The 122,016-nt window shown below is 35.0% G+C and overlaps 11 protein-coding genes and 2 long non-coding RNA genes across 21 annotated transcripts in view; 7 read left to right on the forward strand and 6 right to left on the reverse strand.

Annotated features, from left to right (window-relative positions):
• The window catches only part of LOC143460624 (uncharacterized), a 4,522-nt gene extending 3,760 nt beyond the window's left edge, over positions 1-762 (reverse strand). Inside the window, exon 1 of the mRNA XM_076958209.1 lies at positions 434-762. Within this exon, the coding sequence (XP_076814324.1) occupies positions 434-646 (213 nt within the window). The 5' untranslated portion in view covers positions 647-762. The remainder of the gene's footprint in view (positions 1-433) is intronic.
• Positions 763-4,078: 3,316 nt separating this feature from the next.
• Positions 4,079-9,636, reverse strand: LOC143459895 (uncharacterized). Of its 4 annotated transcripts, XR_013117795.1 has the most exons (7): positions 8,183-9,636; positions 7,914-8,038; positions 6,340-7,771; positions 5,808-5,897; positions 5,078-5,206; positions 4,799-4,900; positions 4,079-4,718 (listed from the first exon to the last, which is right to left on the reverse strand). It is a non-coding gene; the product is annotated as an uncharacterized LOC143459895 (long non-coding RNA). The 4 variants fall into 4 exon arrangements; XR_013117793.1 differs by lacking the exon at positions 6,340-7,771; XR_013117796.1 differs by lacking the exons at positions 7,914-8,038; positions 8,183-9,636 and having other exon boundaries at positions 6,340-7,907.
• An 8,534-nt stretch (positions 9,637-18,170) lies between these two features.
• On the forward strand, positions 18,171-24,534 carry LOC143461204 (uncharacterized). The gene is made up of 6 exons (XM_076959032.1): positions 18,171-18,386; positions 18,492-18,670; positions 22,109-23,305; positions 23,378-23,445; positions 23,891-24,074; positions 24,282-24,534. The coding sequence occupies exons 1-5, from the start codon at positions 18,274-18,276 to the stop codon at positions 24,023-24,025; spliced, it is 1,692 nt and encodes a 563-aa protein (XP_076815147.1). The 5' UTR covers positions 18,171-18,273; the 3' UTR covers positions 24,026-24,074; positions 24,282-24,534.
• Positions 24,535-28,347: 3,813 nt separating this feature from the next.
• LOC143460718 (S-phase kinase-associated protein 2-like) lies at positions 28,348-32,737 on the forward strand. The gene is made up of 7 exons (XM_076958327.1): positions 28,348-28,750; positions 28,959-29,073; positions 29,747-29,929; positions 30,195-30,359; positions 30,994-31,147; positions 31,417-31,655; positions 32,101-32,737. The coding sequence occupies exons 1-7, from the start codon at positions 28,348-28,350 to the stop codon at positions 32,294-32,296; spliced, it is 1,455 nt and encodes a 484-aa protein (XP_076814442.1). The 3' UTR covers positions 32,297-32,737.
• LOC143460719 (uncharacterized) lies at positions 28,458-31,551 on the reverse strand. Its single transcript, XR_013117944.1, has 3 exons — positions 31,433-31,551; positions 30,447-30,543; positions 28,458-28,585 (listed from the first exon to the last, which is right to left on the reverse strand). It is a non-coding gene; the product is annotated as an uncharacterized LOC143460719 (long non-coding RNA).
• Positions 32,738-39,027: 6,290 nt separating the features above from the next.
• LOC143459157 (uncharacterized) lies at positions 39,028-48,204 on the reverse strand. The gene is made up of 5 exons (XM_076956171.1): positions 47,747-48,204; positions 40,883-41,217; positions 40,166-40,324; positions 39,847-40,081; positions 39,028-39,448 (listed from the first exon to the last, which is right to left on the reverse strand). Exons 1-5 carry the CDS (start codon positions 48,060-48,062, stop codon positions 39,096-39,098), a joined length of 1,398 nt encoding a protein of 465 aa, XP_076812286.1. The 5' UTR covers positions 48,063-48,204; the 3' UTR covers positions 39,028-39,095.
• Positions 48,205-54,962: 6,758 nt separating this feature from the next.
• LOC143460833 (uncharacterized) lies at positions 54,963-58,479 on the forward strand. Its single transcript, XM_076958475.1, has 2 exons — positions 54,963-55,195; positions 56,771-58,479. Exon 2 carries the CDS (start codon positions 57,853-57,855, stop codon positions 58,477-58,479), a length of 627 nt encoding a protein of 208 aa, XP_076814590.1. The 5' UTR covers positions 54,963-55,195; positions 56,771-57,852.
• Positions 58,480-61,327: 2,848 nt separating this feature from the next.
• Positions 61,328-81,148, forward strand: LOC143461088 (G-protein coupled receptor-associated protein LMBRD2-like). 3 transcript variants are annotated; one of them, XM_076958856.1, is made up of 16 exons: positions 61,328-61,570; positions 63,436-63,562; positions 69,107-69,262; positions 71,466-71,583; positions 71,993-72,160; positions 73,164-73,374; positions 73,542-73,616; positions 74,365-74,465; positions 75,057-75,170; positions 76,473-76,546; positions 76,634-76,815; positions 76,977-77,110; positions 77,309-77,414; positions 77,531-77,735; positions 78,150-78,281; positions 80,148-81,148. In XM_076958856.1, the coding sequence occupies exons 1-16, from the start codon at positions 61,397-61,399 to the stop codon at positions 80,369-80,371; spliced, it is 2,301 nt and encodes a 766-aa protein (XP_076814971.1). In that variant the 5' UTR covers positions 61,328-61,396; the 3' UTR covers positions 80,372-81,148. The 3 variants fall into 3 exon arrangements, with proteins under 3 accessions (XP_076814971.1, XP_076814972.1, XP_076814973.1); XM_076958857.1 differs by lacking the exon at positions 69,107-69,262 and having other exon boundaries at positions 61,329-61,570; positions 80,148-81,147; XM_076958858.1 differs by lacking the exons at positions 61,328-61,570; positions 63,436-63,562 and adding an exon at positions 66,374-66,507.
• A 1,483-nt stretch (positions 81,149-82,631) lies between these two features.
• LOC143461089 (uncharacterized) lies at positions 82,632-84,358 on the reverse strand. Its single transcript, XM_076958859.1, has 5 exons — positions 84,187-84,358; positions 83,653-83,733; positions 83,285-83,457; positions 83,104-83,207; positions 82,632-82,949 (listed from the first exon to the last, which is right to left on the reverse strand). Exons 1-5 carry the CDS (start codon positions 84,313-84,315, stop codon positions 82,777-82,779), a joined length of 660 nt encoding a protein of 219 aa, XP_076814974.1. The 5' UTR covers positions 84,316-84,358; the 3' UTR covers positions 82,632-82,776.
• Positions 84,359-92,559: 8,201 nt separating this feature from the next.
• Positions 92,560-99,251, forward strand: LOC143458895 (uncharacterized). Its single transcript, XM_076955799.1, has 12 exons — positions 92,560-92,792; positions 93,229-93,397; positions 93,796-93,998; positions 94,989-95,048; positions 95,338-95,451; positions 95,865-95,992; positions 97,371-97,484; positions 97,584-97,764; positions 98,088-98,346; positions 98,425-98,560; positions 98,632-98,788; positions 98,861-99,251. The coding sequence occupies exons 1-12, from the start codon at positions 92,682-92,684 to the stop codon at positions 98,951-98,953; spliced, it is 1,725 nt and encodes a 574-aa protein (XP_076811914.1). The 5' UTR covers positions 92,560-92,681; the 3' UTR covers positions 98,954-99,251.
• A 58-nt stretch (positions 99,252-99,309) lies between these two features.
• LOC143458897 (uncharacterized) lies at positions 99,310-100,627 on the forward strand. The gene is made up of 2 exons (XM_076955803.1): positions 99,310-100,376; positions 100,453-100,627. Exons 1-2 carry the CDS (start codon positions 99,328-99,330, stop codon positions 100,625-100,627), a joined length of 1,224 nt encoding a protein of 407 aa, XP_076811918.1. The 5' UTR covers positions 99,310-99,327.
• Positions 100,628-100,725: 98 nt separating this feature from the next.
• Positions 100,726-116,538, reverse strand: LOC143458894 (WD repeat-containing protein 75-like). 2 transcript variants are annotated; one of them, XM_076955798.1, is made up of 17 exons: positions 116,321-116,538; positions 113,418-113,547; positions 112,936-113,083; positions 110,247-110,451; positions 109,855-109,956; positions 109,278-109,516; positions 108,257-108,325; positions 107,966-108,075; positions 107,471-107,573; positions 107,124-107,211; positions 106,689-106,825; positions 105,946-106,114; positions 105,566-105,747; positions 102,443-102,588; positions 102,177-102,344; positions 101,561-101,688; positions 100,726-100,922 (listed from the first exon to the last, which is right to left on the reverse strand). In XM_076955798.1, the coding sequence occupies exons 1-17, from the start codon at positions 116,398-116,400 to the stop codon at positions 100,754-100,756; spliced, it is 2,373 nt and encodes a 790-aa protein (XP_076811913.1). In that variant the 5' UTR covers positions 116,401-116,538; the 3' UTR covers positions 100,726-100,753. The 2 variants fall into 2 exon arrangements, with proteins under 2 accessions (XP_076811913.1, XP_076811911.1); XM_076955796.1 differs by having other exon boundaries at positions 105,946-106,117; positions 116,321-116,536.
• Positions 102,682-105,821, forward strand: LOC143458896 (uncharacterized). Of its 3 annotated transcripts, XM_076955802.1 has the most exons (5): positions 102,682-102,973; positions 103,080-103,256; positions 103,732-103,926; positions 104,088-104,208; positions 104,547-105,821. In XM_076955802.1, exons 1-5 carry the CDS (start codon positions 102,878-102,880, stop codon positions 105,434-105,436), a joined length of 1,479 nt encoding a protein of 492 aa, XP_076811917.1. In that variant the 5' UTR covers positions 102,682-102,877; the 3' UTR covers positions 105,437-105,821. The 3 variants fall into 3 exon arrangements, with proteins under 3 accessions (XP_076811917.1, XP_076811915.1, XP_076811916.1); XM_076955800.1 differs by lacking the exon at positions 102,682-102,973 and having other exon boundaries at positions 102,991-103,926; XM_076955801.1 differs by lacking the exon at positions 102,682-102,973 and having other exon boundaries at positions 102,991-103,926; positions 104,103-104,208.
• Positions 116,539-122,016: the final 5,478 nt, after the last annotated feature.

Here is a 122,016-nt window from a genome sequence, read left to right on the forward strand (position 1 = left end):
AATATACACATGTTTGTGTTTATTATGTTCTCTGGAAATTTTTCGCAAAATATTTGAGAAGCTTTTGTTTTTACTTCTAACCAAAAATAGGTTATGTCCGGGTAATGTAACTTACAAAACAAAACGATTTATTTTAACATACATTCCGTTCATCCTTCATACCAAAGTGCGAATTACTAACAAATAAACTTTAAAATGTTTATAATCACGTTATAAAATTGAAAAAGTCTGCTTGTTAGTTACTATATGACCAGCTTATTGCTTATGTCAAAATAATAATATGGATTATATTAATATCACACGAATAACTTTGTGGACCAGGTTTTCGATATGCAAATTATTTTTGCTTCTTGCTATTCTTATATATTACTGCTGTCAAAATATGTTTATATTGAAGGTATATATGTATAAAGCTCACATCAAAGTAACTCACCTCGCAATCCACAAGTGGACTTGACTGCGTATGATGATAAAAATCTCCACCGGATGTAACTGAATCATCATCATCTTGTACACTGTGGATTGACTGGAACACATCGTAGACTTTCAGGGTATTGAGCAATTCAGTTTCTCTTTCAACATAACTTGGCTTGAAAGCATTGCTTATGTGCATCAACGGGGAAGGGAGCGAACACGACTGCATCATTATCGTCGATAACTTCTTTGTTTTCTTAAATCAACGCAAAAGCTGATTGCTGCTTTGCTTACTCGTTTCTTGTATAGTATAGCTGAGATTCTGCTTTTGAATGGTAGATTGTCGACGTGATAGGCCGTATTATATCAGAAAGCGAAAAAGGCGGCGAACTGTGGACTCTTTCTGAGAATTAATCAACATGTGCTTCAGGTGAAAAAAGAGAAATTACTTAATTCATGTTATATCTATAACACATAAAACATGTTTAGGTTACATATTTCAGCCTGTTGTGATTGCAGCTCAGTTTAACAAGGTAAAAACGGTTGATACGTGATCGTATGTCCGCCTTGTTTCCGCCAGATAACTTTCTGCAACGTCATGGTGCTACATAGCTTTTGTTTGAAAACTAAACAAGATCATCTGACAATATAGAGCGGTCGCGAAGGATCGACAAACAGTAAGATATTTATAGTAAAAAATTCAATTGCCTGTTTTAGTAATAAAAAACATGAAAAGCTTTGGTCATGTTTTATGTACAGGTTTTGCATAACATGCTGCACGCATTATCGGATAAACCTAAACAAAACAGTGTTTTGATGCTATATGGTTATAGACGCATATTGGTGTATACGAAGGACCCTATATACCTAAATCACAATGTCGGAATGATCCAAACACAGAATCCTAACCCCAGTCAGAAATTTATCTTTGGCCTAACTATGTGATATCTACTGCACATGTTAAGAACAAAGTTGGCCCAAGGTATGTCCGCCATTCAACAGCCACAGATATATGTTAGAAAGAGGTCAGGAAATTTGACAATGGGCAATGCTTGGCCCAAGTACGCTTTTGTAAGAATTTCTTGCATTTTATTTACTATTCCCAAAACTATGACCAAAATTTTCAACAATATTGGAATATATCAGAACTAATATTTTTGTGATATTGTTTCTAATCTGTGTAAGTATAGGCCTATATTTATCCCGTATCATTCAGATGTTATTCCGTATATATAGAAAAAACATCCGAGATATAAAAAAAGAAAACAATTTCTGTCATAAAGAGCATGCATATATAAAGATAATATGTAGAGTGAACCAAAATGACAATAATAATGATAAGTTTTTCTACTTCTGCTATACGCTGTTGATGCTATGGTCCTGCGAGAAAAGGTTATTATTTTATTACCAATTGGTATACAAAATCTGTTTCCCGGTGCGACAGTATATATAGTATAGAAATTTTTTGATGATCTTTTCTCTTGTAATTATGTGTTTTCTGTACTGTATATTTGGAAAATTATATGTCCAGAAATTCCCCGGTGTTGTATTTTTTAAATATAGTTTCATGTCTCAAGGCATAATACGGCCGCATCAAGTATAGCAATGTGCGCAAGTTATGGACAAGTAAAATAAGTTAGATAAATATAAAATAATTGCATCAACTGGCGCACTTTAAAGTCTTAAAATTCTTGAATTCTTTTACCATAAATCCACTCGCACGTACATACTATATAGCCTACCCATAAAGACATGTATATAGACCTTCATATACATGTGCAATATACATTATACATGACATAATACATGTCATGTTATGACTAAATTACACAACAAAACAAATTTATGAACGTATATTTTATATGAGAGTTATATAAAGAAGAATTTCAGGGTGGAGTGTGCTGCAAAAAAAATCTATTTTTTTATGACCCAATAAACAAAGGCTATATTAACTTAACAATATTATCGGTAACATCGTGTTAGAACTGTTAACAACATTTTATTCATGCATGCTTATACAATTTTATACCACATTATAATATAAGCGAAGGGAATGAGCTATTTATGCCGTAAACACATCTTGTTTAAAAGAAAATAAAAATAGCTGTTATCATCATGTATTATAACTATACATCGTAACAAAATATTCCAGATATAAACGAAAAGCGACAATTGCTAAATATAAATTTTATAAAAATAAAATGCCATAAACTTACAAATTTTGGTAGGGTTTTGGACGTGTAGGGTTATAGTCAATTAGCCTATTATAAAATGTAATGCAAGTATACCTCTAAATATTCATACCATTAACATATATATCACATCGTTAAAATCAAGTTCGTTAACTACAAAGGATTCTCCATTTTTCATTAGTTATGGAGATAATTTTTCGTATAGCCTCTATGTTTTAATTCATCCGACCATGTATGCCGTGACGTGCTCGTGTGTATGCTGAAAACCGTCAAACTCTTCGTACAAAATACAACTTTGTCAAAATATTTCTAAAACATGCTAGTAATTAAAGCAAATCGTCTAGAATCAATAAGATGTCAATTCTTTCATCATCAAAGAATTATAAATGCTTGGTAATTTTCTATGCGTTTTTTCAAATACATTAATCCTTTGCAAAATCTCTACCGGGCGCTTTCTTATAAACAAACATTCCTTGTGACGCAGTATTTTGCCTATTTATGTCGCTATTTAATCCTAGATGGAATTGGCAGAATGTAATTTAACATAAAGTGAATAAATGAAAATCTTCAGTAAGTTGTTTATTTTAGCTGACCGTTGTTGCTGCGTATTTAGCAAGATTAACAACAGCCTCGACAGTAAGTATAAATTTTGAACATCAACAATTTCAATGGCGACACATGAGCGGCTTTTGGATTTATTCCAAACATAGTTTTTCTGAGATTATAGATAAGCGCAAAGTAATTGTCAAATTCTTTCTCCGGGCCGAGCCTTTCCTCAACATCACGTTTTATGTCGTCATAGATTGAAATTTATTGCTTATCTATGTCAAGTATATAGAATCTGTAAACATGAATATAGCTATTAATAAACTGCAAATTGTTTCAAAGGTTCTGCTAAACACAAGAAACTGTGAAGGAAACGCGTTGTCATATTTGGGCTAAATTTAACTTATAGTCTTTTTATACATATAACCTACTGTAGACTGCATAGCAACAAAATAGAAATATAGGCCTATATTAAACAATTTTCAACATTATTTCCAAGGCTTCCGTTCAAAAATCTCATAGATAAACAACATCTCGCAGTTGATTAGGTGAACCTTATTTGTCAAAATAAATCTTTTGTATGAAGTAATAAATCAGCTTAGGAAAGGGAAGTTAATTAAGCCGTATTAACATAAGCAACATAATTTATCCCGGGGCAAAACGTATAAAAGTTTGTAAATTATAGCAGCAGTTGCCAATCGTGGTCCACTGGTAGTCTGCAAGACATTGTGACCTCTGCCAAAATCGGTAAGGGAGGCTTCAGCACCTCCTCAAAAACTTTTCCATTTTCCATGCTGTGTTAACCAATAAATAAAGAAACCACCAAAGTAAAGAAATCACTTTGTATTTAACTTAGTGCTATATTCTCTAAAGCGTAACTAAAGGAAGAGCTATGATGGGCCATGGCCCCCGCCCTTCACGAATTCAAAAAAACTCAAATTTTTGTGGCCATACACTGTTATTTTGTTAAACACTTTAATTAAACACGAAAAGTGAGGCCAAAAAGAAACGCCTAAAATGGTTACATGTTTAAATCGCACATGTTTATTCTGTTTTGTGTTTAAATGTTGTAGGTGTTTACTAACTAGGTGTTTATTATCTTTGGTGTTTATGTTTAAATGTTGTACGTGTTTACTAACTAGGTGTTTACTATTTTATGCGTATTGTCACTTGGCAGTCAAAATTTCCAAAATAGCGTTTATTACAGTAGCGCAACAGAAACAAGGCAGGTACAATCACGGGCGCCGGAATTATTTTTGGCAGGGGGCAAAATTCGAAAATAGGACACTTTTTGAATGTCATTTTGGAAAATAAAGAAAGAAAAGGGGGCGATGGCCTCTCTGCCCTTCCTCTTCCGGCACCCGTGAGTAATAATAATATACAATAATAATAATAATAACAACCGATAAGTTGCATTAAATAGCCTAACACCCCCCTCGAATCGTTGTTACATCTGAAGTGGATTGAATCAGCAACAATGAATGTTTTCATGGTTCCGGCTTCGTTATAAGAAACAAGCAAACTTGGCAGTGTTTTCTTTCTGGAGTTTAAACTAATCCGAAATGCCTAAAAAATTAAAACAAAAATGTCAATGTATACAAATTGTTCTGTAAAGCCACCAGTTAAATAAAGCAACTACAACTCACATTAACAGTCTGCATTGCATCAAAAAGATTTGTTTTGCGGGTCGGCCAAAGTTGTTTTTGTGACCTCAAAAAGAGATTAAGTTCTTTCTCTGGTGATGGATCCTATGTCAAAAGTTTTGTTAGGTTTTTACACTATTAATAATGAATCTATTTTCACCTCAATATATATAAAATGTCTCAAGATCTGAACACATTATTCTTCAACAAAGCAATAAGCTAATACACAAACAACCAAATTTGATTTTTGTTAATTGCTGGATGAATGCTCAGATTGCTCACCTCAGTCTCATGGCATTGCCGCTCAACATTGCTGTTACATTTGTTGTCTAGCGTGGTTAGCATGCTTACGCAAGCGTCTTATATCGTATTGTAATCAAATTGATAAACATTTCTGAATTTTTCCTCAATCTGCAAAATTTATCACTATATCAATAACCATGTTGCAGCCTCTAAACATGATCTACAACTGTATTCTCTTACAAAAGTATGAAAATCTAAAACACCTTATAATAAGTTTCTTTCAAACACTAACAAAAGGCATTTGTCCTAATAATGAAAACTTTTCAATGATTCCACTAATGCAGGGGTCGGGAACCTTTTTGGCGAAGGAGCCATGAAATCCACATATTGTTAATTTTTATTTCCGTTAGAGCCATATAATATTTTTCAACACTTAATGCAACTAACGTGTGCATTTTTAAGCAAAACCAACTATTTTAGACAACGGTAAATGTCTGAATTTACTCTTTAATAACATGCTAATTACTGTTAATGCGATTTCTGGTGCTGCATGATACAGAAATTACAAAATTACAAATAACTGAAAAGTTTTATTCGTAACAATTGAGCTAAGAAATGCCAGCTTAGATTTATTTGCGAGCCAGATGCCATCATCAAAAGAGCCATATCTGGCTCGCGAGCCATAGGTTCCCAACCTCTGCACTAATGCATCCATCTTTACATTAAACTAATTGCTTCTTGGTGAAAGACAGACATTGGTCTTAAATACCTGTTTTAGTAGACCGTATTCCCATCCTGATTCTTCCTTTTCTAAATGTTGTCTAATAACTTCAGTAGCCCTTTTTTGTCCATTCTGAATCTACAGTGATTAAAAATATAAAACTAAACAATATAGCTTTTAAAACAGTAGTGAGATGTAATCAAGCTTTTTGATAAGGTGTCAGAATCTTTCTTCTCGAATGTCTTTGGAAGACTCGGACTCGGCAATGATTCCTCCACTCTCTGCAGTTTTCCACAAAAACTCAATTTTCATTTGTTTATTGAATTTTATAACATATTGACCAACCCTGGCACTGCTCACCAGGACCAGAAGAGTAAAGATTAATAATGGCTTACCCAAGAACATTACAAAAGTAGTAACACTGGACATTTGCAATAAGTTCGCATTGTTTGAACCTGGTGCTAAGCCAATCCACCACTGAAGCAACACTTTTTGGCATGCACAGTATATTTTAAAATTAACTTAATATTGTTAATAATAAAAATTTCATGTGGATCAAAAATATATAATTCTGCATCACCTGCCAGTGTAGTTGGAGGAAACCTAATGATGAGGGTTGTTTACTAGGGTCTATCGGCGGTATTGCGGCCACATTTTTTCTTTGCGATTTAAATCTCATGTTAAATACGTTTGCCTGGGGCTAGCGAAAAAATTTTTTCACCATATTGTGCAGAATTTAATCTACTTTTTTACTATAATTTTATATTATTTTCTGTTGATGCAAAAACGGAGCAAAACGATTTCTTCCAAGACTACTTTTTCCGGGTAATTGCGGACACTCCTTGCAAATGCGGCCACCAATCTCCATAAATGCGTCCGCATTTCCCTGCTTTTGCGGACGTATTTTTATGAAGAATTTAGCCTTTTACAGTATTGCCGTTTGTTGTGTGCAAGACTGAAGAAGAACATTGGAGTTACAAGCAATGCAAAATAAATTTTTTTTATTCATTGATTCATCGAATAACTGCATAATAAATATATGTATGTATAAATATTGTAAGAATAAGGGAGAAGAATATTCAGGTAACTTGGTTGGTGTAAAACGATGCGCAACCACTACGATTCGTTTTTACTTTTGCGTTTGTATAATGGACCGGTCAAGTTTTAAACGTTTTTAGTATACCTCACATATCCTATAAGCGTAACTTAACCGTAACGATTATCGTACGTTTACAGTGTAATGCAAAATAAAAAGTGAGTCATTACGCTTAGCCTGCATCGAGTACAAGAAAAATTCCAAAGGAATAAGGCGGCAAGCTTATACTCGTGTAGCCTACATGTTAAAACTTTATGGTACAACATGTTTTCTGATAATGTATTTGTTTATTTCATGCGACAAGAAACAATTCAAGAAAATACCACTTGAGAGTCGATGCTAATGAAAAAAGAACCGAAAAATTTTATCAGCACCATTTTCACACAAACATATCACAATACCACTGCACGTTTTCAATTTCATTAACCTCGATATTGAGGTTGATGCATTTGGTATGGTCCCAGAAATCACAAGCTACCCATGACGGTTCAACCGGACCTCTTTTCCACTTTAGCAAATAGCTGAAAGAGCTGCATTTAGCATTACTTGATCGTAAGAGTTCCTTGATTTCTTACTTGGTAACTCCATATTGCGCAAGTAGACCAAAGTAAGCAAATAATCACGTGCAAACAAAGCATTTGATAAACGAGAATGACCACGTTATGCTGTCCGCATTTAGGGGGTTGTTTTGTAATTGTGATGAAACACAGAAAAATAAAAAAAAACATTGAAAAAATACACATAGACACCTAAAATTTTGTACATACACAGAAGAAGGATACAGCTACTCGTGTGCGAAAAAAGAATGAAAAAAGAGCAACATTTGCGGGAGAAACAGCAGTTTAGTTTGCAGAGTGAAAAAAAATTTTTGGCTGTTTTTCATATCGTTCTGGTCTCTGTTTGAGGTAGTCACGTTCTAAGGGTAATAACAAACGTTTTACTTGGAGTAACTTCCTGAAATTTGCTGGAGTTGTTTGTTAGGAATATTAGATGAGGCTAATTTAAAAAAAATTATTTTTCGTTGTAAAATTTTTCGGTAATTTCAGAAAAAAATTTACCGGCCGCAAAAGCGTCGTGGCCGCAATAGGGCCGATTGACCCTACCATATGTGATGGCACAGGTGGATGGCTTCTCTTCCGACATAAGTTTCTAAGTTTTTCCAATAACTTTCTACAGAAAACGCCTGTAAAGAAACAGCTTAGTATAAACTGTTATAGACTACTGAGTACAAAAATATTTTATATTGTAGGCTAGGAAATTTATCATTATACAGTTATTACAACAATTTTCTTTCTACAGTACTAAATTATCAAAATCAAATGCTTACCGAAGGCCATTGCCTTTCCCAAGAGCATTACAACGGTATGGCACCACCGGGTATCGAAAACATGCTATAAATATTTGTTATTGTCTGTAACTCTGTAAACCTTTATGCCTGGAATATAGCCTAGGCCTTGTAGTAACAAACCTGATCCATACAGCGAAATACGCTACACCAGGCTACCTATATAGGCTACCGAAAACAAACTGTGGCAATAAGCTACAGCCCTACGAAACGTCATAAAACAATTCGCTGTCTATATGTAAGCTGAAAAGAGGGTTCAGATTTTAGAGATAGCTTTTAGCCTAGCTGCCTGAAGGAGGTAAATGCGCGCCCACATTTTTGACCATGGTAGAATTTAACAAGATATTTCATAGAACTTAAAATAATTTTTAAATAGCAAACTTGCTGGATAAAAAGTAAATAAAAACAACAATTACTTGTTCTAATGTAAAACAATAAGTTTAATGTAATGTTATGAAAGTTTTTTTATTTTAATATTTTAGGTTTTGAGTTATTTAAACATGGAATAAATAGTTATAACTTACTATTTTCAGATACACAATCTACATTATATGAACAAACGTTATTCAGACGTTCCACTAACTGATGGTGAACGCTTGTCATTTACCTTTCAATCAAACGACGAGAAAAGAACGCCCACGTTAGGCCATGCCCGAGTAATTTCAAACTTTGATGGGCAAAGTATGGTAATTGGTTTTTCACCCTCCATTCCTGGGTGAATGGCTTTACTTGAAAACCAATCACAGCCAGTGGCGTAGCCTGAAAAAAATTGGGGGGGGGGGGATCAAATATTTCATGAGATTACAAAGAGAACTATACAAATTGTTGGTTTTAAGACACCGCCACCCGATGTAGAAACCTATATAGACACAAAATATGGGGTCGGGGTGGCCAAGGCCCCTTTCACCCCTTTGAAATATAGCCTACAGTAAGGCCTGAACAATACAATTTAGTGTTCAGCCACTCCATACAGGAAAATTTTTAAAACGACTTCAAGTTGCCAACTTTAAACCTAAGAATTGAGTCCGAGATACAAATTTATACTGAACAATAGCTCGTGTAATTGGGTAATGCGAACAAGTCTAAAGCATATAGTACCAAACTGTTTTTGATGGATTCTTTCTAAAGCAACTTAAAGTATAAGATATAATTCAATAAAACTCATCAAAATAAACACATTCCTCCTAAACACCTTTTTGTTTGACACATTTTGTAATCTTTGTGTTATGTGTTTAACATTTAAACGCCTAAAGCGTGGAAAAAGTGTAGAATAGGCATAAATCATTATTAAACGTGTCATGGATTGTGGTGTTTAACCCATAAAGTGTTTAAATTTTGTCAAATTAACAAAATTTATACACTTAAACACATAATTAAACACTTTAACATGTTTAAAGAAGTAAAATTGTGTTTAAATTTTAAACACATGAATGACAGTGTAGGCATTTTTAAGTCTTCATTTTTTTCTTTTTTCGCATTCTCTTGTTTGCGACTATTTTATGGTTGTAAACCTAGCAAAAACATGTAATAATAGTCAAAATATACGACTTTTCAAAATGTACACAATAAATTGACAGTTATTGTACGAATGTATGTATGGGGGAGAGTGATCGTTGCATGGTACCAAATTTGGGCTTTTGTAGTAAGTGTGTGGTAAAAAATACCGACGAGAAAAGCGATCTATAGCGCAAAAATTGTTTGATGGATTTTATGAATTGCTTTGATCATTACTATATTACAACAAAACTTTTTGATAAAATTTGAAACCTATAATTGGCTACCAAAACGCTCATAGAAATTATCATGTGCAACGCTGCAAAGTATCATTTAATCCAGTGGTTGTTTATAGCCTATATAGTTAAGCTACAGGTTTTACCTGCAATTTTTAACATAATAAAACAATAACATAATTTTTAAATGTTTATGTTGCTTATTCACCTAGTGTAAAATTTAAATATCTTAACTCTGAAACCTTTATTAATAAAATTCCACGTTTTTTAATTCCTATGTATAACATTGATGGATGTAAATAGACCGGACTTAATTTGGTGATATGTACCCCTGGTGAAGACACTTCACTTTGTTTATTACAAGCTCTCTGCTGCGCTCAATCCAGTCATGTCAGTCATTCAGTTTCAGCCAGTCACGCTCTACCCAAGAAGGAGTTACTGTAAAGTAGAATAAATTCAACATCTCTACTTGATGACTGGCCGCACCCAAACAAAGGAATTTCAAAAAAACAATAGTGAATAATCGTGTTAACACACGTATTGCATGCTGCGTGTAGTATAGACGCGGGAGCGCAAAAAGTAGTAAAAGTTTTAAAAATCATCTCAAAAAATTTTTACCAATTAAAACAATGCTTTGCTAGAAAATGACAAAAAAGAAGGAACAATACACAGTATGTAGTGCGACGAAACCATGTGTGATAGTATACACACGAGTATGTACAAGATTGTTACAGCCATAAATCAAAATTCTATGCAAATTACCGAACTCTATGATCATTGGACACAACAAAATCGGTTGTTTTTGCGGGCCTCATTACAATAAAAACTCAAGAAGGCACCGTACCGCGGGTTACAGAAATTGGCCTCATGAGCCGTAGATTGTTTTTCTATTGAGAAATTGACATTCTACTTTTTATTACCATTCTTAACTATTAAAGTCAGTGTGGCGCCTTGCGACTTATACCTACTAAAATTCTGCAGAAAATACAGAACAAACTACGTTACAGTATTTACATTTATGTGTGGATCTAAAGGTAAAAGGTCAATCGCAAGTAAATAAGTTGTAATGAAATGGTGGTTTATCGTTTCTTAGCCTGTAAGGGCGACCACTTCAATTACAATGTTTCTCTGTTGAACTGTTTATTGTCCTCGAAGTAAATGAGTCTCAAGGTCGTTGTTTCGCTTTTCTTAATCTTAGAATTAATTGTACACCTCGACAACTTTATATTCTGATTATATTGAAGGTTCTTTCAACGAATACATCAAGATAAAACATTGTGACAACAACAGCATAAAGACATGTTGCGGCGTTGAACGTAATAGCAAAAAGAGACTGATAAGTCTTAAAGCACACACAGTAAGCACGAAGCAATCGATTACGTCACGCAGTGTTATGCTTCGCTGATTCGATAGACGAGAATTCTATGTTTTACACAATTTTATATTACATTAATTGATATAATTATCACATAGTTATAAAATTTGATACAGCGAAGAAAATATGATTGATCTGGAAAACTACATTTTGGCACCTTTAGCTTGGTGGATTAAACGTTAAATTAAATTAAATTAAATTAAAAGTACCCTTACAGATGACATTTATGTTCGGAAGACGATCGTAAAATCTATTCTATTATAAAATGTACTCGACTACAAGCACATTACGTGCTTGGGACACTGCTTTTTATGAGTTAAGTATTGTTACGTCACAAAGTGGACTAAACTTCTCACAAGACTCGTGTACCATCCTAAAGTCTTAATTCTTAATTCCCGATCACTGACTACTGGAACAAATGTATAAAGTATCAAACTGTTCAACCGCATATTACTTTTTTGTCCGATTTGTTATGTAGATATACAAAATTAGAAAATATATCCTTTTATTGCTGCGTTTTTAGAAAAAGTAAAGGAATTAAAATTATCTGAGAAAATAGCAGCAAATTTATTGCAAATGCTTTGATAATAAAATATATATATATGAGGTCTAATATCACAGCGCCAACATTTTCCTTTACCTCGAAACTGTGTCGATGTCTTGGGTCATAAGAGTGGCATTGTCTACGGTTAAATTCCCGCGACGAAGAACCCAGCTTGTTCATAAAGAAGAGAAGAACGATTAAGTGTTCGACGCGGGGAATCTTCAATGGGACATGCAAGACACTGAAGAGAGATTTATCAGATGATGGCTCTTTGGGTCTTCTATCGAATTCTGATTTTTGAGGTATTGGGATCACGATTACAGGGTTCTTCTTCAGATTTTCGGGATTCTGTGCTTTCGCAAGTAGCAAAAAAATCGTGGTAGACATATAGGTTCAACAAAAATTATGAGTCTCGGGTATTGTCTGAACCGTGAGCCTTACCTGGCTTTTTTCATAGAGGGCGACGGAAAACTTAACTAGAGAAAAATTGTTTGAAGCGAATCATGAAGATGAGGCACAAAGATACGAGCATTTGTAGGTTCCACTGTCAGGATAGTAGCACGATGAATAATTGGTTCGATTGCAGCGTGACATTTTTTTTGTCGCAAGTAGTAGGACGCTGCTGAAGTCTTGATTATAGCCTGGTCAGGGTTCATGAAATCAGACGACTGCATTTCCAGTATACCTTTCAGAAGTTTTATTGCTTCACTGCAGTGCTTGAAATTGATTTCGCGAGTTTGCAAGCAGTTATAAGTGATGGTCGATATAGGTATAGCGGGAACTTCCAAAGTCGTATAATAAAGCCATCAAACTCAAGTCGCAAGTCAAGCCATTTACCTTAAGACTCAAGTAAAGAAAAATCGAATCAAGTCGAGTTAGTTGATACTCTTAGCCAAGCCAAACAGAAAGCAAAAATATCATTTGTGTAAACCAGAATCGTTTAGAATTATTACAAAATTTGCTCCATTTGGTTGCGCCGTATGCGCTCTTACTCTAAAGAAATATATTCATTTTAAGTTACTCTTTGATGTAATTGAACCAAACAGAGATTCCTTTTATCTTAATACTACAAAATGTAATAAAAAACAATCGACTCGAGTCAAGTCAAGCCATTGCAAATACTGATTCGAATCAAATCAAGTCATTTTCTACACTTTCTTAGAAAAGAGTTCGAGTCAAGTGAAGTCTTTGAAAAACTGACTCAAGTCCTCGGGTCATTACAACTCTGCTGGGAACTTCTCAAACAGACATATGTTCGGTAGTTGGCTGTCAACTTCGATGCTCGCGAATGCCAAGTATAGGAATTTATTGTTGTTCCCCATCGTCCGGAGAAGAAAAGTTTGGGCTGAGCTGGTCAAGTTGTTAGTGCATGGTTTCCCAAGAAACCAGGGCTTTACCGTCCCTTTTGTTGTATACTTGTATTCTCAGTCAACGTGGTGTCAGTTGAAGTCACCAGCGTATAGACTGAGTGAGGGAAACAGAGGCAGTGACGAAGCTGACATGCCACAAATGTGAGGTCCTGTTTATGTTGATGCTATAATGGTCAACTCTTACCCACACCTATAATCAATATCCGAGGCTGAAAGAGATTGGCTGACGAAGGACCCTGTTATCACAGGGCCATGTCTGCTGCTTAGTGTCGACCCAACTGTAGGCCTATAGGGAGGAGTTCGGAAGACCTATAAGTCTGTAACTTGTCTACTGACGTCTATTGGAGGAGGACAAAGACTAGGCGAGAACTCGTTGACTGTAAACTTTCTGAAAGTTATGCCCTCGACGTCCAGTTACAATAATCTTGGGCAACAGCACTTATTTTTCGTCCTAAGAAAGGCGGTTTTCTTTCCGCTTGTTGTTGAACGTCCTGGATGGGGACTTTTGGTGTCAGATTTTTGCTGTCCTTGGTATGAGAAAGACATTGTCCGGAAATCAGAACAAAAAGTAACTGTAATCAAATTTGATATATTTTGAATATTTCCATTACCAGTTTGTTAAATTCTGATTTCATATATTTTCCTCTTTGGTCATTTTGATGATCGGACTGTTCAACCCATGGACAATTCATTGGACGCAGGCGACTTATACTATTCTCAAAATGTTCAATCTCCCGCTTCAAACTTTTTCGCGGGCAGTCGTCATTGTCATCAACAAACAGCATTTCTAAGGTTTGACTTGTAATCGACGTGTAGGCTTTATTTATTTTTCGCTAAACAGACATACTCATTACAACACGATACATAAACTTGTTTTAATTTCAATACAACATGTGTATTGATATATACTGGTAAAAGCGGTATCCGCGCCTGATAAACGCTTTGTAAACAAACACGCAGTACTGTACTTAAAAGTGTCACGAGAATATCTTTACGCACTTGTTTTAAGAAGCAATGCATTTTAATGTTATATAATCCAATTTTTAAGGCACTAGTTTGCGGTGTACTTTGTTGTTGTGTAGTAATATTTTACCGTTGTGGGACTTGTGACCGTTTTTATCGTCTTCAGGAAATTGTAATTGTAGATACACGCACACGTTCTTTGTTCCCTACAACCCTTCCCCGAAGCATGTCACGCTACCCGCGAATCCTTTTTTCTCGGTGATTAATGATGGTGAATTGGTACGATAGGTTGGGGACCAATAGTTTATTCAGTTACGGTTTGGGTTTTATAGAAGTAAGATGGGTGTTTTTATCGAAGAAAATGCTATTAAAAGTTAGTGAGGCAAAAGAGCTAATTGATTAGTTGTCAAGTGGGAAGTTTCCTGGTTAAGAAAAAGTTTGGTTACAATTGGCGAGCGCGCCAGGATCCCGCAGTCACTGAAATTAATCGCCTAACTTGTGGGAATTTCACGATGGCTATCTATTGCGTTATTCCTCCTCCAAAGTATACAAGTCCAAGGAGGATTTCCAAAGTTTTCTCAAACGTTTCGACTCTTATTGTATGGCTATTGAAGCGAATTCTGCTTTGAAGAAGCATCTACTAATCAACAGCTTCGATGAAGATTTAAGCTGGGACGTACGAGGGAGAGATGCTTCGCTGTTCGATCTGCCATACGGTGAGCTGATAAAAAGAGCTTTAGAAGTTCGACAGTCCGATGTTGTAATCAACAAGCTGAAGAACAACTTGTTAGACGGAGTACAAGGACCGAACGAGTCAACACGCTCATTTGTCAATGCCTTAAAGAAACTGGGCGACATGGCCTACAGGGGACGAAACCAAGACAGCATAAAGAACGAAATACTTTACTTGGCATTACTACGTGGCCTGAAGAGCCACAAATCGTCAGAAGCTTTAACCGCAAATGTGGGAAGAGGCAGGGATTTCTTCGCTGCCAGCCGACAGGCCATTGCATTCGATGATGGCATAAAGGAATCTTCGCGGGATGTATTGAAGGTAAACGCACATCCACGTCTGGAACAAAGCAATCAGAAAGAAGTGATCACTCTGGTTGAAAACGAAATTTCCGGGGCACAAAAGAGAACCAGAAATTTCAATAAAACTGTCCAGTGTCAAGTGACCTCACAGGGTGACGCCCAGTCCACGGCAAAAAGAAGGAAGGAATCTTTGGCACAAAATATGATTTGCACCATTCAGTATACGGCGCCGGCAGACAGGTGGTGGCTGGTCAAAAGCGTTTCAGGGGAAAATACTGGCTCACTGATCGATAAAAGAAACGAGATCAAACTGGAACATTTCTTCGGGCTGTTTCCAGCCTTAGGTTGTTTAATACAACTACAAAATCTATACAATATTGAGTGACCAGGTGAGAGTCAATAACGGCGCGCCTGATGATTAAAACGAAAACGTAATCTTTCGGAATATGTTATTTAAAGAAATTAGTTTTCCCGAGGGCGGGAATGATAGCGGGAAGGGGGGAGATGTAACGAGAATATCTTTACGCACTTGTTTTAAGAAGCAATGCATTTTAATGTTATATAATCCTATTTTTAAGGCATTAGTTTGCGGTGTAGTTTGTTGTTGTGTAGTAATATTTTACCGTTGTGGCACTTGTGACCGTTTTTATCGTCTTTAGGAAATTGTAATTGTAGATACACGTACACGTTCTTTGTTCCCTACAACTCTTCCCCGAAGCATGTCACGCGAATCCTTTTTTCTCGGTGATTAATGATGGTGAATTGGTACGATAGGTTGGGGACCAATAGTTTATTCAGTTACGTTTGGGTTTTATAAAAGTAAGATGGGTGTTTTTATCAAAGAAAATGCTATTAAAAGTTAGTGAGGCAAAAGAGCTAATTGACTAGTTGTCAAGCGGGAAGTTTCCTGGTTAAGAAAAAGTTTGGTTACAAAAGGTTTTAGGCAATTTAATGGGCCTAACAACCGTTATTGGTTGAATCCTCCTTGACTTAAATCTTCATCTGTGGGTTACATCGTCTAAGGTTGAATCGTCCGTGGGTGGAATCGACCTACAACCGGTTATTTTTATTATAGTTATTTATATTTTCCGTGTATTGGTATTTTCCTTACCGGTGTTTTCAAGCTACTATTGTGCGTGTTCCGGTTTTTTTATATTTTGGTAAGGTTTAAAACAAACAACGCATAAACAAAATTTATCACCTTGCCAAATTTTGCCCGTTGACGAAATAATTACATATGCTTGCTAGGCTAATTTAAATATAGATACACCACACCTGAAGAAGCAAGCTCAAGTTTGCGGAAGCTCGTGTTAATAAGCTATTTTGCTTTCATTATACCTACATGGTTAAATGTAATTCCTGTTTCGCCTTTTGTAGTACAGTAATCAGAGGAAAGAACATATAAGGCGCTATATTATAATAATAATTAATAAGTAATCGAGTAAATGTTGCTTTAAAGTGGTTTATTCAATTTTCGACTATTGTTAGGAATTAATCGAATAGTTATGCAAAAATTCATGCAAAAGTGGACAGTACCGCGGTACTATAGTATCGAATTACTGTACCGCATTGCTTTTTCAGTACTGATACCGTCGGTACTTCTAGCAAAAAGTAAGGAGTCCTTTTTTCAATAAATATAAGTCGGTCCCGGTACTCGGTACTTTTAAAGTGATTATTTCAAGGTTTTGAGAAATATGTTTTTGAAAACTTCATTTTAATTAAACCTTAATGTCAGTTTTAGCGCTCATGTTCTTTTTTATTCTACAAATGTCTAACAAAGTTGCAAGGAGTGAGTTCACATATTTTTTTACCCAAAGTAACATTCAGCGGGGTCATAATAGGGGCAAAAATTGCAATTGCAACAGAATCCGCTGTACAAAAAGTACAGGTACCGAGTACCGGGAAAGTATGTAACTACGTTTTAAAATAGTACCGAATACCGGAAACATTGATACATTTTTTGCCAAGTACAGGTACCGACGGTACTTTCAAAGTACCGACTGCCCACCTTTGCACTTACGCATTATTCGATGTTTCTAGGTTTGGATCAATTAGTTCGAATAAACTGCGCTTTTTGGACGGCTAAATTATACGAGTTGATTACGAGATTATAAATTATACTAAATTATATTTCACCGTATTTAGGTCACGCAGCCCGTTGTTAAAGATAGGTGGTTAGACTAGGAGAATGGTTATGTAAGAAGTTGATTTTAGCTATTTAAGGTTTTATTGGAGTTAAATTTAGATTAGAAGGTAGATTTAGTTTAGGTTTAAGTTGCTATACTATAACGTTTAAAATAGGTTAACAAGTAACTGTAAAAAATAGCTTTGAACGCACGATTTTTTCCAGTGAAATAGTGGTAGTCTAAATTATAACGCCACTACTTTTTATACACGTACCAGTGCTTGGGTGATTACCTTAAGAAAATATATAATCAAATGCTGTATAAGTAAACTGATAAAAACCCGGCATTTCAACTCCAAAACAACAGGTAAAAACTTTGTATTAGCTTTGAAAAAACATGAAACATGTTCGGTATTTAACAAAACGATTAATCAACCGATTGCGAAACTTGAGTTTATTTGAATAAAATTCGATCACCGAAAAAATGCTAACTGTTTTTTTGCGACCTGAAATAAATTAACTGCTCAGATACAATTTTAATATATAGTACCTGGCTACCCACAATTGTTGCTAATACTGATCAAAGAGATTTAAATCTCTTTGCACTGATCAACACATGATCATCAATGATCATGCATGCCACCTAAAAGAGAAATTTATCACACAATCATTTCAATTATGTCATCACATGCAATAATGGGTGTGCCCAAACTCTGTTAAGGTTCGGTTTAACTTGTTTGTGACATAACAAACTAATAATTCTAGACTGGAGAATGCATTAATTGTTGCATTTCTATTGGTTACAATTGTTGAATGAACAAAGTGTCTCTATGGTTCCAGCAGCCTATCCTTCGTAGGTAGTGTGAAGTTAGACCAGCGGCGAGAAGCCAGTTTAATTTAAGAGCTGTTATTGATCATCTTTTTGTCGAAGATGCCTGAAATTGTTCACTTCGGATTAACAACTGTTGCTATAAAGAAGAAATTCAACGACTTGGTGAAAAAGCAAGGATGCATAACAAAAGCTATAACGCATTTGTTGAATAGGTACTAACCTAGTATGGGTCCTATTGTACTTCTGGTAATTTACTGCCTAAAGAAACATGACGAATGTTAAACGATACTGGTATAACAAAATACTTTCGTTTCCAGAGACAAGTACTTGACGTCGAAGTATAGGTTTCGATCTTTGGCAAATTGTGAAGTTTGGGAAGAAACTGCGGAGTACGATACCATGCAAAGTATAACGCCGGTCTTGCAGATGCTCGATAGTTATGTGCGCTTTAACCGACTGGAAAGTCGATCAGCAGCGATAGAAGAATTGTTGTACGGTAAATGTTTACAGTTAAACTGGTTAGAAAACCGTTAAATGCATGCACTTACGGTAGGTGCAAGTGACGTCTGTGCAATATTCAGTTAAGAATTGTTAGTAAAATCAAAGATCTAGCGATTGACCACAGAACGACCACTTGGCACTTTTAAGCCAATTCACTTTTCCGCCATTTTCAGACTCAACTTAAATACCATCTATGCAGTTTGATTTTCAGCTACATGTATTTGTATTAGTAATATTTGCTTAAAGTAATTTTGTCCATGAGACTTGATTTACGAATTTTATATATTCGTTGTTATTTTTTATTTTTAGAATTTCGTAGTACAGTACTTAACTTTTGATAATCAATTTTGATTAATTGCGTCACAATTAAGAGATATCAGCCGTGTTGCCCCTGAAGCGTGGAAACGTGACTTTACCCCAAATTTGTACTTACTGACGTCATCCAATGATAAAAGCCTTTTTAACGAAAGGCCTAGGCGCCCGCAGCGTATACGCACTGTACGCAGGTGCGTACATTTTTCAGTTATGTGTTTTGTGAACTTACGCTTTAAAACGTTTTTTTTTTGACTTGAAAAACTTCCAAGCTGTTATTGTGTTAGTTTTGGAGTCATATTTATGGCCACTGATTGGAATACGTATTTATCACATGTAGGCTGCGTTACTTCGTTCTGTTTCATTGATTCTAATCTTAGCAAAAATTTATGAAATCAACAGAGGTTTTATTGCGTAATGATTACAAAGTATTGCAATCAAACAAAATCACTCTTTGCTTCGTGTTGTATAATAATAAATATTATGAAGAACACAGGAACCATCCATAATTAACTTGCGTCGTGTTCTAGGGATTACGTAACACCTGTGCAGCAAGCAAGATACGATGTCTATATAAAAGTAAAGAATTTGATAAAGCAAATGGCTACTTAACAAGAAAAACGGACATTTTGTTTAACTTGGCTGGACCTTCCAAAACATAAAAAGCGGGTTATACAGCGTTACAAAATAGTTGTTTACAAAATTTTATAATCGTCCACAATAAATTGCCAGCTACTTCACGTGTAAATTATTTGAATATACGATTCATTTCTAGGCGTTTTAAATCTCTTTTGAGGTGTGAAGGGGTAAAATTTTTGCTTTCCGCGCATTTTGATCAGCGTTGGAGTTTCAGAGGCGGAAATTTCAGCTTTCAAAAAATTTCAACTGGCTATCATTACTGGAATAAAATAAGTTTGTGCGTCAAATTGGAAAATATTCTGCGGGCGCCGCTAAAAGGTGTGGCTGTCTGTAAATCGAAACATAGGCAAAACCCCAGTCAGCTCCCCAAATATGACAAGTTATGGCGTAAATTTCGTATAAGTACAGATTTTAATGATGTTTTAATAAAGTTTGCATTTTTTGGTAAAATTGTTGTCTGTCGTCTTGCTGGAAGTCACCTAATCAACCCCTATCATAGGCAATTAACTAAGGCTATCATACTATTTCACCGGAAAAAAATCGTACATCCAAAGTTATGTTTCATGGTTTCTTGTTAACCTAACTTAAATGTTATAGGCTTATAGCATAGTAACCTAAACCTAACCAAAATCTTTCTTCTACTTTAAATCTGACTTTAATTAAACCCTAAATAGCTTAAATTGACTTTTTGCATGTACCCATTCTCCTAACCATATAAACGTCTATCTTTAACAACGGGCTGCGTTGTTAAAGATAGGCTTACAGTACTTACAAGTTACAACCCGCTTACAGTACGATGCAATAGTCACTCTGATTAACTAATGTAGTTGTTGACACAATGTTATCACAACGACTTGTTATCTTGTAAAACTCAATACATTTGTTTTCATGCGTCAGTACGATTTGGGCACTGTTGCACCGTTACCATATGCGCAAATTGTACCGAAGAATTTAAATTTGTCACCAACACAAGAATCTTGGGGAGGAGTAGGGCATTAGGCCATGGCCACTCCTCACGATCCCAACTTTTTTGGGCCATAGGTTTTTTACGGCTTCGTTCTTCCTTTATCGCATTTGTTTGTTTGCGACTACTTATCAGCTGTAACCCATATAGGAAAACATGGAATAGACGGGTATACGGCGTTTCAAAATCCTTGTATAGGACCTTACAAGTTGTACACGGCTTTTCGGAAGTGTACGCTATAGCTCGGCAGCTATTGTACTTGTAAATAAATGGATATAAAGACTTGTGAATATGAGAATGCATTTCATTTCAAGGTATTTTAAAGGGATATTTGACGCGTAAAAAACAAAATTTTTGCTCTTCACGCATTTTGGGCGTGTATAGATAAGTGCGAGAATTGTAAAACCAGATTTTGCCCCCTCAGCGACATCCTAATTTCACCACTGGTTACCGCAGTATTTTTTGGGATTGGGTAGTAACACGAGAATAGTTTACTTTGGGTAGTTCATACGCTAGACTCTAAACCAGCTAATTGTCCAACCGAAATACTTCACTGGGCCAAAAATGACGTCACTTTTTTATGAAGACCGCTCATTAAACAATTTATCACTTCTGATAGCGATATAATATGTCGGACTGTCAGTGTTCATGAATAGCTTCTTTCCACTATGTAGGTATTCTAATGCTTTATTGTGAGCGAATTCTGTTATGCATTCCTAAAAGACAACAATTTAATTGAAATAATGGAATAAAACTATATATATATATACCAACAATGTTTTCAAAAATTTTCATAAAATGTATTCAAAATAGTTAAAAAAGCGCTAGTTTTGAGGAAGTGTGCTCAGATAAGTCGTTTGTTCCTCACGCACTGCACCACTGTTTAGGACTTAGGTCACAACAGCTCTATATTTGTGGATATGCTAGATTTATTTTACCAAGATAACCTTGAGATTTTTGCAAGCGAAAACATGCGGATTGCTATGCTATTTATACATTTATAAACTCTTATAAAACAATGGTGACCCTAAAAAGCTTTATGACATTGTGGTGTTAATATTTTGTGCGTCATTGCCAATGCCATTTGATGACATGCACCCCAATTAAATCATCATGCTTGTTGGATGCTTAGTAGCTGGCAACATACACAGAGGGTTGAACTTTTCCCACATAGGCTAATTGTTTCCTGCATGGTTTTGTATGGTGAAAGTGTATTCGTCAGTGAAAAGCATCTCATAAAAAATTAGTTGAAAATTTAAACTCCAGATTCTCAATAAAATTCTGTATTCAGTGATCGGTTTGAGTTGCAACCTGAAAATTAAATATTAGGTATAAAATACAAAAATCATTGAAAAATGTATTGATGTTCTCATAATTTTGCACATTGTATATAAGTTATTGTATGCATCTATGTCGTTGTAAACATAAATCTGCAGCAACTATACGATAAGCCAACCATAATATGTTTTATTAACCTTTGAAGGCATATGTTATACTTATTAGATTTTGTTTTTACAGCTCCACGCTTTTCTGATTCAACTTCATCTATGCCTTCCCTGTGTTATGATTCTGACGTTAGGACATCCAGCCGCCAAGCAATGGGTGCTTTTTCGGATACTGATTCCATAGTTTCTTCAGTGTATTCACCAAAGGAGAGTGTAAAAATGTCAGCAGCAAATGTGCAATGTCAAACTAAATTTCATGATGTTACCTACACTCCACGGATTGAAGGCTTTGAGCACACCGCAACACAAACCGATATCGCGACGCCTTCATCCAGAATATACGCAAATGCATCTGTTCAGGTTAAAGTTGATATGATTGATGCATATTGTCAAACGGACCCCTGCGTACTAACAAACCAAGTCCTGGGGCACCCAGTGAATGCTCTTGCTGTCCAAGAACATTTGCCAATACAAACCTTTCCTGCAAATTCTGATTACAGTGTATTTTCAATGATACCGGAACAAACGAAACCACGCGTGAAAAAGCGAAAAAAGACAAATTTTGTTAGTGGCCCTGCGGATGTCCCTGTAAAGTCATCAGTTTTGGGGCCCGTAGCTACAACTACAGGGTTTCAGCAACATTTGCCTACAATGAAGCCGGCGGCAAATAAGGATTTATTCCTTCACACAATTCCTAGCTCATTGTATGCCACAAACTCTCATTTCGGTTACCCGTCAGCAAACCTATGCATTTTTTCCAATTCTTGTCAGCCAGGCTATCCTCTTCGACAGCTACCTTCTTCGAATCAGCCTACAATGTTTAATCCAAGGGTAATTGTAGCTTCATCGCGTTCTCCTACAACACAACAAATTGCAAAAAGGAATTTTTCAGATGCACTGCAAACTTCTTCAAATACTGTTTCTTCTTTTGCTGGAGCTGTCGGACGGAGCAAGTCGGAAAACAAACGTCCTAAAACGATTCTGTCTGTGGCGGAAAGATTGCCATTGTCAACCAGTACAGGCTTAACGATGGCACAAGCAACAATTTCTAGCCGTACAGAGCTTGCTGTAATACATTCTGAAAACATCACGCCAGCATCAGATCTAACAAATATTTGTCCGAAAATTGAGGCTTTATCTGATTCTGATACGTTTGCTTACTGTGCAACATCACAATCAATGGCCGAACACGATGCATTCAGTGGTCAAGTGCAGGATCAACTGCAGTGCGAGTCTGCAACCTTAGAAATTGATCAAGATCAAAGCATCGGTACGCAATCAATGTTTTTACGATAGGTTAAACGCCAACAAAAATTTTTTGAAAACGAATTTTTTTCTGCAGACCAATCTATCCCGAAAAAGCGTGTTCGAAAACCTACCAGTTTTTATCAGGCGAATCATCCAGTTAAGGTTGGTATCGTGACAAAGAATATTGCCCAAACTTTGCTGTAGTATCAATAACTAGCAGGCACATTTTGCACATATAATCGGGTACAATTTATTAAAGGCTTTGTTGTTTTTGATTTGAGCAATTCAGATCGCATCATGAACGTATTAAGTGAAACTTTTGAAGTCGATGTGCTGTGTAAATGCGGTTGTGGTCTGTGATGATAAGGTCAACTTTGTCATGTGTGCGTTAATGTTTTTTCGTTGGTTGTTGTTTCTTTAAAATAAAGTTTTTTTCGATTCCTGCGTGGAAACAATATCTAGCTTACAACATTGTATAAGGTGGTGACCTTACGTCAAGCATGGTTGAAGTCTGTGGATAGTTATTACAACCACCTCGTTTTCACACAGTTTTAGTCCGATCGGTGATATTTTAAGGAAATCACTGAAAATGAATTTGGTGTGACAGGGATCTAACTGTAGACGTCAGGAAGAACTTGCTCCTGGAATAACACTTTTATCCCCAAGTGGTATCCAAATACAAGCTAAGATTAGGGACGGGAGACATAGCAAACTGGAAAAGTACGGAAACATCTCACACTAATGAGACAAATAGGACCAGCGGTCAACTAGGACACTCGGGGGACGTAAAGGTAGTTAAAGTTAAGATCATTGTCGAAATTACAGAAAGAATGAGAATAATTGACTGGAAGCTTAACCTCCATCATACCTATAACTCGGACCAAATCTTTTCGTTATTGAATACAAAGACAGACCATAACGGAACGCACTTGTCTACAATAACTATCCTCATTAGTCCTAACTTGCTAATAAAGTGAAGCAGAACTTTTTTTTAACAGAAACTGAATAATCAGACAACAAAGAAAGAGTCATGCCGAGACACCCATTATACCCAGCAACCAATAACAGCTTCCCTTACAAATTACAATGCTTTTTTAGATCAGCAATATTTATAAATGCATATTTCTCCGAGCCAACAGTCAAATCGCTTGACATTAATGCACAGTTAATGTCGAAAATTATAAAATGCTATAAGTATTTTTACCAACTTTAACAATTTACCCCGGTACTGGAGTGAGTTGTTACATTTGACAACGTGTAACATAATTTTTTGTAAATTTAGTTTGCGATAAGTTAAATGAAAATTGTTTGAGCATGTTTATTGCTTAGAAGTGTCGCCACACAAAATAGCAAAGGAAAATATTTTGTTCCAAAACTGACCAAGTAATTTACGTTTTTGCAAAAATTGTAACAACCCTACCCGGTCTCCCCTAATTGCAACAGTGGTCATTGTAGGCCTAATTCGTTAGGGTTACAACGTGTAACAACTCATCCCACACTAACTACTACCGCCAAACTGCTTAAATATGAAAATTAAACGCTGCAGCTAAGTGGTCGAATTTTGCTGTGTTGAAAACTACAAGCAAATTTTGGAAAACAATCCTGCTTCTGTAGAAAATGTTTCAAGAATAATTTAACAACATCATACGAAAATTTTTTCAAAGAAGTTAGAATTCAACTTTCTGACTCTCAAAACCTAGTTTTTGCTCTAAAATCTAAGTTAACATAAGCTATCATTGGGAAGAATATTTAGATATACAGAATATTTATTAAAGTAGGAAAACGAGTTGTAACAATCCACTCTTGTAACAATTTTCCCCGGTCCCCCTACTTTTAACCGGAACGCCGTCCCGGCTCACTTTCACCGCTATATTTTCAAAATATTGTAAGTAAACGTCAGTAATCTTCATTCCTTCTAACAGTTTTAAGATTTTAATTCATAGTTATGCAGTGAACGACTGTACCTTGTTTTACATTTGCGTTATTCCCCAGAGTCAATGCCATTGTTCGCAACAATAAATGATGCTTGATTGACCCTGTAAAGCAGGGGTTCCCAACCTTTTTATGTTCTCGTACCACTTAGCCACAACGGATTGTCAACACGTACCACTATTTTCAAAACAACTAATTTGATCCAATATTCGCACAGCAGCATTGTATTAATAACAATGACAGCAGGGACAGGGAGCAAGATCGACAAAAGTAGCTTACTGAGTGCAGAGAATTTAGTACGGAAAGAAATAAAAGTGTTGTTCGCATATTTTAGCAACTCAAAATTAAAGTGTTATACTACTATACTGTATATCGCATGCAACGGAGAGCTGCTCGCGTACCACCTGAAAAGCTCCCGCGTACCACCGGTTGGGAACCCCTGCTGTAAAGTGTAAGGAAACAACTATTCATTATTTAACTTGCCAAACTGCTACGTATATTCAACAGGTAAATTCGCTTATAAATACAAATCCAATACGCAAATGATTACAAGCTGTAATGGAATGGGTGTATATGGAATTTGAACTTGACAGGTTGACCCACTTCACTACGATGTTTGCTAGTTGAATTGTTTATTGCGGTCGATGGTATATGAGTCTCATAAGGTCGTTGTCTGCTTTTCTCAACCTTAGACTTAATTGTTCACCTTAATGAATTATTGTCTTCTGAAGGTGACAACAAAGTTGTCTAACTTGACACTGAACTTCTTCAAATTGAATTCAACAGTAGTTTTCACAAGAATGACAACTGTATAAACTGTTTATATTGATTCTTCTTTGAACGATTACATTTAAACAGAACATTGGCCCATCAACAGCATAAAGACGTCCATTTTACAGCATTGATCTTAGTAGACTTATGTTTATTGTCAACTGCATAATATTACTGATACTAATAATAGTAAACGTTACTGAAAACTTCTACTGCAAACTAAACGCATGCAAGAAAGGCAAGCGCGACCTCTAACTTACGTCATAACTTTAAAACAATACTCTGGAAGTTATCATGACGCAGTGTTACGCTTCGCTGATTCGATACTTGAAGATGAGATTTCCAAATCTTATTTAACCCGTATATTACATTAATTATAATATTATCAGTTATCACAAAGCAAAAGACCTTTGTTGCCTATAAACAATTGTTACCTTTGTTAACAATTGAATGATTAACTAAAATCGAAACTTGAATTTATTGAAATAAAATTTGATAACCAAGAAAATACAAGCGATTAACAATCGTTACGGAATAGCAATTATGATTAATTACCCAAACCCTGTTTGCAAGTCATTAAGGTTACCCTGATTTTGTTTTTTGCCCGTTAAGGGCATGCATTGGATGAGTGATCCAATCTGCAAACAACAATGTGGGGTGAAAGGTCACGGCGGTTGATTTGACAACAAAACCAATCTAACGTTTTTTGGTGTTTAAGAAAGAGACACAGACTGATCGATAGGCTGCAGGCTTATTATATACAGTGGGTTATTGTCACATGTGGATTTTTTGTGTTTTTTTGTCAAGTACCTGTTTAAGGACCGTCGTGCGTTGTTAGCCGGTCATTTTCTTGTTAGATTTTAGAATTAACTTAAGTCTGTTGTTGAAAGCCTGCCTGGAAAGAAAATTTGGTTGTAGTACCCAAGTGCACAATCAGATGATGTATGGACGTCACAATTTAAGTAGCTGGGGTCTAGTATACAAGGGCATCTTGTGTTCGTGCACTTGTATACTAGAATCGAAATTTTATAGGGTCTCTTGTACTTTTGCACTCCGATTTAAGGCCAGAATGGAAAGGAGTTATGAGGTAATAGAAAAGAAATGATGACGTAATAACTCGATGCTGATATTGTAGTACAAAAGTAAAAGAGACCCAAAATATCTGGGTCTAGTATATAAATGCATAACCACATAATGTCTTTATGTACTAGACTCCAGCTACTCTAAGATACAGGCCGCCCTGATGTTTCATTAAATTCTGAAATTTAGTGCATTACCAAATATGATTTACTGCTTACCCGTAGGCTACACTAATGACACTGTAGGCCGACAGTAAAGATAAAGTAAACCATCAACAATCGTCCCTTATGAGATGTGGCTACGGGAGATCCTAATTTTCATTTACTTGGAGTTCAAAGGAGAGTCAATGAAAACACTTCTGTTACCGCAAATTAACTGTTGTATTGTTGGCTGCCCAGATAAATTTGAAACTTGCTAAATAGGAAAAAAATACATTACTGTATAATAATAATAGTTCTTTACTATCCAGTTAACCAACAAAATTTATCCAGATAATGGATAGCTAAAATTGCCTTAATGCTCAATTAACCAATTATTATTAACTGCCATCTTAGTAACCTAGTTTCTTGTATCTGAGCATATATGAAATGGTTCTTCGGCTTTGTTGTACAATAAAAAACTAACTTGTTTACATGCCCTGTAAGAACTCATTACTTTATCTTCAGGAATACAATCATAAATCTTCGCAAAATCAACTTAAAGTACTGCTACCGATACTTTGTTGTTTTGCTTTGTGGATTTTAAGTCTTCTCTAAATGATTTGGATTGACATAAATTGGAACTTTTACTTTGTCAGTGGTACTAAAAAACATACAATTTTGTAACACTATGAGACATATGAATTTTATCCCTGTTTTGTTGAATAATTTTCAGCTTTGTTAATAACAAATGCTAGATTTCAATACTGAGACAGGTCAAACCATGTCAGGCTTATGTTATATGATACTGTGCTTACTAAACACTGCATGAAATTTTAATACTTTGAAGAAAAATCCGATATGCAAACGTATATACATATAATTTTTTAGGTTTCCAAAAATCAGTCGAGAAATTTGTTAAAATGTTTCAAAAATGTTAAACTTTACCTTATTTTTAGACTATTGAAACAACATCATAGGTTTAATTCAGATTTAAATCCATGACATAATTCCAAGTTGATATTTTGTGAAATTTTTACCTTCAGGCCTTTTCCATAGGTATCTTATGTGGTAGCTTAGTCTAATATAGATTTTATCATTTCTGGAACCTATTACTGCTACGACTGAATCTTTGTTTGGCAAAATGAATTTTAATGAATTATACTATCAAAAAAGCCAAAAACGAGAAACTCGAATACAATGGATTATGGATGAATGTGAGCAAAAACAACTGTATGATGACTTGGGTATAATTGGGGAAATTTCACCAGATGCTGGTTCTTCTGTCTTGTTTGAGAGGGATGAGAATAACAAGACAAAAGAATGCAATGTTCTTCAAAATTACCACCAGGTCAACATTGAAACCCCAGCCACCAACACTTCTGTAAAAATAAAGCGTAAACATGCTTTAAATCGGTTTCAAAGAAAACGTTGTCGACCAACTACAAAAGTCATAGGAAATATGTATCATGCAAAAATAGGCAAAATGGATATAAGCAGTGAACCTGAAACTGCTTCCACACATGTTCATAAAAAAAGAGCTTTAGGTATTATATGTATATGCCAGCTATGATGTAGATGAGTAAAATTATTTCATTTTATTTTGGGATATACAGTATTGTTATATGTGAAACTGAGCAACAATTTGCCACAATGAGCAACATTTTATCATAGGAATATCACATTCCTAACCCTAGACTACAGGCAGTACTGTCATAGCATGGTTTTAACAAGCAGTTCATATTATTTTTACAGATTCATCGGTGGTTGGAAAATTGCCTGATGAAGTTTTTCTCAAGATTTTTCGTTATTGCAGTTCTGACACTCGAGTGTTATGCAGTCATGTATGTTGGAGATGGTATCACATGATGTAAGTTCACTAAGTTAAAATCTGATCTGAAAATATATTTACTGGTAACTTTTCCGTAAGTATGTGAAGTGTTAGTAATGTGGTTGAGATTTAGTTTACATCAGAGCTAGTTAAGTGTGAGGAAAGGTTTTCTCATATATCATTTTTGTTTTCCCATCTCTAGAAGTTTTAGTTTGTTGTGTAAAGGAACATGTTTAGCCGGAATATCAAAACTATAATTAATTTATCTAGTGTAATTAGCATATCAAGTAATTGCAAGTAACACATGGTGTCACATCTCCTATTGCAAAAGTTCATGTTTTGTGTGCAAATGAATTAATGTCTAACTAAATGAATGTCTAACTGTCTAATTAAAATTATTCAAACAACATAATGACTTGTATAACCTATGTTTGTTAAATTAAATGTAATATGTATTATCTCTATTTTGAATTGTTTTTAAAAAAACTGTCAAAATTTATAAAAACCCACCGTCAATGAAACCCTATCATGCAGTTCACAATTGTTTCCTTTTCTTTGCAATGCTTTTTGAATGCTTACAATACATAGGCCTACTAATTTAATTATAGACGTATATGATAGGCTATGTATTTGTGTTCATGTGATTTGCTGTTGTTATAATTTTGTTTGAAATATTATTTTTTGTCATATATATGAATATACTTTACTTCAGAAATGATGAAAGCCTGTGGAGACAGATTTCTTTAGCAAGAAAAGCTATTACTATACACGAAGTCCAGAGATTGCTAAAGCGTAATATGCAAGTTCTATGTTTGAACTGTGCAATTATTAAACCCAACAGCTCAGGCGAACTAAACACATCCACAGCATCATTCAAAGAGGGTTTTTCTGCCAGGTAATTGCTTGCTCAGTTTACTTTTTTATATTTCAAGAGACTAGTCAAATTGTTAGACTTTTTTCTTGCCCTGTCTGAAATTAGGTTATTCACTGGTGCATCTATCCATATATAGCTTAAATTCTAAATTCTAAAATGCATGTATCACTTCACTTGTATGTATCCATAAACGTTTGTATCCATAAATTATGTCTGTATGTATTGTACAGTATATCTTTCATACAACAAATGATTTTGTATTACTTTTTTGTTATGGTATATGTAGCCCAAGAGCAGATCCCTTTTCAAGAACATATCATTATCCTGTGCATTCCTTGGATTTTACCAATGCCAACATATCACCAAACCTGCTTTGTTTGATACTTATGCGTTGCAATAATCTTCAAAATTTAAGTCTGGAAGGACTTACAATCAGCCACAATGTATTGGGGTAATATTACACTTCATTTTTATTATATATTTTATACCGTAAGTACAGTAAATTATACATACGGTATATATATATATAAATTTTAACCTTTTATCTATCTCTTGCATCACCGAAGACATTGGTATTGACAAGCTTCATAGTTGTATCCTTTTCCAACAAGCAATTGTTGAAAACCTTCATTTTCCTAAAAAAACGTCATTTATAAATTATATTGACAGATAACAATTTCCCAAACCAGCAGCCATTTTTTGTAATCTACAAAAATATTTTATGAACTATTATACTGTTTTTGTATATATGTGAATGACATGTAAGGGGAATAACTGTTTTCAAAGGTCAAAAAAGTTCAATTTTTTACATCCAAGTGGGCAACTTTTAAGGTCCAAAAAGACAAAGTGACTATTTCACTGCAAGTAGTTCATACATCCCATTGTTATAGGCTACATTGTTAGGTTGGAAGACAGTGTGCCATGAGCTGGTTGGGAAGCCACTAATTCTCAATAAGGCAATAGAAATACAAATCAAGTGTGTGTGAACTTGACTATTGCTAGCAAACCCATACAAGACGTATTTGTATAACTGTATTTGTATGTCTTCCAAATTATTATACTATCTATCTATTAAATATATGCAGGTCACTTTCAGGCTGCAAACAGTTACAACGTCTGAATTTATGTTTATGTCATGAAATGACTACATCTGGTGTAATTCAACTTCTAACAGCATGCACCAAAATACTTGAGTTGAACTTGGGTTGGACAAATTTATGCCAATTTGACCCGGGTCAGGTATGGGGTGTTGTAATGTGCAATGGAAGATCCTTAACTCAAAGCTGGCGAGACCCAATGATCTTTTTTCGAGTTATTAAACTTTGCAATACTGTAATTACAGTAAGTTACTTTGAGTGAATTAAAACTTTGAGTCAACGAGCTTCCATTGCATGAGTATTAGTCAGTCATGTTATTTTAGTACCAAGCAGTGTTAGTTGCCAATCTTTAGACTATTTATTTCAAACCTTACTGTAGCCTACGTTAATTCATTAAATTAATTTTTCAAGATTATTGAAAACTTACCACCTAGCTTGACGCGTCTCAACATCTCTGGCTTTCGTGATACATTGGTTGATCAGCATGTTATTAGTTTAGTGCAACACTGTCCTAACCTGGTAGAGTTGGATGTCAGTGATTCAAACCTCATAACTAGCAATATTCTTGAATACATCATCAATGGCCTATTTGACACAATACACGCCATCAACCTCAGTCGCTGTTATTCAATTAGCCCAAATTGTTTTCTGTAAGTATAATTCTATTATGTGTCATATCCAAGTCGGCAGAATCTTGTTAGTCTTTTGACTTGCTAGAAATTTACTAAAAATGGTCATCCTCGTTTGATAATTCTGGCCACTTTTTAAATTTTAATTAGCTTAAATAAAACTTATGGGAAAGTTCTCAACTTTGAATTGAATCGATGGAAAACAATTCATGAAACATGACCATTAGTGGTCACTAACGTACTTCTTACACAAACTTGATTACATGAGCCTGTAACAAATTACTATGAAGCTATCAAGCATTGGGAAGGCTCGTTTTGTTGACCATTTTGTTTTTATATTGTTAAAGCTAGTGACTAATCTAGTTGTTTTAGTCAGTGAAGTTTCAATTTTTCGCAACAAGGATGATTCAAGACAAACTTGTAAAACTGTCAAGGTAAATGTGAAAATTATTTTCTTTTCATGCAGCCGGCTTTCTCGTCTGCCACACCTACGTTACTTAGATGTCTTTGGTGTCATGGACGATGGTTCAATTAGCACTCTAGCTACTGCTCTCACCAGGGTGCGTGTATGTCTTAGGCCTTTTAGCGCTATTGCACGGCCATCACCAAGTTCATTGTATGGAACAAAACGACAAACTGTATGGGGATATTATGTTGTTTAATCGAATCGCTTCGCTCCCATTCTTTGTATTTCTCCAAAAGTAGTTCTTTCCACAATATTTTTGCATCAGCTTATATCTTTTATAATTCCGTAGCAGTTCCATTTTTTTGCAGTTATTGTTTTTCATGCAATTGTTCCATGTTTTTAAATCTTTATACATCTTAGTTGCATGTTATAACGCTACGACTGTTTTTCAAGTGTTTTTTTTTGCACGACAGCAAGTTTGTAAATAACTCAGTTCCCATTGCTTTTAAATTTTGATATACTTTGAAAAGCATAGGTATTTATTTTTAACATTTCTGAATACGTTTGTTATGTTGTATTTGTTTTGCTTTTTTGTTTAGGTAAAGCATTCTGATGAGTAGTATGATTTTTTATTTTTGGTCTATCATTGAATTATATGTCTTGTTTGGTGTTTGAAAATAATTCTGGGCAGTCGTTGTTCAGTGTATTGCTCTTAGTTTTGACTACGCACAGTTAATTTTTTCCAAAGAAACACTTAACAAGTTACTCTTGTTCATGTCAACAATGCGTTTCTGACGATTTGTCTAAAAAGGAAGAATCTTGCAAATGTGCAAACAGTCAAGCATGTTTTTTTCTTATTTCAAGAAATTTCTTATTTTATGTAATTCTCCGCAACTTGATGTGAGATGTTCACAACTTCACATTATCCATAACAAGCATCATCAAAAAAATAGTATAGCAAAAGATGCAGACCAAAAGTGGTAACTTAGCATGGCAATCTCGTGAAGAAGCTTTAACTTCCTAGTGACGTGTGATAAACATATATAACCACAGCCTCCACGTATGAGTGGGTGTAGGTTAGTACGTTTAAAGTACAGTACAGTAATAACATATCAGTGTTCTTACGTGCGGATAGTCAGTTGAAACGTTTTCCGGAAGTTGGAAGTATTGTTTGGTGCAACAAGTTTTTTTAAGGATTCAGCTTTGGCAAACATCATCACAGATGAATGGAACAGAGTGCTTTGGCGGTAGACAAAAAATATACATTTGCTACAGTATATGGGGCAGCATAGTTTTCGTAGTTGTGTTACTTTTGTTGGTTATATGCCTTCTTCAATTATCAAGAATTAAACTTCAAAAAGTTGTTAAACAAGCCCGCAAAGTGGAAGAGTTAGAATTATGTTCGCCAACGACTAAGAAAGATGTTTTGAAACAAAGCCAAGAATTGCCATTGGAAAACACTACGGGATTGCAAAATCGAGAGGATTGTCTTGATTTGGGAAATGAGCAGCAAGCAAGCTATGATGATAAACAAATGGAATGTGAAGTTGATATTGCAGTTAACAACGAAAATTCTACTCAAGATTTTCCACTCCCAATTGCAACTTGCCAAGATTTGTACCAGACTGTAAAAAAGGTTAAAAAACACACTCACAAAAAACTTGAGAGTAGAAGTGGAAGAGAAAAACATACGGATGAACAACCAACATCCGATGCTGAAATTAGTGAACAGAAATTGTTAAATGATAAAATAAATCCATACATGACCACTCCCAATTCAGGAGAAGATCAACAAAGTAAATACACAAACTACGATCATCTTTTCGCACAGACAGTGGTAGAAAGAAAATCTAAAGAGAATGCTTGTAAGTTTAGTAATATCGGACACACTTCCATGAGTTCCGAGGAACATGTTTATCATTCAGTAAACCATGAATAAGCAACACTGTGGAATCAGTGAATTATAGAACTACCAGCCAGCAGTCTAGTAAAATGTTTAAACAAAACTTTCCTGCAGTTATTGTGAAAGCTCGTTGTCATTTTTAAACTTTTAACCTCGGATTTCAAGACGGAATTATAGTCTCTGAGCCACAAATTTGCGTCATGGTTGTGGCGCATCTGGTGTATCTTCTTCAAGGTCAAAATCTGAGGTAATAATTTCTCAACGAACGGCTGATACTGATCAATGGACCTCGCCACATACGCAATCGACTTAATGAACAGTTGTGTGCATTAATTTTCCTTTATTAAATAGCTTATATTCTATTGTACAGTGCTATTATGTTTCAACATGTCCCAGTTTTGTCAAAGCTTTGTATTCATCTTAATGATCTTACGTCGTCGTCTCGGTAGCAGTGCTGCTTTACTCGAATACCATTTTTGTGGTACTTGGGCCCCTTTTTAAGTTAGAAGAAGCTGTAAAAACTATCTTCAAAAGGACGACTTTTTCCAGTAAAATGGTGGCAATCTTTTTCAAATAATAAAATATACCATATAGATTACTGGGTACTATAGGCTATAGAAATCCACCTTATAAAAGTCTGACGAAAAGCCATTGAGCCAAAGATAAAAGCTTAACCGAAAGCTATGAAAACTGTTACTATACTGAAAAATACACCACGCATAACCAACCCTTTCCAGTTTAGCACAGCTTAACATTTCACACAATATTGATTTTTAGACTAACACATAGGCTAAGATTAGCCGTGTGGGTCAGAACATAGCTCTGTTGGCCGAACGAGTCATCATTATACGCAAATGTAAATTGTGAACGTATTCGTAATTTATGAAGGTGTTCGTAATTCATGTATGCGTTGCTAAAAACACGTGTTCCCAAATTGTCAACACGATTGCGATTTACAAGCGTGTATAGGTAAACCAATTATGGCCTGTTTGAAAATACAAGTTGTGCAGACAATTGGTCCATAACTTGTCTATTCCAGGCCTTCTTGACTCCAGTAGAGTAAGCTTCCACTCGTTCGAATACTATGTTTTTTTACATGTTATTTTAGCGTGCATGCAATTTATGAACACGTTGTTATGAACCTTTCGGTGACGCCAAATATCATGTCTGTGGCACAAATAAACAAACAAATTTTTGGCTCTCTGTAATCTATGGCTGTCCGAATCTGGCTCTTGCATTGCATAGGTTTGACCCCCCCCCCCCCCCCCCAATTTCTTAGATTTGGGCTGTCAATAATCATATTTCTCGAATTTACGAGCAGACGGTCAGTTATTAGGTCGGTCTTTATTACGCCAGCTCAGTTTCCATACATTGTTACATCACATACCACCTATCGTTTTACTAATGGACCATTGGTTATTATCGCTATTGAAAACAGTTTTGTGTACACAATTGTGTTTTATTTTCGTTCAGTTTTAGCTTGGTTGAGATTTGTACTCTGCGATTTCGAATATCAAACGTTTAGCCAGCATATGAGTTTTACGGCTCGCGTTCATAATAGCGACTGTCAGAACAGCGACTATCAATAGAGCGACCACACGACAGCGATTCATTTAAAACAGCGACTGTCAATAGAGCGACTACACGACAGCGATTCATTTAAAACAGCGACTGCCACAACAGCGACCTCACTTCTTTTATTAAATCCAAGGCTTACGCGCACACGCACTTCCATCCCCCACACCTCTCTACACACGTATGCACGCAGAAACAGGCAAATACTGCGTAGTGAAAGATTGAAACCAAAAGGTACTTTAAAACAACATTTTATTTGGACTATCCATAGTCACATGATTTAAAAAGCAATAAAATAAAATAAAAATGTAATAAAAATCAAGACACGTTTATTTCTAAATTGCGAGCAAGGGCTCGAAGGAACTGCCGCAGATCATACTGGCCTCGATTTTGCTGTACAACAGTGATTCGTGTGTTCATTGTCACGTATCTTTTCATTCGCTGAGTCAGGTCTCTGCCTTGTAGTAGCTGGGTTCGGTTTGCCCGTTGAAGGGCTTCCTCCCGTCTTAAAGCTTCGATGAATCGAAAGATGGATCAATAGGCAATTAAGCAAATGTTCAAGCCTATTTCAAAAAGCAATGATAAACAACAAAAAAATTTGGAAAAATGGAAAGCCTAGTTAAGTCGCTATCATAACAGTCGCTGTTTTAATGCGGTCGGCATTTAGACAATCGCTGTTTGGAATGTCGCTCACTTGATTACGTCGCTATTATGAAGTCGCCATTATGACAGTCGCTGTTTTGACAGTCGCTATCCTGCCTGGATGCCGAGTTTTACATACCGCAGTTTACTTAGATGACAAAACCTAACAAGCAAAATTGGGCAGCTTTTTTTCTACAAAATCTCAAGATTTGCAGCCGTTAGAAACATCAATTAGGCCTACGCCTGCCGTTGAAACACCTAATGTTAGTGCTTGTATTCCCGGGCATCAACAAACACACGAATTGGGAAAAAACAAACGATCTTGGTTTCATCTATGAACATCATTCACAACTTATCGAATGCCCGAATCAAAGTATTGTAAATCGCTTGAAGTCAAAATATTTGCCCTTCCTCCCAAATTTTGGGCTGGCTACTCCACTGTGCAACTCTAAAATATTTTTACACTGATTCTATTTTCACTTTTGACTAATAAATATGGTAAGCCTACTACCAAGCATATGCTGTTACCGTAATTGTCATGCAGGTATATTGTGATTACAAATATATACCGACCAAATAAACTTTCCTATCTTTGGCTCCAAAACTTTCGGCTCAAAAATCTTTTTTCTTGATTTTCTCGGAGAATATCGCATACTGTGCTCATGACAATCGGTTTAACAGGCAGTGGTGTATTTTGAATTGCACTGAAGAACGGGGCAAAGTTTTTTAAAAGCTGGCTCTAAAATACCCACGTCCGCTTATGACGCCCAAAAAACGCAGAACGCGAAAATTTTCCTTTTTACGCCTGAAAAACTGCTTAAAAATGTCTGAACTGTATTATCATATTTGCTTTGTACAGTAGATGGTCATTTGGATGTAGCTTTCATGATACTGTATATAATATATATTATACTTAATACTGCAACGGTAACCGATAGGGAGACGGCCGGTAGCAAACGAGAACGAGAAAGAAAGTAGGCTACATGTAAAAACGCCCAAAGCCTTCCAAAATTGGATTAGTGCATTGGGAAAGAGGGTTCGGACTTCCTTAAATAAATTACGCTATATCGTGTTAACCAATCTTTTTTATGTGTCATAGACGTATGCAGTCGGTTTCCATAACAAAAGCCTAGGTTTACTTTGGAAGTTCAGAAAAATAACATTCTCTAGTGCAGTTTAAAACCAAACAATTACGCAATGGAAATTAAATGCCTGGAAAGAAAGGTTAAATTAAGGCAAAACTTTGATAAACATTTTCGCATTATACATCAGTGTATATTTGCTCATTTATGGCACAAAGTAGTTTGCCAGAAAAAAAGGGGTGGGTACTCCGGGGCTCAGGAACCTTGGGCCCAGCACCCTTAAATCCAGCCCTGAGATGGAAGGAAGTTAAGCAAATTTTATTGGTGTTTTCACTTTTTTGAAAACATCCTGACTGTGGCACAGACGTGAATGTTCTGCCAGTTTACCAGATAAACTTTTTTAATTACTAACTTACGCTTAAATAATGTATGTATTCGGGTTTTGTGGCTGTGCTGAACCTCTATTTATCTTAAACTTACTGTATTTATTATGATGCATGGTTTTGTTCTGGAAGCTTTACCACATTTGCTTGCGTTTTTTATGGTGTATAATTATCATTGCTTCTAATACGTTTGACCATCAGCGTCAGCACAATTTTTCGTTCTCCACAATTATGGTGAAAAATAAGATGAAGTATGCAGCAAAATGCAGCCAATAGTAAGTAACGACATACTGTATCTTAATTGCAACGAAACAGGCCAGGTCAGGGTTTCTACTTTTTCATCATCGTCGTATGGTCTTCACACGTTCACCATCATATTGTCAATCCAGTTTTTGAAGTTTTGGCCGCATTGGTTGACGGTGCTGTAGCCTCCAGTCAACTTTGTATTGGGGCATTTTATCACGAGGTGGTCGGTATCTTGGGGGGCTTCGTTACATGCTGGGCATGTTGGGGAGTCGATTAAGCCCCATCGATATAAGTTTGAAGCTGTTCTTGCCTGTCTTGATCATTTTTCTTGTGGCTGTTGAGAAACCGGGTAGTGCTTTCGTGGGGTCGGTTATCAAATCTGCTCCAACAGGTTTGTGTTTTTGCCAGTAGGTTTTCCAGGCTGTGTGCACATCGGAGTTACTGTTGTATGAGTTATAGAAAGTTTTGCGGCTTTTTTATCGTTTTGTGGAGGGTGCACTTTGAATGACTTGACTGAGTGGAATGTCGTCGGGCAGGTCGTCAATTTGGTCGTGAATCCGTTGGGTGGTTTCCTGCCTTCGGAGGTGTGGTGGAGCTATAGCTGCCATGGTTGGAAGCCAGATCTTGGGTGTTGATTTTAAGGAGCCTGAGAGAATTCTTATTGTATTATTGAGTTGAATGTCAATTTTGTCTGTGTGTTTGCTGCGTTCCCATACTGGCGCACAGTATTCTGCTACACTATAGCAGAGTGCCAAGGCTGATGTTCTAAGTGTGGTTTGGTGAGCACCCCAAGTTGTTCCAGTAAGTTTCTTCAGAATAGAGTTCCTTTTTACGCTACCATCACGTGAAAAACAGTCACAAAGCGCAAAGAAAACTTTTACTTATAAACTGCAGAGCGCCGGTCTATAACATAACTTACTTTCACGAAAATTTTTTTGACTTACGCCCTCCAGCTGACTAATGACCGTATTACCAACTTTAAATCGGAATTGCAACAATCGCACGGACATTTACAGCAGCGAAAGCGGCTCACGAAGCATTTACCGACTGTTTCGGGCAGCATTTCTCTGTATGGACTTGCGCTAATTTACATCCATAGCAGTTATATATGACTGTACAGTCTGTACTACTGTTATACTACTGCTGTATCCATGACTCCGAAAATAAAAAAATTTATTAGAGAAAATAATGGCAGTAAAAAAGAAACAGGTTAATCAATGTAAGCTAGCTGAACAGCGAGCTGATCCAATCGTCATCTTCCACGATACTCGAAGTGAAATCATCAGATACGGAAGTATTCGTCATAAGTGGTAAGAATTCATCATCGACTCTCTTTTCGTGATCAGCAGAAAACTTTGAAAATGAGACAGGTTCAGGGATGTCTTCAAATACTGATGGAAGATTTCTTTCCAAAGATGCAATATTGAATTGAGTGACAGATGTCTCAGATTGTGTAACAGTTTTACATTCAGGTGATAATAAACAGTTTCCTTCAGCATCTTCACTGCGACTTCTATAACCAGAATCAGCGTCATCATCAATTTCAATTTTAATGCATTTGTTCTTTTCTTGAGCATCTAAAAAAATTATACATAGTAATGCAATACATTTCATTGAATTCAATGTAAAGTAGAGATGCAAAGTAGGTCATACAAGAAACACTACTAGCATATACCATTTAGGTAACGTCTACTTCAACAGTAAAAATAATTCAGTTGGCATGGTTTTTGTCAAATAAAGAATAGCTAAACACAAACGTCATTACAAAATACTCTAAAAGTAGCCTAATTTAAACCTTAATCCAAACATAATTAACAAAATTTAAATATTTTCACTATCTGTCTTTTCTCCCAATATACATCCTATTTCAAAGAACGAGCCTTGACAAGTGCCTAAGTTTCTTTGCATCATTCAGGAACCAAAGCGTCAAAATAAAAAGTGATTAGCATGGTATAACTATAACATGAAAATCTACCCATGAGTACTTGGCTGGCAGTGAACAGCTGGTCAAGAATATCATCACTATAGGAATGAGAACCGTAACGCAGACAACTTTTCATTGAACGTGATGGTTGATATTTAAACTGATAATCGGTATTCTTTGTTCTTATTAACTCTGGGAAAGATTCCCCAACATGAAATGCAACATATGGAGTCCGTGATGAAAGAAGCTTCTTTTTGAGAAACTTTCTTCTACTTTGATAGTGAGTCTAAAAGATTCAAACATGGAAAAAGAAAGTTAATTTTCTAATGCACTAAAATAAACAACACATCAAATTCTACTGTAATCTTACTTCAGCCTTTCTAGTGTTTTCGTGATGGTTCACTTCAGGAGTTGTCTCTTCAGAAGGGAAGTTCTGAGAAGAATTCAATGAAAGTACTGGTTTGGCAGAAACACGAAACAAGTTTGCCAGGTTAAAGGAGGGAATATTAGCATTTGAACTTGCTTGCTCCTAAGTCAGAAAAAATGACTTTAGACGTAATACACAACATAGTATAAAAACATTAATATTTTACTACATTAGTTAAACAATATTTCTTAAAAACAAACACTGCGTATTGCTATTTTCAATTTTAAACCTATGATTTAGGAGAAAAAAAATTCAAAAGACATGGAAAAATGAGCTAAGTCAGAGCCAGGTTTCAGATCAGTGACAATATAATATTCTAAATAAACAAACCTCCCAGAATTTGAGAAAACACATCAACCATATTTGATTTTATATACCAGTAGACTAATGACATGAATATTCAATATCAATTACTAAAATTCATTGGAGAGTTTTTCTAATTGATTTGCTTACTGGAAAGAAAATGTAAGCTATATAGGTCTAATAGTAATTTTACAAAATTTAAAAGCATTATCATGTAAGGTCCAGCTTATAAACCTGAATTTATTACAATTTGATTAGTTAAGTATTTTCATTCTAAGCAGAAACATTTACTGAATCAGTTTACCAAATTTAAAACAAGTTAAAACATAAACACATGTATATGAACATAAAACTAACCTTTTCTTGATTAAGTGTTTTGCAGATAACCGCACTGCAGGAGGCAGAAGAGTTTGTAGATGACACATTCCTTTCACGCACAGTTGCGTGATTAGAATAATTAATGTCATTATCCCTACTGCAAGCAGTTATATAACCTAAGTTTTCACAGCGTTTTAAAAAGTCATTCAGCCATTTATTGGTTCCTTTAAATTTTCTTCTTGAAATTTGTAATTTGTTTGCAATTTCGAGTGCTTTGTGGCGTATAACTTGGCGTGAAGCATTTTCAGAGAGATGAGATGAAAGCAACTGTTGATGATGCTTCAGTAGTTCAGACTCAACTCGATGCTTTTGCTCTGTTGTAGAAACAAAAAAAAAAAGAAAAACATTAAAAATTTTGATTAGAAAATAGTGTAACTAGCTGGCAGTTTTTTCAGTAGACCTGAAAGCTTTCTTGCTTTGAATTTAAATTTTCCAATAATCAGACAATAAATTCTAGCCCATATGATCAGGAGTAAAAAGTGTTTACCAAAAGCACTGACAGCCTATAACGAAACACACAGTACATACCCAAACAAAACACAAATGTAATAGTTCTACAACTCAGATATTATAATATTAAAGTGAGGGGCAAGTTGAAAACCAAGTTGGCATTAAATCAAACAGTAGTTGCTAGTAAGTATACTGGAGAAGAACTTTTAATCATAAGAAGCGATTAAGCAGTTACTGTCAACATTGTATCGCAAATTTGTTGTCTTATGATGGACAATATGAGGTCACATGTAGAACAATATATACTTGATGACTGGAGTTTAAATTAGGTATGGTAGTAGTGGTGGGCTAGCTAATGCGACTTGCATGGAATACGTCTTTATTTTAGAATTTATTTTTAAAAACACACTTGCATAAAATAGTGTGAAAGTCTGTTTTTAATTACACCTTGCTTCCATGAATTTGTTGTTAAGTGAGGTTTATTCACATTACCACTGTAATGCACAATTCACTGCAACGTAATGATAAGAAAAAATTTTAAGTTTGTGTACCTCGACTTTCAGTTATCATTATGAAACTACTTCAATTAATATCACAAACTTGTAAGAAGTTCCGCCTAAGCAGACAAAACAAAACTACCTGACAATACTAAAACAATTTCGGTAAATTTCTTTAAACGACATTGGAATGCAGGCAGTTACGATATTAGAAGCTAAACTTTCTGGAAGTTGTTTGAAAAGATTGCAGACAAAGAATTAACAAAAATTTACGATGTTGACCAACCATTGCAAATATAGATTAAGTCTGCAATATTTTTGCTGATGATTTCCGGTTTTTTTATAATTATTATCGCCGTTAAATATTGCGTTCAGTTTTGAAAAATCTTGTGTAACATGGGGTCAAAGGTTGACATCGTTTATTGTAAGCAAAGCAATTAAATATAACTGCAGTCAAGCTATATGCGGTAGCGAAAACGATTATCTACATAGGAGAATACAAAGTAATTAAAGAAAAATGAACATTCAAACGGAGACTTGTACTACGGATCCCCACAGAAATCTCCCTTGAGTACTTTTTCTGTTTGTTTAACTTAGTTAAGCAGGTGAGGGAGGAAAGTGTTCAAGTTAAACATACATGAAATCCTTTAGGCAAAATCTGTGTGAATTCATCGTTAAATAGTTTCTTTAGATAAACTAACTCTGATCATAGTATATATTTCTTGAAAAACGTCCAAACAATCTTTTTAGGTAAAAAAAAACTAGACAACTAACATAAAGAACTTCATAAAATAACCACGCATTGTCTATCATACCAGATATTTGTGAAAAATAAGTGTTATAGTCATTGGTTTAGAATCATTCGAAAAAATCATTTTAAAATACAGTAGTAAGTTATTCTACTTTGTAAATCCCTACATGTTGGCCACATGAAACATTCTAATCATAATTGATCGAAATACCTAAATCATCTCTTTTGTTTCTAATTTTGTGGCACAATAAATACTAAAGTTTTTGTCATAATTAAACAATGAATTTACATTTTTTGCCACTTATTTATGGTAACTGCTTAATTACTGCGTATTATTAAAATCCTTTCTCCAGTATACTTACTGAACTGACAACTACTCTTTCATTTAAGGCCAACTTGTTTTTGGACTTGCCCCTTACTTTAAGACGGCATAGTATGATCAAACGTCCTAAATAGGCACACTTTTTTGGAAACTTTCCAATTATAAATTTGCTTGTGCATCAACTTGCAGTAAGTCACACTTGGGTGGAAGATGGTACCTACCTACACTTAGTAATAATAAAAGTTTTACATAACAGCAAGTAATTTTCATGTAATTAGCCATTAGCACTGCGATTTTATGGCGGACCAAAAACATCAAATTAACCGCATTGGTACCCAAAACATATGCAGAGAGTATAGATGTTAAAAAAATGATTTACTCGATTTGCTTCACGAGACACGTGCCAAATAACGGAACAGACAATGCCCAACTAAATACGATAACGTGCAACTGTACTTTATGATTATTCTCGGTACCTAACTAACTAGAAATTAATTACTCATTTTGGTAAATCTGCAAAGTTCTTTGTTTATTACTTCGTATGTCTAATTGGCAACTAATTGTATGCACTAATCTCGATTAAGCCGCAATGATACTCTAATAACTTTTCTCTTTTTACGTTCACCACGATTATGATATCATCTTTCGAATTCCAATTGGGAGAGCTTTTATTACCCACCACGTTGAAAGTGATAATGATAAGGCCGAGTGATTTTGAATTTATAAGGAAATAAGCGTTTTAATGCCAGCAGTAGAATATAGCTTTTTAGTGACAAGTACAATGTAGCTTTTCATCCATAATTCAAAAGTAGCAACCCATTTTTCATGTCTTAAATGGTTAAAGGCTTTGCCATTCTATTTCCTAGTTTAGTAAGTACACTTCATTAGGTCTTTGCAGTGGACGCGGGTTGAAATAAACTGCTTTATGAAACATATTTAAAATATAAAGTAATGATTTACATTTTAAAAGACAACAAACAAAAAAAGGAAATAACTTGAGTCACGCGAAAAGTCGCCTCAAGACCACTCAGGCGACCTGTGTTTTTTTTAATGTGCAAACCGCAAAATGCTACCAAATTCAAACGCACGGTATTGCTTCTGACTCTGCGGGAGATTAAAAAATGTTTTACTTGTGATCGAAGACTAAGACCCTCCATTAGTAAATGACATAAAAATTTTTTAAATTTACCAGCATAGAACGTGCCACAACAAAGTTCAGACAGCCAATACGAAACCTGTTTTGGCCTAAAATTAATAGCCTGACAAAATACGTTCAGATGAGGTCAGGCCATATGCAATGAGCTTATCTTTAGCATATGGTTAGATGATAGATAGGTCAACAAAAGGACATAAAAGACAATAACTTATTTTTTGTTTGTTACTTATAATGACCTGTGCGCATTTTTGGGGGACAAATCTATGTGCGCCCCATTTAGGACGCTTGACCATATTGTGTATTTAGGATGAGTCAATATCCATAAAAATACTGGCATAATTTCAACAATTGGATTTAATCGAATATTAGTAAGTACTTGACATCATGCATAGTATTTTAGTATTAGAAGTTTTATTTAAAAGTAACTAGTTATTTACAAAAAATATTGAAGAAAATGTCTTAGAAAATAGCTTAAGAAACATATCACGTTATCAGGATTTCTTAATGGAACTTCAATACATGACCACAATATGTATTCGCAGTTTACTTTTTGAACAATGAGGACTTTACTATTATCTGTCAATCATGATCTGCATTGTGATATTAGTCAAGGTAATGACTATTGTAACATAAGGGTAGTGGCACTTGCCAAAGTTCACTGAGGTTTTAAATAAACGATAATGCACCTCAGCCAGTGGTGGATCTAGTTGGGCATGTTCGGGTGTTGCAACACACCCATCAGAGGATTGACCTCTCTCTCTTATCGACATTGATAATTTCATTTATAATTATAAAACAAAAAAGGGCAAGCTGCGCTGCCCAAAATGTGAAAAAAATGTCTTCCCTTGTCATCGACCTGGATTGAATCCTGGGACAATAGTAACAGACGATCCTGATTGGCTCAATATCAACCGGACAACAACACAACTTTGACCGACAAACAAGTGAATGCGTTTTAATTATTGGCACATTTGCAACGTTTACGACTGATTTATGCCCATTTTGATTAATATACTGTGCCCCAACAGTGCAACGACAGGAATGCGCTCATTTTTTCTTGTGCAATCTCTCCAATACCTAGCTTTGAGTATTTGAAACAATGATATGACCTCATCGTGTAAGAATCGTTTAGTATAGCTTTTGCGCAACATTGAAATGGAAACAGACTTGATGTAAGTCAGAACTAGTTGCGAGTGAAATAAAGACTTAACAAAACAATGCATTTAGTTTTTCACACGGAGTAGGCCTAAGGGATTGTTAAGATGCTAAAACCATTAATTTGAGAACCCCAATTAAAAGCGAAGTTCTAACAAACGCCGGTTATTCAAATAATAACTATTACAATTTAAAAAGCTGCAATTATTTTATTGGCGGACCATTTGGGTTGTGCTTATCTTATCAATGCGATAAGGAACGCCACTGTTTCACCTAAAAAAAATAGCCTTCTAAACCCTTATCGCCTATTTTAAACAACAGTATATGTGACCTACTTACGATAACTTCACTCATTTAAAGTGGGAGGTTAGTGTAAATACAAGTGCACCAAATATGAAACAAGAATACAAAATGAATACACTTTTTAATCGCTTTAAAGTTATTGCAAACTTGCCACGTTTTGTCGTGCAGTGATTGAGATTTATTGTGACATCTCAATTAAATTGACGTACGTTACGGCCAGCATACAGATATAAGAACGGGTTCAGTTATGAAAGCATTTTATATTTAAGCCAAGTGTAGGTGATAAGCAACTGATAGTGTTAAGGATACCTGACACATTAGTATTTTATGGTTTCAGCTAATTAATATGCGAAGTTACCGGGTTTGTACGATAAGCACCTGGTTAGTTTAAGGCTAAGCTACAACCTAAGTATAGATGTGTTTTAAGAACATCATCTTTTACGAATATGAAGCACTGTCCTTTACATCCGGTTCTGCAAACACCAGATTTTATGAATATGCAAGCACCTGCATTTATAGATATTCTGTAACAAACGTTTTTTCAGAATTTGCAAGCCCAGATCTTAGTATGTATACACTTTTATCGTATTCTTTAAGTCTCTGATAAGCTTTATCTGCATGTTTTTGCAGTTTAACAGTAATTACTTGATTTTGTGACATTTATAATTAAACTGTAATGACAATAAGAGAGCAAATGTAGAGGAGGAGAGTAATAACTGCAGTTAACAACTAGCAGTCTGTCAATACTTTCACTTTTCATGCAACTTTTATGTAATAATTATATTAATATATACATAGCATGTTAACTTGAAAACGTATCTAGAAGTTTTGTGAACCAGAAAAAGCATGACAACTGCATCATATCAACATGTAAAGTCAGAAAAATTGTTACAATACAAACTTGGATTATAATAAACCCTTTCCGAGTTAAATACTGGCTATATAGTTTCTTGATTGCCAATACTTAACACTAAAATTTCAACTTTTCGGCTCACTTTGACTTTTTTAAATTGCAAGCTTTTTAGATATCAGACTGTAAAGATTTCACCTATAATAATACACGGTCTCTTAATGGTGAGTATAGTTAATACCACGCAAACTCTCATGCATTTTACTCGTTCACCACTAACAATGTTTCGTGACGCCAATCCATTGCACAGGCTAAAACTTAAAGCGCTGTAAAATAAAAACTAGGCAACATTTTTTCGTCATTGTGAAAAAAATTCATATGCTACTCACCTAAGTGAAATCTTACAATTCTATACCTAAAACGCTTGCGTTTTAAAGAATAATCAAGGTGGGTCGACAATTTCCATTATTAATTACAGGCAGTCCACACAATCCTGGAACCCCAAAAATGATGGTTGTAACTCCGTGAAAGGTCTATTAACTTTTACTACAAAATGCCCATTCTTTGTTAATATCGGTTATTTGTTATACAATTAATGAACAAATTAGCCTCAAACAAATTTCATTGGGTTAAGTCGGAAAGATTTTGGGTCTTCTATGCTTTTGCACTCCGACTTGAAGACCTGAATGGGAAGAAGTTATGACGTACTAATCCCAAAATGTTCGATCCTGATAAGGTTGTAAAGGAGTGCAGAAGTAAAGGAGACGTGGAATATAAGTCATAACAAAAGTGACCCTGTACAGCTGTAGGCCTGGTCATAATGTACCGGTAAGCCAGCTTTCAACTTTACGTCAATAAAAAGAAAGACAAGGTCAACATCTTTGAAGTTCGTGACCTTAGTTCTGCCTTTTTACTATAAAGTGTTTAATCTAGGTATACAGAGTAAATAAAATGATTAATCCTACATTAAGACCTGTATAAATTAAACTAAAAAAAACGAAGAAAACTGGGCTAATAAGCAATGTTCCCTCTAAGCTGCGCGCGTGCGCAAATGCGCACTGCTGACACGGTCTCCGCGCACAGAAAATCTGTGTTGCGCACAAGAAAATAAGCCAACCTGAATTAAAAATAGAATAACCGCATAATAATGGCCACAGTGCGCACGTGGCACGTCTGATGTTGCTCACAGTGGTCCAAGGGACCGCTCAGGGAGTTAGTGTGTTTGCTCAGACTCGTGAAAAATTAGAGGGAACATTGCTAATAAGTATGATAGGCTACCGGGAACCTAGCGGAACCGTATGGAAAATTTCCTACGGCATATAGGCCTACCAAAACGTTTTAATGAAGTTATAACTTTACCATTAACACGATATTCTGAGCTATCGTGAGCGTTATGTTTGCACTCTTCTAGGTTTTTACAGACCGGCTTTATATTGGTTGATTTTCTGGCATGATCTGTTTCCAACATGCGGTCAACCCGTATCGGTACCGAAGCCTTTTGTAAGGCCACGGTATTAGGTGTGCTTTTATTATTATTTGAATAAAAGCAAGAGAAACCCTTATTCTTGGGTTTCTCTTTCCGGGACCGAATTTTCTGTTTTCTAACTGCTGCACTTAGACCTAATTTCACAAAGTTTCTAGGAGAATTTCTCGGAAATATAGATCTCTTGAACATCACTTCTCAAGCAATCATATGAATAATCGACTTTTTTCGTATACTATAAATAGCTCAACAACCAAAGGGCTTTCGCAGAAAATTCAACTAAACTGATAAAAATCTTCTCAACAGGAGCAACAACAAATTACTGTAGTTTCAAAATGGCATGAAACTTGAAGGAAGAAAGGATAAGACCTGAAAGACTGTTTGAAGACTAACATCACGTGATAAAATGGCATAAACATCTTAAAGCTGATGTGCAGAGGATCCAAGTGTAGTGCCAAATATTTACCTTCTTCTGTAATGTAATGTATTTATTTTCTGATAAACGATTTAACCAATGACTTTATAATACAGTATTATAAAGACATTGATTTACCTCAGCATTAAACGTGCCCCTATTCAATGGATTAATAATATGGTACCGTAATTTTTGCGAATGCATGTACTCTGGCAAACAAAATAACGTGTACAAGTCACAAGTGTTGGCCTACTTCTGTCTTTAAGTTTTGTAAGCTACTTATGTATAGAGTTTATTGGGTATTGAATGAATAAATTTATCACAAAGAGGGATCAATATGTGGAAAGGGAGTCACTATTTGATACGACACGGGCCACGGGCCCTTTTTCTGCCCGCTACCGCCTCGCAAAGATCTCACACGCGACCGCAATGTGCTGACTTATTAATTTGCAAGTGGCTGCGGGTACCCACAATTTTAATTTTCCTACCCGCTTCTGCCCCACACCAGCACTGGCTCACTTTCGGTCATCCGTGGGTACCCACATTTTTAATTTCCGGCTGATTCTTGTTAGCTGATAACCAGTGATGGGATTCAAAAATTTTAACTTCTGGTTCTCTCACTAGCAGCATGCCATATTGATCGGGGGCCGATTTTTCACACAAACTGCAGTATATTGTGCTATCTCTTCATTGTATGGTTGAATCATGAAATAAAAAATTGGTTTAGCAGGTAGTAAAATTCGTACAATACGGTAGAACTCACATGTACATACAGTAGAACTCGCTGCACCAGGCTTAGACAACTAGATAATTCTACAAAGTTGATGTTGTCTGAACCGTGTTAACCAGATTTTAAAATAGTAAAACATAAAACAAGGTCTAATTCGTTAAATTAGACAACTAGAATTATCTATATAAAACAGGGTATAATTTGGCACTCTAAAGGTTAACTGTTTATTTTTCGACACTAGCTTTCGCAAGCAAAAGCTTGCTTCTTCAGGTGTAGGCCTACTGCGAAAGCTAGTATAGCTGAAGAAGTAGTATAAGCTGTTTTATATAGATAATTATGGTTGTGTAATTCAACGAACTATAGCAAAATGTCGGTAATACTTCTTATAATCTAATTTTCGATTTTTCCTGGTTTGTCCAACAGAGTTTTTTTGTAAGTGCAACCAGAGGATCCTTTGTGTAACAAAATAAAAAAAATCAAAGTGCTATAGGCCCAAACATATCACGCTGTTCAATGTTCATGTCGCACCAAGAAACTGATGTTTCGCTGTTGCATGTCTTCCGTACTTATTATATGACGTTTTCGATTGATGTATAATTTCGTGACAATGCCTATTCACTTGCACGCAGCCAATCACGATTTTATATAGGTGATAAATTTTATATAATCAGAAAATAGCTATTTTAGCCAACTAAAGTAATTTTTAAGTATTATTTTTAAATAATGGCTGGTGTTTAGGTTGTGGTAAGTTTATATTTAGAACGATGTGAACAAATAAATATAATCAGCTTAATTCAAACTTCAGCAGAATTTATTCATTTATTCAAAAATTGAGGCATGTGAGTCCAATGAGACAGCACTGCATTCCAATTAACGAAAAATAAATATCAATGCTGAATTAACCTTTCAAATGAAAATACGTTGCTTGAAGCGGAAGATATCGCTTCTGAACCAGAAAATGACATCGTACGAGTAGGCTATTACCGCAGTCAAAACCCACTGTGCACACTAAAACACTCTGTTCGGAACTAAACTCCTGGAGTTGAGGGAGCAAAGAAACAAAAGCATAGTTTTTAATTTGTAATTATTTTTTTCATTAAGTATGAAGAAGATTAGCCCGTTAGTGCAATCCCAATCAAGTATAGGTTCTAAAAAAATAAATATGTTAAAATTTCTATAAGAATTTGGAGAAAAACGCAAACTTATTTTTGTGGGCTGATCCCAAAATTCAAATGGGCCGGATTCAAAATTAGAATGGGCTGGGCTCAAAATGTAAATGGGTTGCATTCAAAATATGAATGAGATGGGCTAAGGTTTTAAATGGGCTGGTCTCAAGTTTTAAGTTGGCTAGACTCAAAATGTAAATGGGTAGGGTCCAAAATTTGAATTTAATTTATTTTTTACTTCCGATGTGGAACGATGTCCAAAATCGCGGTCAAACGTCGTCAGAATATCGAAAATTAACTCAAAAATCCTATAGTCGTTAATTATTATCGCGTATGCTGGCATTAATAAGTGACTTTTACGGCGGCAGACCGTCTTCAACTTATCGAATATGAACTAAAATTTAAGGTGACAAATTATTATGTTAACTTTCGGTGGGGAACGATGTCCAAAAATTGCGGTCAAACGTCGGAAAAAGATGGAAGTTTAACCTCCAAAAAATTGAAAACGCTTTGTAAGTTCCATCCAAAATGTCTACGCCGAAGCAAGGAAAGCGAATGGCACTATGTCAAGTCGCTTTAACTATTTCTTGAAACGTTATTAAGTTATTTTGCCGTAGTAGGCTATAGTGACGGTCCACGTCAATTTTCCTTTTTTATTTATTTCGTGTTCCTGAGTATGACGTTAAACTCAAAACGCTGGAATGGCTTTAGTTCGAAAGTTCTAAAGACTTGGGGATCTTGAAGTTATCCCTTAGTTCCCATTGCTTCCAGATCTGCTCTGGCCCGGCTTGATAGTACATGCCTGGGTCCTAGCTGTTGGTCAAATAGCATGGAGTCCCAGTCCCATTTAAGGCAATTCGAATATACTTCAATTTCATTCTGGCAACTCCTGTGACGACATTGGAACAATTGGGCAGCCCTCAATCGGTATGGTGCTGCCTGGCAACGATGCGCTTGCCCCACTAGGTGCAAGAAGTATGAGCCAAGAATAAATTCCGCCAATGTTGCCTTTGTGACTTTCTCTTTGCCGAATGCTGCAGTTACTGCACACGTAGCTGACGATCTTCAGAAACTTATGACTCGCTTTAGTCAAGCCTGCAAAGATTTCGGCCTCATCATTAGCCTTAAAAAGACGAAAGTAATGTCACAGAGACCGAGCATTAATGTCTCCAATCACGAACTGGAAATCGTCCATAACTTTGTGTACCTGAGCTCTACCCTCTCCGATTCCCTCTCTCTGGGCAGCGAACTCAGCAAGCGGATCGGCAAGGCTTCAACCACCACGGCCAGATTTACAAAAAGAGTATTGACTAAAAGCAAGCTTTCAGAGCACACAAAGATGCAAGTATACACTGCATGCATCTTGAGCACTCTTTTGGTTTGGAAGCGAATCTTGGACCACACGAGGTCGACACGAAGATCAACTCAATGTCTTCCACTTTCGCTGTCTATACAGCGAAAGTGGAAGACAATAAATTAATATTAATTACCGTACACCAAACATCAGGTGGCAAAATAAAATGCCTAACACGAGAGTGTTGTTTAACAGCAACTACTCTCGAGGTGGGATGCAAATAAACGATATCAAAGTAGAAGGGCTACCATTCTCTTCATGCGGTGTTCCCTCTGTTGTGCTACATATAAGTTATTGAAGACCGACCGCATAAGAAGATAGATCAGTTTAAATATATTAGGTGTTTAATTTGCTTTTCCGGCACTATTGATTCTGGTCTAAAAAATCAGATTCGTCTTGCCGCAGCTGCATTCTGACGGCTTCGAAACCTCTTTTCAAATCAATCATTTCGCCTCCCAATCTAAATTGACTTATATAGATCCGTGTGGATATGGACCCTATTATATCGGAAGGTTAACACGACAGACATAACACGTCACACCTACACTTTTATTGCCGATAAGCAATGACACCAAATGCACAAGTATCACAAAAACAACCATAAAAGCATGCCGGTTAATTTCGTTTAAAATGCACATAAGTAAACGCTAAATCAATTCAAGCACAAAATGTCAAAACTTTGTAACAGGTTACTTGGCTACCAGGAGAAGCAATGCTGCATGCGGTACCCCAAAAACGTCTCAATATGACGTTTAACCGCGATGTTGGACATCGTTCCCCAAAGGATGTTAAAATTACACTTTATCAGGTTAAACTTGAATTCATATTCGATAAGTTAAAAGGGGTCTGCCGCCGTAGAAGTCATTAATTAGTGCCGGCAACCGCGATCGTAATCAGCGACTATAGGATTTCAGGGGAAATTTGCCACCATTCGACAACGTTTGATAATCATGTCTTGTTTGTTCACTTCTCGTGTGCACTTTCAGTTTTATCCACGGTTTACAAAAAATCGTTAATTGGTTTCATTAAATGAATTATCGTTGAAGACACAGCATGGTGAGTCGTCCAATGCTTTTCCTTGTTGCATAATATTGATAAAGTTCGTTTTCCGATTGTTACATATTAGTCTATTCGTTTTTATTTTTGATTTCTATGGCCCAATGAAACCGACGACGGAATTTGATACTTTTCCGATATTATCAATAAACACAATATGCTTTGTACGCGTTGACATTGTTCCATGAAATTATGCATACATCTTTATAACTAGGATTTATCTGCATATTTGACCAGTATTTAAATCGCTGTCAACGATGTTTGTACAAAAATGTTGCGTTGGGCGAGCAGTAATAAATTGCTAAGTAATAAAATGCTTTTGTAATAAATGGGTAGAATAAAAAGATGTTTCGCTAGTCGAACGAAAGTTTAGGAATGAAGAAAAGGTCGTATCTGGGTAATCTGAACTTAGCGCGGTAAATGCTCTAGCCAGTTGAAACAGTCTTAATTGAAACAGTTGTCTCATGACTACATATGATTCCAGAAAGTCAATGTTCTCCACCTTAATATTCGCATCTATACTGTACGCTTATTTGCTTTATAGCCTAGCCCTATAGGTTAGTTGGAGACCGGGATTAGTTGGAACAAATTTTTGGATGATTTCCACCAAATTTCAGAATGATCTTCAAAACCTTTATCTAGTCTAGCAGAATGACTATGATGATCTACAACTTATTACAAAAGACTGACCTGAAATTGTTACAGGTTTACGCACAAACTTTAATTTTGCAGACATCAGTCACGTGTTCCAACTAACCCCGAAGCCGGGACTTGTTGGAACACCACACGGGGTTAGTTGGAACATACATCAATTTGTTATATACAGTATTCAAAAGTGTCTGTTCTTTAAAAATCAATCAATCTATTGTGGATTGTAGCCCGACAAGTCAACAGGGAAGACAAATCTCTGCTGATAGCATTTCGTTCCTCTTCTGTTCAAAGGAACAGGCAATTTGAATACAATGTCTTTTAAATTTTGGGTGAATTCCGATTCGTCAGTGTCCATAGAAAAAATAAACGAGGGGCGTTCACTCGCTAATTTAGAGTGACTGGAGCGCTTCAAAAATTTGAAGGTTACGTCCCCATCTTCAAAAACATCACTTACTTGTGCAAAGTAGTACTGAACACTTTTTCTTGCAGAAAATTTGACCAGTGCAAATTCATCTTCTTTAATGTCATTTGGTTGATTAACCTCTGTCATTTCTTAATCGTCTGTTGTAGGCTACTCCTGTCTGAGCAGTCCTCTTCATCTGATAAGAGTGGTGGCGGTGCTTCGTCAGAGTCAGACTTTGAAGCATTTATCAAGCGTTTACAAATTTTCTTATTTGTCTTTTTCTTTTTTTCAACCTGTGCCATAAGTTCCTGTTTTTCAGGGGTGTCAGTTAAAATCCTGGTTCTTTTGCGATTTATGTCGGATTTCCTCTTTCTGGGAGCAGCTTTTGTAAATGGCCTTATGCTTTCAGGTGTGACATTCTTAAGACAATCAATTGAGATGGTGAACATGTTCCAACTAACCCCATTAAAATTGTTCCAACTAACCTCGTGTGCACATGGAAGAGAAAACTTACATTTTATGTAGCCACTAAACCAGGTAATTTAATTGCCTCTGCCTTTTCTGCTACCATGGCACCTACGGTCAATATAGACTAATGAACTTTCACTTATCTCTCTAGAGCACTATGTTACACTATATTTACCAACAAGCTCGAAATTTAGTTCAAAGCGTAAAAAACAGAAAAACGTGTACAACTCTTATGCTTCTGCTCTGAGACCAATAAAATTAACATGGCGAACAGATAACATCGTTGTCAATAACTAAGAGGCAGTAAAGATTTACAAAGATATTCGGGGAGTACAAAAACAGCGATGTTTCAACTAACCCCGTGTTCCAACTAGCCCAGGACTCCTCCTAAATTTTATACCAACACAAAAGCCGAAATCTGAAAATTGAATTCAAAAGAAGCAGCAAAACCAATATAAGAAAATAACATCTTTCCTTTTTTTCAATGCAAATAAAAGAGCGTCAATTAAAGAATAATATTAGTTTTAATTAAACGTGAGCGCACTTCGGCACGTTGGATGGTGGCAAAAACATTTATTGGCAATCGTGGTAGCAGACTCTAGTAAACTAATACTTAAGTCAAATAAATTGTATTTTAACCCCAGTTTAACCTTGCACAAGCTTTCACTTACTATAACATCGAAAACTATATGACAAAAGACAGGTAGTAAAATGTTTTTATTTGATTGTTATGAGTGTTCTATACATAGATATCCTATAAACACCTTAACGTGTTTTATAGGATATCTATGGTTCTATATTACTAAGTCTCTAAGACTTTGCGTTTGTGACACTTTACAGAGTTGAAGTGGCAAGCAAATTGCTTTCGAGATATGCCCCAAACGATGGAAATCCAACTGCAAGAAAGTACCAAAAACGAAATGAGAAAACTATTTGGCCGATTATGATATGTGTTTTGGCTACAATCCAAGTCTTCCTAAACAGGCAATAACGCGTTGAGTATTCACAGCTACGTCATTGCTAGACATGCTCCACACGTTACAGAAAATATGCAACGGTATTTCTGAAGAGTCCGCACAAACGTAAGAAAAATATAGGTTTACATGTGCAAAACAGAAAACTAGGCCTACCATAATTCTGGTTGGGGCCATTATATTCATGTCACTGCTCTGAGATAAAATGAAAGAAAAATGTGCAGATGTGCAGCAGCACAATAAGCTTAGCCTATATGTCGCATAAACTTTGTTGTGAACTGAACAGTGGGCTACCATTGATCTCGCCAAGCACTGAACTGAGCAACTTTGCCCATGCACCTCTGGCCTATATACAAAAACGCTGAAAACCTATTACAGTAACTAAACTTGTAGGCAGGACTTTGGAGCAGGCGTAAATGTTAAATTGCTCCAGCTCCGGAGCTCTCTTTTATCATAATTTAGCTCCAGCTCCGGAGCTCATTGATAACACTGCTCTGGCTTCATTACGTCAAAAACTGAGGTTTAAGGATAAATGCTCAATTTGGAATATCTAGCGTTTCAAAATAATCACAAATAAAACAACACAATCAATGAACACAAAACATTTATTTCTGCACAAAGAAGTGTTCAAAGACCATTCGTACGAAGTAATAATATTGGCTCCATCAAGTTTTCTTTCATTGAGCATCTTAAATCTTACGAAATACATCGGAGCCGGCGCTATTTCTCAAACAACATATGGCTCCAGCTCCGTTGAAAATGCACGGCTCCGGCTCCAAAGCCCTGCTTGTAGGGCCAGTTAAAAAAGGCTAAAATAACGAAAAGTTGCATTAAGGTAGTTAAGTTAACATAATGACTATAACAATAACAACACAATAACAATGACTGGCAGCTATTTTTTGTTTATAAAAGACCATGTAGGTGCAGATATGTTATAGAGAGCCTATATGATACGTGATTGAAAAGTACGGTAGTTTTCAACTAAAACTCACGCATGCAAAGTCACAAATTTTTGCGTGATTGCATGCACTGAAGCTTCAATTTTTTGTTTATTCATTATAAATTAGCGTTCAAGTAACTATTTTTTTTGTTTGTTTATTATAAATTAACGTAAAGATAAAAAATTTTGTCATGCATGTTGATAAACGTGTGTGCAATTGCCACACTTTCCATTATGGGTTACACATATAGCAACACTATGCATGATACCGAATATTTTGCAATATTCAATCGAGTCGGATTATTGGAAATATCTTTATACTTGGGCGATAACTTGACTTGTCCCATCTTCATTTTTTTCTAACGTTTTTGAAAATTATCTTAATTTAAGCTTGTTCTTAGCCTAACGTGGCAAAACATTGTACTATGCTTTTGTTCATGTACTGTATTGTCATTTCTTACTTGGTAAATATGTCAGTTATGCTATACAATTCCCTTTGGTAGGTGTTTGACTTATCGGCCACAAAACTTGCGCTCCGCACAGTTAAAGACAAAAAATAAACAATATACAATACAAATAATTCCATGTGTGAGCTAGTCCACAAGTTGGAACTTGTTTGTTGTATGTTTATATACAGGGTTGCCATACCGTCCTTATTTCTAAGATTTGTCCTTATTTTAAAGGTCCGTGTCTTAGAAAATATGTTTGTCCTTTTTTCTAAGAAATTTTTTTTTTTTTTTTAGGAACATTGGTTGCTTTTTCCTGTTGTGCACTGTTTAAGGTGGTATTCGTCTTTCGATTCCTAGTCGTCCTTATTTTTGAGTTGAGACCGATGGCAACCCTGTTTATATAAGTTTATTATTTTGGTTATTTCAGTTTTGAATTCTAATTCTGTAGTATAGAATATGCCATGGTCTGACAAAAAATGCTTAAAACAAAGTTTTTACTCAATAAGACCTAAGTGATGCTGACCTCAATGTAAATAAACACATCTTAATGTTAAAAGGGCAGGTCTGTTATACTTTCAGAATTGCCATGAGTAATGCTAGACTGATGATCTAAGCTAGATTGACAATAGATTAAAGTCATGTAAGTGTTTACCATATCCTACCAGGTTATTTGGTACTACGACAGTTTATCGAATGACAGTTTATCGAACGACAGTTTATCGAACGACAATTAATCGAACGACAATTAATCAAACCGACAGTTAATCGAACAACAGTTTATCGAACGACAATTAATCAAACCGACAGTTGATCGAACAACAGTTTATCGAACCGACAGTTGATCGAACGACAATTAATCGAACCGACAGTTGATTCAACGACTATTTATCGAATGACAAACTTTGACAATAGCTTCAAGTAAGAATTATGATATCACACTGATGAATTATAGGTGTAACATTTTAAGCCTCGGATCTAAATTGCGTGTTTCTCAAACATTGAGACAATAAGCCATTGTGATGTGCGGTCTTTGTAATGGTGTGCATTCATGAATTGTGATGTATGAATTCACCATAGTCATGCAGTCATACAATCGTCGTAGGCTATATTTATCCGTTAATAGGTTGATATAGACTAAGCCATAAAAAATTTTTTGCTGCGAGAGGCATCCGGTAAGTAAGTAAAGTGACTAGTCTGTGCTGTAAATTCATATTCAACAAGTAATATTTCATTTATTTATGGGAAGTTATATGACTATTATAATTACATTATTTTAGCATATTGTGTATACTTAGACTTCCACACTATTTGATTTTAGACATCTTACGAATGCTTGTAATTTTTTCCACGTGAATAACGATTGTATATATTTCAAAATGGAATTCATTTCAAGTGAGAAAGGCAAACGAAAGTTGACCTTGAACGGTTTTATGTACGTTCGTGACAAAACAAAAAAAGGCGTAACTTACTGGAGATGTGAGGACTACCTCAAATGTAAAAGCCGTGTATCCACATCCGAGGACGACATCCTCATGAGAGCACCATCTGAACACAGTCATCCACCAAACTCTGCACGTGTTATAGTTGCGAGAGCAAAAGCCAGCATGCGAGATCGAGCAGTCAAGTCAGATGAACGTACCTCAAACATTATTCAGAGCGAAACGCAGGATATATCCTTAGCGACCGCTGGTGCTCTCCCTAAAAAAACATCCTTACAGCGGATGATACAGCGTAAGCGCGTATGTCCAGAAGGAAACGGCTTGATGGACGAACTCCGCGTGACACCGAGGGGAGAAGCCTTCGTTCTCGAGGAAGACGATCAGAACGAATTTTATATGTTTGCGTCTCAAAAGAATCTGGATATACTGAACAACTGCGCTAATTGGTTTTGTGACGGTACATTTGATGTTGCCCCACTTGGATACCAGCTGTACACGATACACGCGCTGGTCAATGAAAATGCCACTGCCACTCATATACACCGTGACAGAGAACAAATCTGAAGCTGTGTACAATCGCATCTTTTGTTTATTGGAACAACAGCGACCAGGAATAGCCCCAGAAACGGTAACAATAGACTTTGAAATGGCAGCATATAATGCTCTTTCTTCCAGCTTCCCTCAGGCAGAAATTCTCGGCTGCCTTTTTCATTTTGGCCAATGTAGCTTCCGGAAAATTCAGGCCCTTTCTCTGCAGCGGTGGTTCACTGAAGATGCCGAGCACGCCCTTCGCATAAAATGCTTCCAGGCACTGGCATTCGTTCCGCCTGAAGACGTTGTACAACGGTTCGAGGACTTCCTGGCCACGTTCAGTGACGACGATGAGCAGCACTTGTCTGAATACATTGACTATTTCGAAACTACTTGGATTGGACGATTGCGTCGCAGGAATCGTCGTCAACCTCTATTTCCTATCCGGTGTTGGAATGTCTTCCACCGGGTTCAAGATGACCTTCCACGAACGAATAATAGTATTGAAGGATGGCACAATGCGTTCAGCAAGCGTGTCTCAATATCCCATCCGACGCTTCGCGGACTCGTCAAAAAAATTAAGCAGGAACAAGGTTCCAACGAAATCTTCATTGAGCAATTGAATGCTGGAATTGCTGGCCCACCTCGGAAGAAGCGCTACGACGCTGTCAACCAACGGCTGAAGAGCATAGTCGAAAATTATGACTCAACGAATATTGACATAAACGTCAACCAACGGCTGAAGAGCATAGTCGAAAATTATGACTCAACGAATATTGACATAAACAGTTATCTTCGAGCAATTGCACACAACTTGTAAATAAATGAATGCGATTGAAATGTGCACTTCGTCAGTTGTCGTTCTTTTAACAGTGCATGTCGTCAGTTGTTTCGATAAATTGTGGTTCTTTTAATAAATTGTTGTTCTTGTCGTTCTTTTAACAGTGCATATCGTCAGTTGTTTCGATAAATTGTGGTTCTTTTAATAAATTGTCGTTCTTTTAACAGTGCATATCGTCAGTTGTTTCAATAAATTGTGTTTTTTTAAATAAATTGTCGTTCTTTTAACAGTCGATTCGATCAACTGTTGGTTCGATCAGCTGTCGGTTCGATTAATTGTTGTTCGATTAATTGTCTTTCGATTAACTGTCGCGTCACGGGTTATTTGACCCAGTTGTGACAGTTTTTATCTGAAAAGAGGAATTTGCAACCCATAAAGAACTAGATTAGAGTTACCATATTTGATAATACGCAATCCCTGACAAATTTACCTCAGTTGCATTGACCAACTCAGAATACTACCAAAGTACATTGCCACCATTGCTTTTCTATGAAAGAAGGATAAACACAAAACAATACAAAAACAACAAAGAAATGTTGCATTGTAATACACGAATACAAGTTTGCTTCTAAAGAGTAACATTTATGAAAACGAAAATTAGCACATAATTTTTACAAAATACGCTCCAAGGTAATTACAAGTAAGGAATGTATAGCAGTGTATAAACAATACTCTACTCTCCCTCATACCAATCGTTCTTTACCAAAGATCTGATTTTTTTCAGCAAGCTCTTGTTGGACTTCAAAAACACATAAAATTCCAATTTTAAAAATTCCCAGACTTTTAAACACATTTTAGCATTTCTCCTTGATGTAGATTTAAACACTAAATTCCCTGACATGTCAGGGAAAATCCTGACGTATGGCAACCCTACTAGATGGCATAGTAAGGGTAAAGGCAAAGTTTTAGTTAGGTATGTGTGGACACTTGCTATAACACAAGCTGTTTGATGTTACAAGTGTCGTAAAGCTGAACAAATTCGGTTTTGTAGGGCCGTAGGCACCACTTTGCTTTTGTACTATCATACATTTTTATAGATATATTTAAGGTTACAATTTATTATAAATTATATGCTCACTGAATTGTAGTTTTTTTCACACCACTCTGGTCCGCAACCCATTTTTAGGATTTCTGAAATTTGACCAATAGCAAATAAAGTTAAAATTACCAGCATTTCATTAATCTTGAGCTGGAAAGCAAGCCCTGTGTGCGAAAAGCTATTAAATAATGTCCTAAATATGAGCCAATTTAAGAAAACATGCATTACAGGCTGTTGGAGCTATTTTTCTAGAGATCCATGGTTGCCTGGCACTTACCACTTAATTTATTATTGTCACTTTCACTGCCATGCTTTGTAATATGTAATATTACTCACTTAAACAATGGTGGTTCATGCCCAGCTACATCAGTTCATGTACATTCAATTTTTGCAACAGTTCATTGCTAAAGTACATCAAATAACATACAAAGCTGCTGCACTTGGTAAAATCATGATATGGTGCTGCATTCATGGCGACTTGGCGTGGGAGAGGTGTTTTTTATATTTTTAGCACCAGAGGTGGGAAAGGCACTAAGGAGCAGGGTTTTAGGTTTTTCCCTTGGTTTCTCTCTTCGGTTTGTTGAATCTTTAATATATATATAGGTTAAATTATGATTTAACTCGTTATAATCAACTATTTTAAGTAAGAGTGCCAGATTGATCGTATATTTTGTGTCGCAAAAATGAAAAATGCACAGATTAGCGTTTCTACTGCAAATCATGCAATGTTCCACTTTGCTTGTGAGATTGTTTTGAAGTGTGTCACAATGAAATTGATTTTAGAAATAACATGTGATGCTTGAAAAAAAAGCTTGCCAATTTTCAGTTCGGTACTGCAATCAAAACATGTTTCAGTCAGCCTTTAAAAATAAGGAAAAAATAGAATCCTGGCGCTCAACGTTTAAATTTATAAAACAGGTTGGTAGCAAAATTGTTAATTAATTTATTTTTTCTGCTTTCCTCTCATGGCCCGAAAACAGGATTGTCCTAAACCACTCTTGATTTATTGCTTTTGTATTTCAGATTTACAAACACACAGATATAGTCATTGCACTATTCTTGTGACAATAATGAGTGTAGGGCCTTTAATTTTTGAACTAATTGTAGTTTTTGTGGTTACACTATTACTTTTACATCATTATGGAAGAATTTTAAAACAACATCCTGTTGTAACTCTTGCTACATTGGTTGCGTGGTATTTCAGTTTAATAATTATCTTCATATTACCGCTTGATGTTTCATCGGTAAGTATTTTTGCACTAAATATTTTATTGCATATTATTATTATTATTTTGTGAGATTGAGGTCCAACTATAGTTTTGCGGGCTGCTTGCCTGTTGCCAAACCATTATTCTGATTTATGAACATTTTAATGATGGCCAGCAGCACATGTGCATTGGACATTTTTACCTAAAAAGTGCGAGCATGCTCTATAATACTGATGAAGCAAGTTCTATATAACCATATCAGCTAAGCATGAAAGTGACGCATTCGATTACACAATTAACTATTGCAAGTTAAAATATGAAAGTGTTTAAAGAAAATATACATTGTTTTGTTGGAAAGTTAAGAGGGGTCTGTGCGCTACTTAAGTTCAGAGATGATTTTTGACGGAGATCAGGTTTCTATGTTTATGAGTATGTACAGTCCGATAGATGTTCTTAATTTTTTTTGTGGTTTTCCTGGAGATTATTAGGCTTGTTTCTCTTAATCTCAACTATAGTTGTTAATAGCAAGCCAAGGATATTGCTTGCCCACAGAAAGTAGACACAATTACCAATGTATGCAATTGAAGTAAATTTCACTTGCTTACTGTATATCAGGAGTGTCAAACTCAATCGCACCAGGGGCCAAAACTCAAAACTTATTTAACGCCGCGGGTCGTAAGGATAAAACTTGTTTGAACGTTTCGTGACACAAGTACATGAATTGGAACAGGCAGCGAAACAACACCAAATTTTTGATGTTTTTGACGATTTTTGATTGGGCTATTTTTGATTATTCTTCTCTTACATCATTATGTTTCATTCATCTCCTTGCAAAAGCATTGAAGAATTGACAAACTATAAAGAAAAAAGCAGCCCAGATTACAAGCGTTAGGATAAATCGATTTATTCTATCGTATGATGGGGCAACTGCTGTGCTACTGTATTGTGCAATTTGTAATAATCTTGTTTCTTGCTTGAAAAAAGTAAGTTATACTGTACAATGATCTCGCGGGCCGGAAATAGTTCAATGTATAAAAGAGCATTGCGAGCCAAGTTTTATTGTAAAGCGGGCCGGATGTGGCTCGCGGGCCGGGAGTTTGACACGTATGCTGTATATGAATACATGTAAACCAGAATTTTATTTCTGCGTTTTACTCATTTTTTTCAACAATTTTGCACCTCGAATATAAGCCGACTTTTATTGGTAAATTTGAGTTGCGCCGCCCTGTTTTATGAAATAAACTAACAGTAATTGTACCGGTACTCTTAAGTTATAGGTGTGTAGATGTTTATGTATACAGTGGCGGATCTAGAGGTGGTGTTTAGACACCCTCCTTTGTATGGTTATTTTTTTTGTTTACGTTGAGTCTGACAAATGGTGATCTGCAGCTCACTTAACAACGCTCGCTCGTATCACCAAAGTCACGTTTAGAAATTTTGTCCTGAATGCATAGTGAAAAACTTCATTTCCTTTCACATGGTTGACTCAATTTTTAATGCTTCTGTTAAAGAACGCACTGATTTTCAACCACTCAATAACACCAAGTTTCCTGTTCCTACCTAGTTTTTCTGTTTAACTCCTTTCCATTAGGTGCGCTAGTCGCTCACTCTTGCAGGCGATACATTTTGAACCGCATTTAAGTGGCCATGAATCTTGATATTCATCGGGGTGGTCGTTACCAAGGGTTCCATTCAATTTTATTATCTTAATTTTTGTGAATGCTTATAGAGTGTGCTAGGTATAATAAGCCAAATTGTTTTCTTTGAACTGTCTTGAACTTGAACCTAGCCAAGTTTACATTCAGTTTTCATAATTATAAAATTTCTGTACGTTTTTCACAAAAAATATTAGGATTATTATTTACAAAATGGTTAACCATTTTAATGTATGAATATTATAGACGTTTTACCGACAATGTGTGAATTATTATCAAGATACAAACTCTTTGAATGATGAATCAGCCAATTCATTAAACAGCACTCAGTTAGTAATTACACCGTCAACACATGCAAGATATCTTGCAGGAGGTAAATGTACTTAAATGTAATAATGTTCTTTTCTTAATGTACTTGGAAAAATTTTGCTATTTGTTTGAAAAGGAGTATTGTGTATGGTGAAGAATTATTTGGCTTGAAAATTATGATCATTAATGTCCACAAAGTTGTTTTTTACTGTAGTCAGTTTTTAGAGGCAAAGCACAATTTAGTCATATTACAAAAGACACACACTATGTGCTAGTTATAATAGGCTTTGAAAAATGTTGGTCAGTTTTCTTGGTGATTTCCCATAACTGCAACCTTTTTTCCTAGTCAATTTTATTATAGGCTATACTTCTGAAGTGTAATTTCCAATACTGGGAAAAACGTTTGAACTAAGATTACAGGTACCTGATTTCCCATAACTGTATCCATTTTTACTAGTAAATATTATTGTACACAGTGTAGACCAGTGCTTTTCAACCTTTTTGTCAACGCGGAACCCCTTATGTATTTTCGCGTTTGTCACGGAACCCCACTAAGAAAAGTTTAGACATTACGAATTGCTTGGTCAGAAAATAACTGTTACAACAGAACTACATGGCTCATTACCGCCCACACCTTCGCTGTTGCTATTCTTTGGCTTCACATAAGAAAATATGCTATTTTGTTTCATCTGGCTTGACTAAATTCAATAAAAATTTGGTTAAACACTGTTTTTACTTCATTCTCACAAAGGCTCAACAGCAGCTCAAGTCTGTACTCTCTACTCAGTCTGCTTGTACTTCTGTGATCTGTACATCGGCAACATCCTATGACTGTGATACAACAATAACGTTCTTGTTAACAGCAAGTGACGCAACAATTATATCAATGTTTTATTCGGTTGTTGACTGCACTCAACTTCTTGTTTAACAAACTGGCCTACTTGGAGTATGAATGCGATGAAGTGATCTAAAAAAAATCGGAATGATGCATCAAAATGCTGAAGCAAGAAATCTATTTCCCTAAATAAACGAGGAACCCTCGCGGAACCCTTAAAACTCACGGAACCCCACTACATGTCCCTAGGGTTCCGCGGAACCCCTGTTGAAGAGCACTGGTGTAGACTATACTTCTGACTTAGTATAATTTCCAAAACTGGGAAAAACTTTTGAACTAAGATTTCAGATACCTGAAGGAAAACTAAAAATCTTGTTCTTTTAAGTATTGCATTGCGCAATATCAGATTTACCATTATCTCGTACAATTTATCAAAATTGAGTGCGTGCTTTCTTATGGATAGTAACTTTAAGTTAAGTTACTTCTAATTTCCTCGGAATAGCACATAGGAAGTTTAAGTTGCATACATAGGATACCGTACTCAAAATAAGATCTTCTAATTTTGATAATATATCATAATCAACTTTATATAATGTATTATAGATATTATAATAATATCTTAATAATATTTTATCGAAATAATACTTAATTGAAGTCGAAATAATTTTAATCGAAATAATACTTTATAATATTTTCAAAGAAACCAGTGGACAAATTACACAACAGCTTAAGCCCATCGGTTCAAATACTGTAGTTTCCAATATTTACATTAAGTATGATACATTTCTGAACCGATGTGTTGATAATTTATAGGTTTTGTGAAGTTTTACTACCCAGTATTTCTTAATTCAAAACAGCTGTGGTTTCCTTACTGAGTAAATGATTTTCGTTTTGTTTCTTGGTTTGGAACATATTCACATATACAACATACCGGTAATGTTTATCCTAGCAACAATGTATTTCTAGTTTTTTAGTTAGTACCATTACATTGCATTTGCCTTCCATTATTCTTCATTTTACTCGACGATTTTCTTGCCATGCCCAGTACCGTTTCTTTAGAGACTTTGTTACTACAATGCCTGTTGTAGTGCTATATCGTGTTGCAAACTTGCAATGCCATGTATCTATCGCTCTTCACATTTCCATTGTTTGTTATAGTGTACTAATAGCTAAAATATGTACCTGGGCTTAAATTTTATTTTCTTAGACCAGTGATCGGCAAACGTTTATTAAGATGACCCTAATTCTATTTTCAGTGGTAGTTGAAGGCCCAGCATTATATAGAGTATACACATTAAAGAAACATACTACAGTAACTGTTAAATATAAGATTATGGTAAGGTATGGTATTTTGATTATTATAACTGTATGATATAATATTATAAGATATTTGATAATTTCTATGTACCAGTAACTTTCTCGTTTTCCAACAGACATTACTCAATGGAAGTTAAACAAGTTTTTCTAAGTTCTAAAAGCACTAAGTATCACTCAGCCCACGGTTAGTTTATTACATTTTAATGAAATGTAGATGTGTACTGCGCATAGTACTACATATAACATCCATCAATGTTAAGTGCCGGCTGGCGGGTTCTTTCTTAGTCCAGCGAGATGGATGGTGAAGTTGATGCTGTTTCGCGGCTATTTTTCGATACTGACGGATCCCATCTCAAGGCGTGAATTATTGTTGGTTGTTAGTTGTCCTAGAAATGATTTACATACGGTCAGATAAACACATATTAATCAGCAGTTGTTTTATTAGTTCAACCGTCAGAGCTAAAAAGGTCGACATATGCGTGGTTAATACGAATTACTACATCCTTTACTGTTGAAAAATTTAGGTGTGTCAAGACAGAGATACAATCCTTTTAAAATACAATTTGTCTGAAGGTAAATAGTTCTGTAAGCAATAACTGTATATGTTACGTCACAACATGATATAATGTGGACCATTATAATTCGCTTAAAGGCCTAAAATTGGTCCGCTGCGCACAGTTTGCTGACCATGGAGTTAGATTCCTATACAAAATTCCTATACAAAATTGTGGTAAATAGCCACTGTCTGAGCTACTTCATTTGTCTGGCTGCATTTTCACACATGGAAAAATTCCAGGGTGTTAAAAGAACCCTGCACACCCGACTCTGGCGCCTATGCGCATAATAGTATTATTGAGGTAAATGTATGTTTGTATTAGTTTTGATTAATGTAGTACTTTTTTTTGGTGTGTTGATGTACTCTTTGCGTCACCTAAAAATCATTGTATAACTCCCAATTTGGGAAAGTCTGATATATTGTGTTTAAAACCACTTGAAAAACTTAATGTGGAATTAGGAAGAACATTGTTTTCATTTTCCAGTGATTTCTTACAATAGAATTATGTTAGAAAAGAATCGTGTAGCTATGCAATTTAATTTTTGCTACAACATCATTGTTCTTCATTGTTTTGTAGGCCTAAATATGCATTATTTAACAAACATGCTGTAATAATTTAAAATCGGTCTTAAGATGCTTTTTTTTGGTTAGAATGTATTTTGTTTTCTTTTTGTATTGTAGTTCAATGGGGTATTTCATCCACATACAAGTTGGTGTATAAAAATCTGCCCCGTCATTATAAAAATGAAAGAATTTATTTGCTTCCTATGTTTATTTATTTTCCTTTTCGCCATTAACCGTGAGGAGCAAAGAGATTGGTGCTTACCTTGTTATAGCAAAACATAACAAGAAATACACTCACAAAAAAATAAACAATGACTGGGAAAAAGGTGGCAAAGCCCGGTAACTTAAAACGTGCAAGGTGTTAACTAAGGATACTGTGGTGCTATAACGATGGAAGGCTAGCACAGTCACCAAACTCAATAAATGCTTATGTTGACAAAAAATTAGAGACTAAAACATTACGTAAAACAAAAAAAACACAGTAACAAAATTACAGAACACCAAAAAATGTCTTTTTGTTACCCAATCCTTCATATAGTTACACCATAAAGATATGCTCACTGCATGCAGTTTCACCTTATCGAACAGGTTTTGTCAAGCTATTGATTTTTGGCCAATAACATGTTTTGTGTTGTGTTGTTTTTCTTCTGGACTTTATTGAGGCACGTTCTACATTGGCAAATTAAGTCATCTACTAAGAGATGAACATAGTCTCCGGTAACATGTAAATAATTTCAATCTTCTGTTTCAATCTTCAAGTTCTTCAACTCAGGACCAAGACAACTCGTCACATTTGGATTCCGATTCTGAACATAACTAAAGTGTAATTTATTTCCTTTAGGGGCTGTAGGCCCATCCGAAGCCCTATCTTAAACAATGCAAAGTACCATTTTTCAATTTGAATTTGCTTCTAAACAAGCCCGGTCACCTCGCTGAGTTTTTGTATCCGCCGAGATGTAGGATAAAAGGACTTAATGCAGTATTTTGAGCAAATTCTCGTATCTGGAATTCTCACACGAAATGCTTCAACTTTTTACCAACTTTTTTCCTTACATTTTTCCCAAAAATCAGCCAAAAAGCCTTAACTTTGAATCAACACAAAACGTCAACTATAGCCTGAACCTACACTCAGAAACCGCCTGAACAACAACAAACCATCACAAATTAAGGTCACGTGCGCACTGGACCGGAACCATTTATACTTTTTCTATAGTGACGTCTTGCATGCGACCTTCGTCACAATCACCATGTTTCTGTTTCAAAACTGCTCAAAATGGTACTACAGGCCCTTAAGTGTCTTTAAAGATAGCTAATAAACTTTTGTTTAAGCTGTTGAATATGTTTCATCAACCATTCTATTTCTGTCCATGTCCCTTGCAAAAACCTATAGAAATGGATATACCAAGGCACCAAGCAATGAATTAAAATGGAAAAGCTAGGGATGGGACATCTTCGACTCCACGGAGTATTGGGATATTTCCAATACTTAGACTCAACTGGATGAAGTTTTAGCGTAATGCATAATATTGTTATATGTATCTGTACCTATACAGCCAAGTTAAATTCTGATTTTATGAACCAAAAACTAGTTGCCAAGTAATAATGTCCACATAACTAATTATACAACTTTTCTGTTGATTATAGCCTTTTTTCACTAGTGAAATCTGTTAGTTTGAGTTTTTCAGGGGGAGTACTGTATATAGAGGGTGTTTTAAAATTGCGATACAATAGTAAATCAGTTCATAATATATAAGCTAATAGAAACATATCAGCTATGGATAATAAATACATAAAATAAAATAGATAAAATACAGTTAGCTATTTATAATTATAGTCCCTTTTTATAATAATCATTAGAATAAGATGTTTCCGCAATTTGTATGTTCAGTTTATATACTTTGGAAACACCTTATGAAAGGATTAAAAAAACATTTGTCAATTAAGCACTGTACATAAAATGGAAAGACAAATAAAGGTCATGGCCCTGTGCCAATGCTGTCTCTGCAATATTACATGGAAATAAACAAGAAAAGTTTTAGATTTACCAGAGTGACCAGTTATTTTGACCTTTTTTAAGACCAAAAATCCACAATGCAATTTTCTAATTACACACTAAATATTAGTTGTTATTTAAAACCCTTGTTGTTAATATGTGTAGTTAGATACCGTACCACCTTTCACCCAAGTATGACTTATTGTAAGTTGATGCACAAAAGCATGTAAATGGACAGTATCCAGAAATTGCGGATCAATTACCCCATTTGACTTATCAAATTGTGGTAACTTCAGTTCATTCTAGTTAAGCATATCTTTTCATAATTTTTGTTTTGGAGCAGTAGCTGGACCATCTTCCGTATATATGAACTCACTAAAGAGTAATATTTATAATGCTACTACTTACTATGGCATGGCGTTGACAAATTCATCTGGTGCTCTGGCTAACTACTCCAATTATGCAACTATATCAACCCAGATGTTTGCAGTCACGTCTTGTACGTATAAGTGTATAATTTATTTTGATTTCAAAGTGAAATTGCAATTGTTTTAATTTTCTTTGTACATATACTGGTACTGTACTGCCTTGTTTCTTTAGCTACAAATTGTATGTTATTTATTAATTATTTGCTGATTTAAATGCTGATTATCATGTTGACCTTGTCTAACAAAAAATGATTCACATTGAGCAATTTCCTTTTACCAACTTTTCATTTCTTTTGTTCTATAGCAGTTTAATCTTCAACCCTAACAATGGATGTTCTTTGTTTACTGTTGTTTGTTTGTGGTTAGATGCTTTCAGCTTTTACAGTTATGCATGTGCGTTAAATCATATTTTGATTTTCTTGTCAATATATATCACCTGTATGTTAACATGCCGTGTAATTTTGAAAAGATTTTCACGAAAAATAGCACACTGCACTTATTCACAGTCAGAACTTGATTTGAAATAATTTTGCTATGAGATATTTGTAGCATGCTCTAAGCTGTATGTAAATGTTTGCCTTTTTATGATGTTTAACATATAACAATTCAATCATTTTTTACCGTGGTATTTTTTGCAACCAAACAATTGGATCGAACCAAAAAGTCGAGTATGTCAGCTACTAGTACTATAAAGTTTAAACCATTTTCAAGTTACTCTGTCAAGTTATTATTTATAATCTTATATATATTAACATAGCCAATGAAGCCTAGATATTAAGTATGAATAAATTCTGAATCAGCTAGTAAGATGTTTAGACAGAAATATGTATTTCAACGGAAAGTGGCATCAGAGCCGCATCCCTAGCGGATATTTTGTGTTGCATTGAGAATGACCATAGATATTATTATGTCAGTGCAGTGGTTCTCAAACCATGGGTCACAGAAAAAATTTCTGGGGTTGTGTTTTGTTTGATAAGTAAAAAAAATACTTGCTGGATTTGTTAAATGTTAGTTGCATAACATTTTCATATGAATACTTGTTTAACAAGATTTAACAATTAACTGTTACTTTAAAATGCTGGTTAATTCTCACTTTTATTACAACTTTATACTCGTATATAGAAATATATTGCTTGGAAAGCAAACAAGATAATTTGACTAGGAAGTGTATAGCTTCTCAAAAGGCTGTTTTAGTTATGAAGTGTCTTAAGCGCTTGACAAAATATAACAAAATGACTATCATCAAGTAACAAGAAAAGAAAGTTTTTATGAGGAACATTGTTTAAAACTTGATTTTGCTGAATTAAATGGCAAACCAAAATGTGTTTTTTGTCAAAAAGCTCCGTCAGAAGAAAAATAAGCTGCAATGTTGTTTAATGACTGGTCCTCCTGGACGTTTTGGTAAACCAGTTGATTGTAAACTACATACTGCAGAAAAGTTGTATGAAAGCATTCTCAGACGTAAATAAATAAGCTCTCTATTTTTTTCTACATTACTTCTTACCAAATAGCTCAGAAAAAGAAACAATTGGAAAAAAGTTATCAATACCAGTAAGAATGTTTGTCGCCAGTGTATTCTTAAGGCACATTGTTCAAAACTTATTATACATTTTTCACAGCAAGGTTCAGAAGCTGTACATACAACTTTACAAATATGTCATGTGTGGTAACATGCAGCCAGTGACGGGATTGAGATCTTCTCAATTGAACCAGGTTTTGGAGCTTTAGTCAATGAAGCTGTGAAAAATTGATTTCCTATAGTTTGAGTTTCCTGAGTTTAATATAGCGGTCAGTTAGCCACCAATGAATTGGAAACAAACTGTGGCAAATTGTTGTAACTATATATCTCTTAAATATTCTAAAAATGACTTCTTCAAATCCAAAATTTTTTTGCTTACATTACCTGATGAATTTGTCAAACCCATGCAAACACCTTGAAAGAAATCTCACTACATTCAACAGAAATCTTTGTATTGTATTAAGTCAAAATCTTTGTGTGATCTATTTTTGAAAACGTCTTCGTCATTCTACTGTATTAATGCTTTGTATAATCCTTGTAGTTTGATTTTAATTTTTCTGTGTTTTGGTTCTAATTTCTAACTCTTCATGCTGAGCTCTTTGTCTGCTTTCTGTTTAATTGAATATGGTTTCGGCCGTATACTGTATGCTTTCAGATTTTATTTCACTGCCTATGCATCTTGTTAGCCTATAAACCAGATATTTTGCGACTTATTCTGGATCAGTCGTGGATTACACATATTTACTGGTTTTTAGATTCACCAGTAGCATGGAATTCAAATGGCCAATGTGAAAAACCATGGAGTTACGTTCCAGAAAATACTTTGCCTGTCATGTGGCGGATTGTTTATTGGACATCTCAAATTCTTACATGGTTTGTTAAGCAAATTCAGAATTACTTCATGACTGATGCACTTTTGTAAATAGCTAGTTAAATGAAAGTGTGTAAAGTTGGCCTACTCTTGCTTTGTGCGAGAACTAGGTAATATTGCACATCTTGTGTTATGCCAAAAAGACAGGTTATTAGTAATAGATTATCATCAGTTACTGCCGGTTTATGCACCAAATGTTGAGAACCAATGCTTAAATACTTTTTCACTTAAAACTATTTACGTTTATGCATTATAATTATATGTTGCTGAAGATGATTAAACTGATTTTATCAATATAGTTATTTTCATAAATTGCCTGTGCAGTTGATGAAAATATATCTATCAGAAATAGATGACATTTAACAGATAGCTACAGTCTGTAAATTCAAGTCTATAAACTTTTACTTTCAGGTTGGTTTTGCCATTTATGCAGTCTTATTCTTGTGCTGGAGATTTTTCTACTTTTGGAAAAATGAAGCGAGCAGTAATTGAAAATGCTGTGTACTATGGATCATACCTACTCCTTTTTGGTGGTCTACTCACTTATGTTGCTGTGGCTCCCGACATACATTTAAATATGTAATTAGTTTTTGCTAAGAACTAAATTATGTCCTACTAGATAGAACATTCAATCTGGAACTGTTTTCATCAGATACTAAAATTATTATGTTTAACGTGATTTTTCCTGTTAATGGCCTAATTGATTCCTCCTGACCTAAAGCTTGTCGCAAAACAACTTAAATCTCTGAAACTAAATCTTTATCCTAAAGCAGGGGTGGCCAGACCTGCTTCATGCTTGAGCCGCATATAAAAAATTCCAGTTTTAAAAGAGCCACAACACAAACACAATAAAAACCACGAATTTATTCACTCACAACGAAGTGTAGCTATTAATAAACATTAGTGCTGAGTGGTGATACTATGAGTCTCCACCTGGGCTTCACCAACTCTTTTTGCAATTATTAGTATAACCGTAACCAAGACTTAAAACTAGGTCAGCCCTGACGTACAGCTTCAATCTGACAGTTTACTTAACTACAGTGTATGAGTTAGCAAACTTCTGTACAATAATGTACTTTTTGGAGTGTAATTTGATTATTACTAACAATGAGTCCATTGTTACTACATGTGATAGAACGCATTGTTTCATAATCTGATCAAACAACTCGTCTAGACCGGGAAAATGCATGTCTAATTCAACAATGCTAATTTATTAAAGAACCGCAGTTTGGCCACCCCTGTCCTAAAGCTTTTTCTGAGTCGAATCTTTTCTTCTAACCAATTCTTTTTAGGAGCATGCTCTGTAACTAACTTTCAATGAAAAATTTGTTATTTGCTTTGTTTTTTTTCATTCCTGTTTCTGATCAATTCAAAATGCATTTAGTGTAAACAAGAATTGTTATATACCTAATATGTGCTGCTCACTACTCAAAATTTTCAAGCACTCTTTATGCACCTGATAGTGTTTTATTTATTTCTTATTCCGTAATCAGTAATTTCATATTCCAAATTAATCCAACACAACATTAGCATATCTGTGCACTCCTTGTTATGTTTTTATGAGATATTCTTTATGTCATAGTGAACAACTGAAGGTTATTCTAATTACTGCATCAAATACTTGGGGTCTCTTTCTTTTGGTCCTTCTTCTTGGATATGGTTTAGTTGAAGTTCCTCGAAGAATGTGCCATGCTGCAGATTTGGATCGCTCTTTGGCCCAAACACATTTTAAACTAGCAAAGCTAAGTACAGAAAAGCAAGAGGCTTCAGAAGATCTTGACGATATTTTAGAGGTTAAGAAATTAAAGACTAGCAACTAGTGTTCTAAGAGGAAATGTTTTAAGAAGGTTTTTTCATTTTATTTGTGCTTTTAAGCTAATCTTATAAAACTGAATTTGATGTCGAACAAGTAGTTGTAAATAGTCTTGTGATGTGCTGTATTTTGTAAATATTTTTCCAGGAAATAAAAAGAGTTGCTCATTCTGTTTGTTACAACCATCCAATGAGAAAATTTGTCAATATTATCGTTTCCAAGGTATATTTTTTTATAGTAACATACCGATAATTTATGCTTTAAATTACAATGCCCTTGTTTAGTTACATTGCTCATGAGCGCAATATTAAAAACCATATTTTTGATTTACACTGAAAATTAGAGACATAAGATAAATAGTAACATAACACTGCATATCAGTGAGTCTTCGTCTATAATTCCGTGGCCCTCAACTCTGTGTTATTTGCTTTAATTACTTCCTTTTTTAAGTATTGCATTACTATACCAAATGGTTAATTTATAACGTATGTTACAATATTAAACAGGCGTTTGTTTTGTACAGAATGGGGCTCATAGCCTTGCCTTTGATACACCATGGTGAAAAAGTGTTATGCTATAAACTTTTTGGTGTTATTATTGTTGTGCCATTATGATGTTGCAATTGTTATATGTCAAAGTACTTGACAGTTGATATTTTTTCAGTGTTATGTACTATTCTTCTGACTGATGTAAACCAAATTAAGCAGAATTATATTTAAACAAACCTAACTTAGGCATTTTTTTGCGCAATAAGACCATTTTAATTCTGAGGTGTACATAATTTTCAAACTAAAGCAACTTTTTTTTTTGCATATTCTAAATGTACAATAAATGTCACGAAAAATATTTAATTATTACTAGTCAGCTTTTTCTCTTTCTATAAACTAAAAATTTTTTTGTAACTCCTGTACTTGGTAATTGTTTGATGCTATTGCTGGCTGTAGGCTAAATTGGGGACCTTATTTTTTAGTGTCCAGAGAACTTCCAGGTTAGTCAAGGAATGGATGACTACGAAGATTTTGATAATGGTCGGAGTGACATTAGTGAAAAATCTCTTGTGAAAATTCACAGGTACCTTAGAATTAACATGTGAAGAAAGTTTAGTTATAGTGATTGTTTCGGCAAGATTTCATTGCTGTAAAAACTCCATAGGATTAATTGGCTTTGAAGTTCAAAAAAATGACTTTATTGACCGAACAAAAAAATAACTTAATGTTTTTTGAGTATTTTTATGATAATGAAAACTAAATCAACAAAAAGTTGGGCTAAACTAGCATCTGAAATGATACTGCGATGTGCTTCAAACGTCTTCACCTAACAAGGTGATGCTTTTAACTCCCTTGTTGCAACTGCTACATGGCCACGCATAATTATGTCTAACTGACTTCGATTATGGCATCACAATCGTTTTGTATTTAAATCAGGTAGTAGTCTGTACTCATCGAAGGTTGCAAAGCGAAACAATTTTTTCTCACAAGTTTTGTGATTGATATAAAAAGTGACTTTACTATCTAGTATCTAACAATAAAAAATTGGCTTTATGAGTTGGTTAATATTGGCCTCATCACCATGGAACTTCACATCTACGGTTTTCTCACCATTCTTTTTACCATTAACAATCGACTTTATTTGCCATTCTGATCATATTGTTCTTGCTTTTAGACAGGTTATTCGTGCTATGCATACTTATATTCGAACAACAACCCAGTGGAAAATGTTGATGAAAAAAGCTCTTCTTCTTGAAAGTATTTCAAACAGCATGAACTTACCAGACAGGTTAGTGACATCTAATTTGGCTTGTGGCAACCATGCTTTGACTGACTTTTTTACATAAAATAGTGTGGCAACAAAAGCGCTCAGGTAGTTTAATACCAAAGTATATTGATTTACGTAATTCGCTTGTTATTCATTGCAAACACAATGTTTTAACTATAATTGTTCTGTTGGTGTTATGCTTAAAAAGGTAAACTGTGGTATACATCAACTTAACAAAATTGAAATTGCATACTTGCTTTCAGACAACTACTTAAATTACTTGCTTTTATACTTATTCTTACTTTTTAGTTTAACTAAATCCATTGCTCGGTGTCAAAGTGTTTAGATTGCCTGGCTTGTAAAAATGGCAACATGTAATAAAAAAAAATTTCAATCCACATAAATTTGCACACATGAAAGCTTCAGTGAAGAGGAATCATCACTGAATTTAAGTTATGCAAAGACTTTTCTTAGGCACAGGATAAAGATCGTGATAGCCTACCTGAATTTTAAAATGTTTCAAAGAAAATGTTTAAAAATATATATACTTGGGCTTGGCAACAAAACAGGTTGTATTTTACATCTGAATTTTAATTTTAAAATTTAATTAATTTGCACAATTGTAATAATTTTAATGCCGGTTTAAACTTAGTACACAAAGGAATCTGTAATGTAAGTGCTAGTTCTGCTTGAATGTACATAAGTTATCTGTAAAAGAATATTTACTTCGAAATATTACTAATGCTGTTGTTTTAACACCGGTATGCTTATGCATACAAATCACAAGTGGATATATTTATCTCGTTAGTAAATTTGCCACATGTTATCGACATAACATAGCTTATCGGTCTTTTTATATTCAGACTGCAAACTGTGGTAGCGTAAGCTCATACTTACAAGAAATTGGCTGCTTAAAATGAGTTTTGTTGGTTCAGTAATATGTGTACATTGTACAGAATGTAGGTACATATTTTTAGAGGTCTTCATATACTTCATTCCATCACACTTTTGTACAATATTTTGTGTCCATACTCACACAGTTTTATCTACCTATTGCTAAAAACATTTTTTAAACCAACCTGAGGAAATGGCAGGGCTATATTTATGTTAGTTCCTGTAACTAAACTTTTCCATTAAAACTCTTCCTTTCTACATACTATTCTTGACTGAAACAATTGATTATATCAACCCCTTAATCAGTACACAACATTTATGATATAATTGCATTTTCAGTGTTTTGGTGATATAGTTGGGTAGGTCAATATCAAAATTTTGTGATCTGTGCAGTAGGTTCTTTGTGAATGTCAATCAAGATGTTTTTAGGCAATGGAAGGAAGAATACCCAAGAGAATCCAGTAAAAATATTTGTGTTAAAACACTCTGTACAACTACTTACAGTAAGTTGGTTTTGCCGCACATTGCTAGGATATTTTTCTTTGAATAAAACTGTTACAAGTTACAATATGTAAATTTTATCATTGCAGCATGGTATTGGTTCTGCTTGATACAACCAAAGTTAAGGAAAGTTGTTGCCTGCTGTCTTGCCATATTTTCCTTGATGGTAGTCTGGTCGGAATGTACATTTTTTAATGAAAATCCCGTATTATCTCTCTTTGCTATATTTATTAATTTAGCCAAGAGTAGTTATAATTATTTTTATATAGAGGTAAGACAACTAATTATTGTTAACATGAAATACAAGCTAGTAACGGTATTGATTAATTATTATTATCTAAGGTAGTGCACACATTTGTGAGGTAAATCGATGTTACTGTGAATGGTTTATCACAAAGAAAATTTTTAATGATATTTGTTGATTTTTGGCAGCTTGCCAGTTGTTTGACAATATCATATTTATGTGTATGTGCATATTACACTGTGTTTCGCATCAAATTTTTCAACTACTTCTATATTGCTGGTCATCACCAAACAGATGAGTCCAGCTTGCTCTTTGTTGGAATGTAAGTGTATACAAGTTTTAATACAAGGGTGAACCTTGAGTAGGTAGTTTAAATCTGTGTCATGGTGTTGTGTTTGTATGCATAGTGTGTTTGAAAATTTAGGATGATTTGGATTTTGTTGACTGCTCTTTCTGATCATTGATTTTGATTGGGGAATTAAATTTTAAGTAAGTTCTGTTACTATTAATTATTTATTAGCATGCTGTGTCGACTTACTCCACCACTTTGTTTGAATTTTCTTGGGATGATTCATCTTGACACTCATATCACAGGAGACACTGGTGTAGAAACTTCTTACACCAAGGTTATCCTTTTTTGATTTTTGTCCCATTTATGAACACGTAAATTATTTTTGTTTTGTTTTGATTAAATTATTTGCATATATCATATTAAACTACAGTACTTACTTTATTTGTACAGATTATGGGTCATCTGGATGTGATATCATTTATATCTGATGGGTTTAATATTTATTTCCCAATCTTGGTGTGTGTCTTGTGTATCGCTACGTACTTCAACCTTGGTCAGCGTTGTTTGTCAGTCATTGGCTTTCAGAGATTTATTGACACAGCAGATGATATGACAACTGATCTGGTAGATGAAGGAAAGCAAATGGTTGGTCGAGGTCGGTGGCTAATGAATTTTTTCATTTGTTTTCCATGACCCGGTGAACAGTTTTAGCTGATATTTGGAATTCTATGAAGAATTAATAAATTTTTGATAAAATTTAAAGCCTTGGTTGTACAAATATGTCTGGATTAAGATTTAAGATACATTTTAGCTTACTTTAATAGACTTTTAAATTTTCAACAACTGCGTTTCACAGGCACATTAGCAAAGTAGGTGTAGGCCTTTATACCCTAACCTAATTTTCTCTAATTATTATTATGACCTATTTTTAAACTTGCAGGTCAGTTGAATTGTGCACAATAAATGATAATAAAGTCTTAGTCTTTGACACATCTCTCCATTTGATAACTGATTTTTTATGACTTCTTCCTCATCATCAAATTGTGTTAATGTTGTACAATTTTTACAGAAAAACGGCGTCTACAGAGAGAGCATAGGTCTTTGCAACGTTCTGAAAGAATAGGTGCTTTTGTCCATGATACTGACATGCATTCTCGGCAGTGGAGTGGAAGAAGAATGAGAAAAGCAGAACAAGAAGAAGGTATTTGAAATAAGCATGAAATTGAAACAAGTATCGGTTAGTAACTGACAAATCAACTTGGAACACGTTCGAAATCCAAACTAAATGTTGTAGCTTGTAATAACAAATTGGAATCTTATAAATAGAAAATTGTAAGTCTTTGAAACAACGTTTGAAGTAGTGATGTTTTAAATCTATACAAGTTGAAGTAAACAATTTATATTGGAAACAATTTTGAGGGAATTCCCTAAACTACAAATCACATGATTCTAATCAATGTGCTAATCTACTGGACTATCATGCCAGTTAAGTTTCAAGACAATTGACATAAAATTTACTGAATTTTTAGTGAAAATCATTTTTGGATAATTTGTTAACCTACAAATCACGTGACTGTAACCAGTTTATCAATTGATGCCATAGCATATTTTAAACAATCGTTAAAGTGCATTCGAACAAGGATAAAGAAAATGTTAGGATAATTTATTTTTAGGGTATTTTTCAAACAAAGAGTCACGACACTAATTTAGTTTTGTCAGGTGACATGAGTAATGGGTAACGTAACGACATGAGTAACGTCTTGAGAAGTTGATTGCCAACAGTGACTCTTCTCATGAAATATGGTGTACTTTCATTGCCAACAAATATGCATGTTATTGCCACTGCCTTTTTCATAATTTCACTTGGCATTTTACTTTCAACTTCCAATCCCTGGTGTCTGGAAAACACACAAAGCAGGGTTTTGAACCGCAGTTCAAAATTGCCGATCTCCAGTTCAGGTTTAACAAAACTTGCTTTTACCAATTCTACTTCAGTTCGAGTTTGCACTGGATGTGCGCATTTACTTCAGGTTTAGCAAACTTACACACATATGGTTTGCTCTAGGTTCAAATGATGTATTGCATATAATTGCTGCAATTATTTTCAGCTCCATTGTCCAGGTAGCGCCACTTAAACTCAAGTAATTACATTAGAGGGTACAATCTATTTCTTTGGAACTTCTTTTGAAAATAGGCACAGTGGAAATTTTGAAATCTGAAGTTAATAGTGCATTTCAAGACAAGCACTGTTTGGAAATATGGAACTTAACTATGTTTAACTTTAATTGAGGGGCAAGTCCAAAAATAAGTTGGCCTTAAATCAAAGAGGAGTTGTCAGTAAATATACTGGTGAAAGGAGTTTTAATAATATGCAGTTGTTAAGCAGTAATAACCATAAATAAGTGACAAAAAAATGCAAATTCATCACTTAAGTATGATGACGATGGTGGTTTTTATTACATCACAATAAAAAATCAATAGGAATGACTCAAGTATTTGGATCAAGTATGGATAGAATGTTTCCTGTGACAGACAAGTAAAGAGTAATAGCATACTTAAGTGTATTAGAAGAACATTTTGCGTTAAATAAGCCTATACTAGCTTACCGTTGGTGTTTTATACTGGTTATTGTAAATGCTAACCTGCAGTACAGTTCAGTCTTGGTTGTTGGCTCTTGCCTAGTCCGGTACCGATAACTGCGGTAAAAACAAGAATGCTTTACCAGTTTATGTATAGTATTGTCATCTGTGACATTCCTATGCTAAAAATAAACATTACCTGCTACTAATCACCTGTCTATAGAGACATAATCCATCCTAAACACATTGACTAGCCTACCATACCTAATACAAACCCCGTTATCAGGCATATTTTTCTTACATTATTATGTCATAATGACAAGCCTTTTGACTTGTTTTACATTTGCCCCTCACTTTACCAGCAATGTGTTATGAAAAGCTGTTTTTGTCCAACTTTCGTTTTCTAAGGATTTCATCTATTGTTATTAGTGTAATACTCAACAGTTCAGGCTAAAGCCACAGTATAATCACTGAAATTTTTCTTGCAGCTGAGCAACCATCGGTTCAATACACTAAACGAAAAAGTGACAAAGTTGAGCTTCTTGATGATGTTGGACCAATGGACTATAGTGCAGTTGCTGATGCAAATGAGAGTATCTCTCATGGTTTGAATTGGGAAAATTCTGGGTCACAATGGAAGAACACATCTCACCACAAACCAAGAAAAACCTTATCAACCAAACCACCAAAGAACTTATTTGATGATGTGTAAAAACTTTGTTGAAATATTGGTAGTAACATTATTTTGCTCCGAATTTGTATGTGTGTGGTGATTGAAAAATGCTGGCAATTTTTTTATTCTCAAAGTTTCCTTTACAATATCTTTTTGTGTTGCTTAATATCGAAATACAGCTAGGATACGAATTAATGTTGCATAGTACTCTATACTAATTATCAGATTCATTTTATGGTGATTTAAGATTATTGCAACCCTTGGTTGTGAGCTTTATCCTTTTAGAATAACTGCAACAAAATTATTGCTCATAGAGTAACAAGTTGATTTAATTGAATTTTTATTTAATATTTCTTGAAGCTGTACAAAATGCTAGCATGCTTTCTTTGTTTTATTTAGTTTAGCAAAAAATATATAATCTTTTTGACTGCTGTAATAGTTTAACGGCTGGTGCAATATTTTTGTGATGACTGCACTTCCACATTTTTATGGATAGTAGCTTACTGCAGCCTATGTTAGTTGTTAAAGAGTTGATGCCATTCGACTGAATTGTAACCTTTTTGTACATTTGTTTATCTTCTTTTTCACTGTGCAGTGTGCATCCACAAAAACTAAAATATTTTAAATGTTGGTACGTAATTGATTGCTGCAACTCATGCTTTTAATATTCACAAAGATCTTAACTTAATTTGAATATTAGTTATCCAGTGTAGCTACACAATATGTGCTAATGGACACAGGTGTCAGTAATGTGTTTAGTGCCCAGTACCTATGTATACATAATACATTACATGTATTGGTGAATTGACAAATTTGGTCATAACATATGTACATATAAGCATCGAGACGGTCAGATCGATCGCTTCATAAAAGACATATAGAAACAATTGGACTAGCTTGTAAATTGGGTAGTACCCATTTGCAAGCAAAACATGTGCCTTTATGTTACATGTCATAGATCAGTGCTTGTCAATCAATTGAAATTCAGACACCCAGGGTTAACCAGAACTGATTAAGGTTGCACTGTCATTGTAAGCTACAGGTCTGCATGTTGTAAATTTGGATCGTTTTTCAGATAGCTTTCATGACATATTTTAATGTAACAGGATGATGTCCTACTTGACTCCATTCTTATCAATTGCGGTTTTGCTAACATTATTCAAATTCTAGGCGGTCAATAAATAGGCTTTGACCAAACGATTCTGCTGCTCGCAAACCTCTCTAACATCAGAACACTTCTATAACTCCCTGCTGCAAATATACCACAATTATGCAGTTTAAATAAAGCTTTGCGATTAAGACGTGCAGAAGACATTACGTCATTAAGCCATTTACCCCAGGACATGCTCGCTGTTTTTAAGAAAGCACATTTGAGTAAACGAGGCCTGTTCGAAAAGAATCCGACCTTTTGGCATAAGCACATAACACGATGAATTTCACAAAATTTATTTAATCCCCTTGGCGGCCTACATACGTTTCCCAGCACTTCTTCCACTTCTAGAAACATCTCTTGAATTGCTCCATCGATTTTTGTATCATGTCTTCCCGTGATTGAAATCGTGTCCCTTTTAGAGTGGTTTTAAACTTGGGGAAAGCCAGAAATCACACGGTGCCAAGTCTGGAGAGTATGGAGCCTTGCGAACGAGTGGCATGCCATTTTTGGCCATGAAAGATTGGATCACATGGGCGGAATGAGCGCGTGCATTGTCGTGGTGATGTGCTGCCCACATTTCTGGCCGCTATCATCGCACAGCTTCACGAAGGCGACGTAGAACTTCCAAATTGTACTCTTTGTTGATTGTCTGGCCTTCTGGTACATACTCGTGATGCACAATGCCGCAGGAATTAAAAAAAACAGGTCATCATCACTTTCACATTGCTGCAAACTTGTCATGCTTTTTTGGTCCTTGGAGATTCCACATACGTACTTACATTGTGAGGATTGAAACTTGGTTTCTGGGTGGTAACCATAAACCTATGTTTCATTGCCAGTGATGATAAATCAATCTTCATAAATTCTGGGTCATGGTTTGCACATTTCAGCATGTCCTGGGCAATTTCCTTCCGGAGTTCCTTCTGTTGCTTCGTAAGCAGCTTGGGAACGAATTTCGTGCAAAGTAGGAGATTTTGTATATGTCATGTGATGTAAACTTCAGTGAGCCCTTGTGGAACTCTCATTGATAACAAAGAACAAGATTTCAAGCTTACTAAATCTGGTTATTTTCCAAAGTTCTGATAAGTAATGTCACTGACATATGATCACTATGATGATCTACTATTACTATTGTAAAACAATAACTTCTTTAAAACTTTTTATATATTAATTTATATATATGTGTTATTATATTGCAAAAGAATCTTACAAACGCCAATTTAAAAATTGTATCGCAAACCTTTATTTCACAGTGTAATGATTAATAGGCAATGGATGAGTTTATTGAAATTTAGAACAAATTTGTTTTCAGCATTATAGCTAAAAATTCTTCCTCGTCAACAGCACCATCACCATTCTGATCAGCAACTTCAATCATGTCCTTGACTTCTTTTTCACTGAATTTAGCTCCAGCTTCTCGACAAACTTTGCGCAAAGCCGCTGCAGTTATTTTTCCATGTTCCTCTGTAAGTTAAAGGTTCCAGCTGCTTATGTTTAACTTTAGCTCCTGTTCAGAGTAAAACTAGCATGGTAGAAATGGTGTGAAATGCTTGACAAGCATGACACAGCATAAATGACACTATAGAACAGCATAGTTCAAAAATAAAATCAATTATACCAGTATCAAACAATTTAAAACCATGCCGAATTTCTTCAAATATATCCCTGGAATCACTTTGACGCTCTATTATGAATCGAAGAAAATCAGAAAAACTGATTTCCCTATAAAGAAACAAATATAAATACTTAATGCCCACTAAAAACATATAAGCAGTTACGGATAGTAACTTATAGAATACCCTTTGTTTTGTGTGTCAACATCTGCCATCATTTGCCTAACTTCATTTCTTGAAACCCTGAATCCCAATATTCGCATTGCACGATGTAGTTCTTTCAAATCAATTGTGTTGGAATTGTCCACATCAAATGCATCAAAAACAAGTTTGAGATCCCTAATTTCTTGGATAGTAAGCTGCAAAATATTTGAAACTGTATTTGTGGAATGTAGAATACACACAAACTGATCTACTTAGATGTATTCCAAAAACAAGCAAATAAAACTCGTAAAAATAAACAAGTGAAGTACCCACTTCAACGTAACTTGAAAAATAGTTAAGAAGTTAGCTAGAAAAACCAATGTTATTGGCTTTACAATTTCAAGGCATACTTGCTCAAAGATATGAGAAGGTAACTTCATTCCCAAAAATTGCTTCTCATTGACTTCATTTGTTTGAAGAACAGTTAGCAGCTGTAATGAGTAATTCAAAATGAATTTTATATCAAACATAAAACCAAAATATATTTAAGAATAATCAACGGGTGTACATGTGTAGCGTTCACCACCCTGTCCGCTAGATAGTGGCAGGACACCACATTTATTTTCCCAAAGAATTATTGTGTTTTTTTCGCTGAGCAGGCATACAGACGCTCTTTCGAGACGTCTCTCCGCATTAAGTTATGCCTGTGCTTAGGCACATGTTATTCATCAATAAAATAATATCGAGTTAGCCGCTGTGGTGTACCAGAAACAGCACAGCAGCATTTATATATAGCATATCGTCCTTTGTTGCGCTATACTTGCACCTTGTCAAGCTGCCTCACAATATCAGCAAGGTCAGTTTTTTCATAATTTCAGCCAGAAATATTGTTACCAATCATGATTTGAAGAATTACTCTTCAAATAAAAGAATTGAATTCTTACAGCTTTTCCGGGTGCTGGTCGGCTTGGTATGTTATCTGGAATTGCTTCATCTGGAAAATGGAATCCAGTCAGCGTTTTAGAACTACCACCTTCTTCAGATATTGATTTTCGTTTTTTCTTTCCTGGCATGATGCTTTAATATTCACTTGCTAAGCTTAAATTTACATAATAAAAACCTGAAGCCAAATTACAAAATATTACTTTTTGTGAGAGTTAGGGATAAAAAAGAAAGTTAACTCAAACTATTATGCTGAATTGTCTAAGCCAAACTTGTTATAAATGCTTTCAAGCATTTTTCCCAAACTGAGGTCCATGGAAGGTTTTCAGACTGTCCATAAACATCTTGATAAATTAGCAAACAAACAAAAACTTCACTAAATTTATTTCTCCATAACTTATTTGACATTTAGCTTAGTCAGGCCAGATAAGATTTCAACTGATTCAACAATTCACAGTGCAGCCGACTCCGCCGAAAAGGATCACTTATGTGCAATAAAAAATTTCAAAATAAAAAGAAATTAATAAAGCAATGGATGCCATAAACTACAACTCAATAATAGAGTAGCCGACTAGAATTTATTCAATGTTCATTAACAGGTGGTGGAGTTTGCTTGTGTAGTTAATGATAATGCAGTAGCATTATCAAAACGCCGTTACACACCTTAAACACTCAAAATGTGTGCATATTATACTTAATGTCCAAATTAAGCGTATGTTTGTATGAATAAACATGAGAATTCTTTGTGTGATCTTCACTTTTGCTATGTTCTTGGGACTTTAGTGTAAATAAATCGGTTGTCTGAATTATCCAGTGGCTGAATAAAGTGGAGTCGACAGTATTAATGTTGTTGGTCTTTACGAAATCATAATAGACATTAGCAATAAGCATTGTTGTGTTTTCAAATGGAATATGTTTTAAAGCATGACAGTGGTTTTGCGCAGGAAAAGTTAGCGCTTGACAGAAAAGGTTTAAAAGCCTGTTAAAAAGTGGTTCAAAATTTGCTGTAATTTAGCAATTAGACGGTATTATAGCATACAACCTCCAAAATTTATGAATTTAGTTTTTGGAACTTTTTATGATATAGAAATCCACAGACTTCACAATGCTTTAAAAATGTTCATAAGTAATTTGAGCTGGTATTTCCTAATTTCATTCAAAATTAAAATTTTATTTTTTTATTCAAATTTTCAGGATGTAGAAATTGTAAATATTATTATAAAAATTGTTTGATTTAAGCTAGTGATATAGCAAAGGCGAGCACCGTAAGGCCGAAGGTTGTTATGCAATTATTATTTTTTCAAAAAATTTTTTTTACATCGGCTTAACTAAGATAACACCACTTTGGAAGCAATTAGCCACATATATATTTGTGTCATGACTCTAATCTATAAAACGCTACAAACAAGAAGTGATCCCACATTAAATGATTTTTAAAACTGTATAAACTCCTTGCTAAAACCTTGTATTATTGCAATTACTAACACCTTTTTCTCCACATTTGGAAATGCAGGTCAATCATTTTACTATTTGTCAGAGGCTCGGTGGGAATGAAAAAATCAAAACAGTAGTTATTAGTATGCACTAATGAACGGTAAACAGTGACAAAGCCGAAAAGGCTTAAACATTGTTCTAAAAAAATAAAGATGATAATTGCTGGTAACAACTAGCAGAGCTACTAAACCCATAAGGTAGGCAATCAGACTAATCGACGTCACGAAATAATTATGACATCAAACATTCTTAAGACCTAGTGAACATGTAAAAGTTCAACACCCGATGTCAGATTGGAAAGTTTACAGTTTTTGGGTGAAAAATCCCTCAAGTAAGAATATGAAACAATAACCATTATATGAGCAATTAATTTTAATCCAGTTGACTTCACAAACTTTCCAATCTCAACCCAGATTGGGGATGTGAAAAAAGTTTGCCCGCCCTGTGTTGGAGGCTAGAGCCATTGAAAGTTATGGGAATTACTAATTTTGCTATTCTATTCCAAAATTTTCCAAAGAAATTCTTTGCTTGAAGAAATGGCTCAGTTTTTTGTTACACACCACTGACACTGATTCTTTCAACAATTTATTAATTAACTTATTCTAAAGTGAGTTAGCCCAAAAATGGCTTATCAGATAATGGATAGCACTATAGTGACTATACTATTCGCCCGCACAGTCAATGGCAAAAAATAAACAATACCATACAAAAATAGGCCAAGCGCTTCCCTGAATTCCATTGTTGCTATTGCAACCGAGGAATATGGCAGGGTATTTCCCAGTGACGGAACCAAAAATCAACCGTGGTGTCATTGTCATAATTAAATTTTGCTTATGACGATGAAATGTCAAAAATGATTAATCAACTTGTAAAATAATTTATGAGTAATTTTACTTAACTAAGCCAAATAGTCAATGCACACAAGTCATTAATGAGTAAACTTTTTGTAATACTAATGTTTAATTTTAAATGAAGTGTTTAGCACTTTGTGCAAATTTCATTATTTTTTACTTACAAGTGACTCAATAATTCAATATCACTATTTTTCAGCAAACACCTTTTCGCCAACGTTCCCAAAGTAGGGGTCCAAGAAGCCATTTCTAGGGTTACCAAAATCCATCGTAAGCAGAAATTTATCTACTTTAAACTAGAGTTGTGGAATTGACTTCGTTTCACCAGGGTCTGTAAGATGAAAACAACTCGAGAAGTCACTACTCTTTACCTAGACCTTCTTTCCGAGGATTTCTCGGCCCCGGGGTATTTTACTACCTTTTTTATAAATAAAAAGTAATAATTAGCAACAAACACAATAACAAATAAAAGGGGAAAGGGCGAAACAAACAAGCAATAACATAATACATAGACAAATGTGTAGCACAGTGAGAAGTAATGGTAAGTGATCCTACATTTAAAAAAATAAAATTTTGCACATTATTAACTTATTTAAACTTTTCTTTCACGTTAACCATTTTGTGAAATCCTGGTGCAACTTATTTTTTTCATTACATCTATATCTTCTCAGATCGTTTCATTTCTTTAACACTTGCTACGAACTCAGCAATAACAGGCACTAATTTTGCATCTATATATGACAAATCATTTTACTAATAAGTTTTATTCGTCTGATACGCGGCAACCCGCTCAGATTCACGAACTTGTTTTACTAAAGCAATGACGGCATTTTAACTCTAAATTTATAAATAACAAAACGTGCACATAACAACAAACAATTAATTAATTTGGTATTATTTTCCATTTCTGCTAAGTCAAATAGCCTTTCATTATTATTAGTAAAGACCTTATGAATTCTTAGATTGGCGCTAATCCAAGATGAAGTATCTTCCCAAGATAATTTTGCAAACTTACGTAATAGATACATGTGGAGCAAAGAATCAGAAAAGTACAGTTCTTGGAACTAACGAAACCAAAGAAAAAAAGCGCCTCGTTTGTGACAATGGCTCACAAATTTAGTTTAATTTTAAAAGCTCGAAGACGTGTTTTAATCACACAATCGTAATTGACTTCATAAATTTTCGGCCAGTCGATTGAAGGAGGGAATCAACTGTAAGTTCTTGTTCCCATTTTGTTTGATACTTAATTGGAAGAATTTTGGCCCTTTCTAGGCAGTGAGTATACAACGAATTACTATTCCCAGCTTCATTAAACAGTTCTTTTTTGAATAATAATTCTTGGTAATTTATGGTTAGGTATGCATCGGACACTCGACTTGAGTATGTATTTCTGAGTCCTCGAGAAGCGGACTGTTCTTCCCAATAAGCACTTCAGTCAATTAGAACCATAGCGTGATCGTCAATTTGGGTATATATGCAATGTTTTGCTGAAAGTGGTAGTAGGCCTATAGGCCGGACAAATGTATTCAATGAAAGAGCCATTTGCAGAAAATACAAGTAGCCTACCAGAGAGCCTCAAAATTATTTCAATACAAAAACGGTAAATAATGCAAGTTCAGCAATAATAACAGAATTGTAATATAACAAAACGGTAATAATAAAATAACACGCACAATATCTATCAATATCAGTCTTTTGTTTGATTTGCTAATCTCTGAAAATTTTGACGATATGTTGTTAAAGCTGTGCGAATTAATTCTCCCAGGTGTTCATTTGTTAAGGTTGTGCAGTTTTCAGTCGGCTAGGTTTGATCCCATCTTCGGATCACAACCGTTGTTGTACGAAACGGTATTGCAACATGATAGGGCATACACACTTCCACAGCCAATGGGTTAAAGCATTTGTATTCTAACTTCTAAGCCGTAGCAGCGTAGCTTTATGACGCTTTAAGGTAGTTGCCTAGTCGTATTTGACGGAATTATGATGTCACTATGACTTATTACGACTGCAATGTCCACAAATCGTCAAAATAGATAGCTGTCTTTGTTTTAGCTATCTTCTTTGTCGGAGGATGTTTCTCTCTCTTCTGACCGTGAAAGTTGATTGTTCGTTTTACATCAATATGTAAATGCAATTTAACGCACTCTTACTTATTGATTAAATTGCCTGCAAAGAAATGAACACAACAGCAGCAAACAGAATACACTTTTATTTACAGCTTCCGATAATGTAATCGAGGTAATCACGTTGTGCCTTGAATGCACTTGGTTCACTGTATAAAATTAGCTTTTCATTTCTCCTCCTTTTTGAAAAATGGAATCCTCGCTTATTTATATGGTTACGTAATTTTTTTGTAATGCATAAATCTTTCTTCTGTTAGTTTCGTTGTTGACTCTGAAAAGTCGCACCATCTTGGCTAATTTTGGCCTCTCAATTCTGACGTATGTCTTTTCAATTGTTGTACCAGTTCAATCGAGGTAACGTCTTTTCTCGTTTTTTGTGATGACGAGGTCTTCACATGATCTTTTTCGATGCAGATGTTTTCCACACGAAGCTTATGACGTAGCATATAGTCACGTGGTTATGGTTCGGTTGTCACAGCTTTAATGTCAATTACTTTTCCTCCATGGAAACTTATGCAGCAGGCTTGTAAACTTGTCAAATAAAGAACAATAGTAGGTCAAAGATATTTGTGTCGTCAACGAGAATTTGTATGTGCATCCTTTGCAGTTACTGCTTCAGAAGATAATTGATGATTTTCATGTCAGCCTCTTCATGATGATATTAATAATCATCTCCGATAAGCTGTAGTTGAGGGGATGGGTTCTGTTGGCATTGCTCGTATACTGAATCAGTGCGCTCTTCTTCACATCACTTTTCATGATGACATGATTATCTGGTGTTCAACAAGTACTTATGGATTCACTACCCTTAACCCGCCTCTGACGTTCTTGGGATTTTATTAAATGTTTATCAAACTGATCAAATATGATGATCGCCATTTAAACTTATTACTCAGACTGAATGAACTTTTATTTTCTTCTCTTGCATTGCAAATCCTCTTACCCTTACCCACTCTTATACTTACATTATCTTGCATTAAAAATTTGGCTAACCAAATGCGTTGGCCGATATCATTTTGTGCCAAAATATTGAAATGCTTTTAGTTATAACGGCAATAATTTCATTCAATCTCTTTGTGTTATGTTTTGTGTTCATTTATGGTATAAGGTTCTTGTTTAGTTTTATTTTACTTTACTTTGGTTGTGGTACGAGTAAAAGCTATAAAAAATGTCAAAATATTTAAAAACCCTGTACCTGTACTACAACATAGATTAGCGAAGAAAAGCTTACTGCTATCGTTGTCTTTTTCATGCATCAATTCGTGTGATTTTTCTATGACTGCAAAAGTCTGGCTGGAGAGAACACAAAGTCTGCATTCTCAAGACTTGCAAGCTGTCAACACCAACATTTACTACCTCGAAACTTTTTTAAGTTGAGGGCATTATTATGACGATTTTAATAGTGAATTGTAATAATGTATAAATAATAATTGGCGCTTTAACAAGCAATTGTGTGTTCTCTGGCTAGAGAAAAATATGACATTTAAAATAGTTGTCCTGTTTAACGTGTAGTAAACTGCTTTTGAAGTGCTTGTAGTACGTGGAGTGTTACGAAGTTAGAAGTGTTCTAGTTTTTTCAAGTTGTTACTGGTCAGAAAGGAGTTATTCTGTGACACGATCGATATCTAGAACGTTTGGCCTCAGCTGATTGGCTATAGCAGTGGTTCTCAAACTGGGGTCCGCGGTCCTTTTGTGGTCCGTGGACAATTTTCTGGGACCGCGAAGCACCTTCCAAAAACACGGCACTACTTGCCATCAAGCCAAAAGCTCGAAACCGGTTGAATGTGATTCACGATATTAGGGTTGCGTTGTCCAAAACGGAAACAAACATAGCCGAACTGGTTGCAAAGAAGTAGGTACACCCGTTACATAGATACCATAAAAACCAACGTGTCGTTTTGTGTTTATTTGCGTTGATTTTTTAAGGGACCGTGAGGCATTTAAAAAATTGCTAGGGGACCGTTGCGTACTTTCTTTTAAAAAAGTTTGAGAACCACTGGGCTATAGCAAAAAAGATAAATAGAACTGACCTAGGTTTATTCGCTCTCTCCTGGTAAAATTTCTTTTTAGAAAATCTGGTTTATGAAAAATATCTAAAAAGTGTGTTTGCGGAAATGACATGATAACTATATTTCAAAATATAAGAATTTGGACTTTATGAATGTTGTGCTGACTTAAAGAAACAAGAAGAGATAGCTATAAACAACAGAGTCAAAAGTAAATAGACATCGCCACAGTTAAATGGGATTTCTGGTCTATCGATTGGGAGTCTCCAAGATCGCGCACACTTTTCAGAAAGTTCGAAAGCTCATTGCAGACATTTATTAGCAGTCACTTCAGTTTAAATTGTTTGTAATTTGACTACCTATATAAACACAACTGCTAATGCGTTTAGCTTGCTGTGGAGAATTCTGCAGAACTGTCGCTACTTGCTGTCTAATTTCCTTAATATCATCATTAAGCATAATTGTTCGCTTCGATTTATCTTGGTTATATTGTTTTTTCATTTTTCATTATTTCAAGCTGTGACTCGAGTTAATTTAACTTGTGACTTGAGTCAAATCCAGTCTGTATAAACTGTGACTCGAGTCAAGCTAATCCAGTGCTTTTAAAATAAAAAATATTTTGAGGTCACAGTATGCGTTGCATTAAATTGGATACTATAACGTCATAAGTATTTACAAATTAGTCTGGTTGATGCTTTTTACAGAGAGTTGTAATTTTTCAGAAAAATATCCGTTTGTGTGACCTAAAGTTGTTCTTTTTTGCCGTTATGACGTGACTTGAGTCATCAAAATATATGACTCGAGTCGATTTGAGTCAAGTCAATGACTCCAGTCATTACAACATTGGAACCTTCAGGTTGGCATCATCTTAGTTTTGTGGGTAAAGTCTGAGCTTCGAATTGACTTCACTTCGAAGCTGGTAAAACTCAAACTTAATAGAAAACACTTTTCTACAGTATTAACTTTGGTAAAACTGACATTACAAACGACGGAAAACGGCCTTAGCAACCGGAAGTACTTCACAAAATCGAAATCACTGAAGCGTGAAATTAAAAGGAAACTCTCTATTACCATATTAAGGTGGTTTGAGAGACTGAAACAGTATCTCAAAATTTATGCTTCTGCATCTACAGCTGGAAATTAACAGTTAATCTTTTAAAGTTGCGATCTCTTAAGATTTCCTAGTGGTCGCCAAATCCAAACCTTGCCAGTTAATCAGCCACAGTTTTGCAATTTTGTTAAGATTTCTATCTTTCATGATTGTATGGCGGGTAGTGCAAATTACGCAGAAGTATTCACAACTCACAAGTAACCTAGGATATCAGACACCGAAGTTTTAATTCATATTTTACAGTGGTTTGACTCTTATACGCACTGGATATGACGTCTAGATACATGGTCAGCGAAGCATACGACGTAAGACGCGTAAGAGTTTGCGTATTATGTAGGCTAATTTAGTTTTGCATATTATGACAAATTTTAATTCGTTTGTGTACTACTTGTGTGAAGTATTCCACAACAAACTCATCTGTCATAAAGACCGCGTATGCTGGCAGTTATTGTTAGAATATGAGCGAGGACGATTGATGGTTGATAACTTGTTTTGCTTCTGCTTCGATGATATGAGTTCTCATTCCTCAAACGGTGTGACAATGCTCTTAGTTGCTTAATTCTGTCTATACAAATTACTAAATAATAAAGTTCCCATTTTATTTATTATCAAACACGAAGGCTTTCACCTTCGGGCAAAGCTTACTGAATGTTGCATTGCGCTTGGTAACATGTGAGAACGGTAAAAAGGAAAGATTGTAAACATTACATCGGTATATAGGCCTATATGTGACATACAAGTTCAATCGAGGCAATTATCTGACGTCATTAAGGAGTTTCTTCTGCATACTTCTATGTATTTCGCTTAGTATTTTTGAAGGTTTAAAAGATTCAGAAGTTTTTATTTGTGTCAGTGACTTTGAATTTTGTAGTTAAATGAGTTTGTGCACATGTGCCTGAGACAAAATCTGTGATGGTGTCACGCAGACACATAGATGATGTCAATTCTTTTCTTCAAGCCACTGTTTCAGTGGGCTATAGAGGAAGAAGCAACTTAAAGGGATTTATTGAACAACTTTACAAGGTTTGCTGAATAACTTTAAATTTAATATTTTTCCTAGCTTTTATATACATACTATGCTTTGGATCGGCCTATGCAAATGCTGGCATGATTGTGTAGTAGTTAGGCATCAGACTTGTGATGGAGTGCCCCAGGTGTAATATATGATAGTGCTGCGCTATTGCCCCTTTCAGCAAAACTTAGATAGTTCATCCTCCTAATTAGTTGTTCCAATGAACAGCTGAACATATTGGGCTATATTTATGTTTAAGTATTATACATAAATACAAACAAAAAGTATTAATTTCCATTTCACCATGTCCAAGGGTGCTGTGTTAAAATCAATTTGTTCTGTATTTAAAGAGACTTAAAGGAATCACTACCATGATTACCTGTATGTGTAGATCTATACATATTTTGTAATTTGCTGTTTTTCTAAGTATAAAAAGCTTCCATGTAGAATTCAGCTGCAAGACCCATATTGCTTCATCTTGGTGAGCACATGTCATGTAACAATTTAGTCACTCCTTCCCAGTGGTCTAACTACCAAGTTTTGTTGGAGAATAATGAGACTTTGGAAACTACAGACCTACCTAAAGCAAAAAGACGTATGGAAATAAGAAAAAAAGGTACATATATTATCGATAACTTTGTTTTGTATTAACATAGTCATTTTGTTGATACAATTACAATAATTAATTTTTAAGATATAGCATTCATTGGATGTACTTTTTCTTTGCAAATGAATAATAGAAGATGGTAAAATAATTTTATTTGTAAAACTCTTTTCGTTTTTATAATGTGAGACAAACAAAATATATATTATAACCTTTATGAAAAATTTGAAAAGATAAATGATCTATGTCTGGTTGCATGATTTCTTAAACACTTAATACTATTCTAGAGGTTAACCGAATTTAAGTATCAGTCATGTAATATTTTTTTGAGTTTAAGTTTGTAAACATAAACTAGTTAGGCGGGGGACACAACTCACGACTAGAATTTTACATCCATATTTTCATTTTAGATTTTCTGGAAAAGTCAATATCCCTAAAGAAGAAATTAGACACTGCAAAACAGTACAAGGAGAGGTTGGAAAAGCAGGTTTCGTGCTTGCAAAAGGTGCAAGCTTATTCCAACGAGCAAGAGAACATTTTGAATGACAACAAAAAGACTTCAAATGCTACTTTAAAAACACATAAATTCAATAAGAAAGAACAGCTTTCAAAGGTTACAAATTGGAATGAAATAATTTTCATTGTTGGTTGGTTATTTGGTGTCGATTTTTTTCGATCTTTACACTTACCCTTGACAGTAGGGATACAATGAAGTTACGGTTAGTTGAAGTTATTCACCTGCTTCGGCTGAAATATTTTCTTGATTTAAAAATTGAGCGCAAAAATGAGGCTACAATGGCTTTTAACACAGTGTGCTTCATGTCAAATGCAACCATGACATGCATCATTTCGTTACACCACCTTTCGCATTTTTTCTGGGTGGAAAACGTTTCCGTTCTAGCTGTTGCATCACAAGCAGAATTGGAGTAATCGTAATCGATTGTCAACCGTTAGCAGTTTATTGATAATCGAGTTTTATTTGATTAAAGTCAGAAATCAACTTTCGTAATCGGTTGATTATTCGATTGTTTAGGCACCAAAGGCATAGTGATTGATTATAAAATTTTTAGGGTACCTAACTAAAAAAAATCGATTTATTCGTAATTATTTTGTTTTGGTGTAATTATTCGATTTATTTGTCTCAATTGTCTAAAAAGGCCAATTACGAATCGAATAAAACCATTCGCGTTAACATTTACTCAATTACTTATTTGATTACTTGGTAGATGTAGTCGTCCCAACCCTGATCACTAGCACAATTATGTATGGGTTGATTGTATTTTCCAAATCGTCCATGATTGTACTGTGATGGAGCTGTTGCATAACTTACTCTTTTTCTCTCCAGAAGCAACTAATTGTTGAATTAGAAAAAGTAATGTATGGCCCCAAACCACATAATAATGTTATATGAAGACTTATCCCATCAAGAAATAGCTCCTAAAAGTTAATAGCCTAAATATAAAAATCTTTAAATACATTTTGTCTTAATTTTGCAAAAACATAATCAAAAGATATTTCAATTAGAGCAACAGTAGTTATGTCAAATGCAGGAAAAACAATTCACTGCCTGACTGCTAAACTCTTCACATTGTTTGTTTTTCAGTATTTTTCTGATGTTTCTGTCATTAACAATCAAACATCTCTGATCCATTGCAACTATGAGGTGTGGTAAAATATATTTGCAGTCGTTAAGTAACGCAATACAATATTTTTGTGTAGGTAATGCAAGTACATTGGTGGCCTAATGTGATCTTGAAATTTATCTTGGCCAAGTAATGGCAGTTTCATAAAGAAAATTGTCCAAGTATTATTTGATCATCTGTTACTAGGTTTTTTTGTTTTTGCGCAATATAATATGCTGTTAGTTTGCCCCTTGCAAACCATCTAACCATAATGATGTCTGTGGTAAACACAAAAAATATGTAAGCAACGCTGAATTAACTCCATTTTAGAATGAAGTCAATCGTCAGTCCTCCTTCATGCATATCCCTCTTGACAGTTATATGTTTTCTGAAGTTGATTACACAAATCACTTGACAGAGTATGCAAAAAGGCAGTATTTGAAGGTAACATGGTTTGTGTATTTATAAATAAAATGCTTACTTTTGCCTCCTGTACCGGCATATAAGACCCTTTTTTAGCCAAAAATAGCGGGCCCGAAAACGGAAAGGAAGTCAGACTTTTCCATATGTGTTTACTATTACAGTACAAGGATCTTTTTAAGTTGTGCTAATAAACAAGAATGGCAACACACACAAATGGTAAACAGTCGTCTTGTATACGGACAATCAAATAAAGGTGCTTAACGTCAGATATACATTGAAAACGTATATTTGAAAAACTGGGAGTGGGCTGAAGCGTGAAAAGGTGTTATGCACTGGTATATACTGTATGATACATGATATATGTGTCTGATCATAGGATTATAACCAATAGCTAATTGCCTGCTGGCAAATAGAAACTATTTGTTGTTGTCCAGGTTCAAGATTCTGCTGCAAGTTTACAAATGTCTTACGTTTCTCTCCATGATATGACTGTTATGTTACAAGATGAAACCTGTTACCCGAGAAAAGAAATTTTACAGGATTTACAAAGAGAAGCATTTGCGTATGTTGCTAGATAATCATCTTTTTGACCATACTAGTGCGTAAATATATTATAGGGTAAGGAAAGGTGGATAAAATACTTCATGTCCGAGAATGTTGATGAAATTAAAATTTCATACAATGTTGTACAAATGTCGAATGACAGCAAATGTCAAATTACAGTAGAACTCGCCTAAGTTACCAACTATCACTTGGTCCTGGCGGAAAGCCTATTGTTTTCTGTAGTATCAAGTTCGGCTTAGTCGTCTTTGCCTATCTCACCACCGTTCTTGCTACTATGTCCAAAATAATTCGCATAGGTAGTCAAACCTTAACAATACTTTGTTAGCGTGATTACAGGGCAAACTTAATCTGCTATGACCACACTACACTTGTACCACCCAACTGTCTGCAATCCTCGTTAACGTGGCACAACCTTACTGTACGTCACAATGTACATTTATGAAGGACCTGGATGCCTTGTCATTTTGGTCTGTTTTCATCAGTTTTAGTTTTCCTTCAGTTGGCCATGCTACAGTCATGTGAAGCGTCCTAGCCAGAGATTACAGAATGAGACTAGCTATAGTGAATAGAAAATGTCATTTTTATGGCACAGTTTTACTTTCTCTTAAATTAATTGGGGGCTTAGCATTTCTTTGTGCATAGAAAAAAGCTTTTAGAAAACACTTACATAGACAATCAATTAAGTAAAAACATGATTATGAGAAGATGACAAAGCCCGACAAGATGACAGTCAGATGTTTTTAAATTACTCAGTTTTGTAAACAAAAATCTTAAAGAAAATCCTAACACCACATCATGTAAGCAGAATATTCCTCCTAAGGGAGAAATTCGTGACTGGTTGAGAACCACGTGTGTACACAATTCATTCATTTATTTTTCGTCAAATGCGCGGTGGGGACAAAAAATCAACCCAGTTGTTATTAACATGCGCCAATGAACAGGAAAAAGTTACAACGCTGAAAAGGCTTAAGACATGCTCAAGAAAAATAATGTTAATAGTTGCTTGTAACAACTAGCACGCCACTAAACCTATAATTAGTTAAATCCATAAAACATAGTTGAAAAAGCGAAAAATTAAACAGACGAACAGATAGTGTGTTCAAGCAACTGATGATTGAAAATTGCTTCACTGCTGTACATCAGTGGTTGGGGAAAAAAAAAACATCCCGGGCAAGAGCCTGTTTTCTGGTGGCCATAGCATAAATTTTTCTATTTAACAGTGTTTGGCTAAAAAAAATGTTAAAAAGCAAAAACCTGATGGAATGATACGACTGGAGGTTTTATTTATAACCACATTAGAATCAATCTATTTATGTGATTGTAAAAAAAAACTTTTTATATGTAGCCCAAATGACTGGTGCACAATCTTATATTAGATATGCAAGTATGAAGAAACGTGTAATTATTTCGAAAGCCAATATGGAGAAAGCAAGTGCTGTTTACAACATGTTGCAAAAAGAAACAAAAAAGTTCAAATGTGATCATAACAGGTATTAAAAATTCTATTTTATGGCTGTATGGTCAGTTGCTTTATATTTATATATTTATGTTAAAGCTTTAGCAAATTATAAACTAATATTGAACTTCAGCCATTTAAGTACCATGAAGAATAATGCGAAAGGTATCAAGTTAAAAATAGAACAGCTGCAAAAAGAAGTTTTGCCACGACTTATCAGCAAAGGAACTAGATTTCAAAAGAATCTCATTCTTGCAAGAGTCTTTCAAGAGAAGCGTCTGAAACAAAGAAAGATTACCTGTATGCAAAAGCAGGTTTGTCAGTTTGTTTTTGGACTGAACCTGCTGGTTAATTGCTGTGTAGCTTTTAGTTGGGGGAAATGTACTACTGTAGTACCAATAAATAATATCTAAATAAAACCACCAGCATGAAATGTCCCGAAGGATTCCTTGAAAAAATAAGTGAATAATTAATTTGTGTATAAATAAGTGTGTATTTTTCCAATAGTTAACTTAGTACATTGTGGGTCTTATTTCACTTGCTGTTATTGTATTTTGTGATGTTGTTCTCGTTATTTTTTTCCATTTTTGAAATAATATTTGTAGTAGGTACTCCTTATTTGCTTTCGTTTGTATAGCTCATTCAACTTCTGCTACAACAAACCTGCCGCTTAAGCTGTTTATGGATGATACTGCAATTTGAAAAATCACAAATGTCAGTTTTATCAAAAACAATGCAAACATTTGGGACAATTTTAAAAAATTACCTTGAAGCTGTGAAACATAGCATTCAAAACTTACAATCTGTTGAAGCAAACGCAGTTAATCATTCAAAAGATCCTAAAGCAGTTATTGACAAAAGGGACAATGTAATGCTTGCTTTACACAATGCACTAGGTATGTTTTTTCTAATGTTTAATTTCTAAGTGCTTCAACATTATTGAGTCATTCTAAATATCGTAAAAACTTTCTCAGTGCTAGATACCGAAGAGTATTCCATGTTCCATACCTTCCCCACAGCATGCAAAGCAGCAGTCGATCTTCAGCAAAAACTTTCCTCATTGGATGTTGAACATGACAGAGATGCAAGCAAGACATCTGTACAGCAACTGTATGTGTATTATTTAGAGTAAATGTTGAAAAGTTGGCCTTTGAAACTTAATGATTTCTCTTATTGTCTAGCGTCTATTCATTGCTACAGTTCTATTGGAAACACAGTAATGTCATAAAAAATGAAGAAAAAGTTCTTCTTTCTTCAAAAGAACTTAGTACAGCTATAAAAGGTGTTTCTGAGGATGTCAAGTCTATGAAATCTAATGTTCCATTGCTCCTGGCAAAGGTAAAATTCACGGTGTATTAAATATATTGTTAAACTTTAAAACACTGAGTTTGCTATTTTAATAACATGCAGGTGGATAAGAAAAGAGGCTATTTAGAACACAACTCCAACGCGGTGGTCACGAAAAAGTTATGGCTGGACTTTGTATTAGATTGTATAACTTGAAGTGTTGAAAACCCTGATGGACAAAATATGGCAGCAGGGTTCCATAGGGAAACAAACTGTGTCTGATTGCATGATTTTATTTAAAACCTACTTGACTGATTTCGAACAAATTAAATGTCTCTCTTGGTTGTTTTGTTGTATGGCAATTGTGGTTAAAAATATATAATATTATTGTTCAGTTAATTTCAGTTGCTCGTTGCCCCAGATTGAACTTGTGCTGCTTCATTTTTACGTTATTGCTTGATTTTGTGTAAGTCTTTAATTTACTGGTAAATATCACGTTGTTCTTGTTTAGAAACTTCTAAAATGTAAGTTAACCTTTTTTTTGTCAAGAAAAGTTAAAATCTGATTTGTTTGTTTGTTTCCAAACTGAGATGCAACAAAATGCTACGGAAACATGGGAGGAACTGGAAAAAGAATATGGATTCTATTATCGCCCTACTGGCTTTGGAAGACTGAAAGCACCGTCAAGAAAACTGCAGAATATAGGACCTATTGATAGTAGCAGTGGATTTCATGTTAACATATCTGAGTCAATAAAGCAACGCAGGAAACGTGCTTTGGATCAAAAACGCTCATCCAATGATACCAGACGTACAATAAATGAAGATTCTCAAACCAGTGATGTTGTTTTTTCATCAACTCGTATTGAAGAAAATACAAATGCTGACAGTTCACTAATTAAAAGGCCAAGATTATCACCTATCCTGTTACCTAAGAAGGCTGTGGCTCGGAAAGTCAGCGTTATCCCAGCAGACAACAGGAATGCATCTATTTCACGTAATGAACACAATAAAGGAGCAAACGATGAACATTTTCAGGAAAACATGGACAGAAGTATTCTGAAAGATACAGGTGAAAACAGCAGCAGCATGGCCAGTAAAGTAGGAATTGCTTTGGACCAGAAAGGTTATATGACCTTAGCTGAAGATGACAATACCTCCAAAGAGGCTACAGTCCAAAACAAAATTAATGAATTTGTCCCAAAGAACATTGATGTAAGTACAGTGAGAGATATAGATGACCACAACATCACCAGTACAGTCGGAAATAAAACACTAAAAAGTTCATCAAGCAATAACATTTATCCAGTAGCCAAAGTCAGAAGTATTGCTGATAAACAAAGCAACAGCACTCATCGATCAACTGATATTGAAAAGAATAGTGTTTTCAACAATGATAGGCATAACGTAACAGCAGAAAATGCTATCATAGGGCTTCCTGAAACTGATATAGAAGACAATGAAAACGTTTCTGTACAAGAAGAAACTTCTGCAGTTGTATGTGATTCACATCAGTCATTGATGGAAGCTGTATACACAGCAAAATCATTCTTAAAAAAATTTGAAGAGAAGAAATTCATGCAAGTAAAGAAAAGTTATAATTTGGATTTTAATCCGAAACCTGGTCCAATTTATACAAAGTAGGTTGGACGTAAAATAGAATTTTCTACTGGTTGTCTGTTTGATATGAAAAAATGTACTATTTTGTATTTACAGAATCAATATAATGCACGAAGAACCACCAATATTGGATTACAGTGCATTTAGTAAGCGGAGCTTTGGACTTGCTGGTTACAAACCATCACATGTTGATAATATATGCAAACATTTTGCACAGTGGAAGTCTAAATTGTTAAGCAATTCTGAAGGTCCTCAGAACGATGTTAAGTAGCTTCTCAGTAAAGATTTTTTGTTGAATTGCTTTCTTTGCCTATGTGAGTGACAATCGCAATGTTTCTCGATTTTTGTATGTATAAAAAACAAACAGCGTTGTGTGACTAGTTTTATTACACTTGCATCAACATGAAAATTCTTCAAGTTTTCGTTTACAGAGTGGTTGTATCCATTCAAAATCTTCTACTTTAACTTGTTCAACTCGTTTCTCAAGTTCTTCCAATAAATCTTCGTCCTTGGATGCTTTCTTGTCATTCTTTGCTTCAGTCTCTTCAAAATTGTCGTTTTTATTGCTACATTAGAAATAAAAAAATTACTGTAGAATTTCGGTGTGCTGGTAAAGATGGCATGCAAACAAAGGAAAAGTTTTTACAATACACTACTACACTTGGGTTTCATTCTATTTGTTCTGGCAAATGCTGTTACCACATACCTTTTCTGGGGGGTAAAAATCGGATCCCATTTTTTTCACACAAATTTATGCAAATATACATAGCTGTTATTTTTGCATTGTGTTGAGTCACAAACTAGCGGACTGTTAACCATAACCCAGCCTCTTATCTCCAAATTTCATGTGCTTATAAAAATCTCGTAGGTGACAGTAATTTTTGAAATGTGTCAAAACAGTATTGGAATACTAGATTCATAAAAACTTTGCTATTTACAATAAGGCACAAACAATTTATCAGAATGTTCCATGGGACTGCCTTCATGATTTCCACAACCATAAATACAGTTATCAACCAGGTTTATGAGGCTGTTCAGGGTATTGTGGAGTGGCCTGTTTTTTTTTAAAGTTTTTCAGCCCTTTGAGAAGTGCTCATTAACTGTCTTCAAAGTTGAAAATATTGGGTGTGAAACAGCACCGTTAATTTTGTGACGCACATGTAAATGTACACCTGAAAAAACGTTATTGGCTTGCGTTACTCACTGTTTCGAAATGTCTTCGCTTTGATCTGATGGCTGTTGCAGTAAAAGAGATGATATAAATTGATCGCAGAGGGTTGACATTGAAGGAAGTACGTGACATGGTGTATCAAGTATGTATCGTAATGTATCCTGCAAAGATAAAATATATTACTTTCTTAAATTAAGTACAGGTAATGATATTTGCATATCAGATGATGAAATGAAATTTCTTTGTGAAATGAGACCTGCCTGATGGAAAAATGCTTGTTGGGTTAGGTAGCTAATTAATAGGAATACAGTATTAAGAATCCACGTTTTTTAATTTAATGTTCCACATTTTCGAAGCATATATCGCGTAAGTTATAAAAATAATAGCAACGTGAAGTATATTACCAGTCCTAGTAAAATGTCTAATGATCGTTGTAACAAATAAAGTTAATCTTAAAGAAGTCAAATATTTCTATCTAACCAATTTTATCCGTTTCATGCGTTTCGCATTTCCAGGGGTGAATGTCATATTGAGTTTTGCAGCCTTCTGCCTCTGTTGTAAACTACTTTACTACTAGGTGTTAAACAAACTTAATCAATGACTTGCCACACTTAATTATTTCACTTGAATGAAAACTGCATTTACTTACATCTACAGTTGTCTCTTGTAACCGATTCGAATTGACTGTCTTGGCAGTTTTCTGTTGTGTAGAAGACAAGTAATTGCTCATTGGTGTTACTTGATCACTTTTTATGATCATTCGTGACAGGTTGCTTGCATCATCAACTTCTGATTTTACACAAAATTTGTGGACACTCTAAAAGGCCAAAAAACATGAAAGATGGACAAACTGGTGATATTTATTGAATATCAGATTAGTAACATCAGTTTAGAATGTATATAAAACTTTAATACCATTTCTTTAGAAACCAGGTATAGCTCAGATTTGGCTTGCCATGCTATATCACAGTTTTTACTAGGAACAAAACAGGCAGCAGTGACATCAATTGAAAGGTTGTGAGAATAATGAGGCTGCTTGTCTGATGGTTGGAATACGAATACTGCAAAACAATATTTTAAACCCTAATTAATGTAATATTAGCACATCTTTGTCTCCAAATAATTATTTACCCTGTATGGCTTAGCTCATGAAGTGATTGGTGGTGATAAACTACAGTATGTGACACAACTAATTGCACATCCGGTCTATGATTACAATACCTGTGTCACGAAGCATTAAATGAAGAAAGGTATAACACAGGAAACTAACTACTTCCTCTGACATCACTCACTGGTCTGACGCAAAATATATAAGCATGATGCAACGTGAAATAGGATATCAAAATAAATATGAGTTTCAGCCTTTTATCTGTTTTGTTAATTTACAATTATTTGTCTGTGGGAAATGCTATCACTGTTGAAGATCAAGTGCAAAAGAGAAGTACAGTGAGCACCATGTTTTATACGTGCATTCAATGTGTAGACAGATAAAAGCATTTTTGGGTATTGTATTTATTAAATGCTAATATGATCATGATACAGATTTTTTTAGGTAAGTGACAGTTGGGAAAACTGGAAAGCATGCCATGATCAAGGTGTATGTCACTGGGAAAGAACACGAGCTTGCTTGCCAGATGGATGCACTGGAGACATAATATGGAAGGAACAAGTAACAAACTGTGGAGATTGGGCACAGATACAGAGTTATGAAGGATGTGAACAAGGCTGGGTAAAAATGTTTAAATACTAATCAATAACGAATGGCTCTGGCTTTGTTAAACTGTGATTAAAGGGCAATGAAAGTCTCAATTACCATATATATTGGCGTATAAGCCCCGTCCCAGTTTTCACATCAAAACTTTATTTTTATTTCCACCACTTGAATGTCATCCAGATTGTCTGCGTTGACATTCACATTTGTTACCGCTGCTAAAAGGTTCTATGCAAAATTAATTACCTGCGTTTGTGTCATCACAAAACAAAATGCTCAAGACAATGAAGACATGACCATATTTTTCAACAATCTGTCAAACGGACTTGAACGATATAATTCTGTGCACTGTTTACGAATCAAACTCCACCCCGCTAGACATAGTGTTTTTGGCCAGATTTTATGTCGGGCGTATAAGACCCCTCTCATTTTTGGGCCGATAGATTTTGTCAAAAAAGCGGCTTATACACCGGTATGTATGGTATGTCTAAAGAACAAAGATTCAGTATGGACACGATGCACTGATTATGGATGCAAAGATGCAATACAAACTCAAAGGTATCGCTGTTCTGATCAAATAACTAAATCACAATGTACAAAAACTGTATCTCGCTTTTGCAATATGGCCACTATCTGTGATGGAACATGGCTTGAAATAACAACCCCTTGCTCAAGAAATTGCATTGAGGTAAATATATGAAACACTGCTTTAATAATACGGATCATATATCAAGTATCAATGCAATTCTAACTTCACAACTTAGGCATAATTCTAAATTTCATCATCTTTTAATATCAGAACTATTTGACATAATTAGTAATATTCTCAATCATACAAATGTTTTACAGTTTATTTCAATTCAGAGTTCTATTCGATATTGTATGAAGAATGGAAAACGCAGCTCTAACTGTGACAAGTCAAAAAGTAAATATTATTTAACTGGTTTCAAAAGATGCCCATGTGAGCCAGGTACAATGTTTATATAAATTACTAAAATTACCTCACACAAAATTTATGTAAGTGTGTTACAGTGCTGCTGCATGATGATATTTCAAAACGCCTCACTGTGTGACATCTTTTTGAGTTTAAGTGAAACAAACAAATTAACCATATTTGAAAAGTACAGTAAATTTCCCATTAAATGCTCCGTTGAAAAGATACTTAACGTACAGCAGCAGATGTAATCAAAAAATTCTAATCCTAATGACTTTAAAATAAAAAGTTTTTTGGGGTTGCCTGTCATTCTACAAAAAGTAGAATCTTCATCTACATCTAAAAGAACTTTACAACTAAACTAACCTTCACAGAACAATCAGTACCTGCTCCAAGTTCTCCAACCTCAACCACTAAAACTACAACAACACAAGCACCTCGTATTATTTGGAGTGCATGGACTGCCTGTAAATGTGTTGATGGGAAAGGTGAAACGAAGAGATTATGTGAAGAGAACTGCCCCAGTAAAAATAGCGTAATCGAAGTGAAGAATTGTGATGCCAACTGCAATATCAGTACTTCAACGACTGTTACTTCAACACAAACTACATCCACGATTATTCCAGTTGCAAACAGTAAAAAAAGCCCTGCGAGGTCTGCAAATCAAGGAGAAGGGACTGAAGGGAAGCCAGAAGAATCTGTTGAAACAACTTTAGCAAATTTTAGCAAAATCCATGTAAATTGGTGGAGTGATAAAGCAATGATTACATCAGTGGGAGGGATTTTAATTTTTTTGCTCATCATCATCATTGTACTCTTATACATAAATTATCGAAAAATGAAAAAGAAGGCATGCAAAAAGTTCCCAAACCCAAGCAGAACATCTGACCAAGAACGAAATTTTCAAAATATCGGATTACCCTGGAAGAAAGATAGCACCAGCCTTTCTACTTGTCAAAACTCAGAACAAAAGTTAGAGCCAGAGTACGCAGAAATGCTACCCCCAAACCATCGATTATCTTGTCCTGAACTACCTGTACCACCACCAAGGAGTGCATCAATAAACAGACCAGTTAAACCTCCGCGAAGAAACAGGCCTTCAGAGCCCAATATACAATCAACGTTTACTTTGCCTGTGGTAAAACCGAAATACAGCACAACCCACCTTATTCGATCAGCACCAAGTTCACTTAAAAGAGATAAAAATAAACAATCGCGTAGACCTGCATCAGCAGATGTATATTTGAAGCCAATTAAGCTGTGATCGGAACTTGGCTAATAGGTGATCGTGTTCAATTAAACACATGACTTACAGCAAATAAATCATGCAGCAAAACTAAATTTATTTCATATCCAAGGAACAAGACATTCTGTTACAGTTTCCTGTACCTACTTTTATTGGAGTTTGTAAAAACTGCCATGTTCTCAGAGTGAATGTCACAAATTAAGAAGTTTATTTTGTGAATATGTGATGACCAATACATAGACTTGGTCATCACATTCCAACATAGCAGTTCCTCCGAAGTAGCAGCCACCAAGAGATGCTGGCAAGATTGACGACCGAAGAAAATTGATCTGTACAAACAAACTTACGTTTTATCGTGTGACAAAAACTTTTTAATTTTCTATTAAATTATTTTTAACAGATAGTCTTTTTCTTTCGTGCTAGTTTAGTGCAGTATACCAGAAAGTTGCTAACAGTACGTAGGGGAAAAACATTAAGCAAAGTTGAGAATAGTTTAATGTATTATTTATAACTGATTTTGGACTTACTTAATAGACTCCGAATGTGACAACATCAATTGCATTTCTTCGTTATTTGATATGTCACAAAAGCAAACAGTGTGCCCAAATGCTAGAGCAAGAACTGAGCCATCTTCAGAAAAGGTTGAATCATTGCATGGAAGATCGCGAAAAGACAAGCTCATTTCGCACAACCAGCCTTCTAAAAAAACAACAAATTATGCACAGTACCATGCTGGCTGTTAAGACTATTCAAAATGTTGGAGGTTTTGGCCTACTTTTGTACATTTTCCGACACTATGCACATTTTCCCACTATAAACAAATTCTACAAGAAATTATATTTCTTTCGATATGCTCGGCGCTTTTGAAGTATCAACACAATAACGAAAAGAGAATTCTGCTAATCCATTACCAGGAATTTATGTTACATATAAAAACCATGCAAATTAGTTCCAGCACATTTAGTAAAAAAATAGATTCCCCTTAAAAAACAACCTGGAAACAAATTATGAAAATTCCCGTTTTGTTGCAAATGCGAGAGAGCTTTTCACAGAAGTTTATTCTGGTTATAGCATAGCAAAAATACAACTTCAAAAATTTTATTTTGAATAACCCTTAATGAACATGCAGAAAATCATAAGAATTTCACAGAAAGATTACCATGCTAGTATTATGTTATACTTTGTACACTCACAATTACAATTAAAAAATCAATGGCATTAAATTTAGAAAAAAGAATTAAAAGCTTCTTGCACTGGCAAACTAATATACCTTCATCATGTTTGAACCAAATTTTAGCGAACCCAGCTTGTGATGTTGTTACACACGCATTATTAGCTGGACTGAAAGTCAGAGATGTAATACCACATCCATCATGGGGAGATTTCACTATTGTTTCCAAGACCCACCTAAACAAAAATATTGACTAAAATTTTTGGTAGGTTTTCTTTTTAATTTTTGTACAAAAGAAATGGAGTTTGAAACAACTAGAAACCGAGAAACTGTAGCGTTTTACAAAATAAGAATATATTGCACACAATATGGCATATAGATATACGGTTGCGACTTTTTATAATTCTGAAATGTCTTTAGATAAGAATGAAAAGTACACATTCAGAGAGGATGTAAATTTAACAATTCTGATTCTACAAAAAATGAAAAAAACATTATACAACCTTGAAACTTGAACCAATGAGTAGAACTTACTGTTGGTCAGTGTCACTAAACCTCCAGAATTTCAGTTTTTCGTCTCTTTGTTTAGCTTGGTCGAACTCCATAGTAGCCATGTGTTTAACTGGTATAATTTGAATGATAAGAAAATGATGCAAAAAATAACGTTTGAAAGGATTACATTCAAATTGCTTGCTAAAAGTAAAACGTTTTTTTATTGTATCATATTTATGTATATTGTTGTATTTATGTACATCCAAAATCAATATAACACACAAAACATAAACCAAAGGAACGAAAGAAGTAAAAGTGTACCTAACACTTGACTCTAGCTATTAAGACTAGCTAAAAACACCAGTCATCAGATTAGTATCTTTATTTACCTCCATCAAATGTTCCACCAAAACCAACTTTTAAAATGTTTGTTTTGGATAGAGGTTTTTCAAGATCAACAGATGAAATAAAATTTCTGCTGACAATATCCAGCTGAGTGATGCATAAAACGTTATGTCGGTTATTTTATATAACTACAGATGTAACGTATTTTCAGGTTTATTTTAATTTAGTATTGCATATTCCATTCAAACCCATAATAAAGAACAACCATGATTGTGTCCATGTCTAAACTACCGTGAGATTTTACCTTAACCATGACCAAGAATAACTTAAACAAGATGTGATAAATTGAAATTTTGCAGCTATCTCAAATAATAATTAATAAATTATCATAAATACCATTTTCTAAAGAAAATTCGGAAATCAACTAAAATGTTTAATTTATAATTAATCAATTCATTGTGATATTAGTTGTCATCTGCTTTGCACCGGGCTTATTCTACCGTAGGTATATTACTGTGTTAAAACAAACAATGTCATACATTATATAGTTGTATGTCCTTGTCTGGTAAGTAGAATAAAAGGTGGCCAGGCTTGCCATTGGTGACACATGCATTTGTATTTGAGTCATAGCAAATTCCACAAGGTAAATCTGTAACATTATAAAAATGTTGAATGTTTTCTACCTGCAAGAGAATGTAAAACACAAAATAGGACAAAATTGTTAAGGTATGTCATAAATGAACAGGTATTACCGGTACCTACACAATATCACGATCAAATTTTTAAAAAGAATACAAAAGATGGTGAATATTTAAAATCAAAAATCTTACTTTGACCAATTGCTGTGAAACCATCAAACGTTTGCTTTATTGTGAAGTAGTTTGTTATGATGAGAATAGCTGTAAAAGTATGTTAAGTTGCAAATACGAGTATTACAACACTGCAAACTATAGAAAGTTGCATTTTATGCCATTGTTAAGTTACAGTGATGGGCAAGTCCAAAAACAAATTGGCTTTGAATCAAAGAGTAGTTGTCCGTAAACATACTGGTGAAAGGATCTTTAATCATACAAAATGATTAACCAGTTAATACCAGAATTGTATTGCAAATTTAGCCTTCTTTGATGACGAAGACTGCGGTGATTATGACGTCACAATGTAAAAACAATATGACTGATAACTGAAGTTTGTTTTAGGTATGGTACTCTTGCTAATGCGTTTTGGATGGAATACGTCTTCATAGGTAGGGGATTAGTAGATGAGGCAATGTTTATTTTCATTTTTCAGCAGAGGATAGTCACAGATGACGGGATATAAACCGGTAAAGCATTCTCGGTTTTACCGTTATTGGTACCAGATGAGGCTAAAGCCAACAGCCAATACTGCACTATACTGTAGGTTAGCATTTTCATTAACCAGTAAAAATACACCAACGCCAATCTGGTTTAGGGTTATTTAATGCAAAATGTTCCTTTTATACACTTAAGTACCCTATAATTATAATTATACATATTATATTTTACTTGTCTGTTACAGGAAACATTTTATTCATACTTGATTTATCCCTGTAGTTTCCGTTATTGTGACGTAATAAGAACTGCCATCGTCATCATGATTAAGCGATGAATTTGTGTTTTTTGCCACTTATTTATGGCAACAACTACTTAAACACTCCATATTAGTATAAATCCTTTCACCAGCAAATTTACTGACAACCACTCTTTCATTTAAGGCCAACTTGTTTTTGGACTTGCCTCTCATTTCAATGATTTCCAAAACAGGTTGTAATTTCTAATTATTTTTTAATTTTATTCTGTTATATGTAAGTTAAAACTGCCAGCACATACTTACAATTGTCCAAAAGTGATACAGCAAACAATGTGCTATCTTTAGAGACAGCTACGTTTGTAATGGCGGAACCTAATCGAGGTAAAAAATTTTTGCTGTCTTCGAGCCATTGGACAAGAACACCTTCATGACCACCTGATAGCACAGTTGATCCACTTGATGAAAATTTGAGTGAAAGGACTTCTAAAGAATGCCAGTGTTGGATGCTTGAAATGACATTCTTCACATCAGAAATATTGAACCTAAATTGAGATTACAATTATAGCCTTAACTTATTAAAATGACTATTTAGTTAATACAAATCCCAAATTTTAATTAATTTTGATCTTTTAATGACAATTGGACATTGGCTCAACCTACTTTGACCTGAGAAGATCTTATTTTTCCTATATATAGTGGCAGCACTAAATATAATTATTACAAAAAACGATGGACCAGTTGAATATAGCTTAACTGTATAACACCGCAATATCTGTCTGCCAGGAGGGACATAGCAATAAACTTGAGAGTGTTAGCATGACTATGTTTCAATTATAAAATATTCTTTAATAGCATAAAATATAGATAACTTTGGCATTACCAGATTCGTATTTCACCATTTGCATGGCCTGTGGCAAAACATTCTTCAACTGGATGGCACGAGATGCATGTAATTGCTGGTGCATTATCTTTTAAAACATGCCTATCAACAATAAATAAGTTGAAATTTTGTTCAGTGTAGTTAGCTACTACAAAGAGTAGCATCATATGTGAAAATAAGTTAAATGACGAGAAGTCGAGGACACAAGGTACAAAACTCTGATTGTTTCACATTTGTCAAGTCCTTATACTTTTGCAAAATGCCGATTGCAAAATCTCGATAATGGGATTGGACCCCTTTTTAGTTAAAACGATCTCAGTCAGTAACATATAACGGTACCGTCGGTACGTAATGTAACATTAGTTATATCATAGTTATATGTTATGGCTTACCTTATTTTTTCATCTCTTTCTGCATGTTGTGGGTTTATAAAGACTAAAAGACGATTGCTGTATGATACAACAGCAAACTTCTCAGAAAATGCGATCCTTTTGCTGCAGTCTTTCACAACATTTTTCGCAAGTAAACTGCAAGCAATGTCACTTGTCTTGGAAGGAATAGTGTTGAGTGTAAAGCGATACAGTTCATTTGAATCATCTGAAAAAATAATGATTGTGCACTAAACTCAAATTTTTCTGTATCTGATTACATGTATATCTCCTTAGGAATATATTTCCGTTTTTTATTGTATTAATTCTAAATTGTTACGAAAATTATGTATTGACTTGTCTGCAATTTTTATAGTGTTTATTTTGTTACACACATAGGCTATTAAAGTGTTTTCCACAATCATATATTACACCAACCATATTCGCATGCAAACTTGTGACGTATTTAGATTAGTGCAGTATGATTAGCATTACATTTGCAAGGATGTGCTTGCTTTACGTTCGTGTTTCCACTACTCCTGAACATGATATTATAACGTTAAGAAAATAACGTTAAATGCATGCAATGTACTGCATATTATTGTTGGGTTGTGGATAGGTTCTGGTAACCTCTTACTGTTTTTATAATTTACCGACACAGATACAATGTAAGCCGTGCATCACTGCACCTTACCTCTGCCTGAAGCATAAAACGCTGTCCATAATTTAAGTAATCTAGTGAACTGTGAGTTAATGAGGTCGTGTGGAGTTTCAAACAGAAAGGACTAAGTCTACTTTTTGGTGTTTGACTTAGAAAAGGGATGACCATTACTCGTCGTTTTTATTAACTAATTACATAAGCAAAAATACAATGCTTTTCAATAAGTTTTCCTGAGATTGATACAAGTCTATGAGAAATTATAATGACTGTAGTGACTGGCCGTCAAAACAGTATACGAAACTAGCAGAAATATAAATTCAATTACACTCTTTACATTAAGTTTATGATAAACCACGGAATTGAAAGGGCTTGTTTACATTCTAAAAATTCAAAAGTTAGACGAACATTACTTCAGTACTTCATTGCCCTGGTGAAGTTAACCCAAATGGGTTAATGAAACATCGGCAGACAATAAAGTTCTGTTTTCACCAGTTGTGCCTCGTATTTGACGATTAGTATGCCTGGTGGCAACCATAGTATATGACTTCAGTATGTTGCCATCAATTACATTTGGTGAAAAAGTGTGGTGAGGCTTGTGCTAATTGTTTGCAGAGTTATTAACAATGGTAATTCAATAAAAAACAAAAACAGTTTTCCACTAATAAAAATTTGCAGCACATTTTCACATTTATTTGTGAATAAAATCATGTGCCTATCTTCTGTACAAAAACCCAAAAACCTTTGACATCTCAATGACAATTATTGCTAATTACGGCCAGCCTTAGGCAAACACAAGAGATGCAACTGCAATGGGCCCAATGCTGAAGCAAAGCTTCACTGGCAGTTGATTTGCACAAACATATCATTTGATTCATGTTATTTTTGCTATTAAATCAAGTCATTTAAAATCACGGTTATGTAGTTGTTTATGGCATGTGTTGTTGTAAAGGAAAAAAGTGACAAAGCATGAAAGCTGCATGAAAATACTGATTGCATTACTCTGCTCTGCTGATTACTAAACCCAAAAACAAAAACAGAAAGAACAAGCAAAATTTAAAATCTTTATATTTAAAACAACGTTGTCCAGGTTTTCACTAAATCTTCATTTTACTTAAAATTGTAGTTGAAAACAAATTTATCACATTGCATGTAATTCCTTGGTGAAGAAACCTCTGTGATATCAAATTTTCTGCCTACCTCAAATGTCGTATTCTGCCTACCTCAAATCGTATGCCATTGTAGTATCTATTCAAGGGAATTTTCTTCCAAGGAAAAATGGCACGCATTATAGTTTATGAAACTTTTCCTGTCTAAAGTGTGGTACAGCTCAGCATGGTCGCAACTCGCTTATTTCAGAGGTTTTGAACACATATTAAACACTTGATGTGAATACCGTAATAGAAACAAATCAAGCGCAGTTGCTATGCATACAGACTAATTTTTTGCAAAAAAATATTTGTTTTACGATGACCATCACTTCAAAATTTTAACTTTGCCTCACCAGATTTCAGAAGGTGAGGCACTAACTCCCATGACCGAATGTCCATGGTTGTGATGGAATACAACAAAAATGTGATAAATTTTATTTGTACAATTTGTTTTTTCTTATATAATTGCTGCATTCAAACAATTTTTGCTTTAGCACCAATACTTCATTTTATGACATCACTAATTGACTAACAATAATAAAACATTTTAGTTCATTGGAATGAGCAATAAAATACCGCTAATTCAAAAAAATGATATTGTGGACCAATTATTATCTGTAACTAGATAGGTAGTTATAGGGACAAACCCATCACCTTAAGCTTAAAACATATTTTTCTACGAGGCAAAATCCCAAATGAAAGAGGCCTGCCTATCTAACAAAATTCAACCACAACCATGGCAAACATGTGGTAATGTTAGTAAAGAAACAATTTGTAAAAGTATGAACAGAAAAAGTGAATGTAATATGAAACTATCAATTTTTCAGAATTGTTTTTTAAGGAAAAATCTATAATATATATCAGTTTAAGAGCACCAACACCTTAAACTGCAGTAATGACTTACCTGACTGTTGAATTACAAATGCCACAGTTGAATAACAACTGTGAGCAAATATTCCCAACAAAGGCACATTAAAGTCACATGTTGAAAGTAAAATACCATCTTCATAGTCCCAAACTTTCACAGTACCATCCAAAGAGCTTGACAGTATCTGACAAAATTCACAGAACACAGTTGAGTTGATATATAGTATATAGAATATAAAGTGAAGCCTGGTTAATTCAACTTCATTTAACCAAAAATTCCATACATAAGATAGATATAATATATAATAACTGAAAAGTAACTTTCGTAAGTAGTTCTTGCAAAATCTTTTTTAAAACACATGTAAACAACATACACTTATTCAGCGTTTCTCAAAAAAATTTCTTCATGTCCAAAAATTGTATGTAAAACACTTAGACACATTAGGTAAATAATTTCGAAAAAGTATCAAACACTTGGTGGAGGGATGGAAACAGTTTTATCCCATATACAATACAAACCTGCAGTTGCACCCTGGGATGATGACAAATCATTGTGACAAGTTTGCAGTGCCCATTCAATCTTTGAAAACATTCCCCTGTAGCAACAGAAAACACTTTCACCAAGTTTCCACAAGGACATAGGAGATACCTATAAAACAAACAAACAAGAATTGCAATTATATAACTACAAACATATATATGCTCTAAGTATGAGGTTGAGCTTGCAGTGGAAACTTGTTAATTCAATTATTTTTAACTGAAAATTTTGGAAACTTGTAAATCATTGAAACAAAACAATGGCCTGTGTAAATATTATGGAATATCAAACAAGCCATGTCAACTTGATGGAAAATGTACTGGTTAGAAAGTCTACGCTCAACTACAATTATCCACAAATTGGTATTAGAAAACTTGGTAAAGGATGCATGACTTGTGATGCAGCAAAGTAGAAAATATTGGCACAAACCCATAACTTACAGACTTCAAAGTTATTCTCCTAAGCAGTAACTTAGCTAGGTCCACCTCTTTGGACAAAAAAAGGTCAATCCATAATTATACCAAGACATAAACTAGGGATGTGCCAAGTCGGACACGAATCCAATATTATGCACAAATATACAACATTTTTGTTCTTATCACGAATCTGATCTTGCCAGTAGATTCAGGCCGAATTCTTTATTTCTCTAACTCAATTGAAAATTAAGTGCGCAGAAGTTCTGTCCAGGTGGTTGCCAATTTAGCTCTTGAACACTGGCCGAACTGCAAATCATGGCAGTTTTCACCGAGCAGTCGTTGTGCACCACAACTCGTGGTCGAAACCATACTGACCGGAGTGGGAAGTGTTATAGCTGCACACATGAGATTCATCAACGGGCACGCTTAACTTTTTATCTTCACGCTGACTTCCAAGAAATAAATAAAGGAAAAATGAATGTTTGATCGCTAACTTACAATAAATAAACAAAAATTAAGGCTTCGGTGTACGCCATCACGCCACAATTTGCGTCTTTGATTGATTTGATCTTCTCATGATTTCTCATCGAAAACTGTCCTAGTTTTCCAGCTGGATGTCTATAAATTTAGCCTTGGGCCAGACTGGAAAGTGCGGTAGTTTATGATGAGAAATCATACGTTTAACGATGCTAACTTGTGGCGAGATGGCATGCATGGATGCTTAAATTCTTTGTTTATTTATTATAAATTGGCATTCAAACAACCAGCTTTTCTTTATTTGTTATAATTCGATGTAAAGACAAAATTTCGAAGTGCACGTTGATAAATCTCGTGCGTACAGAAGCCACACTTGCCGATGTGGGACTGGGGTAAGAAATGATAATCTAGGTTCCTACGCTAATGTTGGGTTGTTGGTGATAAAAGTCATTTACCTATCGATTTTGCTTTCTTAATAGCCATTTGAACAAATTCCATTATTGCAACAAAGCAATTTGTTTAGCTAAATTACGTCATAGCCAGATTGGAAAGTTTGGATTTGGCACAAAGGATTTTTTCCGTGAAAAATTTTGCGCGGAATTTGTGCAAATGACTTAAATTTTGCCACAAAGTGTTATTTTTGCATTTGATTTTAGAGCGTTAAAATTTAGCCTGCTTGCTACGGTCGTGTCGCGACTTATGTTCGACTCCCACTCAACCTTCATGGATATTTCCATTTTTGGAAATGGCCTCATAGAACCGGCCCTGCCACATCGCGGCGGACATTTTCCCATCACAAATCCGGTAGAATCGCTACAGAGCAATTTGTTTAATTGTAATCGTAATCCCGGTGATTAATTTGGTTAGAGTACATACAAAAAGAATATCAATTTGTTTATTTACACATAATTTCCACATATTGTTTACAAAAGAAAGGGAAATTCAGGGTCTGCGTTTGTAAGGCAAAAAATCACTTTTGACAGCCTTTCTTGTCTGCCACGGCGAGCTTTGTTAACATGAACAAAGTGTCGTCTGACCCAATATCAAACATTTATGTGAACCACAATCAGAAAGATCTGATTAGTTGTGTTGATGAATTCGCTAAATTTTTGTAATATAGCATAGATAGAAAGTCCGGCCAAAAATAGGCATACAATGCAGTGGCTAGCGGTTTTGGTAATGATCATACTATAAAAACACATGGCAATCTACATGAAATTGCAGCGCTTTGTTAATGCAGAGCTTACTTATTTGTCTTAACTTAACTTATGTTATGTTAACTTAATTTAGCTGTTCAATTTTCTGACTCTATTGTTGTGTGCGGTTAGAATACTCTAACCTCTTGTCAGCCGAAAGGTTTTAATATTACAACAGAAATAGTTTACATGAAAAGGTTTTTATTGTAGGTGCTGTACACTTTCTCAATATTACGCATAACCAAGTAATAGTAATACCACTGCTTATAGGTGACGTTCTCACGAACCCAAATAGTCTTCCTTGTGGTACATTCCTAGCTTTAACACATAGCCTACCAGTAAGGGAAAACTCATGGTAACATCAATGTTTTTGTAAGTTTGTTAAATAAATAGGCCTAGGCCAGGCTGCAGAGTATGGCAAGAGCACAACAGGGCAAACCGGTGTCTCCAAAAAAGGAGACACTAACTTTTGCTTTGATTTGTCCTGCAGAGTTAGCATTTAAAACCGACATCACTGAAATAAAGAAAACAGGAAACACTAATTTTTTTCCCCGATTTCTATCGTATAGGGCCGCAGCTTGCCTGTACAAACGCCGGTCATCCTTGGGCCACGATTCGCAGTGCACACCAACTGCTTTCTTGCACACCCGAGGTCTCGGCGGAAACTGCTAGCCTATACTCTGCAGTGCAGGGCCTAGGCTACCGAATAGGTTAAACTCCAGTAAAATGCCAGAATGGCATGGTTTGACTTTGAATGCATATTGGTCTATTATAAATAATAATTATGGTACGTACTTTGAATCATGAGAAAATATGGAATTAAACTTGGTGATGCTTGATCCACCAGTTTGAACAATTTGCAACGATTCTTTCATGCCGGTAGCAGTTCTTTTCAAGCAAAAGGTATCAAAGTATTGTAAATTTAATCAAATCTACTTTTAATCTACCTATGGGTGAAAGCGACAATATTTAGCCTATTCACGAAATCACGGCCACGCTATAGCCAGTCAGCCAACGCGTCAGTCACAGCATGGCACACATGGAAGATAAAAATGACAAACGTTGAAAAGAGTTCTGTACTTAGAGCGGGTAGTCCCCTATACATAGAGCATATGGCAGGAATATTGTATTTTTTATTTTACGGCGTTGTCTCTGGGGAACGAACAAAATATGCTAACCATTATAACGAAATAAAATAACAACGATTCCAAACGTCCGCAGCAAAAAAATGAGCGGAAAAAAGCAGCCGAAGCCTAAGAGCTCAGAACGTTTTGGAATAATGTAACCACATTTCATGATAAAAACGAACAATAGTTAGGAAGGCCACTAAATTCCACATACAAATACAGTACGAATATGTGGCAGCTGTGTCTCACATGCATTGTATTTTATTTGTATTTCGTTACTTTCTATCCATTGTCAATACGGCGATTTCGTGCTTGACAGATGTATTTGGGTCCTAGTGTGTATAGTAAATTTGAGCTCAAAATTGTTGGCTTTCCATCAAGCCTCGTGCAATGCATACATATATGTCTCATATATAACTCGCGGATACTCAGATAACGTTCGTTGTCATAATGAAACATCCACGAATTTTCTACCATCCTAAGATTATTACAAAGTTTGCTTTATTTGGCTGCAACTTACGCATTCGTAGACAAATAAAATCATTTTAAGCCACACTTTAATGTATTCTAGCTAAGGAATAGGGATTCGTCTTGCTTTAAATCTGAAACGTATCAAAAATACCTGGCTCAAATCAAGTCGAGTCTTTGAAAAAAGTGACTCGAGTCATTACGACTCTAGGCTGAATCACATCCGAAAACCAACAGCCGGTTTTTTCCAGGCAAAACAGTTGGGATGTACCATAAACTACTATAAAGGTATACCCAATTATAAACATAGACTACTGTTGTACTTTAAGGATGGAACGTAAAAGTAGCTTATACTATATATTTAGTACTTTAAAATACTTTTATAGTAGTCTATGGATGTACGCATAAAAGAGCCAATCTCTTTCCAAAGGTTTAGCAAAATACGAACGTGAAATTTTTCGGAGGGTCAAAAAAAGTATGATCGTTCCAACATGGCACCTGTACGAAATGCCAACGCCAGCGAAAAAGTTTCATGGGCCAACCGTAGGCCAACGAACCTTTGCTATTGGGAACCGTTTAACTTTCATATTATTACTATAAAATATAAATGCTTTGTTTATCGAAGCGTGAGGATGAATGTGAACTGAAAATAATAGGCTCCATTAAAAGTCGTATGCTCTGGCCATTTGGCCCGCCTCATCCCCAGGCTCTTTACACTGGCCTACTCACACGTCTCAGGTATCCTATATAAAAAGATAATGCGTTAGACAAGGCCAATGATTTCAGAATGCCTTTCTTAAGAATTTTTATATATTAAGATTAACGGGTGATTTATTTAATTCTGCTACTGTAATTGACGTAGGCTACATCAAGTTTGTAGTGTAGACAACCTTGAAACAAGAAATACCTGGAAGGAAACACTTTCAAGTAAAATGAAAACACCACTAGTAGGCCTGTATAATTAAAATGATAACAAAGCAGATCTGTAATGACTTGAATCTGTGACTCGACTCGAGTCACTTTTTGCAAAGACCCGACTTGACTTAGGCCTAAGTCATTTTAAGTCAGTATCAAAAAACTACATAAAAGGCTTGACTTGGCTCGAGTCAATGTTTGAAAAAATTCGACTTGACACGAGTCGATTCTTGTTGATTTGATTTCAGCGTTACTCGTTAAGTGAAACGAATTGTGTTTCTTTCGTCCAAACACATTAGGTTAAGATGTAACTTGAAGTGAAGTTTGTTTGTCTACGAACGCGTGCGGGGCAACAAAACGTCAAACGAAGCAATTTTTCAAATATTGTAAACGTTTCTTGTAGACATAAATGCTGTTTTTGCTTTTTGAAGTATAGCAGTGTATAATAATCTTTACCCTCCGATTGAAGAAAGTTTTTGCCCGACTTAAACTCATGGCTTTATCACCGGTAAAGGAGCTTGTCTTGATGCAAGTTCCGATTGTCACACATTTCTTAATTGAAATTTTTTAATTAATTTATATCGTTCTGTCAGATGTTGGTAGCCTAGAGCAACTGTTCACCAGGAACACCGAACAGGAACAAGCGTTGTTATATTGCCCATGAGCTTATACACACGAGGTGCTTCATCTGGGCATCGAGCTGTACAATTTCGATCCTATATCATACGCTATAACCAGTCCACAACCGATGGTATGGCATTAGATACCTGTAGGATTGATTTTACTTGATTCGAATATTATTTGGCAAATGACTAGACTTAAATCGAGTTATTTCTTCCAGAAAATCAACTTGGCTTGACTCGCATAATGAGTGAAAAGGTAAAAGACTTAACTTGCGCTTCGAGTATAGTGACTAAGATTGGTTTAAATTGGAATCTAGATTAAACCTACACCTGTGTTCATTTAAAATTTTGTATCGATTCATGACAGATGATGCAAAAATTTCACATGGTATTTTACCAAGATAGATTTTACTGATATGAATTCCGAAGAGAAGTTTTTTATCAGTAGGCTCACTATCAGTGTATTTGAATTGAGTGGAGCAGATTTTGTAAAAACGACCAAGAATTTAGTTTTGTCTACATTGAGTAATAATTTATCAGTGATAATCCAGTCGGTAACTCTAGTCTAGCTATTTCAATATTTCCCGATTCAATCAGCCTTTAATTCGTTTACCACACAGAAAAAAATCTTGCATCGTTTGCAAACATAATTTCTCAAATATTATCAATCCACTTAACAAAGTCATTAATGTAAATGTGCACATGGCTACCAAAAAGAATTATCAAAAAAGTAACAAACCGAATTTCAGTATCTAGGAAATTACAGAATAACGAAGAAATATGCCCATAAAAACAATTCTTCACATGAGACACACGACTTAAAAAATTTTTTTTAAAAAGCTAACAAAGAAATTTTTTGGATTTTTAGTGTGTCCCCATATGCAGCTCCAACTCCGAGAAGAGCATGTTTTTCTAGGCGAGCAAGCAACACTAAATAATACCATGTAAAAGCTTTACGGATGAAAAACAACAAAATGAAATTGAATGGTCCTATAATTATAAACGTAATGATAACATTAAAGATAACAAACGCTCAAGTTTACATAAATTAATTAATAAACGAAAGAATGTAAATTACGCGACCAAACGAAAACTTGGAAGAAAATGTCCAAATGATGTGGCGCGTTCCACCACAATCTTATTATTAACCAGGCTTGATATGACGACAGGAAATCTCTTCAGCCGAAATGGCGCAAGACCGCGATCTGTTGAGGGAACACCTATTGCAATATCGCTGCTGCACTCGCCACCATAGCTCTACTAAAAAGATATGATGAGTTCTGAAAAGAAAACCTTATCTTCTTTCTCCGTAAAACAAACATTTAGTTTCTGATATTTATAGATGGGCACTAATATTGCGCACAGCGAACGCTACATCTACAGACCGCTACAAAGGAAACCACCAGTCTATATAACGTAGGCTACACTTCATAAAATTTTTAAGTACGCCAAGTCATGCAGGTAACATAGAACACTGCTTTTCATTCATTAGTTAAAATCAAAAGTTGCGTCCGAACAGTAGGCTGTATATTTATACTAGTGATCAATTAAATGATGTTAGATAGGTAACCCTTGACAAAGTGATGGTGTGTAATTGTGTATATGCGTAAGAAGAAACTTCAGCATTTACATTTGTAGTATGGTATAAACAAGCTAAAATGGTCTGCCTTTATACTCCCTACGATAACAATTAAACGTTACTGTGCGTTAACGCTTTCAAGCTGGGTTAATGTTTACTCAACCGATTGTATTGAGTCAGTCCTTATGGTCTTTCACTAACGTTGCTGTCATGCGCAGTACCTTGCAAGGTTGGTAAATCAAGTTTTGGAGCGATTTGCGTCATTGCATGATTGCTAAAGCCTGCAGGCAAACTTTCAGGTAAAGAATTAAACCCATTTAATTTGAGTTTACAGCCTATATTTAATGGTTTCGAAACATGAAGAGAATTGTCTAAATAAAACAATGATGTAAGGCTGTTAGGCGAGTGCTGGTTAGCGTCTGTCTTTTTAACTTAGTCGTAAGTATTGTACCATTGGCACGTGGTATATAACTTTTTTTTTCCAAGTGTGATGGCAGAAAATTATTCAATCTTGGAATGTATATAGTTGCCCTGACCGAAATGCTTTCTAAAAACGTAAGGACATAATTTATCGAAAAACATACCTATCACTAGCAAAGCGAGGATAAGTTGTTAGTGCATATGTTGTTTTGTAGGCCATGTAAGTGTTTGCTTTGCAAAGCCGGTTTTTACAGTAATCAATCTGCCTTCCCTCATCTCATAAAGTTCGAAACCCTTTCAGCCAGGGCATGTATTGAAATACGATCATGATAATGCAACTAGTAATCGAGTAAAGTTGGCTTGATAAAAGAAACGCTTGAAAATAAAACCTGATAGTTTAATGACAGACCGGTGGTCCATCATTATACTTCCTAGTGCAGTTAAAATAACAATGAAATACAGCATGCTGTAGATGCAAAAAGCCTACAGAGAAAAGGTATATGCAGGTTTAGTTTGGCGATAACCGTTTTGGCTAACATAATGTATCTTGCAATTTCAGAAATAGCTATATAGTTTGTTTGACGCAAACGCTTGAAAGAATGATTTAATATCGCTGTTTCCTGTATTTTTGTAAAAGGTCACCTTATATTTACGCAGTGTGCCCGAACATAAGTTCGATAGTAACGCAGAAAATACCATTTTCTGGAGAACGAATTGTGGGCCGTTTTTATGCTGAGATGTCTGGCCTAGGTCTGCTTGGTGTTAAATGTAAGCCTTTTCCGTCTTAAAAGCTTTTAGATTCTGGTGCGTTTATCGGGATTATTTCATGTCATGTGGTTAGTACGTTACATAAAACCGAACCTGTTAATTTATGCGGAAGTTTTTCCCACTTGACTGTACGTTTTATAAAATATATGGTCTTCTCTTCTTGTTATTTTTTGCAGAGTTTCTAAACGTACAAAACTATGGACTTGTTTTAAGCCAAAGTTCACTGAAAAGAGCCTAGGTCCTTTTTTTAGTGAGTAGAAAATACAGCAATGAAGCCAACCGCAAAATTTCGAACTGCTGGCATAACAGAATGTGCAAGTTACAGACTATAAAAGTTTCTTAATTTTACTTGGACTGATGCTATAGAATTTCTTTGCCTCGGATTTTTTAAAATAGATTACTGTTACAAAAAGAGTTGTGTAGATTCCGCACCTTGCTATAGTGTAGGCTAAGTGCAATGTTATTCACTGACGAAGTTAACTTTTAAAGTTGTCCTAAGTAACACCATAGTCACCTATTGCACATTCGAACTTGATGAAAAGCTTCGTTTCAATTAGTTTTTAAATGGATTTTTGTTTTGTCTCAACAATC

Source organism: Clavelina lepadiformis, chromosome 5 (assembly GCF_947623445.1).
Source record: "Clavelina lepadiformis chromosome 5, kaClaLepa1.1, whole genome shotgun sequence".
Taxonomy (NCBI): Eukaryota; Metazoa; Chordata; class Ascidiacea; order Aplousobranchia; family Clavelinidae; genus Clavelina; species Clavelina lepadiformis.

Coding starts and splice junctions, on each gene's coding strand:
- LOC143461204 (XM_076959032.1), top strand. CDS start 18,274: ATGCCTGAAATTGTTCACTTCGGATTAACAACTGTTGCTATAAAGAAG. Junction 23,306..23,377: donor TGATCAAGATCAAAGCATCG/GTACGCAATCAA, acceptor TTTTTTCTGCAG/ACCAATCTATCCCGAAAAAG. Junction 23,446..23,890: donor AGGCGAATCATCCAGTTAAG/GTTGGTATCGTG, acceptor TTGGTGTGACAG/GGATCTAACTGTAGACGTCA.
- LOC143460718 (XM_076958327.1), top strand. CDS start 28,348: ATGAATTTTAATGAATTATACTATCAAAAAAGCCAAAAACGAGAAACT. Junction 28,751..28,958: donor TCATAAAAAAAGAGCTTTAG/GTATTATATGTA, acceptor TTATTTTTACAG/ATTCATCGGTGGTTGGAAAA. Junction 31,148..31,416: donor GCCAATTTGACCCGGGTCAG/GTATGGGGTGTT, acceptor TAATTTTTCAAG/ATTATTGAAAACTTACCACC.
- LOC143459157 (XM_076956171.1), bottom strand. CDS start 48,062: ATGTTCAAGAGATCTATATTTCCGAGAAATTCTCCTAGAAACTTTGTG. Junction 41,218..47,746: donor CTCAGAATATCGTGTTAATG/GTAAAGTTATAA, acceptor TTTCTACAACAG/AGCAAAAGCATCGAGTTGAG. Junction 39,449..39,846: donor TGCCAGCCAAGTACTCATGG/GTAGATTTTCAT, acceptor TAATTTTTTTAG/ATGCTCAAGAAAAGAACAAA.
- LOC143460833 (XM_076958475.1), top strand. CDS start 57,853: ATGGAATTCATTTCAAGTGAGAAAGGCAAACGAAAGTTGACCTTGAAC.
- LOC143461088 (XM_076958856.1), top strand. CDS start 61,397: ATGAGTGTAGGGCCTTTAATTTTTGAACTAATTGTAGTTTTTGTGGTT. Junction 74,466..75,056: donor TCTCTTGTGAAAATTCACAG/GTACCTTAGAAT, acceptor TCTTGCTTTTAG/ACAGGTTATTCGTGCTATGC. Junction 77,415..77,530: donor TAGAAACTTCTTACACCAAG/GTTATCCTTTTT, acceptor TTATTTGTACAG/ATTATGGGTCATCTGGATGT.
- LOC143461089 (XM_076958859.1), bottom strand. CDS start 84,315: ATGCCAGGAAAGAAAAAACGAAAATCAATATCTGAAGAAGGTGGTAGT. Junction 83,734..84,186: donor GACCAGCACCCGGAAAAGCT/GTAAGAATTCAA, acceptor TACTCATTACAG/CTGCTAACTGTTCTTCAAAC. Junction 83,458..83,652: donor CTTCTCATATCTTTGAGCAA/GTATGCCTTGAA, acceptor AATATTTTGCAG/CTTACTATCCAAGAAATTAG.
- LOC143458895 (XM_076955799.1), top strand. CDS start 92,682: ATGGTGTCACGCAGACACATAGATGATGTCAATTCTTTTCTTCAAGCC. Junction 95,452..95,864: donor CAAAAAGGCAGTATTTGAAG/GTAACATGGTTT, acceptor GTTGTTGTCCAG/GTTCAAGATTCTGCTGCAAG. Junction 97,485..97,583: donor TTCAAATGTGATCATAACAG/GTATTAAAAATT, acceptor ATTGAACTTCAG/CCATTTAAGTACCATGAAGA.
- LOC143458897 (XM_076955803.1), top strand. CDS start 99,328: ATGCAACAAAATGCTACGGAAACATGGGAGGAACTGGAAAAAGAATAT. Junction 100,377..100,452: donor CCTGGTCCAATTTATACAAA/GTAGGTTGGACG, acceptor TTGTATTTACAG/AATCAATATAATGCACGAAG.
- LOC143458896 (XM_076955800.1), top strand. CDS start 103,411: ATGTCATCCAGATTGTCTGCGTTGACATTCACATTTGTTACCGCTGCT. Junction 103,927..104,087: donor GCTCAAGAAATTGCATTGAG/GTAAATATATGA, acceptor AATGTTTTACAG/TTTATTTCAATTCAGAGTTC. Junction 104,209..104,546: donor AAGATGCCCATGTGAGCCAG/GTACAATGTTTA, acceptor TAACCTTCACAG/AACAATCAGTACCTGCTCCA.
- LOC143458894 (XM_076955796.1), bottom strand. CDS start 116,400: ATGAAAGAATCGTTGCAAATTGTTCAAACTGGTGGATCAAGCATCACC. Junction 109,517..109,854: donor AATGGTGAAATACGAATCTG/GTAATGCCAAAG, acceptor ATCTCAATTTAG/GTTCAATATTTCTGATGTGA. Junction 100,923..101,560: donor AGCGAAGACATTTCGAAACA/GTGAGTAACGCA, acceptor TTTCTAATGTAG/CAATAAAAACGACAATTTTG.